At 58.3% G+C, this 112,797-nt stretch overlaps 3 protein-coding genes and 1 non-coding gene across 8 annotated transcripts; 2 read left to right on the forward strand and 2 right to left on the reverse strand.

The window, feature by feature from the left end:
* Positions 1-3,349: 3,349 nt before the first annotated feature.
* Positions 3,350-83,562, forward strand: ELL (elongation factor for RNA polymerase II). The gene is made up of 12 exons (XM_061149804.1): positions 3,350-3,514; positions 54,086-54,133; positions 60,762-60,883; positions 61,227-61,390; positions 63,287-63,561; positions 67,428-67,552; positions 73,656-73,752; positions 74,901-75,387; positions 79,140-79,206; positions 79,476-79,647; positions 80,676-80,720; positions 81,379-83,562. The coding sequence occupies exons 1-12, from the start codon at positions 3,380-3,382 to the stop codon at positions 81,493-81,495; spliced, it is 1,854 nt and encodes a 617-aa protein (XP_061005787.1). The 5' UTR covers positions 3,350-3,379; the 3' UTR covers positions 81,496-83,562.
* Positions 71,933-72,039, reverse strand: LOC133062956 (U6 spliceosomal RNA). The gene has a single exon (XR_009694275.1). It is a non-coding gene; the product is annotated as a U6 spliceosomal RNA (small nuclear RNA).
* A 1,294-nt stretch (positions 83,563-84,856) lies between the features above and the next one.
* On the forward strand, positions 84,857-90,253 carry ISYNA1 (inositol-3-phosphate synthase 1). The gene is made up of 11 exons (XM_061149805.1): positions 84,857-87,077; positions 87,184-87,312; positions 87,465-87,626; positions 87,990-88,122; positions 88,205-88,398; positions 88,598-88,747; positions 88,822-89,037; positions 89,150-89,314; positions 89,406-89,519; positions 89,595-89,812; positions 89,938-90,253. Exons 2-11 carry the CDS (start codon positions 87,193-87,195, stop codon positions 90,137-90,139), a joined length of 1,674 nt encoding a protein of 557 aa, XP_061005788.1. The 5' UTR covers positions 84,857-87,077; positions 87,184-87,192; the 3' UTR covers positions 90,140-90,253.
* A 251-nt stretch (positions 90,254-90,504) lies between these two features.
* Positions 90,505-106,233, reverse strand: SSBP4 (single stranded DNA binding protein 4). Of its 5 annotated transcripts, none has more exons than XM_061149807.1 (18): positions 106,065-106,233; positions 97,520-97,592; positions 97,075-97,136; positions 96,904-96,988; positions 94,078-94,167; positions 93,617-93,682; positions 93,347-93,406; positions 93,193-93,262; positions 93,002-93,069; positions 92,855-92,922; positions 92,502-92,547; positions 92,383-92,418; positions 92,224-92,278; positions 92,066-92,136; positions 91,893-91,971; positions 91,485-91,513; positions 91,261-91,368; positions 90,505-90,896 (listed from the first exon to the last, which is right to left on the reverse strand). In XM_061149807.1, exons 1-18 carry the CDS (start codon positions 106,094-106,096, stop codon positions 90,867-90,869), a joined length of 1,128 nt encoding a protein of 375 aa, XP_061005790.1. In that variant the 5' UTR covers positions 106,097-106,233; the 3' UTR covers positions 90,505-90,866. The 5 variants fall into 5 exon arrangements, with proteins under 5 accessions (XP_061005790.1, XP_061005793.1, XP_061005794.1 ...); XM_061149810.1 differs by having other exon boundaries at positions 96,904-96,962; positions 105,887-106,221; XM_061149811.1 differs by having other exon boundaries at positions 96,904-96,962; positions 106,065-106,220.
* Between the last annotated feature and the right edge of the window lie 6,564 nt (positions 106,234-112,797).

The raw sequence follows: 112,797 nt of genomic DNA on the forward strand, positions 1-112,797 counted from the left end.
GGCTAGAAGCTGGAATCAAGATTGCCAGAAGAAATATCAATAACCTCAGATATGCAGATGACACCACTCTTATGGCAGAAAGTGAAGAACTAAAGAGCTTCTTGATGAAAGTGAAAGAGGAGAGGGGAAAAGTTGGCTTAAAACTCAACATTCAGGGACTTTCTGGATGGTCCAGAGGTTAAGAATCTGCCTTCCAGTGCTAGGGACGCAGGTTCGGTCCCTGGTCGGAGAACCAAGATCCCACATGCCGCAGGGTGACTAAGCCCGGGTGTCCCAACTACTGAGCCACGTGCTCTAGAGTTCCAGGACGCAACAAGGGATCCCAAGTTGCTGCAACTAAGACCCGATGCAGCCGAATAAAAAAATAAACTTTAAAAAAAAACCCTCAACATTCAGAAAACCAAGATCATGGTACCCAGTCCCATCACTTCATGGCAAATAGATGGGGAAACAGTGGAAACAGTGGCTGACTTTATTTTTCTGGGCTCCAAAATCACTGCAGATGATGCCTGTGGCCATGAAATTAAAAGACGCTTGCTCCTTGGAAGGAAAGCTATGATCAACCTAGATAGCATATTAAAAAGCAGAGACATTACTTTGCCAACACAGGTCTGTCTAGTCACAGCTATGGTTTTTTCAGTGGTCATGTATGGATGTGAGAGTTGGACTATAAGCGCTGAAGAATCGATGCTTCTGAACTGTGGTGTTGGAGAAGACTCTTGAAAGTCCCTTGGATTTCAAAGCGATCCAACCAGTCCATCCTAAAGGAAATCAGTCCTGAATATTCATTGAAATGACTGATGCGGAAGCTGAAACTCCAATACTTTGGCTACCTGATGTGAAGAACTGACCTTGATGCTGGGAAAAATTGAAGGTGGGAGGAGAAGGGGACAACAGAGGGTGACATGGTTGGATGGCATCACTGACTCAATGGACTTGACTAGACAGACCTTTGTTGGCAAAGTAATGTCTCTGCTTTTTAATATGCTGCCTAGGTTGGTCATAACTTTCCTTCCAAGGAGTAAGCATCTTTTAATTTCATGGCTGCAGTCACCATCTGCAGTGATTTTGGAGCCCAAAAAAATAACTTCTGTCACTGTTTCCCCATCTATTTGCCATGAAGTGATGGGACCAGATGCCATGATCTTAGTTTTCTGAATGTTGAGCTTTAAGCCAATTTTTTCACTTTCATCAAGAGGTTCTTTAGTTCTTCACTTTCTGTTAAAAGGGTCGTGTCATTTGTGTATCTGAGGTTATTGATATTTCTCCTGGAAATCTTGATTCCAGCTTGTGCTTCATCCAGCCCAGTGTTTCTCATGATGTACTCTGCATATAAGTTAAATAGGCAGAATGACAATATGCAGCATTGATGTACCCCTTTCCCTATTTGGAACCAGTCTGTTATTCCATGTCCAGTTCTAACTGTTGCTTCCTGACCTGCATACAGATTTCTCAGGAGGCAGGTCAGGCGGTCTGGTATTCCCATCTCTTTCAGAATTTTCCAGAGTTTATTGTGATCCACACAATCAAAGGCTTTGGCATAGTCAATAAAGTAGAAATATGTTTTTCTGCAACTCTCTTGCTTTTTTGATCATCCAACGGATGTTGGCAATTTGATCTCTGGTTCTTCTGCCTTTTCTAAATCCAGCTTGAACATCTGGAAGTTCACACTTCACATATTGTTGAAGCCTGGCTTGGAGAATTTTGAGCATTACTTTACTAGCATGTGAGATGAGTGCAATTTTGTGGTAGTTTGAACATCCTTTGGCATTGCCTTTCTTTGGAATTAGAATGAAAACTGACCTTTTCTAGTTCTGTGGCCGCTGCTGAGTTGTCCAAATTTGCTGGCATATTGAGTGCAGCACTTTCACAGCATCATCTTTTAGGATTTGAAATAGCTCAACTGGAATTCCATCACTTCCACTAGCTTGTTTGTAGTGATGCTTCCTACGGCCCACTTGACTTCACATTCCAGGATGTTTGGCTCTGGGGGAGTGATCACACCATCGTGATTATCTGGGTTGTGAAGATCTTTTTTATACAGTTCTTCTGTGTATTCTTGCCACCTCTTCTTAATATCTTCTGTTTCTGTTAGGTCTATACCATTTATGTCCTTTATTGAGTCCATCTTTGCATGAAATGTTCCCTTGATATCTCTAATTTTCTTGAAGAGATCTCTAGTCTTTCCCATTCTATTGTTTTCCTCTATTTCTTTGCACTGATCACTGAGGAAGGCTTTCTTATCTCTCCCTGCTGTTCTTTGGAACTCTGCATTCAAATGGGTATATCTTTCCTTTTCTCCTTTGCTTTTTTGCTTCTCTTCTTTTCACAGCTGTTTGTAAAGCCTCACCAGGCAGCCATTTTGCTTTTTTGCATTTCTTTTTCTTGGGGATGGTCTTGATCCGTGTCTCCTGTACAATGTCATGAACCTCCACCCATAGTTCATCAGGCACTCTGTCTTTCAGATGTAGTCCCTTAAATCTATTTCTCACTTACACTGTATAATCATAAGGGATTTGATTTAGGTCATACCTGAATGGTTTAGTGGTTTTTCCTACTTTCTTCAATTTAAGTCTGAATTTGGCAATAAAAAAGTTGTACACTTTAAATGGGTTAATTTTATGATATGTGACATTTTTTTAATGGGAGAGCTGGATAACCAGCATCTCTCAGGGTCCTTTGGGGATGTAGGATTTTATTCTATAAAAAGTCTACTGTTACAGAAGAGCAAAGTTTACTAACCCCCACGACCCCCCAACAACCCCGGACCTACTTTAGGGAAGACCCAGCAGCGCAACCCAACGTCCCATTCGCTCGCGGTTTGCATAGACACGCCCACTCACCCAGCCAGTCTCTGCTTCCGCGCCCCCACGTGTTTTGCGCCGCCCTGTCCCCTCCACGCCCTCGCTGGGGCTCTCCACAGAAGCCAAAGACGGAAGACTTGCAGAGACCTCATAAATAATACATCACGTCAGCGGCTGGCGGGGCGGGGCTTCGACGCGCCTGGCTGAGTCAGGGTTATGAATAATACACATTGAGGCGGGGCCTGAAGGAGTGCGCGTGTCGGGGCGGAGTCCGGGCACGGAAGTGGACGCCTCTGGGGCCTTGAGAGGTGGGGCCATCCATCCTTATGAATATGCATAAATCAGGGGCGGTGACTGCCTGCCGCCTTCGGCCCGTAGCGCGCCGTGGCTAGCCGCGGCTCATGAATAATGCAGCACGTCGGCGGGCAATGCTGCCCTGGCCCGGCCCTTGGGGGCGTGGCCAGGCGCGTCTCATGAATAATGCAGTGCGTCAGCGGGCGGCGGGGTGGGGCGTGGCCGGCGCGCCGCTGGCCCAGGAGCCGGGAAGCGGGGGGCGGGGGAGCGATGATCGCAAGATGGCGGCGCTGAAGGAGGATCGGAGCTACGGGCTGTCGTGCGGGCGGGTGAGCGACGGCAGCAAGGTGTCCGTGTTCCATGTGAAGCTCACCGACAGTGCCCTGAGGGCCTTCGAGAGCTACCGCGCCAGCCAGGTGAGCGGCGGACTTGGCGCGGGCGTCGGGGCACAGGTCGGCCTCGCGCGCCCCTCTCCGCGGCGTCCTGGCTTGGGGGTGCGGGGTCCGGCGTCTGAGGTGTTGCTCGCCGGTTTCTGGGCCAGCGGGGCGCGGGGTGGGCGCATGTCCCACTCGGAGAGCGGGGAACCTCGGCTCGGGGAGGCGACCCTGGCGGGCGGCCGAGGGTGGCCGACGGGCCAGAACTCGCGCGCCGGATCCGGGGGGCGTCTTTGTCGGCACCTGGAGGCGTCCGGGGCCTTTCCGGACTCACCCGGCACCTGGGCAGGAACTAGTTTTCTCACCTGACCTGGGGAGGGGGTGGAGGCAGCGCTGTCCGGGCACGGGAGGTGGGGGGTTAGGACTTCTCTGGCTGCTTGGCAGGGAGACTGGTAGGGATGGCTGACTGCGCTCCCGGGAACAGCTTTTCTGTCTAGGTCACTGGCAGGGTGGGTCAGTGGGTCACCGCTGTCGGGCCGCCTATGGGGTCCTGTTCAGTTTGTGTGGGGAGGGTCTGTCTGCACTTGGGGGCCGTCTTTGACGCTTTCCAGTGAGGCTTCTGGAGTTGGGTTCACTCTTATTTCTTGGGAAGGGAAGTTTGGGCAGATCCTGACAGCGTTTCCCCAGCTCCCCAGGTGATCCTGAATCGCTGGACACCTTTAGGAAGAGGGAGTCTTTTTTTGGGGGGGTGGGTTGCTGGCGTGGAGCCTTTCCTAGGCTGGAAGCCTGTGGTGGGCACCTGGGGAGGCACTCTGGCCACTGCACCTGGCCGCTGACTCTCACACTTCTCAGGGGCCGATTTGGGCCCTTCTGGGGAAGTTCGAGGTGTTTCAGTTCTGCCACCTGGCCCCCCGGGGAGAGGGTGTTGGGGATGGGCTTCTTTGCACCATCTCTCAAGGCCTGACTCGGGAGCACATCTGGGCCCGTGGTCAGAAACTGCTTCTTCCCATTTCTGTGTGTGTCATGGCGCCCTCATCCTGTGTTGGGACAGAAGTTGCAGGTGCTCAATGCTCAGGTCCTGAGGGGAAATGGTTGAGGGGGTCCTTTTCCTCTTTGCCTGGAAAGTAGGGACTTCAGAGCCTGTGGTTAGGGGGTTGGGTCTGGTGTCAGGTTCGGGGAGGCGCTGCCCTGTGTGTGTGTGTGTGTGTGTGTGTACTGGGGATGGGGGGGCCTCGGGCGGGTTAGGAGAGAGACTAACTAGGAAGGAATGTGGCTTTCTTCCTGCCCTGGACTTGTTCGGCACCATTAGCTAAGCCCGGAGTTTCTTTCCCTGTTCTGTTCCCAGTGCCCACCCTTCCCGCCCTGCTTCCCACTTTGGGGGGCAGTTTCCTTCCTCTCCTTGTGTCTCAGTTTCCCCTTCATTGAACTGGGAATTCATCTATTTTGGAAGAGCAAGCGCCCACCGTGTCCAAAAGGGGTTCCCCCAGGTGAGGCTGGGGTGTCCCTGCAGGCGAGGAGGAGGGGGCCGGGTGGCCAGCTGGAGCCCCCCTTCCTTGTGGAATCCCAGCCCAGAGTCTTTTCTCCCCCTGGGCAATTCTGACTTGTCCTGCAGGAAGGCGGGCTTTCCTCGAAACAGCTGGGGAAGAGCTCCTGCGTCGTGTAAATGAGGTGAGCTTGGCACCTGGTCACGGTGGCTTGGGAGCCCCGCCTTCCCTGCCATGCTGCCCTCCCTGGCTCCAGTCGCCCGGAAGGCCCGCCTGTGCGTCCACCTCATGCTGTCACGCTGCTATTTTTAATTGAGGGTGTTGGTTACATCTCTTAAGCTGGATCTTCCTCCTGTGAGGGTGAAGGTATAACTGCAGACTCAAGTCTGTCCCACGCAGAGCCCAGCTGTGTGCGTCAGTGTTGATCAGCCAGAAGGGGCTCCCTGGCAGAGCTTCTCCTGCAAGCCGGTCGTGTTAACCTGACTGGTTGGGCTGAGTTTTGGGGGTGACTCAAACTTTCATTTTTCTCAGAGGCTGACAGGTGATTTAAGTTTCTTGCCAATTTTGTATTTAATCCCACCAGACAGGCGGTGCCATGGACTGAGGTAAGGCCGGGGCAGCTCGGGCACTCAATGTTCTTGGGCGGTGGGCATGGGGAAGGTGACTGATGAACCTGTGCGACCAGAGAAGTGCATTGGCTGTTAGCACAATATGTGTTTTGTTGCATCCTCATTTGTATGACTGTCACAGTTTAGAGTTTTCTCTTCTCTAGCGCTGCAGCTATATGGTTTGCCAATGGGAACTTGTGGAGAGGGAGGGTTTTCACTTTTACTTTATGTTTTTCTTTACGTTGTTACTTTATGTTTATGTTTTACTTTAAATTGCCCCTTGGACAGCACAGGTTTGAAGTGCCCATTTATACATGGTTTTTCTTTCACCAAACACGTACCATAGTACTAGGGGACCCACGGTTGGTTGACTCTGCAGATGTGGAACTCAGGATATGGAGGGCCGACTATAAAGTTTATTCACAATTTTTGACTGTTAGAGGATTGGTGCCCCTAACCCCGGTGTTGTTCAAGGGGGAGCTGTAATGGCAAAGAGGTTTTACAAACTCAGATGTGGCAGGAGACTGGAGAGGAGCTTCCTTCAAAACTTTTTCTGTGGCTCCCAGGAGCCTGTAATCCTAGCTGTTGGACTAGCCCAAGTAGGAGTCCCTGACAGCTCCCGTCTCCCGGGGGGTCTGGAGTCTGAGCTGCCTTTTGTAGACCCAGTGAGCAGCCCGGAACGTGGTGGAAGGTAAAGGTGAAGTTACACGTGGCTGCCACTGTCCAGACTGGGGTGTCGTGCAGTCTCAAGTGTGTCCCAAGGCACTCCCATGGATCTCCCTTTTCGCTGTGATGGGTTATTTCCGGGAGAGAAGAGAGAGGACGTGTAAACACAGCCCATCACTTCAGGATCGCATCATGGGTCTGTTCAGAGAAGTGTCCCTGATAGTGACTCTGAGGAAGTGATCTTTGCTGGGGCACCTTCCTCGATCACGTGGATATTTCATCATCAGATTTGATGGGTCTGTTGCTGAGTGACCCCCTCCTCTCCTGGATTATAAGTTTCTTGAGAGGAAGATGTTGTTGTTTAGGGAAAATTGAGGGCTCAGGGAAGGGCCCAAGAAACCTGCGAACTGGAGCCTGTCTGGGTTTGAATCTCTGCATCTCAGGTGTACCTGTGTGAGGCCTTGGTTCTGTGCCTGACCTCTCCCAGTCCAGCTCCTCCTCCTAAGAGCTCTGAGGATCCCAGCAGCTGCTCTGGATCCTTCTCCTCTTTAGGGCTATGAGTGTGCCAGTCCCTGCGCCCTCTTAGCTCCTAATCCCGCCCTCGGGGTTGGGGGTGTCTCAGTGCCCAATCCCTCTCTGAGCTCTGGATTCTTCTCTCGGGGCTGTGAGGGTCCTAGTACCTGAGCCCTCCCAGCACCCGGTCCTTCTCTCCGGACTCCGAGGGTCTCGGGCTCTGCCTGCTCTAAGCTCTGGATTCTTCTCTTGGGGCTGTGAGGGTCCTAGTACCTGAGCCCTCCCAGTCCTCTCCGGACTCCGAGGGTCTCGGGCCCTGCCCGCTCTGAGCTCCGGCTCCTCCTGGGGCTGTGAGGGTCCTAGTACCTGAGCCCTCCCAGTCCTCTCCGGACTCCGAGGGCCTCGGGCCCTGCCCGCTCTGAGCTCCGGCTCCTCATGGGGCTGTCAGGGTCCTTTTGGCACGTGTGCAGCCCTGATCCCTCCCAGGTTCTCAGCATTTGGTGTGGGGACCCAGGGCCGGCTCCCACCTGGAGGTTTGAGCAGAGACTAGGGGAGACTATCTTCCTGAATCTGATTTGAGTGCCCCGTCTGTACAGGGACACCGCTCAGGGGCTAGATGTTTACCAGTGACCAGAATGTATCCCCAGTCTCTCTCGCTGGCATGCTAGAGGCAGGAGACAGATAATGAACAGGGTGGCACGGAAATCAGCATGAAGAGCTTGTCAGCGGCCAGTGTCAGGAAGGAAATAAAACGGGGTGACGTGAGAGGGCGCTGATTAAGAGAGATACACTCAGGGCATGCCAGAGCTGAGGTCTGCCGGGCGAGGGGTCCCCAGGCATGGCGCATGTACAGGCCTTGAAACATGAGGGGCTGGGAAGGGTGTTTGCTGACGGTGGGGCCTGGGGGCTAGGTAGAGGGGTGGAGGTGGCTATAGGGCTCTGTCCTGGGACGGGTGTAGGAAGAGGGGCTCTGCAGCAGATTCCACAAGACTGTTTTGGACTCACACTGGGGGCTGCTCTCCTGCTTCTAAGGGGCTAGCTGCGTGAGGTGGGTTTGTCTCCCTTTCCTGGGTGGGGCACCCCACTTGGCCCTAACCAGGTGGCTTCTTGCCAGCCATGTCTGTTTTTCAGATAGGCTGTCTTTAGGAATAGCGACTAGGTAGATTCGCTGCCCCTCCTGGCTTCCAGCCAGGTCCCTGTAAGCCCTTTGTCCAGGCACATATCATCTTCCTGATGGTCTTGGCGGGTAGACCAGCTTCTTGTTCCCACTGTTTATTGTGGGCAGTTGAGCCTCTGAGGGGCTGTATTGCTTGCTGAGGTCACTTGGATTGTCCTCACTGGCCCAGGCTGCCTCTCAAGTTAGGAGGGAGTTTGAGCCACTAGGACTTAGCTCTGAAAGGGAGTCCCACTGTGGTCTCCAGTCCTTATGAAATGCCAGCATTCTAGGCCCCTGGAGTGTTGGTGACGTGAGGGGCCGTGCAGGTGCCTGAGGTTGCCAGCTGTGAGGGTTGTGTGTCCCCTCTCCCTTGAGAAAGCCTGCAGGTGATAACCAGTGCCTGTGGGTCGTGCCCCACGTGCTCGCGCCGTCCTGAGCCGTACACGTGACTCATCTCGTCTCCTGGCTGTCAGCCCCAAGTAGGGAGCGGGTCCCATTGCTCAGGTGAGGACACGGGTCAAGACTCTGGGAGGCTGAGTCCCCAGGAGGAGTCGGGCCCCTGGCTGGATGCAGTGTGTGGCCTTGAGCTTTGCCCCCTCTGAAGGGTGGGGCGCCCCTCCCAGAGGCGCATGCCTCACAGGTACTGAGGGCAGGCGAGCAGCCTGGGGTGTGGGGTGATTTCTGTGCTGGTCATTTCTGCGGCTAGCCTGTGAGGCTGTGTGTGAGGGGCCAAGCCCCCCATCGGCCGCTGTGACCCTTGACTGGGTTTCCGACAGCCGTTCGCCATGGTGACTGTGTGTAAACAGTCGTCGGCTCTCGGAAACCCATCCTCTGTTGACTCATCGGCAAGGCCAGAGTTCATCACCCTTGAAGTAGTTTTGACATCATACCCGGATTGTGACATCTCTGGGAAGTCCTTGAAAAACAAGACTGCTTCTCCTGGTCCCAGAGCAGACCCTGGTTTTTAGAGAGCTGCGTCTTTGTGGCAGCAGCGCTGCTCGCCGTGCCCGGCAGTCAGTCCGTCCTGCGCCTTTGAGTTTGCCTCCGCGGCTTCCTCATTTGTAGGGCCTCGCTCCCTTGCTCTGCCTCTATGCCTTTCTTTTTGGTCTTCTTTCTTCTCGGTGGCTTGTGTGACCCGGAGTTGTCTGAGATCTCATCTTTTGCAATACATGGCCACTCTGCAGTCACCCAGAGCCCAAATGGATGTATTCTAGAACAGTCCCTCCAGAGACAGCCTCTGACCAGTTATGTAGTAAGTGGCACAGACAGCCACGACGTACAGTTCTGTCACTTTGCTTTTTAATGAGGAAGCTGGTGTCCAAGTAAAGCATCCAGGGGGAGACCTCCTGTCCCCACACTCAGGGGCTGCACTGGAGTCTGATGCTAATTACACCCTCCCAGCTGGGCCCTCCCTGGCCCCACTGAGATGTGGCTCCCGGCTGAGTCACCAGGTCAGAGGGTGTGTCGGTGACTCGCCACAACCCCTCCAGAGGGGAGGGGTCCTCACGGGTGTGGGAAGTTTGTGGGGTCACTGAAGTGATGTGAAAGTCGCTCAGTCGTGTCTGACTTTGCAACCTCGTGGGCTATACAGTCCATGGAATTCTCCAGGCCAGAATACGGGAGTGGGTAACCTTTCCTTCCCCAGGGATTGAACCCAGGTCTCCCGCATTGCCAGCGGATTCTTTACCAGCTGAGCCAGCAGGGAAGCCCAAGAATACTGGAGTGGGTAGCCTGCCCCGTCTCCAGGGGATCTCCCCGACCCAGAATCGAACCGGGCTGTCCTGCGTTGCAGGCAGATCCTTTACCAACTGAACTATCAGGGAAACCTGTGGGGTCACTGAACTCCTATTTAAAAGTGACATGTGTCAGAATTTCTTTCTCTTTACCATAAAAGCAGTATAGCTCAGTGATGAATACTAGTGATTCCCTGTTCCCATGGACTGTTGTTGACACCTTGGTGCCTTCCTCTTTCTTGCATCTAGGCACTGAGTTATCACAGTGGTGTTCTCATATAGTCTTTTTTTTTTAATATAAAGTTTTATTGATTAAAAAATATTTACTTTTAGGAGTGCTGGGTCTTTGTTGCTGGGCATGGGCTGCTCTTTAGTTGTGGCTTGCAGGCTCAGTAGTGAAGAGGAACTAAAGAGCCTCTTGACGAGGGTGAAAGAGGAGAATGGAAAAAACTGGCTTAAAACGGAACATTCAAAAAACTAAACTAAAAAAACCCTGAAAACCTAAGATCATGGCATCTGTTCCCATCATTTTATGGCAGCTAGAAGGGGAAAAAGTGGAAGCAGTGACAGATTTTAATTTCTTGGACTCCAGAATCACTGCTCAGTAGTTAACCACTCAACCACCAGAGAAGCCCCTTATATAATCTTAGGTCTCAATTCTTCCCTAAAACTGTATAAACTTTTTTTTTTTCTCTTTAAATCACAGTGCTAAGCTTTGCTTTTTAGTGGCTGCGTTTTCTCCTGCGGTGCAGACTCTGAACAGGTCTGTAGTCCTCTGGCATCACACGGATCCTGGGGATTCCCGGGTGCCTGGAGCCTTGTCCTCTGCCCTGGCTGAGTGAGGGCTGTGTGGACATGCAGAATTGCAGAGAGGAGCGGAGCCGAGGGCTGCAGGTGCTGAGCAACTGAACTCTTGTCTGATGAAATCGAGACCCAAGAGGGATATGGTCTGTTTTGTGGTGTTGGACTGTCAGCTCGGTCAGGTGTGGAGCAGGGGAGACTGGGGGCAGAAACTTGGATGCCTGAGCTGGGGTCCCGTGGGGTCAGGCGGGGGGACAGCTGTGGGAGTATTGGGGCTGCCACCTGTACCTGGGTGGGGAAGGTAGACATATCTAACCTTTGCTGATTCTGGGCACAGAGCGGAAATGCCTTTGTGCTCCTGGCTTATTGTCATGCCTGAGCTGGGTTTGTGAGAGTCAGGTTGTGCAGGGCTTTTGGAGACGCTGGTGGTCGCCTCTGGAGTGACTCTTGGCAGGGGAGGAACGCGGCTGTGGCCCATCAGAGAGCTGCTGTGGGTCTGCGGTGGGTGAATGACGAGGGCGCGAGGAAGGTGGGAGACGTGTGTGTGTGGCCGTGGCGATGGCTGCTGCAGGGCCTGTGTCTTTCTGGGTTGCTGCCTTTGTCTCAGGGTGTAGATGTCATGAGCTTCTCGCCAGAGTCCTAACGAGTGCAATTTAGAGGTGGTTTTGAATGGATGTGGCAGCCGTGGAAGCCAGCAGCCTTTCTTTTTCTGGTTCTTGGATTGTGTTCGTGGCTCGGGGGTAGTTGGATGGCAGGTTTCCTCGATTGTGCTGGCCTTGACCAGTTCCTGGACAGTGGATGTTCTGGATGCTGGGAGAACCAAGGCTAGGCCCTGGACCTGAGATGGCATTTGGGGGTCAGTGTCACCCCTAGTCAGCTTCCTGGGCAGACAAGCAAGTGGGCTATGCTGTCCACGCACAGAGAACATTGGGTCGGGGCCCAAGGCCTGCTTACCACTTCCCGTGGTTCCTAGGCACACTCCTAAACAGGTGGTCCTGGGGTAGCTCAGCCTGCCTTGGCCTGCCCTGCTTTCGAGAAATGCGTAAGCTGCTGGTGGCTGCGGGCTGAGGTCCGCGCGCACTGTGGCTGGCCCCTCATCGGGGCTCTCCTGAAGGTAGGCCTGCAGCGCGGGAAGCTGAGGCGCGGCCCAGGGACGCCTGTCCCGAGTGTGTGCTCTCCCGGTACCCCTGCTTTCTGCAGCCTACGCCTGTCGAGGGGGTGTCAGCTCCTCATGGTTTGCCTGGCCGCGCTCTGTCCATCTTAGATATGCCGGGAGGGTGTCCTCACAAGGAGGTGTCTCTGTCGAAGGAGGCTAGTTGGGATCAGGTGGCCTGGCTCCAGCCAGCTCCTGCTGACCACATGGGGGCCCTGGGCTACTGACTTCTTCCCCAGCCTCAGTTTCCCTGGTTGAAGCCACCCCTGCAGGTATGCTGGCCTCCCAGGTCAGGCAGGGGAGGCATATGGATGCTGACCACTCCGCCTCCCCTTGCGTGTGTATGTGCGTCCAGAAACGACCTGAGAATGTGAAGGCCTTCAGAGTGTAAATACCGACTTCTTTGTCTGTGCTGTCAAAGGTTTCTTTGTAAAGTGAAGGATAGCTAGATGAAGTGAATTTCCTCAGTCTTTTTGAGCTATGTCCCTGTGCCTGCAAAGGCACCGTGTCGGAGGGAGCTGGGCCCCGTCTGTGGTCTCGGTGGACAGTGGTGGTGGGGCAGCCGGTGAGCAGAGCCCAGCTGGAGTTGAGGGGGACAGGAGGGCACGACCAGGTTTCTGGAGACACGTCTGACTGGGCCGCAGGCTGACTGCTGAGCCCTCTGGGTTGGTGGCTGCTGATGGTGGAGCATGAGGAGCCAGGCCCAGAGCCCAGGCTGTGGTGGCTCTGTCTTTGCCTTCAGGTTGTGCCCAAGTGTGTGGCCTTTGGGAAATCACACGAGGGCAGCCTCGAGGGGTCAGACCTCCCTCCATTCGAAAATGCTGCTCCCCAGGTTGCAGGGGACGGGGGAGTTCTCTCCCCTCCATCAACAGCTTGGCTGCGTGTGGCCCTGGCAAAGGTGTGTAAAAGCTGAGTAGTGAGGGTCCACCCCTGCCCTTTCCTGGACCCTATGGCTTCTTTCTGGGCAGGAGTGGCAGGACATGGGCATGAAGGGCCTGAGGAGTCCCTGGCCTATCTCTCTGCCCACGAGGATGTGTGCTCGTGGCCTCCATGTTCTGTTTATTAGATGGACTAAGTTGGCTTTGCCCTACAGCCTCTGCATCCCTGTGGGGGAGGCCAGCGGAGGGCATGGTGACGAGGTGGGAGACGAGATGAGAGAGAGAGAAACACAGTGGCAATGGGCAGGAGGTGCCCTGGGGATGCAGGGCAAGTGAAACCCTATGGGGAGGGCCAGGAATGTCTGCGTGAGATTCGAGAGAGCAGTTGAAGGAGGGAGACTGGGGGTTGGGGGGCAGCCGGAGGAGGTGGGGGTAAGGGGTGCCTGGCCGGAAGCTGGGGTTAATTTCATCATCCAGGGAAGCCCTGAGTGAGTTGCTGTGGCTGCTCTTCTGTGTGTGGGTGTAGATGGCTGCCACCCCTTCCTGGGCTCCCTGTGGAAGGCTCAGCCCCATGCCTGACTTCACTCTGTGTATGAACATTTTCCCCTGGGGGCTTCCTCCTGTGACAGGCAGGACTGGGGGCAGGTTGTGGTCAGGGAGGCCTTGCCAATGCTAAGACCAGTAAACCCCAGTCTTAAACCTGGGACCTCTCAGAGCCTTAATATTCTTTTTATTGTTGTTATTTTTTATCTTGAATTATAAAATTCACATAGCATACATTTGCCATCTTAACCATTTTCAAGCACACAGTTCAGTGCCACAAAGTACGTTCACGTGACTTGGCAGCTGTCACCATCACCCGTCCCCAGAGCTTGTTCATCTCCCACTTTCTCCCCCCTCAGCCCCTGGCAGCCACAGTTCTGTTGTCTGCCTCTACAGGTTTGATAGGCTTCCCAGGTGGTGCTAGTGGGAAAGAACCCATCTCCCACTGCAGTAGACTTAAGAAACGCTGGTTTGATCCCTGGGTTGGGAAGATACCCTGGAGAAGAGAATGGCAGTCCACTCCAGTATTCTTGCCTGGAGATTCCCCATGGACGGAGGAGCCTGGTGAATGAACATCCTCACCAACACTTGCTATCTTCTCTTTTGTTGGCAGTAACCATTCTGATGAGTGAGAGGTGGTCTTGGAGCCTTTAAAATGCACGAAGATACTTGTGACTCTCTTACGAGAGCTGCAGTCTGGAGGGCCTCTGGCGCTTGATAGACTTGGGAGTTCCCTGGTTGAGGGTGACAGAGAACCTGGCCCCAGTAGAACGGGGCGTGTTGGCACCCACACTTGAGGTAGGCTTGGGCTGGCTTCAAGGGCTTCCCAGGTGGTGGTAATGGTAAGGAACCCCTCTGCCAATGCAGGAGACATAAGAGACATGAGTTTGATCTCTGGGTCGGGAAGACCCCCTGGAGGAGGAAATGGCAACCCACTCCAGTATTTTTGCCTGAAGAATCCCATGGATAGGGGAGCCTGGCTGGCTACAGTCCATGGGGTCACAAAGAGTTGGACACGACTGAAGTGACTTAATACATACACGACTTCAAGGCCTGCCTGAGGGATGATCTTGAGCAGGGTCACCTGGGAGCAGATGACAGGAAGGGCAGGGAGAGCAGGTATGGCCCCGCCCTGAATGAGCAGCTGTGGTCAAGTGGTGATGCAGTGACCAGGGGAGGAGAACAGTGATGAGCAGAGATGGCGGTGACGGTGTGGGAGCCCGGCCCAGTCAGCACCTGGATCACTTAAGTTGGGAGAGTCAGTAAGTACCTTGGGTGATTTTCCCTGGTGGCTCAGGCAGTAAAAAAAAAAAATCTGCCTGCAGTACAGGAGACCCAGGTTTGATCCCTGGGTCAGGAAGACCCCCTGGAGGAGGGCATGGCAACCTACTCCAGTATCCTTGCCTGGAGTATCCCATGGACAGAGGAGCCTGGTGGGCCACAGTCCATGGAGTCGCCAAGAGTCAGACACAACTGAGCGATTAACACTTTCAGGTTTTCAACACTTTCAACTTAGGTAGTCTAGAAAACCTGTCAGGAGGGGGCAGGCAGAGCCGGGTGAGGGCCAGGGAAGAGTGGGAGTGTGTGACATGAGTCAGCCCAGGCAGCTCAGCTCTCGGCCACCCTCTCTACTTCCTGACCTCCCAGAGGCAAGACTTCTGCGCTCCCCACTCCCCTAAACCCAAACGGAGATCCTGAGCTCATGTGACCGGGAGGGGCTGGGCGCCTCCCTCCAGGCACCTGAGGCTGCCGGACCCTTCCCTGGTCCTGAACCTGGATGGGGCAGAATCTGCTCTGCTTTTGTCAGTTTCGCCGTTTGGGGCCCATGTTGAATCACAGAGGGAATGTTTTTGAAAATGGGCTTTCTTCCAGGTGGGAAGCGGCCTGGAGACCCCAAGGGCCTGGAACTGCCCTTTGTAGGGCACTGGGCGGGTACAGGCTGAGCCTCAGCCTTCAATACCTCTAGTGCTTTTGTCCCCGCTCCTGTGCTTGACCTGACCTCAGGGCCTGGGTGAAGGTGCCTGGGGAGGCCAGCAGGAGGACCCTGTGGGCAAACCGCGCCGCTTGCCTCTGGGTGGTGGGGCTCCTGCAGGGGAATTTGGGCCCCTGTCTGGTCCTGCTTCTGCCTCCCCTCCTCTTGCACAGTGTGTGTGCACGTGTGTATATGTATGCGCGCGCCTTGGCCACACACCCTTGGTCCCCTTGGTCCAGGGAGGCTGATCTGAGGGGACCCACGGGCCCTGGTTGGGGTGACCACTCTGTCATGTCTGCTTCCTGGTGGGGGTACCGCTGGGGCCCAGAGGCACCGTGCCCTGTCCCACTGCCCTGCGGAGTGTAAGTAGGCCAGGAGGTTCCTTTTTCCTTTTCCCTTTAAAAAAGGAACGATTTACTTACTTATTTATGACCGTGCCGTGCAGCTTGTAGGATCTTAATTCCTTGACCAGGTTTCTTTTTCCTTTTCCCTTTTTTAAATTGATTGACCTATTGCCACGCCGAGAGGCTTGCAGGGTCTTAGCTGCCCAGCCAGGGATTGAAGCCGAGCCCTGGCAGTGACCACGTCCTAACTGCTGCTGGTGGGTGACAGTCTAGTTGCTAAATTGTGTCCGACTCTTGGCGACCCCGGGGGCTGTGGCCTGCCAGGCCTCTGTCCATGCGATTTCCCAGGCAAGAGTATTGCAGTGGACCTCCATTTCCTTCTTTACTTAACCACTGGACTGCCAGGAAATTCTTCCCTTTTTAAAAAATGTTTATTTATTTGTTCTGCACCAGGCCTTAGTTGTGGCATTCGGGATCTTTCCTCTTCATTGCTGCCTCTGGGATCTTGAGTTGCAGCATGTGGCAGTCTGGATGCCTGACCAGGGATTGAACCTCGGCTCCCTGCATTGGGAGCACAGTCTTAGCCACTGGATCAGCAGGGAAATACTCTCCCCGCCTTTTTAAAACTTAACTGATTTGTATTTTACTTAACTTCTTTGGTTGTGCTAGGTCTTTGTTGCTGAGTGTCCGCTTTCTCTAGGTGCGGTGAGTGGGGGCTACTCTTCCTTAGGGTACTTGAGCTCCTTATTGCAGTGGCTTCTCTTGTTGCGGAGCACAGGCTCTGGGTGAGCGGGCTTCAGTGGTTGCAGCGTGCAGGCTCAGTAGTTGTGGCTTGTGGGCCCTAGAGTATGCTGGCTTCAGTAGTTGTGGCTCACGGGCTTAGTTGCCCAGTGGCAAGTGAATCTTCCTGGACCAGGGATTGAACCCATGTTGCCTGCATTGACAGACGGAGTCCCATGTACTGCAGCACCAGAGAATTCCCCCCTCCCTTTTTTTTCAACAGTGACTTTTTGGGGAAATGCAGCTTCCTGCTGTGGACTTTGTGGTTCTCCCCACATCTGGAGGAAGTGATTTAAGGGTCCCAGTGCCACACTCCCACCAAGGGGAGCGCCCACTGAACCAAGTTATGGCAGCCTGACTCACGGGGCCAGAGTGGGGGCAAGCTCAGCTTGGTCTTACCTGCGTTGGCTGGTGCTTCCCTGCCACGTTCTCAAGGTCCTGGCAGTGAGCCTGCGCCAAGTCCCCTTTGGCTGCTCCCGTTACCTGTGGGGTTGGTGGTAGGACTCCCGGGGCCACCTTCTGCGTGTGAAGAAGCTGAGTCTGTTGTGCCCAGTGTTGCAAAACCAAGGTGCTGGCAGTCTGCCACCAGGTTAGATGAGCAGGCTCAGGTAAGGATGCCGATGATGTCGCTGTTAGGCACGTTCCTCTTCAGTGCCAGCCTTGAAGTCTCACAAGAGGGTTTGTAAAGAGAGTGTCACTGGGTGCAGCGGCGGCGGCTGGCTGCTGTCTCATTGTGACGGAGGCAGACTTTCCCGTCAGGGCATGTCTGGCCGTCTGAGCCTGAGACGGCGACCCTCTGGCCCCTCACGGAGGAGGCCTGCAGCGATGGGTCTGGAGTGCTGGGTGGGTGTGTGAGCAGACGGCGCTGTCCTGGGGCAGACTCGGGCGCTCGGCCCCTGTGCTGTTGTGTGCCGCCTGTGAGCCCTGGCAGACAGCGTGGTGTCGTGTCTCAGGCTGGGCCCGTGCTTCAGGCGGCTCTTCTGGTCCCGCTCCTTCATTTCACGAATGGGAATGTCTAGAGGGTGGTGGCGAGCCTGACCCGAGGGGGTCCAGTCGGGCCTGCCTGCACTCCTGTTTCACGCAGGCTCTGCGTGCTCTCCGCCCCTCGTGGGAGGCGCTGGCTTTCCTGGTAGCAGCTTTCCTCAGGCACAGTGTCAGGCTTGGCGCAGCTTCCAGTGGGCCTGGCCTTTTCGTTTGTGACCTTCTGGTGAACTTGGGAAAACATAGTTGCGCAGCCTGGGTGGGAACAGCTGTGCGTGAGTCCCTGGGAAAGCTGGGAGGGCAGGGGTCTGCCGCTGATCCGAGTCAGGCTCTGGCGGAACACCCCCCCCCCCCCCCCCCCCCAGATCCCTCTGCCTCAGCCCCGTGGGTGTAAGGCCGGGCTGGTCCAGCAAGGGGTCAGTTGTTCACACGGTGTTTTCGAGTGTGTGCTACCCGCCCTGAGGAACAGTCAGCTAACTGTGGTTTCAGATGGGTCCCTGGTGTGGAGTCAGCGGGCAGCAGGCATCTCCCGTTCTCCAGGAGAGAGCACTCACAGGCAGGGTCCGTGCTTGTGGCTTTGGTGACCCTTTGGCGCTTTCTCAGTTCTGGGCCAATGCCACCTGTAGTTAGATCCTGATGGGCGCCATCTGTGGGTGAGTCTGAACTAGATCCCAGAGAAGGCCTTCTTGGGCAGGCCTCTGCCAAGGGGCTGTGGTTTCTGGGTTCTGTTCACAGAAAAGGCATGATTTTGCCGTTATCTGATAGTGTCACTTCTTCCTTTTTAGAATTGGATGGAACTGTTGAGCTGCTGCAGGACGTGCAAGGATGGTGTAGGGGGAATTTGAGGGGAGGGGTCGATCCACGGAGGATGATACGGGGGACACCTCAGGGTGGAGAGACTGCTGAGAGATGTCTGAGGCTGGGGCAGGCCGCAGCTAGAAGGATGTGTTCCTTCTTCCTCTGGTTGTACTATTTTTGGTATTGGACGCTCACAGATGCCTGCTCGTTCCAGCAAAAGACGCTCAGCTCACAGTAGATCTGGCAAGCGGGACAAGGACAGCCAGCCCTGGCGGGCTGTGTCCGACTTGTCTCCAGCCTGCTCAGAAGAGGGCCTCAGGCCTCTGCTCGCTCCCTTTGCTGTGCCAGAGCCCTGCTAGTCCAGGGCCGTGTGTGTAGAGATCTGGTGATCTGGGCCAGCTTCTCCTGACAGCAAGTGGAGCTGTGTTAAGGATTCTGAGGTAGTGTTTGGGTTCGAGTGTAGGGTGGGTGGTACGTGGTTCTGGCCCTCCCTGGTCTTAGCCCTGCCTTCTGATGTCTCTGTGGGGAGGGCCCCTTCTTACCGTTGGGTGGGTGAGGTTAATAACTGGCCCCCCGCCCCCCGCCAGGTGAGCTGGGCCATAAGAGTGGGGCCAAGAGTGGAGTCTCCCAGTGTGTGCATAAGTGCGCAGGGTGAGGCTCACGGGTTGTCTGCAGAAGGTGGGCTGATGAAGGGATGCAAAGGCACAAGGCTCTGGACCCCGTTTCCCGCAGGGGTTGAAGGTGATCCTGCAGAGTCTGGGCTCCAGAGCCAGGCCTCTCGTTGTACCTCATCCTGGGACCTTCACACGGCTCCTGCTGTCTGCCTCGACTCCTCCTGGTCTTGGTCTCGCATAGGAGAATTCCGAGGCCCGGCGCTGTGTGACAGGAATGACCAAGAATGTGATCTGCAGGGCACCGCTCAGCCCAGGGGAGTGGCTGGTCTGAGTGGACCTGGTGTCTCTCCACACCTCCTTGGAGCTCCTGATGCTGTTGTCCCAGGGCTCAGCCATTCAGGAGCGAGCGCCCAGGGTAGGCGTCTCTGTTACTGCATAGCTCAGGGCTGGGCGAGCGCAGCAGCGTTGGAGCAGGCCCCGGAGGACTCACGGCCCAGACCTGGGGCAGACAGCAGGATGCCTCACCCTGGCGGACCCGGGCTGCCTTTGAGCCAGCCTGCCGACCTGGGTTGGCGGCCTCCGGCCCCACGTCTGGTGGGCACCCCGCAGGCCTGGGTGCAGAGGTTCTGGGTGTCTGAGCCCCGTCCCTCCGTCAGTGCGGGCCCGGGTAGGAGACCAGCTGTAGGGCGCAATGCATGAGCCGGACCGGGAAGAGGGTGCCGACTGGACTCTGGACTTCAGCTTGGCCCCTTGCGAGATAGGGGTCGTGTTGCGGGGGTCTGTCCCTTCCTTCCAGGCCACACCCCTTGCTGTCTGCAGAAGTCAGGGCCTGAGGTGTCTCTGAAAGGGAGGCGTTTGCTTCTCTGTTGGAGCTCTAGGCCAGGAGTCTCCCGGGTGCCAGCACTGTAGACCTCAGACCAGCCGACTCCTCTGCTGCTCAGGGTGACAGGGTCTCTGTGGGCCCCTGGAGCCTGTCGACTGGACCATGGGTGGCAGAACTTGGTGGTGGCTGTACCGGGCTTTGCAGAGCAGGCAGTGTAGGTAGCATTTCCCATGACAGCACTGGGAGCGTTAGAGGTGGGGAGTGGGGGCTTAGCCCAACGCACAGAGCCTTGTGAATCACGGCCTTAGGCAGGATGTAGCCTGGGGAACTCTTTAAAATCCGGCCTCGTATTTTGCTTGTTACTTACTAGCCCATAGATTAACCTGTGCGGGGTACCGAGCTGGTGGTAGGCCTGGCTGCTGGGCTCCATAGGCCTGGCAAGCCGGCCAGTTCTGGAGGGAAGAGGGTTACTGCTCCTCTGAAAACCGGATGCTAGGAGTGTGGGTTCTGGAGCCTCAAGTTGCTTCCCTTTCCGGCCCAGTCATAGATGAATGTGACAGAAATCAGATGTGCACCGCAGTTTCATGTAGGCGTCCAGGAGGAATCCTGAAGTCTGCGGAAAATTTAGGGGAAATTTAGAACAGCGATCCCCGTGTCATCATTGTCACTCAGGATGTGCCCTGAAACTTTGGTAACTCAGAGAGTCACAAGATGGCATTTAAAAAACAGAACAAGAGTGGCATCAGCCAGCCCACGCGGGCAGATCCCTCAGCAGGGTGGCTGGCCCCCAGCACTGCCCCAGCTTGTCTGCACAGTGCCCGGGCACCTGTCTTCTCGAAGCAGTGTGTGTGTGTGTGTGTGTCCTCTGCACACGACAGCCATCTGACAGGCGCTCCCCAGACCCGGGGAGACCCTGACTGTAAGGGATAGACCAGTGGCACATGGACATGGCGGGTCCTGGTCGGTCCCAGGTGTCTGGCCCGGGGCGCCTGTTCTCTGCCTTGGGTGGGCTGCAGCCAGTCCCCAGGAGTGGCATCCGCAGCCTGGCAGCGCCTGGCCCAGTGCCAGGCCGCACGGGTTCTGAGTGAAGAGCCATAGTCCATTGGGCTCAGATTCCACCGCAGGTCAGGAGGGCTCGCTGGAGAAGGAATGTTTGCTGGGACCTGTTGAAAAAGTGGAGCTCCTGGGGCCAGAGCAGGTGGTGAGGAAGAGCCTCCACTCCAGGAGGCTGTGCTGACGGGAAGCCCGTCCTCTTCCAGGTGGGCCAAGATCAGGGTGAGAGGCCAGAGTGTTGGGGAGGGTGGCCCGCACGCGCCACTGCAAGGCAGAGGCTTCAGGAAATGGCTGAGTGCCTTTGCCTCAAACTCTTGTCCTCTGGGTCTTTTTTTTTTAACTTTTTATTTTGCGTTAGACTATAGCTGATTAACAATGTTCCCATAGTTTCAGGTGGACACAAAGGGACGCAGCCAAACATACGCATGTATCCATCTCCCCCTAACTCCCCTCCCCTCCAGGCTGCCACGTCACACCGAGCAGAGTCCCCTGTGCTTACACAGTAGCACTCTGTTGGTTATCCATTTTCAATACAGCAGTGTGTGCGTGTCCATCCCAAACCCCCATCTGTTCCCCCAGTTTTTCCACCAGGCGGCCAAGTCTGATTGCTCCAGGTCTTCACGGGCTTCTCCCTCCTGCCCTTGCCGTCTGTGTTCAGAGGCCTGCTTCTCCCTGTGCCCCCGCGCGCCGTGTGTCCTCTGAGGTGCGTGTGCTCCTGTCGCGGCGTCTGGGGCCGCACTGACACCCTGCCTCAGCAGGGCGAACCATGTTCTGTGAACTCGCGGTGGGACCATGTCGAGGAGGGGCGCGGCTCCTGTGTGGTCCCCATGTCGAATTCATTGGGCACAGTCTGTTCTGTCGTTCCAGGGGCCAGCATCCTGCTCAGGATCCAGGATGCTGTCAGCTCAGCTCCCTCCGCAGGGAGAGCCCTGCCCTGGAGGCCTTGAGTCTTCCTGGTGGGGGGCTCTCCTCAGCTGCCTGTGTCTGATTCCCTCCCTTCCCCGTCCTCCAGCTCTGCCAGATTCCTTTTCCAAAAATAAAAGCCCCACCTCCTCCTCCTCACTGGCTTTGTCCCAGCTCTCACCCCAGGGTGGTGAAGTGGAGGTAAAGTTCCCTCTGGAGTTGCCCGGGGCAGCAGTGCGGGGCTGTGGGGTGGACATCCAGAAAGCTCTCAGACCACTGCTTAGCACTTGCCCTGTGGTGGGCCTGGGCCTGGCCTGTGATGCTGAGTTTAACACTTTTTCTTTTTCAGCCGGCTTCCCTTTTTACCAAATAAAGTCAGCTTTATTTTTACTTATTTTAAATATTTGTTTTTTTAAACAATTAATTATTAGTGGTGGCATGCAGGATCTGTTAGTTGTGGCATGCAGGATCTTGCTCCCTGACCAAGAATCACACCTGGGCCCTGTACATTGGGAGCACAGTCTTAGTTAGTGGACCACCAAGGAAGTCTCTATTTATTTTTATATTTTTGTTTTTGTCTGTGCTGGGCCTTCGTTACTGTGCAGGTTTTTCTCTGGTTTTGATGAGCGGGGGCTGCTCTCTAACTGCAGTGAGGCCCCTCATTACAGTGGTCTCCTGTTAGAGAGCCTGGGCTCTAGGGCACTTGGGCCTCAGTAGTTGAGGCTTCCAGTCTCCAGAACACAGGCTCAATAATTGTGGCTCACGGGCTTCTTTGCGCTGCGGCATGTGGGATCTTCCCGGATCCGGGATCGGATTCTGAGCCACCAGGGAAGTCCAGTGTTTATCTTTATGTATTCATCTATTTGCTTGCGCCGGTCTTGGTTGCAGCCCTGCAGGACCTTGGTTCTTCGTTGGGGCTCGTAGGGTCTTTAGTTGCAGCACTTGGCTGCACTGGACAGCCAGGGAGTCCCTCACCAGCTATAATGTGCCACTTTATCAAGCAGGTGATGGGCCACCCTGGTGGGGGCCGGGGGCCCTGCTGGGTGGCCCGTGCCCTGGGGGGTTGGGGCCAGCTCTGCCCAGGAGCTCGCGGCTGTTGGTGAGATGCTGGCCCCGTGGGGTCCCAGGCAGTATCCTCCCACTGCCAGGATGCTCCAGCCCCTTCAGCCTGCCTGTGGTGGAGGCACCTCGGATGGCAGCCGTGGGGCATCTGCGTGGAGCCCTGAATCATTCCCAGTGACCAGGCCCCTCCCTGGGCATCGCAAACCTCGCCAGGCTGCTGAGTTCTCTCCCCTCCAGGGGCTTTTGGATTCTGCATTTATGGGCCTGGAACCTCTTCCCTCATTTGGCTCAGGAGCAAAAGGGAAAGGTCGTGGAGTTTGCGCGCGGAGCGTTGACCGTGCCGCTTGCCCTGCCTTCCTGCTCCTCTGTCCTGGAGGTGTGGGCTGTGGCGGGTAGTGTCACTGCTGTTTGTCCTCCTTCACGGGATAGGGTTTTGGGAAACCCCAAAGGCCGCTGTTTGGGGTCCTGACATGTCCTTGTTGAGACTCTACAGGTTTGCTCCTAATTTGGCTGGTTGCAGGGTTTTCCGTGGGGGGGGGGTCCCCGTTTGCAAGGTTGACTGAGGTGGGCTCACTCTGGTTCCAGCGGCCTGCAGCACCAGCATGCCACAGGGCGAGCCTCGCTACTCACAACGGCCTCCGCCTGGAGCCGTAGGTGCAGGCCTGCACCCCGCCCTCCCTAGGGGTCTGTGCCCCTTGCCCCGACACCCTTGATGCCCTCTGTTGCCTTCTAACTCCCTCCTGTCACACCACGACTCTCGGAAAGCGCTCTGTCAGCATAGATAGCGCTGTGGTCGCGGCTCCCGGAAGCCTCTTGGCACCCACAGACACGGGGCCTGCCCTGTGTTCTCACGGCCCATCACCCCAGGGCCGCTGTGTCTCTCTCTGGGTCCGCTGCTTTCCTGGAGCCCCCGGGCGTCACTGGCCATTGGACTGGGTGTGTGGCTCCTTAGCGGGATATCCAGCCGCAGTGATGGGGCCCCTCCTGTCCTACAGAGCTCTGGGACGTTTGGTGGCCTAACGTGGAGTGTCTGCCCCCTGTTAACAAAGCCCTGATCTCGGCCAGCTGGGCGGCGGTGCCACTTACGGCTCCTGGGGACCCTTGCGGGCCGCCGGGTGTGAGTCACGGGGTTCCTGGGGTCCCACTGCTGAGGCCACAGCATTCTCTCCTCGGCTGCCCAAGACTTTCTTTGAAAATCTCCTGGGGAATTCTCTGGTGGTTTCATGATTAGGACTCTGAGCGGTCACTGCGGGGGGCCAGGGGGGGGTGAGGGTTTGATCCCTGATCAAGGAATTAAAATCCCACAAGCCTGTGCCGTGTGCCAAAAAAATGTCTCTCTGCCATCAGTGCCCTTGCTGCCTCTCCTCCTCCTTGCCCACCGGGAAGCGCCCTCCTGGAGCCCAGGGCTCCTGCTTCCCAGGGACAGAGTGCGTGAGAGGACCTGGCACCCACCAGGCCTCTGCCACGAGCCTGTGGATTTGACTGGGCCTTCCCTTCCGGTTCAGTGGTTTCCAACTTTGTTTCGCTCTTACACGGTGCAGCCCGCTCTTCGACATCAGCCAGGTGTGTCACATAGACCAGTGGGAAGTACCTCACTCCCCCAGAGCACACCCTGCTGAGTGCCGAGGCCCCTCAGGTCCCACCCCAGGACTCCAGCTGAGCAACTGGCATGTGCCCAAGACATTTGGCCAGCCTGACCACAGACTCGAGGGAGGGCCGGGGGAGCTCTGCCAGCCTGTGGGTTGTACTTTGCTCCCCACCACCCCCAACAATAGCTGACTTGCCTTTAAAATTTTTTTAAATTATTTTATAGTAATTGTTTATTTTTGCCTGTCTCTAGTCTTCGTTGCTTTGCATGGGCTTTCTCTGTTTGGGGCGAGCAGGGGCTGCTCTTCATTGAGGGCACGCGGGCTCAGTAGTTGTGGCTTGCCAGCTTTAGAGCTCAGGCTCAGAAGTTGTGGTATGTGGGCTTAGTTGCTCCGAGGCATGTGGAATCTTCCTGGACCAGGGATTGAACCTGTGTCCCCTGCATTGGCAGGCAGATTCTTACCCACTGCGTCACCAAGGAAGTCCAACAACAACTGACTTTTCTTGCCACCTCTGTGAGTGTGTCCCAGGATGTTTCCCGCATCCTTTTGCACACTAGATTGTCTTATTCTTCCTAATTTTATAGCAGTGCTGGGCAAAGAAAATCTCTCATTTTTGTTTTCTTGGGGACTTCTCCTGTGTTTTAGCCACTTGCACTATCTTCTCAGTCTGTACCATATTCATCACCTTTTCTTGTTGTGGGGTGTGTGTCTTTTATTGGGGCTCACTCCAGTGCAGATTAACCTCGGCAGCTCTCTCACAGGATGCTACCTGAGTGCTGTCTGCTCACCAGGATGGCACTGTGGCGTGGCCATCGCTTCTCTCAGGAGTGACCCATCACATTCTTGATAGGACAAGATCACCTCACCTGCTGTGAGTTTGGCCTGGCTGTCCCTGTGAGCAGTGCTTACTCATAGGTTCTTCTCTGGCAAGTCAGATGTGTGAAGTTGGAAACCAGCTGGCCATTTGTCACTTTCTTAAAGTGTGACCGTGGACCCAGCTGGCTGATGACTTTGAAGCACTTAGACTGTGTTGTTAGGCTAGTTTTCAAGATCTTGGATTTGCTTGCACTTATCTCTGTGACATATTCGTGGAAAAAACATGATTGTGGATTGGAAAATGCTACATTCTACATGACTCCTGTTGGTTCCCAGAGTTACTCCATGTATGTAGAGTGAAGCCATGCCAACTTTAGGAGGCGGGAGTGGTCAGTTAGGGGGACTGTGCCTAGGCCGTGGGAGGTGTGCTGCCCGTCCCCGGGTGTGGTGAGGGCTCACCGAGAAGTCCGGGCCCTGGTGCTCTGCCGGCCTCGACTGAGATGAGGATACTATCCATCAGCCCCGACACATCACTGCTTCTCTGAAGGAAGCCGCAGTTTCCCCAGCGTCTGGTCCTGCAAGGGTGGTTCCTGTTTCTACCTTTGTCAGAGTTGATTCCTTGAGGAGGACTCTGCTGACAGGTCTTGCTTGGAGGGCACTGGATTTGGACTGCAGGATTTCAAGTGTCATGACCAGAGGGTTGATGAGGAGGCTGTTAAAGGAACCCATGTCAGATGTCTGCGTGGTGAGTGCCTGGTGAGCACCTCCCAAGGGGAGTCAGTCGAATGCTGAGATGCACTGGGGTCCTTGCAGAGTGACCCACCACATGCAATGTAGAGGTGACAGGACACAGGAGTGTGGCTAGTGGTCATGTTTTACTTAAATGATCACTTCTCTTTCTTGCTTGCTTTAAATTTTTTGGCCATACCGTGTGACATGTGGGATCTCAGTTCCCTGACCAGGGATTGAACCTCTGCTAGGCACACCCCACCCCCCACCCCAGCTCCACCTGCATGCATTGGAATGCTTAATCACTGGACCAACAAGAGAGAGAGCGAGAGTGAAGTCGGTCAGTCGTGTCCGACTCTGCAGTCACATGGACAGTAGCCTACCAGGCTTCTCCGTCCATGGGATTTTCCAGGCAAGAGTACCGGAGTTGGTTGCCATTTTATTTTCCAGGGGATCTTCCTGACCCAGGGGTCGAACCTGGGTCTCCCGCATTGCAGGCAGATGTTTTATCCTCTGAGCCACCAGGGAAGCCCCTGGACCACCAAGGAAGTCCCTAAATGAGCACTTTTTATTGACTCATCATCACTTTGTTGAGTATTATTTGAGGTCATCAATACAGTTTTGGGAAAGGTTCTCTGGCCCTGATGGTTCTCTTGGTTTGGGGGCCGGGTGCTCTCTTTGTCCGAGTCTGTCTTGTCAGCTGTCCCTGCTGGGGCCTCTCAGCGTGCCTGGGGCCCTTAAGCGCCCTTTCTCCAGCCCTCTTCCCCTGTGGCCAGTCATTTCCCTGATGGGAGAGCAGACTCAGTGAGATCATGTGACCCAGGCTACCCCTGCAGTGCCCTTGCTGCCTTGAAAGCCATGAACAAGGTCATTCCATTTCGCAGATGAGAAAACTAACTAGCTCAGGCATGAAGTCTGTCTCCCAGGGCCACACGGCTGGTTAGAGGATGGGCTCCCTCACCCTGAAGGTTCTTGGAGGCCTCTTCTCCTTGCCTTCTTCCTGGTGTCTGGGTTGTTGTTGTTTTAAAGAGTGTTGCAGTGGTTTATTTAACAACATTCAGAAACGGAGAGATAGGAGCTGGAGCTCACATGTGGCAGAGCCGGTTTGTACTGTTCCCTATGCAGTTTCAAGCAGCTGCTGAGTTATTGCCTGACCTGTGTGACCAAGTCAGAGAGGTTAAGTGTCTTGCTTAGGTCACACAGCTTCTAAATGGCAGACCCTGAAGTGGAAGCGAGTTTTCTGATCTTAGTTCTGGGCCCTGAGACTGAAGTTTTGTCTTTGGTTCACGGCGGCTGTTGGGAGCCCCATGTGTCATTCTTGTTCTGAAGCCTTTGGTTCCAGCTCTGCGGGGACCCGTTGGTTGGTGTGGAGGCTGGGCCAGTGCACTGCTCTGATCTCCTACTGAAAGGACGGGATCCCTCCAGGTGCTGCCTCAGCTTTCAGGCAGCACCCAGCCCCTCCCTGCACCCCAGCTCTGGCTTGAGTTTGAATGGCTTGGAGTGGTGTGGAGGAGGGGACCCTGGGGCCCCGGGCAGCGTGTTGGTGATGTGAGGCCGGAGCAGCCGAGGGCCCGCAAGTTAACCTGACTTCTCACCATGCTCGGTTCTGGGCTCCTAGCTTACGGTTCAGATTGTGCTGTGCAGTCACCGCCGCCGCACACACCTATCAGCTCCAGCGGGACCCTTCCGTCTTCCTTTCCTAAACAGACCTTCTGGTCCTGTTTCCGCCGAGGCAGCTGGCCTGGGAGTCCCGCCAGGTTCTACTTCTGTGATGGCGCAGATGGTAAGCTGCGCCCGAATCTAATTTCAGGCCTGAGATAAAATGGTTTTTGTCGACCTGGGCTTGGTGAGTAGGAAGGCGGGTGGCTTGAGCTTTCCTTCAAGGTGTTTCGTGATGTTTGCTCACTCAGAAGGCTCGATGTTCCGGCCACAATGAGAGGCCACTGCGCTCCTCCCGTCACTGAGGCTGGCCTCACTGTGTCTCCTACACAGACTAACCTTCTAGTAACTTGGGAAAAAAGTTACTTCTCACACCTGACCTGGTTTTATTTATGTTCAAGCCCACGAAGGTGGACTCTGTCACCCACAAGTGTGGCGTGGGGCTGGGTCTCTCAGATCCGGCCTGGCGAGCAGCCGAGCGAGGCGTGGAGGGCCGCTCCTTGCCTGGGTCACCCCTCCGGAGGCCCTGCTGCTTCCCGAGTCTGGCAGCGGCTCTGGCTCCACGGTCTCCAAGATCACAGAATGCAGTGGGAGTCTCCTGCTTCATTTGGAATCTCAGCCAGTGTCCGCGCTCGAGGGCCTCCCGTGGGCAGCGGAGGTGTCCGGGCGAGGTGGGGTTTGCTCCCTCTGGCGCGCCATGCACTCAGGCACGGCTTCTACAGCTCGAGGCTGTCACGAGCTGATATTTGGCTCAGTGATGCTGAAAGGCTGCTGCGGGAGGACCCGGCCAGTCTGGGTTGAGTTCTCCTCCCCCGTCATGGGACTGAGGCCTGGCCCAAGCCTCAGTTTCTCCCTGGGTGGGTGAGGAGGGAGCATTCGCCCCTGCCCTGGAGGTAGAAAGGAATTGAGGGGAGCATCAAATGAAGGGCCAAGTGTAGGGGCGTCCTCCGCTCACCACTGTCACCCTGAGGAGAGGATGCCCTCAGCCACGTCTCCACACCTGTCCCAGCCCTGGATGTTATCTGTTGGGGTGTCCAAACCCCCACCATCAGGGAAGCCTGTCCCTTCTCCCAGTGCAGACCCCCCCGAAGTGGCTGTGCAGGGGACCTGGCTTCTGTCCGCCCCCTCGAGCTGTGGCCCCCTCTTGCCCCTCCCGTCACTCTGATCTGCCTGGCTCAGCCTCCGTAAGGCTGGTCTCTTTGTCTAGGGCCCCCGCCTCCCTCCCTCTGCTGCAGGGGGCAGCTGATGGGGACATGAGTGAGCAGGAGATGCAGGGCCCAGCGTCTCCCCCCGGCCCCGTGCTGCTTACGCGCTCCTGTCCCCTGGTCCATGTGCGCACGGGACCGCGCCCTGCCCCTCTGGGCGCTCAGGCCCTTCCCTCCCCACTGCCTTTCCCTGGCCTGGCCTCCCTTAAGGTCTGCGCGCCGCCCATCCTTTTGGTCGTGGCTCATCACCACCTCTCGCCTTGTCAGAACACCTCTCGCAGCGTCACTCTGTCGTCCAGCTCTGAGGCTGTGCTGAGGGGTCCTCGGAGGACAGGGCGGCATCTCTCTCATTGGTTGCTGGGTCCCTGCCTCTGCCTCTGCCCTCCACCTTGCTGCAGTGCTTCTGCTGCTTTCTCTAGCTATTCATGTGAAATCCTAGGCGAGTTGGTCCTGAGATCGCACCTGCCTGAAAGTGGCTGGTGTCCAGGTGCTGCCGGCCTAGGAGGTCGAGGAGGGAGCGGGTTCCAGTCTGGCATGGGTGGAACTGACCCAGCTGTGAAGGTGCAGATGACGCGGGAAGATGCACTTACCTGATCTGGCGCCAGAACGCTGGCAATGGCTGTGCAGTGGCAGGAGGGGGCCAAACTGGGCAGGGACAGGGAGTTGGAAATTTTCTTCTGTGGTCTTTAGTGCCAGGCAGCAGAGAGGAGGGACAAGGCTAGAAGGTAGAAGACCTGGGGGGATTTCAGGGGAGTCTTTGGGGATCCTTTTGCCCTGGGATGGATTTCTGGTAATGGTTTTTGGTTCTGACTCCCTGCCTGGGGAGAGAGGCTTTGCTCTGCCCTTGTAGGACAGATCACCTTCTGGGGGTCTCTGGGACTGTCCCCTCTGGAGGGCACTTACGTGCTGGGACCAGAGCAGACGAAGCGCTGGGAAGAGTGGTCAGTGACCCAGCACATCTTCCCCAGGCAGCAGGGTAAAGAATGGTGTTTCCCAGGGCCAGGTGGTGGTGGGCCCCTTCCATTTGTCTGCAGGACTCTCCAGCTGTGGCTGTCCTGCTTTTTGGGTCCCCTGGGTAGGTTAGAGATAGGAAAATATGATGACATATTCTTGTCACTTCACCCTCTCGAGTGGGGCATTTCGCTCCCATTTATGGTCTCTGCTTTTGCCCAAGATGAAGCCCATGCCTTGCATGCAGGGAGCCCAGCTCACTCTGTTCTGGTCAGCAGCCTCATGGGGTAGCAGCGTCGTGATGCTGCCTAGAACCAGGCGAGCGCAGCAGAGCTGCAGTGCAGTGTTTTCCAGAAGATGCTGGGTGGAGCTTCCCAGCCTGGCCTGGTGGGCAGTTCTGGTGCCAGGGACCCCCCTTCTCATCACCCTGGCCGCTGAGCTGCCCATTGCAGCCTCCTGCTTCTTTCCCTTTTAATTCCTCATACAAATCTCCGGGCTGACAGAAATGGTTTGTGTTTAGTACGTACCCCCCTTCTCAGTTACCCTCCTGGTCTGTTCTTGGTGCTGGAGATGAGGGCAGCCTGCACTCACCTCTCTCTGTCCGCATTGGCTTTAGAAACCACACTGTGGACTTCCTTGGTGGTCCAGTGGTTTAGAATCCGCCCGCCAGTGCAGGGGACGTGGGATTGATCCCTGGTCAGGGAACTAAGATCCCGCATGTCCTGTGACAATAAGCCAGAGAGCCACAGCTAAGACCCGACACAGCCAAATAGATAAAGAAAAATCAGGGGAGGAGAAAACAAGGAAAGCGTAGCAGACCAGGAGCAGCAGTGGGCCAGCATGCTCTGTGAGGCGTTTAGAGCCCTGCTTTTTATTTGGGGGGTGGAGGGGAGTCAGGAACCGTTGGGTGTCGGGGGAGCATGGACTTACTCTGGCCTTTCCTGGCGTCATCTCAGCCCGGCTGACGGAGGCCAGCACATGGGCTCTTCGTGCCTGGCTGGCTGAGGAGATGGGGCAGGGGGACAGCCGCTCCTTGGAGCAAAGTATACAGGGTGGGGAGAGGCAGCCTGACCCTGCAGAAGAGCCTCACCCTGAGTGAGGGTTTAGAGAGGGGCCTGGTCAGTGGGTGTGCTCCAGACAGGCCCCCGGGGGAGGGGCATTCATTCCCAAATGTCCTCTCTTGTGTGACGTCTTGGGGCACCTTCGGACACCTGTGTTCTTGAAGTACTAGTGAGATTTTCAGTAACTTGAACCCGATGCTCCAGAGCTCAGTCATGTGTTCCCTGCTGCATGGAGACACCCCCGCCTCACCCCGTGGGCATCGGGAAGCGCTGGGCAGGTTAGTCCCCCAGCGGCACTGGTGTGGAGGTGGGGTGCTGACAGTCCATGCCCCAGTTAGCGCTTGATGTGGCTTGTCTGGTGAGTCCTCACCCCCTCCCCAAGGAGTAAAGAGTGTTTTAGAAAGGTGGAGGAACCTCCCTAGTGGTCCAGTAGCTAAGATTCTGTGCTCCCAACGCAGAGAGCCTGGGTTCGATCCCTAGTCAGGGAAATAGATGCCACATGGAGAAAGTAAGATCTAGCACAGCCAAATAAATAAATTAGTTGAATGTTTAGAAAAATTAAAAAAAAAAATAGTAATAGGGACTTCCCTAGTAGTCTGGTGATTAGAAATCGCCTGCCAGTACAGGGGACACATGTTCGATCCCTGATCCAGGAAGATTCCACGTGCCACAGCCGCTCAGCCCGTGGGCCACAGTGCGCTAGAACCGTTCCCTGCAACAAGAGGAGCCACGGTGAGAAGGCTGCAACTAGAGAAAGCCTGTGTGCAGCAAGGAACCCTCGGTGCAGCCAAAAACACAGAATCAAAAAAACTTTAAAAACAAGGGATTATGACCTAGTACAAGTTTATTATGTCATCATGTTAAGTAATGAGATCAAGCAGAGGATTTTATTGCTATAATTTTGAAATGGTGGTGAGCATAAGTGGCATTGGAAAATAGCAACATAACTGTCTGTCATTTGATAAAGCATGTCAGAGTTGATACTGTTCATAACTGCTGAAGGAAATGCTGAGAAAACAGATGTCTTTCCTTCACACCTAAATTCAAGGACAGCCCAAATGGGATCCCTGTTCTGTCCATGTCCTCTGATGCAGGGCCCTCAGCGGCTGTTCCCGGCGTGGACTTTTGTAATCTGCTGTGATGAATGATGAAGCTTCCCAGCTTCAGTCTCGGAAGTGGGGCTTTTTTGAGAGGTGGTTGATCCCACAGCTCTGGTCAGATCCCTCGTGGTCCTCAGATGTTAGAGAGGGCTCAGAGGAGGGCGGGGATGAGTCGGCAGCCAGCACCAAGGGTCCAGGACCAGCCCAAGACAATCTGAGTATCAGGATGTGTGCGTAGTCGCTCAGTCGTGTCTGACTCTTTGCAACCCCATGGACTGTAGCCCGTCAGGCTCCTCCATCCATGGGATTCTCCAAGCAAGAATACTGGAGTGGGTTGCCATTCCCTTCTCCATGGATTTTCCTGATCCAGGGGTTGAACCAGCATCTACTGCATTGCGGGCAGATTCTTTATTGTCTGAGCCACCTGGGAAGCCCTGAGTATCAGGATAATTAAGGACTACAGTGCATTTGAGACCATTGCAAAAGGCAGTCCACGCATCTGTCAGGGTTCTCCGGAGAAACGGAATCCAATAGGAGTGAGAGAGTGAGAAGAGACGTGTGTGTGTGTGTGTGTGTGTGTGTGTCTGTGTGTGTTTCCTTTTTGGCCATGCTGCATGGCTTGCAAGATCTTACTTCCCCAATCAGGGATGTAATCTGGGCCGTGGCGGTAAAAGTGTGAAAGCCCTGAGTCCTAGGCACTGGACCTCCAGGAAACTCCACTGTATGTACGTGTGTGTGTTTTAAGCAGTTTTATCTGTTTACTTCTGTCTGTGCTGTGTTGGAGGGACTTTTTCTCTAGTTGTGGTGTGCCGGCTTCTTAGCGCAGCGGCCTCTTGTTGCGGAGCGTGGGCTCTAGCACGCTCGGGCTTCAGCAGGCGGGTCAGTCGCTGCACTTCCCAGGCTCTCGGGCTCAGTCTCAGCAGTTGTGGTGCACAAGCTTAAGTTGTTCCAGGGCATGTGGGGTCTTCCTGGCTGTCCTGCACTGGCAGGCAGGTTCTTTGTGACTCAGCCACCAGGGTGGGCGCCTGTGTGTGTGTGTGTGTGTGTGTGTGTGTGTTTTAATTTTGAAGGTTGAGGTATAACTGATTCACAGTGCTGTGCTGATTTCTGCTGTACACCAAAGTGATCCTGGGAGGGCAGTGTGTGTGTGTATACATTCTTTTTTTTTTTAATTAAGATTTATTTGGCTGCATTGGGTCTTAGTTGCAGCATGTGGGGTCTCTGGTTGTGGTGGGGGGCTCCAGAGTGCAAGGGCTCAGAGTGCGGCATGGGGTCTTAGCTACTCCGTGGCATGTGGGATTCTTTATCCCCCACCAGGGATCGAACCCACATCCCTTGTATTGCACGGCAGATTCTTAACCACTGGACTACCAGAGAAATCCCTATATGCTTTGTTTTTAAGCTACATTTTCCATTATGGCTTATTGTAGGATATTGAATATAGTTCTCTGTGCTATGGAGCAGGACCTTGTTGCTTCTCCGTTCTGTATGCAGCAGTTCACATCTGCTCACCCCGGCCTCCCACCCCACCCCTTCCCCAGTCCCCTTCCCCTGGGCAGCCACATGTCAGTTCTCTGTTCGTGAGTCTGTTCTGTTCATTCGTGTCACAGCTTAGACTCCACATATAAGTGATATCATATGGTATTTGTCCTTCTCTTTCTGATTTACTTAATACGATAATCTCTACTTGCATCCATGTTGCTATAAGTGGCATTAATTCATTTTAGTGGCTGAGTAGTGCTCGATCGTATACACGTACCACATTGTCCTCACCCAGTCACCTGTCCGTGGACATGACGGTTGTCTCCAGGTCTGGGCTGTTGTGAACAGTGCCGCTATGAACACAGGGGTGCATGTATCTTTTTGAGTTACAGTTTTGTCTGGTTATGCCCAGGAGTGGGATTGCTGCATCATATGGTAATTCTGTTTTTAGTTTTCTGAGGAACCGCCATACTCTTTTCCATAGTGGCTGCACCAGCTTACATTAGCACCAACAGTGTAGGAAGATGCCCTTTTCTCCACCCTCTCCAGCATTGGTTTTTTATAGAGTTTCTAATGATGGCCATACTGACCGGTGTGAGGTGGAGTGCCCCAGTGTGGTTCTTATTTGCATTTCTCTAATAATTAACGCTGTTGAGCATCTTTTCATGGGTCTGTTGGCCGTTTGTGTTTGAGAAAAGACTTACTAAAGAATCAGCTCATGCATCTCTGGAGGCTGATAAGTTCAAAATCTCTAGGGCAGGTTGACAGGCTGGAGACCCAGGGAAGAGCTGAAGTTGTATCTTAAGATACTGATTGGGAGACTTGTGGAGGCTTTACTCAGAATCTATTGATTTAAATGTCAATCTCATCTAAAAAATGCCTTCACTTCCACTGGTATGTGACCAAACAACTTAGTTCCGTGACCTAGCCAAGTTGACACATAAAATTCACCATCACACTGCTGATGGTAGCATGTAAATAGTGGGGAAAGGGGGGGCGGCTCCTGCTTATTGTGGGTTGCCACGGCTGGCAGAGATAGAAGCTGTGTTTTACAGCCGCTGCTGTAAACCTGTGGATGGTGGGGTTGGCTGAACCTGGGCTGTGGGTGGGGAGCAAGCATCTGCTGCCAGCTGCACAGGCAGAAGGCAGGCCAGACAGGTCTGGGTGATCAGAAGTCGCGGTGCCGTGAGGGCAGACAGAGCCCTCTGGGAGGCCCTCTGGGTGGGGCGCTGCCGAGAAGGACGGTCCCCCCAGGCGCGTGCCTGGAGCACAGCACCGTTCATCACAGGCGCACTGGGTGGGCCCACAGTCCTGGGCAGCATGTTCTAGTAAAGGTGGGTGGGCGGAAATCTCCAAAAATGTCCGTGTCTTAAACGTCAGAGAAAGCCGAGAAACCTCCGGGATAAAGGCGGCTGATGAGACGGGGCAGCTCCGTGCTGCGTGTGGTTCTCTTCACTGGAGGGAGGGCAGTGGGAGGACACCACCAGGCCAGGTGGCAGTGTGGAAGGCAGGCAGCGGTGCAGAGTGTCCTCTCGATAATGAACACAGTGCAGCTGGCGGCTGGCGTGTGGCTTACCCCTCAGAAACGCACCATGCGTTTAGGGTGAAGCGTAGTGGTCTGTGCAGCTCACTCTTAACTGGGTTGAGAAAGCAAGTAGATGCACGCAGATCTATATGCTACAGGGTGTGTGCGTGGGGCAGAGAGCTTGTGGGTTTAAAGGTACTTGGGTATTCGTGCTGTGGCAGCTTTTCTGCGAGTTGGGGATTATTCCCACACCACGTCTAGGAGAGAGAGCCAGGCCAGGGGCGTTTATTCCCTGCTCCTGGAAGCAGCACCTCGCCTGCTGCCCTGTATGGTCAGGGCCGGCTCCCATCTCTGCTCTGCAGGTGGCTGAGCCCCGAATCAGGTGACCTGGTGCGTGCCCTGGAGGCCAGCAGCGGTAGGACATCCTCCGTCCTTCTGGGACTCAGCTTCCCTTGGGAGAGACCAGCCCAGCATGTCGGTCAGGTCCTCCCCTGGTCGCAGGGGTCCGAGTGAGCATGCCCACCTGGGAGCCTTTCTGAGGAAGCCTCAGTGGAGGAGGCAGCTGGCTGGATCCAGGGAGGAATGCCCTGGACAATGGCTTGGTGGGGGGCGGTGGTCTCACAGTGCTGGGTCTGAGTGTTGTAAAGGGGGTCACCATGGGCCCCCGGGCTGTGGGCTGTGATTCAACGGATGCTTGTGAGCGTCCGGGAAGGACTCCTCCTCATTTCCGTCTGCTCTCTGTTTTTAAGGGATCCGCGGTGCTCTGAGCAGCGCTCTGGCTCCCTCCTGGTTTCTGGGGCACCTCAGCTCTAGGCAGATACACAATGCTTGATCTTGTCACTCTGAGCCAAGATTAGTCACTTGTTTTCCGGCAGGTGACAAGATGTTCTGTAAAAAGGTGGCTGATGGTTTCAGACTTCTGGCTCTTTGTGCTTTGGGGGCAGAGCAGGCTGGGGAATGAAAACAGACCTGCAGGAACAGGAGTGAGTGCCCACCTCTGGCAAGGACTCTGGTCAGCTAGTTGAGGGGACAGGAGTGTCCAAGGCAGCATGACCCCGCCATTAATGCTGAAGGAAAGGCAGACTGGGGAGAAGTTCTGTCCTAAAGTAGTAGGGGGCCTGCTGCCTCTTGATTGCGGGGGTGCAGTCTTGGGTTTGAGTGTGGGCTCTGCCGCTTCCTGAGCTGGTGACCTTGAGCAGAGCTGCTGGCTTCCCTGAGCCCCAGTTTCCTCATCCACTCTGAGCCAGTCAGGGAAACATGTGACCTTGTCCACGGGAGGTCCCCACAGTCAGGCTCCTGAGGGCCACTTGGGACACCAAGGCGCTGACAGAACACACACTGCTCCCACCCCAGAAGAGACCAGCGTCGCTGCCCCATCAGCTCTGCAGGACGGGCCGTTTGGTGACATTTCTCACTGCACAGTTCCCTCTAAGGGCCAGTCATGTTTCCGGGGAGCAGTCAGTTGGCACACCTGGGTGGACACCAAGGTACAACTTAACCCAAGAACGGGGCTGATCCTTTCCTGATGAGAGCCAGGTGGCAGCTGATGTGTGTGGAGGGTCAGCCTGCCAAGGTGAGCAGGGGCCCACAGGCACACTTCTCAGAACTCCAGGGCAGGTGGAGGGCCCTGGAAAAGCCACCACCCGGCGGACTCTCCAGTTGGCCCATACGTGCCCCAGGAGCGCCATCCATAAACCTGGTGGGGGCAGCAGAGAGCTCCCTGAGGGCTGGGGCTGAGCCAGTGGCCGGGATGACAGCTGGGTGGGCAGCCGGCCCCCACCCTCCTTGGGTTCTAGCAGCTTTTGAGTGACCAGAGTTGTTCCAGGAAGGTCTGTTCTGGCTGGCTGATAGAGGATCCTGTTGTTCCGAGAGACTGACACCTGGGTCTGTTGGAGCCCAAACAAGGATTGGAAGGAAACAATCCATTCTTGGCTCTGGAAGGGATGAAGCCTGAGCCTCTGACAGCCGCTCGACTCCTCACTGTGGAGATGCTCTGCTGGTGTGGGACTCTGGGCAGTGTTTGGTTCCTCGGCCTCCCTCTGGGTCCAGCACAGCCAGCCTCAACCAGGTCAGGAGTGGTTTCTCACAGCAAAGTTTTAACAGCGTGCCAATTTCAGGTAGCCTTCTCCGTGTCAGACCCTGTGAGAGGGAGGACTTTGTTGGGACAGGTAGCTAGTAACTGGGGACCCACGTCTGAACCTGCCACCTGGCTGCTCCAAGCACTGTCCCGAGCTGGAGGATGGTCCCCAGCCCGGCTCTGTGCACGGCCCCCTCGTGCTCCACCAGGAGAAGAAAGAGCGTGCACTGAGCTCAGCCGCCAGCCGTGAGACATGGCCTCCTTCCACGTGTTTGTCACGTTTGCTCTGCTCTCCCCTGCCCCACGCATTTGAGGACTGGCCAGGCTGAGCCCTGCCCCCAGTCAACGCCTGCTCTCTGTGCCGTGGAAGTGCGCCAGTGACCATGGGACCTGTGGGCGGGTCCCGAGCCCTTGACTGTCTTTTCTCCCACGTTAAATACGTGTGTGTGTGTGTGTGTGTGTGTGCGTGCGCGCGCGCGTGTATGGATGTGCTGGGTCTTAGCTGCGGCATGTGAACTCTTAGTGGCCACATGTGGGATCTAGTTCCCTGACCAGGGACTGAACCTGGGGCTCCCCTGCATTGGGAGCTCGGAGGGTTAACCACCGGACCACCAGGGAAGTTCCTTCTCCCAGATTTTGATGGCTCTTTGAGACTTTTGGAGTCTTCTGGCTCAAAATATCAGAACTACTTGAAAGAGAGAGGTTACCAGCTCTCTGGGGAGGCTGACTTGTCCAGCCATTTCTCCATGCCTCCAGGATACCTCTGGAGCCCCCAGGAGGGCTGTCTCAGCCTGTGGTCCAAGGCCACGTCTCTAACCTGACTGTGTGGGAGAGGCAGCCATCACAGCCCAGCTGGTCCAGAGTTGGCTCTGCTTGGAGGCAGTCCCCCTTCCTGGGGTCCCCACTGTTGAGTGGTGGGGTGTTCAAGGCAGGATCTGCATGGTGGGGCCTTCTCTGTTCCCGAGCAGCTAGGATTTATTCCAACACAATGGTGGCTTCCCAGGGAGCACAGTGGAAGAACCCGCCTGCCAGTGCAGGAGACGCAAGAGATGCTGGTTCAAACCCTGAGTCTGAAAGATCCCCTGGAGAAGGAAACAGCAAGTCACTCCAGTATTCTTGCCTGGAAAATTCCATGAACATGAACAGAGAAGCCTGGCAGGCCGTGGTCCGTGGGGTCACAGAAGAGACACAGCTAAGCCAGTGCAGCGCTGCAGTTAACGGTGGGCGTGGCGGAGCATGTTGAACACGGCCTGGAGCTGATGCCTGAGGCTGGTCAGAGTCTGGTGGGGTGCAGAGGTGCGTGAACGTGGAGCGTGTCCAAGGTAACCTCGTGGGACTGATGCTGAGTGAGCTCCTAGGCTAGGAATGCAGGTCCCTGACCCGGCAGCTCCTGGGTTGCTCTGTGTGTGTGTGTTCCTGGGTTGCTCTGTGTGTGTGTGTGTGTGTGTGTGTGTGTGTGTGTGTGTGTGTGTGTGTGTGAGCGTGAGCTCCTAGGCTAGGAATGCAGGTCCCTGACCCGGCAGCTCCTGGGTTGCTCTGTGTGTGTGTGTGTGTGTGTGCGCGCACTTTAAAAGTGGATGTGAGAGAGTGACTCTGCTATAGGCACCAGCTGGAGGCCATGGGGTGGGGTGGGAGGAGCTCATCCTGAAAGGAAGAGAAGGCTGATTTCTTGGCCATGGCTTTTGTTTTTCTGCAACTTGTGCCTGCATCTCCTGGGACAGATCTGTGGTGCTTTGCAGAAGATGAGAAGGGGGAAACTTGAGCTGAGCCCTGGGCTGAGATGCAGAGCATCCGGGCAGCCCACATCCTGGGCTGCGCCCCCAGAGGGCCTGGGCCATCTAGGTCAGGCCCTCAGCTTCCTCTGCTGGAAGATTCCATCTTAGTTACTGCTGTCTGGGCGGGGGGTGGGGTGGGGGGGGGGTGTGTGTTTCTTTTGTCATGGTGCCCCTAGGCTGTGGGCGAAAGACAGGTTTGGGCAGAGTGAAGTTTGGTACCAAACTTCAGGTACCAGGGCCTGTTGAAGAGTTTTAGTGAGCAGTTATAAAGGGAAAACAGGACTTCCCTGGTGGCCCAGTGGTTGAGAATCCTTCTGCCAATGCAGGGGCACGGGTTCGATCCCTGGTGCGGGACGATCCCACAGACCGGAGCACTGAGCCCGTGCGCCCCAACTGTTGAGGCCACCCTGCCTGGAGCCCGAGCTCCACACCCAGAGAAGCCTCCACAACGAGAAGCCCACACCCCGCACCTCGAGAGTAGCCCCCACTCACTGCAGCTAGAGGAAGCCCGCTCGCAGCAGGGAAGACCCAGCATAGCCAAAAATAAAAAAACCAAGTACAGTTTTTAAAGAAGAGGAAAAACAAGCCCACTCAGCACACAGGCTCCTGGTGAGGCCCGTCGGGAGCGCATCGGTGCAGAGCGCCCTGTCTACTTTCCTGCCCACTTGTCCATTTCCCCAGGGCTCCCACTGGCCTCATCGGGGCTCCCAGGGAGAGAGTGGGATGAGGCCAAGGACACACTCTGGGGTGGGCCTCTGCTGGGAGGGGGGCTCAGGTCCCCGGGGCAGAACACGGGCGCCGGCTGCAAGCCCCGAGACTCGGTGCTGCTCGTGCGCAGCCCGCTCCGGGCACACAGGCCCAGGGTGGCAGAGGAGCCGAGACCCGCGGTTTGGCCCTCCACAGCCCGTGCCCAGTGCTGCAGGCTGCGTGTGCTGGGGCGTGCAGCAGGTACTGACGTGGGGCGGCTTCTTAATTTTTCTATTTGAGGAAAGGCAGATGGGAGAGATGAAATAGTAATGAGGCAAAAGTGTTGAAAAGAGGGCCTGGTGCAGGCGTGGGTTGCAGAGCTCAGCGCGGTGGCAGGGGTTGGTGGCTCATGACAGCTACACTTCCCTGGAGCCAGGCCTGGGATGTGCTGCCAGCAGCCGTGGAGGGAACAGGGCTCAGTGGAATAGAACCACTTAAAAGTACATGTTTATTTTTGTTTGTTACTGGCTGCGCTAGGTCTTCATTGCTACATGTGAGCTTTTCTCCAGGTCAGCTAACGGGGGCCACTCTCTGCTTGTGGCGCACGGGCTTCTCTCATTGCGAAGCACCGGCTCTGAGTGAGAGGGCTTCAGGGGTTGCTGCACATGGACTTATAGCTGTGGATCACGGGCTTAGTTCCCCATGGCATGTGGGATATTCCCGGAACCAGGGATCAAACCTGCGTACCTTGAGTTGCAAGTGGATTCTTAACCACTGGACCACCAAGGAAACCCTAGAAGAACTTTAATGTGAAGAATTAATTATTTAGCAAATGTTGGTTTCATCCTGTTACATTATGTGTGTTTCACAAAGAGTTTGGATAAATTGTAGAATCGGGATACGATCTAATGAACTGTGCCAGGGCCCATGACTGGTCTTCCTTTGAGATTGGGATCAGCTCTACTAGTGAAGTGGGGACCCCAGCCCTGCCCTGGGACCTCCAACAGCCCTGTCCCCGCTCTCTGCTTCCTCTTCCTCAGTCATACAACAGGAACCCTCGTATCTATGAGTAGTTGAAGATGAGAGTGAGTTTCCTGCTGGAGATTGGCTCTTCTTGATACCACAAGGCATCATGTTCATTTTGGCTGTGATTTCCATGAAGAGCCTGTGCCCGGTGCATCCCACCTCCAGTCAGGCTTCAGATGCCTCCCGCCCACCCACAGCCAAGTAGAGCGCTTGTCAGGGCTGCTGCCCTGCAGTTCCTTTTGCCCTCCTGGTGTCTCAGCAGCCCCTGTGGTGCGACTTACCCATCTGTAGAGTCACTGCTTCGGGCACCTGGGGCAGTTGTTTGGGCTGACACACGGGGGACACAGGAAACCTGGCGGGGGCGGGGTCTTGGATCCACATGGCCTAGGCCTAGACGTGTTGACTTTATTGGTGTGTGAGCCTTGGAGCAAAAAAATTGTCAAGTGGCACTTTATCAGAGTCTGTAATTGCTCTTTGAAGGACATCGTTAAGAGAACGAAAGGACAAGCCACAAACTGGGGGAAGAATCTTTGCAAAAGTCATCTGCTAAAGCTCTAGTATCTAGAATATATGAAGAACTCTCAAAGTGCGGTAGTGAAAAGTTGACCCAGTTTTTTAAAAATGCGTTGGAGATTTGTATAGCTTCTCCATAAAGATGCGGAATGGCAGATTTGTCCATGAGAACATTCTTCACGTCATTAGTCATCAGGGAAATGCAAGTTGAAACCACGGGATACCACTTCACACCTAGGAGAATGGCTCAAATAGAAAACCTGACTACACTAAATCCTGACATGGATCGGGAGCAAGTGGAACTCTGCTTCCTTGAGGGTGGGATGCAAAACAGCCAGCCACCTGGAAGGCAGTCTCATGAAGTTAAACGTACACTTGCCATTAAGATCCAGCCTATGCTTCTGGCTGTTCATCAGGTGAGATGAAAACTCATGTCTGCACAGGAGTCTGCATGTGAATGTTTATAGCAGTTGATTCATTAGTCCCCAAGGTGGACACGACGCCAGTGTCCTTCAGTCCACAGGTGGGTGAACAGACTGCAGTATGATATGGGGCTTAATACTAAGCAGTGAAAAGAAGTTCGATGACAGCAGCATGGGTCGGTCTCCAGCGCCCTACGCTAAGTGTTCTGTGGTCAGCCGCATGTGTTGCTGTTCAGTCTCTCAGTCATGTCCAACTCTGCCACCCACGGACTGCAGCACACCAGGCTTCCTTGTCCTTGACCATCTCCCAGAGTTTGCTCAAACTCACATCCATTGAGTCAGTGATGTCATCCAGTCATCTCGTCCTTTGTTGTCCCCTTCTCCTCCCGCCTTCAATCTTTCCCAGCATCAGGGTCTTTTGCAAGGAGTCAGTTCTTCCCATCAGGTGGCCAAAGAATTGGAGCTTCAGCGTCAGTCCTTCCAATGAATATTCAGGACTGATTTCCTTTAGGATAGACTGGTTGGATCTCCTTGTAGTTCAAGGGACTCAAGAGTCTTCTCCAACACCACAGTTCAAAAGCATCAATTCTTTGACCCTCAGCTTTCTTCATAGTCCAGCTCTCCACATCCATACATGACTACTGGAAAAACCATAGCTTCGACTAGACAGACCTTTGTTGGCAAAGTAATGTCTCTGCTTTTTAAAACACTGTCTAGGTTTGTCATAGCTTTTCTTCTAAGGAGCAAGCGTCTTTTAATTTCATGGCTGCAGGCACCATCTGTAGTGATTTTGGAGCCCAAGAAAATAAAGTCTGTTACTGTTCCCATTGTTTCCCCATCTATTTGCTGTGAAGTGATGGGACCGGATGCCATGATCTTCGTTTTTTGAATATTGAGTTTTAAGCCAACTTTTCCGCTCTCCTCTTTCATCTTCATGAAGAGGCTCTTTAGTTCCTCTTCTCTTTTCTGACATAAGGGTGATCTCATTTGCATATCTGAGGTTACTGATATTTCTCTGGGCAGTCTTGATTCTAGCTTGTGCTTCATCCAGCATGATGTACTCTGCATTTAAGTTAAATAGTCAGGGTGACAATATACAGCCTTGATGTACTCCTTTCCCAGTTTGGAACCAGTCTGTTGTTGCATGTTTGGTTCTAACTGTTGCTTCTTGACCTGCATACAGGTTTCTCAGGAGGCAGGTAAGATGGTCTGGTATTCCCATCTCTTGAAGAATTTTCGACAGTTTGTTGTGATCCACACAGTCAAAGGCTTTAGCATAAAGTCAGCTGCATAAGGACCCCCAGTAGATGTCCAAGTCTTAACCCCTGGAACCTGTGGATTTGGTCTTACATGAAAAAAGGACTTTGCAGTTGAGAAAATGTTAAGGATTCTTAAGCCGATTCACAGTTACAGAGAACACACTAGTGGTTACCAGTGAGGAGAGGGAGTGAGGAGGGGCAGATAGGGATAGGGGGTTTTACAAAAAGGGTTGTTATGGGATTGTATGAAATCGTGTATATAAAACTTCTGAAAATTGTAAAGCACTGTTGAATTTAAAGACTCATTCAGTTTGTTGTGTTGTTTCAGTTGTTAAGTGGTGTCCAACTCTTTGTGACCCCACGGACTGCAGCCTGCTAGGCTCCTCTGTTCTCCACTGTCTCTTAAAGTTTGCTCAAATTCATTCAGTAAAGAGCTTTAAAAAGTTAAAAAAGATATGATACAAGTAAATCTGTGTTTAGATGCCAAAAAAAGCCAGGAAAAAAAGTTTTTTTAAAGTTAAGCGTTCAGAGATGGGATTTCCCAGGATCCTTGGGCGCTAAATCTGATCACAAGTGCTCTTTTGAGAGTAGAGAGGGATTTGAGGCAGGCAGAAGAAGAGGAGGTGATGGGGCCCTAAGACTGCAGTGTCCAGAGGCCACGGACGCCTGCGGCCGTCAGAGTCGGACGAGTCAGGGACGGCGCTCCCACTGGCGCGCTCAGTGGGGGTGCAGCCCTGCCGGTGACAGCCCGACTTCGTCCTCCAGGGAGTAAATGGGTTTCTGTTGGTCTAAACCATCGCCTTTGTTGTGACTTGTTCCATAGCCACAGAAAACTAATGCAGTGTGATCCCATTTATGTGACCATGTGGAAAAGATGCACCCGTAGGGCCAGGACACAGATTGGAGGTCGCTGGGGGTGAGGGGAGGGTTAGAGTCCAGGTGGGCCTGTGGAAGTTACAGCAGAAAGGAAGGTGGACTGTCCAGTGCTGGCTGTTTATTTGCTCATCCAAGAAGAGCAAAACAGAAATGCACGGCAGGGTGTCAGGGCCAGTTATAGGTGACTTACATCTGTTTTTCTAATCCTTAAGATGTCTTAAAATTTTTTTCCCTAAGCTTTCTGTGTACTTTGGTGACACATATTTTGACACAGACGTTTGTTTGCTGGCAACCAACATGGGTCCTGATTTACACCTGGCTTCTGGCCAGAATCCCTTTTTTCTTGCCTTAGGTGTCCCTTCACTTAATGATGAATGTTGTGCCCTCCTCCTGGCTAAAGGGAGGAGCTGCTGTGAAGCCCTGATGCTGGCCTGCCACGCCCCTGATCTCTGCCCTCAGCCAGGAAGGGTAGAATCTGTGTGTCCACTCAGGTTTCCCAGCCTGGCCCCGAGCTGGCCTCGTCCACCGCACTGAGCTGGGGCTGCATCCCAGGCCTTTCTTCCTGCCTGTGGTTCACAGAAAGGCCCCCCCTCTTGGTCCCCGACACCACAGTCTAAACTCTCCACGGCCTTGCCATTCCCTTGGAACCTGCCAGGAAGCCACAGGAAGGATTCCTGAAAGGCGTTTCCCAATCGTCTCTGCTTTACTGGAAATGAGTGGGTGGGGTGGTGGGCAGTTGCCAGGAGGTCAGCAGCCAGACCTTTTCTCAGGACTTAACCTCCCCCTTTGCTGGCCACACACTGCCCAGGGGAAGGGGCATCCCAGCTCCGAAGAATCAGCTCATGGACTTCTTTGTGCTTCATAGAATTGGAAAGACAACCCTTCAAGGAGAGGCAGCAGCCTTTACCTTCATCACTTCGTGCAGGCACCTCTGAGTTACGAGGGCCTCAGGCCACAGGGAAGGTGCAGCCTGGGCACGGTCAGCGCCCCCGGTGGGTAGTGGAGGACCCGGAGGGCGGTGTTGGGCACCGCTCCCCACGCTCATCAGCGCTGCGCGTCCTGCCGCTGTGTCTGGATCTGCCCTTACCGCAGCGGTCCTTCCGCCTCGCCCCCTTTCTCCCTGAAGGCACACTGGTCTGTGCTGGCAAACAGGACCTGCCCCTGTCTGCTCTGTGTACCTTGGTGAGGGGCGGGGGCGGGTCTTGTAAACCTTTCACCTGGGAGTGTTCTTGGGTTGGTGGGACAGAGCTGAGAGTAACAACTGCCCTCTGGCTGTGATTCAGTCTCACCCTCTGAGCTCTGACCTGTCTTTGCAGCTTTGCCCGGTGCCCTCATGTCCCCATTTTTTGGTTTCTTTGGTTTTGATAGTACATCCTTAGAACAATCCCAGGTGTCTTTTCATTTCACCCGTGGCTTTTTTCAGCCACTGTGTTGCATATGAAGAGATATAGACGTGTGTGTTTGAGACATCGCCTCTGCGCAGCTCCCTGAGAGCACCCTTGCTGGGACTAGTTCAAGTAGTGTCCGCACAGAGCCACTCTGGACCTTCATGTCTAGTCCTGCTCTTCCTTCCCTGGAGGCGCCCATCTGCTGAAGACACTAGCTCATTGGTCCCGTGGAATTTCCCGCACTGTGCTCTGCCAGTCACCGTCCTCGTTGCCTTCCGCCCAGCTGGCTCAGGGCTTCTCGGCCTTGGCTCCACTGACGTCTGGGGCTGGGTAACGAGGTGGAGGGGCCGCCCTGTGCCCTGTCATCTGTTGGGCAGGGTCTTCTGTCAGATGCTAGGAGCAGCGCCCCGTCACCAAGTGGCGACATCCAAACATGTCTCTGGACATGGCCAGTGTCCCTGGGGCAGAGTCTCCCCGTGAGACCCACAAGTGTAAGTGGATGCCTTACCCACTGTGCTTCCTGCACACTGGTCGCTAGACCTGGAGGTGGATTTCGTAAGCCACTTCCTGTTGCTTCACCCTCGAAGCCGCCTTCATGGGGAGAGGAGGGGATTTCGGCCATCGAGTTCCTCCTCACTGTCTCCTTGCCCCATCTTAGGCGAGGGGAGTCTAAGGCCAGTGCTCACACCTCCCCACCCCGCTGGGCCCACCTGTTTCCCTGCCTGGCACTGTCCTCTTCCTGCCCTATGTTTTTTTACATCCATCAGCATCTTTATTACATGGGTTTCTTCATCCAAGTCATAGGGAGTGGCCTGGGTGCCGAATGACCTTGGGGTGTGGACACCCCCTCCTGCTGTGTGGAGGCCTTCCCACTGCTCAGCCCTGCCAGGCCTCCCAACTTAGCCCTGGCTCTCAGCCACACCTTGGCACGCGGAGTACCGCTGGCCCCGGGAAGCTCCTGGGTTCATCCCCCCTGCATTGCTAATGGGAAGTGGTTCCTGCCACTTGGGGTGCTGACAGGGCCCGTGTGGGTCGGCGCCTGCTGCTCAGATGGTGCCACGTTGGACAGCCTGGCCCTGGAGGGGTGTGTGGCCTGGTGTGTGGCCTGTGAGCCTGCGGCGAGTGGTGTGAGCCCCCAGAGGGTCTGAGGAGACTCGGGTGCCGCGTGTAAGGCTGCCAGCCTGCGGCGTAGCCCGTGCAGGTACCGAGAGTGAGAGGCACAGAGACAGGCAGCGTTGAGCCTGGGCCGGGCTGTCGCGGGATCACATGACCTGCCCGCTTGCTGGTCACAGTCTGGGGCTGCCCCGAAAGCTGCCCCAGGGAGACAGGGAGATGAGCGGTCCTGGCCCACAGTCCTGTGGGGGGTGACAGGGTGGCGCTGACCCCGCGTGCTGTCAGCCCCCACGGCAGGAAGAAAAGGGCCATGTTTGCCTGGGGAGCCCCTGCGCTCGGGGGCCAGGCCAGGCTGTCTGCGTCTGGAAGGTGAGCCCGATGCACACCACTGAGGCTGGCTCTGCCTGCTTCCTCAGAGGAGCCTGGTGGTACATTGACCTTCCGGGGAGCACGAGCCTGGGGGTGCCCTGTCCCCCCTTGCGGCTGTGCTCCACACCACGCCTCCTCAGCCGCGGCCGCGGTCTTTGCCCCCCTTGCCGCCTGCAGCCCAGCCCAGCGCCTCAGCTCTGTCTCCTTATGCCATGCGCGCTGTACCCTTAGCCTCAAGGCCTGGGCAGTACCCCTTGAGCGCAGGAACAGGAAAATGATCCACTTAGGCCGAAGTGTCGCATTCAGCATGTCCAGCAGGCAAATGTTCGAGTCCGTCTGCTCTGCACCCCCGAGCCGACCGAGGTACAGGGAGATCAGGGTCAGCTCTGGCACCTGGAGACCCTGCCCTCCATTGACCTCCAGCCGTGGGTCAGACGGTGTCAGGACCCTGGGACAGTCGCTGCCATCCCCCCAGACCCCCATCCTTGCACCCGGTTGCCACCCATTCAGTGCTGCACGTGCCAATCCCGCACGTCATTATTGTTATTTACACCTTAACCTGTCGTGCCTTTTACAGAAGCGTCATGAGAAAGAAGTCTTTCGTGTTCATACATGCTCACCATAACCCAGCCTTCTTCATCCTCTGTGCAGATCTGCCTGCCCATCTGGTGTCACTATTCGTTCTTCTTAGCGAGCTTCCAGAACCTTCCTCAGAGTGCGGAGCTGCTGCAAGCAGGTTCTTTCCCCCTTTGTCTGAACCAGCCTTGACGCTACCTTCTCTTCGCACTGTATGTGGGGCGTTAGGCTGTGGTCCTCTTCCCTCCTAGTTGGCAGATGTCTTCTGTGGTCTCTGAGCTTGTTTCTGACACTTGACCTTGTGAGTTTTACCTTCGCTTCTCCGACTGTGACCCGCAGTCTGCTGCTGCGCTGACTGGCAAGGCGTGTTGCCATGGGGCTGTTTGTGCTCCTGCTGGCGTTCTGTAGGTCTGTGGGTTTATAGTCTTTGTCACATTTGGAGGTTTGAGGCCATTATTTCTTTGGATACCGTGCCCTTGGGATTTCAGTTACATGTATAATGGATTTCTTAGTACTGTCCAGCAGTTCACCAAGGCTTTGTTCCTTTTCTTAATAGATTTGTTCCTGTGTGATTCATTTTGGATACATTTCTGTTGCCTTGTCATCAGATTCACTAACCTTTTCTTCCACAGTGTCTAATATTAATCCCACTCAGTACTTCAAGATACTGCATTTCTCAACTCAAGAAGTTCTGTGTGACTCTCCTCTGATACTTCATATTCTTCTTTGCATCAGTTCCAAGTTTCCCTTTAAGCTTGCGAGCATTTTAAATTTAGAATAGTTGCTCTAAAGTGAAACCCTTGTCTGATAATGCCATCTTCTCTGTTCTTTCTAGGTCTGCTTCCATTCATTGACTGATGCTTCTCTTGGGTTAAGGGTCACATTTTTCTACAGCTTCCCACATCTGAAGGCTTTTGGTTTGGGTTACTGAGTGTTGTAGAGTCCATGGGATCATGTGCTGGATTTGGTTGTCTTTTCTTAGAGACTGACAGTTCTTCTGGCTGCTGACAGGCAATTTGGTTAGCAATGGGTCAGCTGATACTGGGGAAGCTTGCTTTTGAAATTCCTTAGTAAGAGGAATGAAAGAAGCCCTTAAATGAGGGCTCGTTTAGCTCCACCACTGAATGGGGTTCAGGGAGGACTCCTCTGGGCTGGCTGTGAATGGCAGCCCCTGCCCCCCAGGCTTGGGGCCCCATCTCGGGGAGAGTCCTGAAGCCTTCCTCTGCAGCAGCTCAGGCCCCGTGCTGGTGCCAGGAGCAGTCTCTGCATCATCTCTCCTTCACGGGCCTCTGCCCGCACTTCCAGTTCTGTCAGACTTCGCAGCCCACGGTCCAGAGGCTTCTCTAGGCAGTGAGCCCAGCGGCCTCGAGAGGCTCCCTTGGCCCTTCCCTTCTTGCAGGCCTTTCTGGCCTGTGCCGCCCATGTTCACTTTGAGATCGTGGTTGTGTGTTCTGTCCAGCACCCTAGCTGTCACCAGTGGATGGCTTGTGTGGCCCTGACATGGGTGCCTACTTGGGAAGAAGCCGAGAAGATTCAACAGGAACTTCTGTCTGTCCGTTTGCTCTTCATCCATCCAGTGAATATCTCCTGGACTTGGGTGGCCCATCGTGGCCTCCCTGAGGTGGAAAGGCCTGCCCCTCGGAGTGCGTCACTGACCTAAACACAGAAATCTTCAGATAAAAGGTTGGAGGTGACTGCAGCTGTGTCCTCCTGGGGTCAGCTTCCAAGTCTTCCTCTGAGGAAAGGAGGCTGCGAGTATGTGTACCATCCCTGCAGAGAGCCTTGGAGGTGGCAGGTGGAGCTGGCTCCTGGCCCTCTGTGGGTTTGGGCTAGTCCTTTGACCTTTTCTGCTGCTTGAGGTTTGTGATAGAGTTTAGCGATAACAAGCCTAAAGTGCAGCTCTCAGCCTGGCCCACAGGCCGCCCTCCCGGGAGCCATGTGCCCTGGTCCCGGGCTGCCCCACCCCCCCCGCCCAGGGCGGTTCTGGGGGTTCGAGCCTTCACCGGCCGTGGAGGCATAAGTCCAGGGACGTGCAGGCGGGCTGTTCTCAGGGAGCCTAGGCCTTTGGCTTTCAGCGTGTCCTGCCGTAGGAGTCTGGAGCTCATGGGCCTGGAGCCTTGAGGCTGCTCTGCCCAGGCTTTGCAGAGCCTTCAGGAGCAGCCAGCGTCAGACCTGCACCCGCTACAAGCAGAGCTGCAGCCACCCCTGCCCCCACTGGCCCAGGGGCCAGCGCTGGGGTCAGGCCCAGGCCTGTGCTGGTGGAGTCTGTGTCCTGGGCATACCCAGTGGACACCCAGCAGCCTCCCATGTGAGAGTCCCGTTGGCACCTGCTGCAGCTTGCTGGTTGGCGCAGGAAGAAAGCCAGGTGGTCCCGCCCTGCCTGGTGTAACAGCGGAGGGAGGAACCGGGCCACGTTCCCAGGGGCTGGGGGCCCCCGCTGACAGTGTGACCGACCCATATGGCAGAGGGGCCCATGGCACTTGGGGTTCCCCTTTGCCTACCTGCCTCACTTGGAACGTGACTCAGAGGGAAGGGAGAAAGCTGGCAAGTTATCACACAACCAGCTTCTTTCCAGTAGGTTCTTGGAGGCAACAGGGCTGGATGCACTTTGAGGCATTCAGATGAAGTGTGTTTGCTCTACAGTAAATATCTGTAAACTTTGGTTTGAAAAAATAAAAGCCTGGAACTTCCCTGGTGGTCCAGTGGCTAAGACTGTGCTTCCAGTGCGGGGGACCTGGGTTCACGCTTCGGTCAGGGAACTCGATGTGTCACATGCCACAGCGAAGATGGGAGATCCTGAGTGGTGCAGCGGAGACCCAGTGCAGCCAAACAAATAAACTCAAGAAAAGTAAGGCGAAAACTTACTTTGATCTAAAACAGATTCCCCCCCCTCCAAAAAAAAACAAAAAACAAAAAACAAAAACAGATCCCCATCTTCACAGCAAAACAGTACGTGCCAAAGGCCACTTTGGTCGATGTTGAAGACACACAAGTAATTTTAGTACATTTTAGAACTCTTCAGAAAATTCTCTCTTCTTGTAACAATTTTAATTTTGTTGTGCTTCATTAAAATGTCATTGGGCCTCCGAGCTTGAGAGTCTGTGACAGGTGGGATGGTCACATGTCGGTGCGAAGGACACTCCAAAAGCGGAGACTCCTGCAACGCCCCAGCCAGCGCCAGCGTTTCCTCCTGGAAACCTGGTTGGGGGGTGGGGGGCCACAGTGGTGACCAGGCAGCTTACTGACAGGCGCCCCGGGTGGAAAGGTCTACACACAAGGTCACGGCTGTGGCCCCTAAGACTGAGGAGAACCTGTGGCGAGGACTGCACCCGGCAGCGGCAGCGCTAACCCCAGTGCGGAGGGCGGGCCCTCTGGTGCCGGCAGGTGTGTGTCTGATGCTGTTGGCCGCCACCTGTTGAGCAGCAAGGGCTGAGTGCCATTAGGACGCACCTCAGGAGGGGAAATGCCCTGGTGGGCCAGTGGTGTGAACTCCACACGTCCACTGCTGAGGGCCCAGCTGCCGCCGATCAATCAGTCAACAAACAGACAAGCACATACCTCAGGGGAATTCCCTGGTGGTCGGGTGGTCGTGACGTGAAAACGTCACGCTTTCACTGCCGGAAGTGTGGCTTCCATCTTCGGGCAGGGAGCTAGGATCCCACAAGCCATGGGGCACGGCCCCCAAAAAAGAATACACCTCAGTCATTGACCAGGTGTTACTGACTCCTCCTTTAGTTCTAAGATCTTCCAAGTGGGACTCCTGTCTTCTCTGCCTGCACAGGGGCTGGTGTGATTTAGGGTTCCATGTGGTGTCTGTTTTGCTAATGGCTGTAGACAGGTGACTTGTGTCTGGGGGTCACTCGTGTGTGTGTTTGCGTATGCACGATGGTATGAGTGAATTGCTCTGTTGTGGACAGGACTGACCTGGCCTGGTCCTCCTGCTGGCGGGAGGAGACACTGCGAGAGCCCATGTGGTCCAGAGCCTGGTTCTGCGATGAAAGTTAGGCGACACACACTGCAGACCAGCCCTCTTGGCATCGCGGTCCTTTTAGCTTGAGCTTTTAGCCTTGGCCAACTTCCCCACAGTATAAAATCTTATTCACTGTGCCCTTAGTGAATGACCAGGAGTTCATAAGAAAGTGATCTTCTGAATAACCTGCTTGGCAACTACTAAACGAGTTAAATGCCTCTCTAGATGCCGCAGGGAGCGTGTGGGCCACTCTAGGCACAGGTGGGGCTGCCTTGGTAGAGCCCCTTCTTCAGGGGGTGCACCCTTCTTAGTTCTTCTCCTTCTCGTCCCTAAATCTGGGCTTGCAACAGCACCGTCGTCGTGGTGCCTGTCCCCCAAGCCCCTGCAATGCAGCCTTGCTGCCGTGAGCCCCGGACTGAGTTGTGCATGGAGGGGTCTGGGCTGAGGGCGTGAGAACCAGGTGCTGCGAGCCCTTTGCTTCTATGGCACCCGTATCTCTGCTCCAAGTTTGCACCTGCCGTTCCCCACCAAGAGCACCCTGCCTTCTTGGCTCTCGGGGTCAGGTGATGTCGGTGGAGAGCTCCGTAAGGACGGTGGGCACGCAGCTTTGCTTCGGCGCTGTCTTTGCTGCCCTTGCCTGTCCTGCTGTCTCCCTTCCGTCCGCTGTACATCACTGTTGACTGAGACTGGGTAACAGATGAGTCTCCCCGCTGCCTGTTCAGTAACTCTCTGTATGCTCAGGTGACGTTCCCCAAAGCCCCTGAGGCTTTGGAGTGCTCTCGGGGTCTTTTACAACCCATGGAAGTTACACCCATTTTAGGCGTATAGTCAGAGTGTTAACTCCACCCGAGAAGTTCCCTCCAGCCCACCTGCAGCCACTCCCCACTTCCAGGCACTCACAGTTCTGTGCTCTCATTAGTTTGGCCTTTTCTGAAAATTTATACAGGTGGAGTCATCCATTGTACAGTGTTGTATATTGGGCTTCTCTCATTTAGCTGGTGGCTTTAGGGTTCGTCTATGTCGTGTCTATTGGGAGTTCATTTCTTTTTATTTCTAGGTAGTATTTTGTTTCTCTACTAACTTATGGGCATTCGGGTTTTTGGCTGTTCTTTGAATGTTGTTGTTTAGTCACTAAGTCCTATCTGACTCTTCGCCACCTCATGGACTGTAGCCCACCAGGCTTTTCTGTCCATAGGATTTCCCAGGCAAGAATACTGGGGTGGGTTGCCGTTTCCTTCTCCTAGGGGATCTTCCCGACCCAGGGGTTGAACCTGTGTCTCCTATGTTGGCAGGTGGATTCTCTACTGCTGAGCCACCAGGGAAGTAAAGAGTATTTCTGCTGTGCACACTTGTGTGTGTGTTCGTGCATTCCTGTGTTTCCATTTCTCTTGGGTATATCCCTAGGAATTGGAGTTGGTGGGTCACGTGATAACTGTTTAAAGAAACCACGAGGGGACTCCGCAGTGGCTCCGTGGTTAAGAATCTGCCTTACTGTGCAGGGGATGTGGGTTCCATCCCTGGTCAGGGAACTAAGATTCCACATGCTGTGGAACAGCTATGCCCATGTGTCACAAGTACTGAGACCATGTACCCCAGCTAGAGAGTCTGCACTGCAGCAGAGATCCTGTGTGCTGCAGCTAGGCCCTGACACAGCCAAGTTAGTTGATATTAAAATACCTGCTGGACTTTTCTACAGGACCTTGTGTGCTCCCACCAGTAAGGGATGAGGGTTCTGGGGTGTCGTCTTTTTTAGCTATCCTGGTAGGCACCTGCGTAGTCTGCACCGCATTGGTGAGAAATGGCTTCTGCCGTGCTTGCTGGCCACCTGCAGATCTTCCTTTGGGCCTCTGTCTTTAAGCTGGTTCCAAGCAAAGGCTGCTTAAATGTTGCATCTCCAAGGGCCCAGCCAGACGGGCCCCCCGGTGCTGTCCCTCTAAGTCTGTGAACTGCATTCCAGGCAGCAGTCTCACCATGGCTGGGGGCAGGTCGTCTGGTCTTGAGCCTGCCGTGAAGGGAGCCTGGCCCCTGTCTGAGCAGCGCAGTAGCCCTTGCCCCTGCAGGGGCTGGAGTCCATCCCGTATCTGCCCACCTGGCAGTGAGGCGGGATGTACTTTAAAAGTGTGGTCCAGTGGTCAAGCCTCCATCTTCCAGTACACAGTGCATGGGTTCGACCCTCACTGTAGGGGGCACGGGTCAGAGACTGAGGTCCAAAAAGTAAAATACATCCTGACATTCTTTGTCAGAGTTAAAAAAAATTTTTTTAAATGTTTTCAGTCTTTCTCAAATTAAAAAAAAAAAGGGTGGCTGGCTTCTGGGATGTCTGATTCCGTGGAGGTGAGTGCCGGAGCTTGCTGTGACCCTCAGGTCTGCTCCAGGTGCCTGAGTGAAGTCCTTGGAGACTCTTGGCTAAAGGGGAGGCGCCTGTAAGCCGAGAGGGGTGCGTGTGTGACTCCCGTGGTCCCGGTTGGCTGAGCGCTGTCTGCCTCAGCTGTGGACAGCCGCCCGGCGGTCTGACAGGGTCACAGGCACTGAGAGGCCAGCCCGCGCACTGGTTGGCTCTCCCCCTGTGTGTGCGGCTGCTCTGCCCGTCCTGGGCCGCCAGCGGGCCTGACGTGCTGGGCGCAGAGCAGACAGGTAGTCACTGCAGACTGGTCCTGAGGTCCAGGTCGGGGAGCTGGGGCTGAGGCCTGAGAGGCGGGCTCTGCTGGAGGCGGGTGAGCCCAAGATCTGGGCTGCCACATGGAGGAAAGCTGAGGAGAACCACAGGCCCAGAGGCTGATTTGGGCCCTGTGGGTTTGAGGATGGAGGGAGGGGGTCGTTGTGATGAACCAGCACCACCCTGTGGGGTGGGGTCTGCTACACAGAAAGTAGGTGCCAAGGGCCCGGGATAAATGAGAAAGAGAAGTGTGACCCTCCATCTGGATCCGTGTTCTTTCTGAAATTCCACCAGAAGGCTGATCTCCGAATAGCTAAAGCTTAAATTAGAGTTTTTTGGTGTATTTTTTTCCTGTGACATTTGGAAATTCTGCCGCCCCAAGCACAGGGACGAGCTGCTCTGAAGCTGTGATGTGGAGCTGGGCAGGTGTTGGGCTCTGTCCTGTCAGGGCCTTCAGGTGGGGGGCGTCGCCTCATCAGCCGGCCACCCGGCGGGTGGCGCTCCCCCGCGCAGTTCCGCTCCTCCTGGAGTGCCCCCAAGGCGGGATGGCCTGGGCTGGTGCTGCTGTGCGGGGGGATGGTGACGGGCTGCGCGTTGCCTCTCGTGTACCTTCAACCCTGGCCCCCGGGCCATCTGAGGAGCTTACTGACCTGTCAAAACCCTGCTCCGGCGACTTTTCCTGTAATTTTCAACACGTGTAGTTTCTTCTTTTCACCCCCTCCTGAAAACACTGTCTTTGTCCTGCTCCTTGTATGACTGGGAGGTGAGTCTTTGGGTTTCCAGCTATCTTTTTCATACTTTAGACTTCTTACTTAGCTGATTAACAATGTGGGGAGATTTCAGGTGAACAGTGAAGGGACTCAGCCGCATATAAACATGTTCCAGGTATCTTCATTGACGTTTTCCTGTTTTGCTTTTTTGCAGGATTCTGTTTCACTGAGACCTTCGATCCGATTTCAGGGAAGTCAAGGGGTGAGTCTTTTTTTGATCTTAATCATACTTATTTAGAATTGTGGCTTGCTGGGCACCACAGCCCGCTGGGAGCAGTGTTTTGGCCCCATCGCCCCTGTGCCAGGCAGGGCCTGCTGCTGAGCCATGCTCTGCCTCTGGTCCTCTCCAGGCTGGCCCCATGGCTGCGGCCACATCGGCGGGCCCTCTGTGGGCGGAAGGCAGCTCCTCTGTCCCGCAGCTCCTGAGCTTCCCACTTCCTGTCGTTGCCAAACTCCTGTTCTGACTTGATCTTTGTGCTGATCGGAAACTATGACACCCCCCCCCCCCCCACCAGCCCAAGTGAACTTGGGCGTGTGCCCGCCCCCAAGGGTGGGGCGCTTCTGTCGGTGGGCCTGGGACCACAAGTATTTAACTTTTTAGTACTGGGAAGTATAGAAACTCAATACTCCAGTTTTTTCATGGAAGATACTTGATCATAAATGACTATCTTACGGAAGAATTGAGGAATGGGAGAAAGGGCAGGTTGTCCGTAAGCCTTGCCACCCAGGTCCTAGGATCCCCATATCATCCACCCACTAAAGATGCTTTGGAACACTTTAGTTTTTTTCCTAGTTTTTATTGCAAGTCTTTTTTTTTTTTCTTTATATCTGAAGAGTTGCCACACGCGTCTAAGTCAGTTTCCACCCGACAGCCTGCTGGCTTCTTACAGAATCGGGGAGATCTGTAGATTTCGCCCCAGGCAGGGTGCTCCAGAGAGATGAAGCCTTGAGGAGATACATGTCTGCAAGTGCAGATACAGCGATACCAAGAGATATATTGCAAGACGTTGACTCACGGGGCTGTGGGGCTGATGAGTCTGAATTCCGTGGGGCAAGCAGGAGCTGGCCCCGAGGTTCATGGGCAAGCTTCTTCCTCATCAGGGAAGCCTCAGTTTCCCTCTTAAGGCCTTCCGCTGGTTGTGTGAGGCCGACCCAGACCTGGTCATGGGTTCACCGCACCTACAGAGGAGCTTTAGAGCACACCCAGGTTGCCTCTCATGGAGTCACTAGGGGCTGGGGCCTGGCCCGGGGATCACCAGCACACCAAGAGCAGTCAGGCTCAGTGAGAGGCCCTTAAAGGCCCCAGGGCATGCTCCCTGCTCCATGCCTTCTCTGGGCTCCCATGCCCTCTTTGGCCCTGGCCGCCTGCTTCTGCTTGATCTTCCGCTGACCTGTTTCCCCAAGGGGCAGGGCCCGCTGGGCTTGCTGCCAGACTGGCCCAGTGGCGCCCTCTTGTGGCCCGTGGTCACAGTGTGCCCCCAGCAGCTGTGGGAACGCGAGGAAGCCAGGGCACAGATTGCTGTTCTTTTTATCCATGAGCAGTGCTTTCTAGTCAGCAAGACACCACTGGGGTGCTCCTAGAAGCGCCGTGAGGGTCTCCTGGGCTTTGCACTGTGTCGCCCAAATCCCTGTGCCAAACTTAAGCGCCACATCCATTCAAGAAAGGGTCCCTGCCTCTGAGTTGAGAATCCCACATTTTTTCCTTCTGGGCATTCTCATGTGTCATGGACTACCTAGAAGGTTCTGAGGGTGTGGAGGCCGTGTGCTGCAGCCAGGGGCAAGCCAGGCCGTGAGTCTCCACTAAGAGGCTCTTCCCTGGGTGGGACCGTGTGAGGACTGGAGGAGGCCTGTGGCAAGGGGTTGCTGTTCTTTCCCAGTTTGCTGCGAAGGCCCAGGCGTGCGGTCTGCCCCTGGTGGCCTCTGAGCCTTGTCCTTCTCCCGGGTGTTGATAGAACGTGACCGTTCCTCCCCGCCGGGTGTGAGAGGCCTGGCCTGGGGCCAGGTGCAGAGCAGATGCTGTCGTGGCCAGGCACGACTGCGTGGCCACTCGGAGCAGTGGGGGGAGGAGGCGAGGCCCTTGCTGTCTGCTCCCAATTCTCCTGGCTGTGCCCTCCTGCCTCGAGGCTGGAAACAGCAGGAGGCGGGCGGGTCGAGTTGGCCCGCTCGTCCAGCACTCCTGGTGCCTGTGCTGACTCCATGTTCTGGACCCCGAGCAAGCTGGCAGGGCCTGCTTCCCAGAGGCCCAGGAGGCTGGCGCGCTGAAGATTGAGACCCTCTTTGCTCCTTAGCTCAGGGGCCTCGGCCAGGTCATCTCCCTCTGGCTGCTGGCCTCCCCACCCAGGAGAGGGGCCGTGCACCTCAGGGCTGGGTGCCTTAGGAGGGAGCCTTCCTGGCGGCACATGGCTGTGACTCTGCACTCCCAATGCAGGGGGCCTGGGTTCCATCCCTGGTCGGAGAACTAAATCCTACGTGCCTCAACTAAGAGCTTGCATGTCACAAGTGAAGATCCCGCCTGCCGCAACGCATATCAGAGATCCCAGGTGCCGCAGCTGGGCCTGTGAGACCCTGCGCAGCCAACAAAATAAACCATGGCTCAAGGAGAAGCAGAGTCCCCCTGCAGTCCAGAACACGCTCACTCGGTTCCTGGTGCTCGCCGCCCCCCCCCGCCCCCCCCCCCCCCCCCGGCGATGTGAATGCAGCCCAGCTGGCAGAGCGTCTCAGTGTCCCCCAGCTCCTGGGGTGGGAGTCAGGTCCGGCCCGGCCACTTCCCCATCCATGCAGGGAGTGCCACGAGGTCTGGCCGTGGTGGTGGGCGGCCAGGCCCTGGTGTTCGCTGGTTCCTGGGGGTGACTACGGCAGCCTGTAGCACGTCCAGCATTGGGGCATCATCATTGGAGCAAAATGCTCACCTTTGTTTCGTCTGCCATGTCTGTGTCTGTGTGAGTTCTCTGTTCTCTCTCAGACACTGGGATGGCTGCCCTGGGCCCCTCTGCCATCAGGGGTCACTTCTCAGCTCTCAATTCCTGACAGCTGGTGAAGCATCAGCTTCCCGAGGGGAAGAGGCAGCCCCCTCGCTGGCTGGCCCCATCCCAGAGGTCTTCATTTGATGAAGAAAGAAAGGGAGCTGGGATTGGTGTCCAGGGCTGTGTAAGGCATTTCTGTGTGCTGCAGCGGGAACCCAAAGGCAGTTTCTAGAACGAGGTATGATGGCCCTGGTCAGAGGCCGTGACCAGTGTGTGTCTGCAGTCCAGATGCCGGCTCTGCGGGAGTTCTTAGGGCCGGCCCAAGCTTGAGCCCAGGGCTGCCGGTTGCTGCATGGCGGGAATGACTTGGAAGCCTGGGAAGTGGTGGGCGGGGGGCTGTGTGTGCTCCCTCTCCCTGTCCACAGTGTGAGGGGGCAGCTCTTGAAAGGAAGTAGGTGCTCAGAACACCCCCTGGGTTTGGGGCTGAGGACCTGAGGGCCTTCCAGTGGGCGGAAGAGGCTGCTTTGTTATCGGAAGGCCATCCAGGGTGTGTGTGGTCAGTTGTCCGATGCTGGGACTCCATGGGCTGTAGCCCAGCAGCTTTTCTGTCAGTGGGATTCCCTGGGCAAGAATCATAGAGTGGGTTGCCACTGCCTCCTCCAGAGGATCTTCCCGACCATGCAGCCGTGCAGCAGTAATTCTTGATCCAAAATATGTTTTATGCTGAGGGTTCCCTGAAAATAAAGGTAATAAAGCAAGCGTTCCCTGAAAACCCTCTGGCCAGAGTCTGGCTCGGCAGTGTTTGGTTCCTGTGTGGCCCTGTTTGGTCTTGTTCTCTCCTGAAGAGGATGCCAAGTGCGTCCCCTGCCATTTCTTTGTGCCCACAGCCTGCTGGGGTTTTCATTTGTCTTAGTGAAGCCCCCACTTGGACTGCAGACACATCAGGCCCTGCGTACGTGGGGTTAGGGCTGCCAGCTTGACTTGGACAAATTTCAAAGGGGCTTGATCTACTCACGGTGGAACCAGCACCCTCCTTGGGAGGATTGGATTGGACGTCAGCCCCTTGGGTCGTCCGGATGGGACACGGCTGTTTGGAGGTCCAGGTCTGCCTGTGCATCTCTGCACTCAGGCACATCTGTGAGTCTGTGGCACCTTGCTCGGCCTCCTCATAGCAGGAGTTGGGGCCGACACCAGATGCACTAAACCTGCCCTGCTCAGGCCTGCTGCAGGCCCCGTGGTGGCCCCTGGGGGAGCCAGGGCTCGGTCCAGAACGCGGAGCAGAGGCCGAGTTTGAGAAAGCGTGTCGCGCTGTCTGCCACCACAGAGAAAGCCAGGCATCCTGGGCCATTTGTGCCCAGCGGGCTGGTTTCCCTCACTGGTTCCCGGGACTGGTAGCCATTAACCAGCATTGTAACAGCCCGTTAACCAGAGGATTCCGTGTGCTCTGGTGCCAGAGAGCTGGGGAGGGGCTGGGGCGTCAGGACTGCTGTGGCAGGCTCCACAGGCCTTCCCCCGCCCGCTGTCTTGTGGCCCCAGTGGCTACACAGACCCGGCTCTGGGCTGTGCCCCCCCACTTGAGGATTTTGAAAGGGCTGATACATACCTGTGTGGAAAAGGTCCTCACTGGGCTAAAGGATCACAGGGAATGGTCCCCCACGCCCCTGCCTGGACAGGCGCACGGTGGTGTCGGGACATAGGCTGTACCCCTCTCCTTTCCTCTCCCTGACGGGGGCTGTGGCAGGCAGTCACGGCAGCCGCTGCCCTCTGAGCAGCCAGAGATGGAAAAATGTCACCGGGGGAGGCCAGGTCTCCGCCAGAGCCAACACATGGTGAGGGAGAGGCTCAGGGTCAGGCGTGGGGAGGGGCTGCGTGTCAGGGCTCAGGCTCCGTCAGAAGCGCTTTTGGTTTTGCTGACATCATGGTGCACTCTCTTCCCGCCGCGTTCTGGGTCACTGCGTCAGTGTGTCCCTGCCTGTGTGGTACCTGGGGGGCCTCTCCCGCGGTGACCCTCAGAAGCGTCTGGGTGCTGGGTGTCCGGTTACTTCCATGATAGAGAACGAAGGTCGCGTCTGCAGAGGAGTGTGTGTGGACAGTGCAACGCTGCACGGGGACTCTAGTGTGCGTGTGTGTACACACAGGTGTTTTCCTGCCCAAGGTGCGTTGTGGCAGGCAGTCCAGGCTTATAGTAGAAACACACTTGCCAAGTGGGAGGTGCTTCATCCCCTCTTTGACCCTTACAGAAACGTGTGTGTGGAGATCAGGGTCTGTGTGGCTGCCCAGGGCTGACCTGGCATGGGCGCCCTGCTGGTCTCCCTGCCGCTGGCTGCGCGTCCTGACCGGCCCTCTGCCACCTGCTGCATGCGCAGGAGGATGCTGGAGGGCCAGGAGAGCGCGGGGCAGACACCAGCTGTGGGGCGGGGCTGGTGGGGCGGGGAGCTGGGGGCGGCGTGATCGGCAGCCCGAGGTCGTCTGCAGTCCCTGGACAGCCTCCACAGACTGCCCCTCTCCCCCAGGCCAGGCTCTTCCCGTCCCGAGTGGCTGGGCCCAGGGGCCGCTCTGTGACGCCTTGGCTCTCCCTGTGTGAGGAGGGAGCGTCTCCGTGGAGCAGAGACTGGCTGTGCGTGACGGGGCTTCCGCAGCGTTTGGAGCCAGTCCTGGGCTGCGTGCCCTCCCAGCTCCCCTCGAGGGTCTCCACACCCCGCCGAGGGCTGGGCGGGGCAGCAGCTTCTCTCGTAGTGGCTGGGCCTGCGTGTCCTTGATCAGACAGGCCGAGCTGGCTGCGTTGGCATGTGACAGCCGGGCACGGGGCGGGAGGCGTTCAGCCCAGGGTCGCGTGCTGCTGTCCTCACGCCACCTCAGAGGCGGCGTCCTCGGCTCGGCTTGCGGAGGCGGCACGACAGCCCAGGGACAGCCTGCTGCCCGCTGCACCCTGCTGCCGCCCCTTGTCCATCCGTGGCTCCTCCCGGTGCGTCTCCCTGACTGTGACAAGCCCGGTGCTCCGCCCAGGGCGGACCTTAAGGCTGGTCTTCTCTGGCGACAGGGCTCTGGAGGCCCTTCCCGGCCCGCCCAGGGGCTGGCAGCTGGAGCGTGAGGTTTTCCTGTCTGTGTTTCTCAGCAGCTGCTGGCCGTCGCCCCAGGTGGGCAGGGGGCCAGAGGGTCGGCCTGGAATGAAGCGGCCTCTGGGTTTCCTGCCTTGCGCTGAGCCCTGCACCTCAGCCAGGACTAGTGCCATCTGTCTGTCGGCCGGCCAGGCCTTCTGTCTTTCCTCTCTGGCAGCTGTGGCTTTGCCTAGTCAGGCTCTGGCGGTGCCGTCTGCCGTCAGGGTTAGGTGAACGATGTGCACACATCCTGTGTCGTGGTCGGCGGGGGCAAGTGCTGCCCATCTGTGAGCCCCTCGGGGCCCGCGCCTGCGTGCCTGCCTTCTGCCCAGACACCTTGGAGGAGATGGAGAGGGCCTCGCCACATGGGGGTAGGGGGAGTGTGCACCAGGGTATCTCAGCCGGGCGTGCCTGGCCCGCTGCTGACACCCACCCGTCTTGTCCCATTTCAGCTTGACGGGTTGTCTCAAGCCTGGTCTGCCCAGCGTGGTGGGAGACTGTCGTGGCCTGGTTGGAGTGGCCCTGCTTCCGGTGTGTGCTGAGAGCTTGTGCTCCTCAGCCTGCAGTACCATTGCTGCAGATGCGGGAAGCCGCATCCCGACCCCGCGCCGCTGTGGGCGCCAAGGGCCCACCAGCAGCCTGGCCGTGGTGACAGGCTGGTCTCTCAGATAGGAAGACAGGGGATATATTCACACATTGCCAGGGACGGGCCAGGACCACGTGCTGGCCCTGCCTGTGAGCCCCCCAGTGACACCCCTTCTCCATGCAGCACATCTCCATCCCCCAACCTGACTGCCCCGCGGAGGCGCGGACGTTCTCCTTCTACCTCTCCAACATCGGCCGTGACAGCCCCCAGGGCAGCTTCGACTGCATCCAGCAGTACGTCTCCAGGTGAGCCTTGCCCACGCTGCCCGGCTCTCATGGCGGCTCGGCCTGCCGTGCGGGTGTTTACCCCACCTCCAGCCCCAGCTCTCCTCCTCAGGTGAGCTGTCCTGGCGCTTACAGTGCGTCCAGGGTCCAGGTGTGGGTCCTGGCGTGCCCCTTCTTGCCCGAGAACCTGGGTTCCCTTGCTTCTTTCAGGTCAGGGTGTGCCTTGCAGAAACCCTGTTGGCCAAGTCAGCACCAGGCCCCCTTTCCTAGGCGGGAGTGTCAGAGGCGGGGGGGCGTCGGCCCCGAGGCCGCCTCTCTGGTCATCCGAGGAGCTCACCTCACCTTCTGGCCTCTTGTCTTGCAGCCGAGGGGATGTCCACCTGGACTTCCTGGGCAGCATCCAGGACAAAATCACAGTGTGCGCCACGGACGACTCCTACCAGAAGGCGCGGCAGAGCCTGGCGCAGGCCGAGGAGGAGACGCGGAGCCGAGGGGCCATCGTCATCAAGCCCGGAGGCCGCTACCTGGGTGAGAATCGCGGGCCGGGGCCTTGTGGGGGTCTTGTGCCTGCTGGGCAGCTGCCAGGAGAGCTGGAGAGCCTCAGGGCCCGTCAGGAGCCGGAACAGGAGTGATGGGCTGACAGAGGCCAGGGGAGTGGGATCAGTGTTGTGTCAGCAGGTCCTTCTTGGGTGGTGTCCACTGCATTCTGAATCTAGCATGGACTAGAGGGCCTGAGAGTTCCCAGAATTCTGAATCCCAGGGCCCCTTCCCCAGGCTCTTGCTTCAGGTACATCTGCCTCTCACCGTGCGTGAAACCAGAGCTGCAGCCTGTCCTTCAGTGGCCACCCCTGCCCTCACCTGCCCCGGTGTCTCCTTCCCATGGCTGACCTGGTCAGGGCACAGTGCAGATGGCAAGATGCACTCTGCGGCGAGCAGCCTGCTGCTGTGCTGGGGCCAGCGAGGGACCATAGGGTGGAGACCTGGGAGGAAACGCGTTGGTCCCTGTTTCCTAGGACCTCCCACCCCCTCAGCCTCTGCTTGGAAACAGTTTCAGTGACAATGAGACACTGACCACATTGAAAGTGCAGAGAGAAGTCCTGTTCATTTAGAAAGCTCCGTCGTGCTGCCTCAGTCTTCCCACCTCTGGACGTAGACGGAGTTAAAGAGGCCAGTGAGTTCATGGTCAGGCAAGAAAGGCCAGAGAGGCACAGAGCAAAGGAGAACCTTGCTGGCTTTTGGAGGTTTTTCTTCTTTAAGGAAAAATTGGTCTTTCACATTGCTCCAAAGAACATGCAGTCTCCCTTGCCTAGCGGTGGCGTTGGCGCTGAATGAAACCCCAGATGGTTTTGGTCCTCCTATCAGCACAGGGCCCTGGTGGGCATGGCAGTGTGTGGCCAGGGAGCCTGGGCCCTGGGCTGTCAGCCGCCCAGGAGGTGCCCGCCAGAATCCCAAAGGGCTGCAGCTGCCTGCTCCTGCCTTAAGATGCAAATATGGACATTTGTACCCATTTCAATAAGTTTTGGGTGGGTCTTTCAGTCAGAATTTGTCTTACTGTTCCATTTAGGATACAGTGACGGCTTTTGCGTAGGTTTGTTTTCTCCGGCCTCAGAAGCCACGGACGTGCAGTCCTGGCTGTGTCCGGCCTCTCCCCCATGTCATCAGGGTTCTCTTGGGATGAAGTCTGACCCTGCAGGTTCTAAATGCATTTCTTGTGTTCATTCGACAAGTCAGAGTTAAGGGATACATGCCAAAGACAGTTGTCATGGAGAGGTTTGTGGCCCACGGGTTTAAGACCTGCACTGACTTCGCTCAGAGGTCCTCCTTCCTGCGGTGGCAGGGGCGTTGTCCAAGGTGGAGTGAGCGACTTTGGATGGAAGCCCCCTCCTCGAGAGCACTCCGGGGGCTCCATGGAGGACCCCCTTGCATGTCTCTGTTTGCACCAGGAGGGTGGGGGAGAGGCCTGCAGCCCCCGGGGCTCCGAGCACAGGCAGGTCTGCCCAAGTGACCTGACGCTTTTATTTTCTCCTTTGTCATAAAAGAGAATGGCGGGACCCAGGGGACCAGCATAGAGCTGTGAACTGCAGGCTCTGGGGTGCTCCTTCTGGCCGTCCTGGGACTCCTTTTTAAGCATCAGCCACCTTCCCCATAGGGGCCAGGGCTTGGATGAAGTTAGATAATAAGGCTCTCAGCCCACTTCTGAGACTGGGGACCCCGCGCGTGCCCATCGATCTGCTTGTGGTCAGCAGGTGGGGCTGCGCGAGGCTTACGGCGCCTTCCTCCCGGGCTCGGCGAGAGCGCGGGGCTGTGGCCGTGGGCCATCCATGGATGTCTGCTCGCTCAGGAGCGTGCCGCCCGCTCCAGACAGGGGCGCACGGCGACCACCCCTCAGCCCCTCCCGTCCCTGACGCCTGGCTCTTACTGTAGGCAAGAAGGTTCAGTTTCGGAAACCGGCCCCGGGGGCAGTGGATGCTGTGCCCTCCCGGAAGCGGGCAACCCCTATCAACCCGGCCAGCGCCATCAAGAAGTGCAGCGCTGGCAGCGCTGGCGGGGGCAGCGGGGTGTCTCAGCGGCCCTTCCGGGACCGCGTGCTGCACCTGCTGGCGCTGAGACCCTACCGGAAGGCCGAGCTGCTGCTGCGGCTGCAGAAGGACGGCCTGGCGCAGGCGGACAAGGACGCGCTGGACGGCCTCCTCCAGCAGGTGCGTGCTGCCCGGGGCGGGGCACGGGGCACTGTTTACTCTCCAGGGCTCGTCTCCTCACAGCTGTAGGCTCGCAGGCAGTGGGCATAGCATGGGGGACCCGAGACTTCAGCTGCACAAGGTTTTTGGAATTGAATGAAGCCTGGGGAATGCGCAAGCCCAAGTTAGCAAGAACTCAGGCTTCATATCAGGTGGGTCTCCTTGTGGCTTTTCAGTTGTGGCTGTAGGCAAGGGGCTTCATGTCTGGACCCTCAGGCTTCTGTCTGAGGCTGGGGTGTGACTGGAGCACCTCGCTTTGGGGTCAGGAGCTAACCAGGCAGGAACGTGGGGCCGGCAGGCAGAGCCTGCTGTTAAACGGCCAGGGCTTTGCAGCGACAGCGGCGGTCCCAGAGCCTTCCTGGCGCTGTGCCCTGGGGGAGCCAGCTCACGGACTCCTGAGAGGGTGAGTGGCTCGCTCCCGATCCACCGCCTCAGCTGGGCCCCGTGGACGCTGCTCCGCTGTGGAGTGGCAGCAGGCCGCCTCAGAGCACTGCCGCTGCCAGGATGGCACAGCCGGCGGCAGTCACGCCAGTGTTCTGGGAGGAGCTGAGGCCCTGCCTCGGACACTCTGGGCTCCTGGGTGCTGCCTCCTGTGGTCGGAAGTTGGCGCCATGACCATCCGGAGCTGTGTCCGAGGAATTGCCGAGAATTTCCGATTGAGTTCTCCCGTGGGCGCCCTGCTGCCCCTCTGCCCCTCCCTGAGTGCCGTCTGAGGCTGGGGTGACCACACACAGCTTTGGTAGAACGTCGGCATGGCTCTCGTCCCCCCATGCTCGGATTGGCATCCCTGTGTCATCATCGCCCCCCAGCGAGTTCAGGGCACGGGGCAGGGGTGAGGAGGGAAGAGGGGCCGCGGTGACCAGCCGCTGCACTCCGAGCACGAGTGCTGACCTGGGGCTGGGCTCACCTCCCCTCCCCTTCACCGTGGAGACGCCCCCGGGGCCTGAGGGCTGAGGTGCTCCCGGGAGCCTTGTTCCCGTCGGGGGCTCCTCCGGGTACTCACTGGGGCCTCTGTGCAGACTTGGCCTCCTGAGCCGCCGCCCCCCTCGCGCAGGTTGTGCCGGCGAGGACTGAGGGGCAGCTTCTCCCAGCCAGCTCGGGAGTCAGCCTGGGGCCTAGAGAAGACAGGTACAGTGCTCTGTAGTCCAGGAGGTTTCTCTGGGGCTTGCTAGAGCATCCAGAAAGCTCTGGAACCAGGAAGGACATTTCCCAGGGTGCTCATTTCCTTGGAAAGTCACACGTGTTGCCTCACCCTTGGGAAATTGGGGGAAGCACACGAGAGGCCCTTTTCCTGGGCTGGGGGCCGCCCAGAGCTGCCTCCTGCAGCACCGGGTGGCTGAGGCACAGCTCAGGGAGCGGGGCAGGGCCGTCAGCCGTGAGCTGAGACTGACGGCAGGGGCGACTACCACGCCTGCCCGGCCGGCGCCTGAAGCATGGACCGCCGCCGGCCAGGCCCTCGGCCCCTGGGGCAGCGTTCTGAAAGACGCCCTTGCTCCTGCTCTCCAGTCTCGTTCTGTTCGGGCCCAGAGTGAAAAAGCAGCACATGCAGAATGTGAGCCGTGGCTGACCCAGTGTTTGACGGCACCTGAGATTTACCCGCTGAGTGACCCTTAGCCGCGACAGGGGCACCAGGCTTGGTGCTCTGGAGAGAGAGGGCGCTGGCGGCGCTGACCTGGGTCTGCCTGGGGCACCTGCTTCGTTTTTAACTGCCAGGGTGTTCTTGTCGCTCCTGGTCCTTTCCTGGGACCAGGGAGGCATCGTGCTAAGTGCCAGCTTTCCCAGTCATCTTGGGTTTGGCAGCTCCCCGAGGCGGCCCAGGCGATGTCTTGTGCTAGAGCATCCTGGGAGCCCACTCTGATCTTTCCCATTCTCTGATTTCCTGTCCCTTCTGCCTTGAGCTGCTATGTTTGCTACCGGACTTGTTCTCCCCACCAATTGTGGGAGGGGGCACTGGGACCCCACCAGCATGGGGATAGGAAGGTATGGGGGCTACACCTCACTACGGATGCTCATTTCCCAGCACCACCCCCCCCACCCCCCCCCCCCCCCCAGTGACCAGGGACTCTGATGAGCAGCACTGACAAAGCAGCGCTGTGCAAAGACACCTCCTCCTCTACTCTTGTGAAAACATCCAAAAAGAAGATTTGAGGCAGTCCACCTTCCTGGTGGGAGTGTGGATGGGTGGGTGGGTGGCTCTTCTGGAGAGCATTTTAGCAAAGCGTCTCAGAAGCCATAAAAATATTCAGAGCCTCTGACCAACTAATCCCACTTCTGGGAAGCTGGCCGAAAAAAACCGTTACCAGCATGGAAAAACCTGCGCAAGTGACATCTGTTTATGCTCCAGAGAAGCTGGAAGCAGAGTCCGCGTCCAACAAAGGAGAGGGGATGGAGTGAATCACAGTGAAGCCTCGTGGCGGAATATTACTCAGCCATTAAAAAATGCTCTTTGTGGAAACCGCCGTGACGTGGAGAATAAATTCACAGTCTCAGTTGTAGTGAAAAACAGCAGCTGCCGTGCCAATCACACAGCTCTGCACGCGCTCCAGAGACCGTGGTGCCTGACGAGACGCTCAGGAAACTGCCCTCTGCGGGCCAGGGGCCTGAATTCCATCAAGCATATTAAGGCAAATGTTCTAAATGCATCTTTGCACAGTCTTGAAGACGAACTCAGCTTACGTTAACCAAAAGCAGCAGGGCTGGCTGGTGGCAGGGAAGGTGGGCTCAGCTTGGGCCCTGAAGGCACCCCTCCCCCAGCTCGGCCAACTCTGCCACAGGAGCTGTGAGTTTGAGAGTGTGTATCTTAGTCCATAGGTTGCTGTCATAGAACACCATGGCCTGGGTGGGTTAGACACCACAGACCCGTCACACAGCTTTGGAGACTTGGAGGCCCAGGATCAGGGCTCCGGGAGATTGGGTGTGTCTGGTGAGGGCCTGTGTTCTGCCTTCTCATGCTCATCCCGGGGAGAGGGGCGAGGAAATTCTGGGTTCTCTTTTATAAAGACACTTGGGCTTCTCTGGTGGATCAGTGGTAAAGAATCTGCCTGCCAGTCCAGAAGACACGGATTCAATCCCTGATCCAGGAAGATCCCACATACTGCAGAGCAGCTAAGCCCATGCGCCATTACTCTTGAGCCTGCGCTCTAGTGCCTGGAAGCCACGACTGCCGAGCCCATGCACTGCGACTGCTGAAGCTCAAGACTGACAGCAGGGCGACTACCACGCCTGCCCGGCCGGCGCCTGAAGCACGGACCGCCGTCCGGCCAGAGTTTGTGCTCTGCAACAGAACCACCACGATGAGCAGCCCACACAGCGCAGCTGGGGAGTAGCCCCCGACCTGCCGCATCTGGAGAAGGCTCACAGCAACAGAGACCGGCACAGCCCCTCCCCCAAAAGGACACTCCCTCATGGGGGCTGCACCCTCGTGACCTCATCACCTCCCAGAGGCCTCGCCTCCTAATCCATCGCCTTAGGTTAGCAGGGGGTAAGATTGAACATGGATTTGTGGAGGACAAAAATGGTTCCGTCCATAGCAGCGGGATGGGCTGCTGATGGAGTCTTGGGAGTGTAGATGGCAGCGCCCCCTTGTGGAGCCAGCCTGGCCTCCAGCAGCATCTGGGCCTGCTGCTCTGACCCTTCTGCACCCCAAGGGCCACTGTCCCGGACTGCGGAGGAGTTGGGGGGCCAAGTGTTGGCTTGGGGCAGAGGTGTGCTGTCCTCTTTCCCCTTTAATGTCTGTCTCCGCCTCTCCCCACACCACCCCCCAAAATGCTTTCATGATCATCTCTCTCTCAGGCTATACACGAGGTGAGCCTGGCTGTATCTTGCAGGTGGCCAACGTGAATGCCAAGGATGGCACGTGCACGCTGAAGGACTGTGTGTACAAGGATGTGCAGAAGGACTGGCCCGGCTACTCGGAGGGAGACCAGCAGTTGCTGAAGCGGATGCTCATCCGGTAAAACTGCCACCCCATCCATGAGTGGGTCCCCGTCCGCCGGGCCTGGGCCACATCCCATCTCCAGGAGGCTGGGGCGGCCTCCTGTGGTGCCAGAGCCCACAGGGCCCGCAGGCAGCATGGAGGGGTCTGGAGAGACTGCCTGGGTAGCCCACCGTGGCCTCCTGTAGGGAAAAGGCGAGACTTGCTGAGTGGGGTGGAGGGCACGAGTGTCTGTGAACATGAGAACTTCGGGACAGAAGGCCCCAAAGTGGCCATTCCTGCTGGCCCTCCTTCCCCTCCTACCAAGCTCCTTCTGAAATTTGCACATCCCCACAGGCTACTGCTGCAGGCTGCCTCTTTCTTAAAAAGAAAGTCTCAAGGACTGGAAGCAGAGAGGAACAAAGCAAAGCAAACCTCCCCACAGACACTATTAAGCAGCATTAATTAAACGCATCCCCTCTCGGGTTAATGGGGACCCGAAGTCAGGAGTAGCCAAGGTGGCTCTGGGGAGAAGTGGTTAAGTCGGCCCTTGTCTAAGGCAAGCAGTTAATGATTTCCTTCTCAACTGATGCCCGAGAGCCCGGCTGTGAAGTGCCCTTCAGAGCAGCCTGAGATGCTAATTAGTCCTTAAGTGGTTTCTCAGGGACTTGGAGCAATTTATGAAGGTTTTTTTTTTAAGTTGTTTAAAGCAGTAACTGCATCTGGAAATCAGAGCCAAGTTGGGGCCACTCTAGGTGAACAAGGAGTTCCTCCTTGGCCCTGCAGGGTGCTCATCTGCTGTTCCGGGGTCACTCTTCTGGCTCCCTAGCAGTCTCTAGGTGCTCAGGGAGGCTGAGCGGGATGGTTTCGGCAGACAACGCTCCCCCTCCCCTCTCTGGCTGTCCTCTGCTGCCTGGACGAGCAGGTCTCAGATAGACACTGTCACCTCCTGCAGGTGGTTGCGTCAGCGGTAAAGGATCTGCTTGCGATGTGGGAGACGCAGGTTCAGTCCCTGGGTTGGGAAGATCCCCTGGAGGGGGGCATGGCAATCCAGTCCAGTATCCTTGCCTGGAGACTCTAATGGACTCTAGTGGCAGGCTATAGGGCATGGGGTTGCAAAGAGTCGGACACGACCGAAGCGATGGAGCATGCATGCACGCCTAGCAGTAGTGTTGAAGTAGTAAGTTACACCCACCTCAGTGCTTTGAGGTGCCAAGGGGCACGTGGGGGTGGGGTGCCTTGAGGCTGCTCCCACCCTTCCTTCCTTCAGAGCCTCTCACTCGGCGCCCGCTGATCTCAGGCTCCCAGGCCTTGCCCTCCCAGAGCTCTCCAGGAGGGGCATGGCCAGGAGCAAGCACTCTGTGGGCAGTCTGGCCCTGGGTGGGTGTGGGCCCTCGGAAACTGGGCTGAATGTTGAGGGGTATCAGGTGGGAGGCTCCTCGGGCTCCTGACCCCCGGGGCTCAGGGCAACGCCAAGCTCTCCTTTCCTCCCTCTCGTTTGCTCTGGGCCGTCTGGGCGCTCTCCTCTTGGCCTGAGTGGTCTAGCTGGGGGGTGGCCTGGCCCGATGCCTCTCCAGAAGCTGACGGCATCTGCTGCTCTTGGGAGCTTGACCTGATTGGTGGGCAGAGGTCAGGGTCAGTATCACTGATACCCACAACCCGGCGCTGCTCTGCACAGCTTTTTTTTTTCATGTTTAGGTTGCTCCCTCCCTGAAGAAAGCCCTCATTGCAACCGCTCTTCATGCACGGGTCTCATGGCAAGGAGGAGAAACGAGGTCTTAGGGTGTTACCCCGGCGGCTGTGGCCCTCCTTGTCCTACAGCTTCTTCTAAGCCTGAGTTGGGTGCACTTGTGCTCCCAGGGTCTGCCTGGGCCCCCGTGGTTCTGCTCTGGCAGACAGGCACTCGGGCCTCATGTTGCAGAGGCTTCTCTTGTTGCGGAGCGCCGATTCAGGGCGGTGCACACGTCACTAGTTGCAGCACTTGGGCTCTGCATCATGGGCTCAGTGGTTGTGGCATGTGGACTTAAGGGCTCCTCGGCATGTGAAATCTTCCCGGACCAGGGATCACAGCTGTGTCCCCTGCATTGGCAGGTGGATTCTTAACCACTGGACCACCAGGGAAGCCCTCAGCTGTTTATTTGGATGCTCCCTCCGTGCTTTTAGTCCCCATGAGTAGCTGCTCAGCCCTGGCCTGGCCCAGGCAGAGTCTGGATGTCCCAGTGCAGGATGAGGCCTTGAAATCAGTCCCCCGACTGCCCCGTCCTGGCCTCCCTCCCCCAGGGCTTAGCCTAGACAGCCCAAGCCTCTGTACGTCTCACGGGCGGTGCACTTCCCTGTAGTTGGTGAGCCGCTTGGCCAAGTGCTCGGCCTTCTGTGCCTTTCACGTCCAGCCACAAGCTCCCTCTGGTTGTCTCATGGCCTTGCATCACTTTCAAGGGACCAGGGCTTCCGCGGGGAGCTGCCTCCCTCCCTTGCAGATCCTCCTGTTTCCGGGTCTGTGATTCTGCCCTGATGCTGAAGGGACCCAGCTCTTGGAGCATCTCTCCGGGGAGAAGGCTTTGGGACGTCTATCTTCCACAGCTCCACACCTGGGTGGCCAGCACACTGTCGGCAGTTGGCCACATCTAGCCTTCTAGATTGGAAGGAACTTTCCCTCCACATTGAAGGTCTGGCCGAGGAAGCCTCATCAGTTCCCTCCCTGGCCTGTGTGTGTCCCCGCGGTCACAGGATAGTCCGGAGGGTGCTCTGGGGCCAGGGCGCCGGTGGCCCTGGCAGTCTGAATGCTTGCCTCATCCTCTTCATCCTCCGTGCGGCTGTGAGAGGCCTCAGCGTCCTCCCACGGGCTTCCTCTGAGTTGCCCTTGGGGGCCATGCTCCTACACCATTCACTGTTGTCCTCCTGGTTGTTTATTTCTTCTACTTTGGGGACATTTCTTCAGCTTCTCCCATGTCTCTCTTTTTGCCATCATTTCTAGTTCCCAAGGTGCAACCACCACCTCCATCTAGTTCCAAACCATTTACCCTCCAAAAGCCCAACAACCTGAATTAGCAGTCACTCCCCATCCCCCTGCCCCCAGCCCCTGGCAACCGCTAATCTGCATCCTGCCTGTTCTGGACGCGTCTTATCAATGGGATTATGTGCTCTGTGGCCTTTGGGTCTGGCTTCTTTCACTCAGTATTATGTTTTCAAGGTTTCTCCACACTGTAGCCTGTAGCAGAGCTTCGTTCTTTTCTGTGGCCAGGGTCTTGGTTCGTTTCTATAGTCTGTTGTGTGTGAGTTTTTGCTTATTCATTTTTCTGTCAGTGAACATGTGGACTGTTGCCACCTTTTCGGGATTGTGTACAGTGATGCTGTGAACATTTGTGTACGAGGACACAAATATAACTGACACAGATTTTCAGTTCTCTCAAATATGTCCTGAGGAGTGTAATTGCTGGGCCGTATGGCAGTCCTGGGTTTAACTTCCTGAAGAACTGCCAAACTCTTTTTCTCAGTGGCTGCCCCATTTTATGTTCCCACCCGCAGTGCCCAATTCCAGTTTTCCCACAGCCTCACCAACACTGGTTATATTTTCTTTTCTTTTTTTTTTAATTCTAGCCGGTGTGAAGTGGTATTTTATGGTGGTGTCGATTTGAGTTTCTTTGGATGAGCAATGAATGATGTTGAGCATCTATGCGTGCGGTTATCGACTGTATATTTTCTTTGGAGAGGTGTATGTTTCAGATCTTTGTCTTTCTGAGGCTATTAAGGCTGGTGTGTTTCTGGTGGATTTAACATGAAAACATCCTCTTAGAGTCTCTCTTTCCTTTCTTTCTTAATTTTTTTTTTTAATTGGTAAAAGAATTTCATTATGTGGCTTAGGTAGGTCTTTGCATTCTACTAACAGAAAAGCATTTTCCCACATCTTAGTCAACCTAACAAATGATATATCTGTGGTTTTATCTACATGGCTGCATTATTACCCTATTGAAGAAAACCTTCCTTTCATTTGTACTTTTGTGCAATTATACAGTAGATACCTCTTTCTCTAGAAGATAAAAATATTCTTGATCTAAGCTTGAAGTGGAAAAAGACATTAACACCAAGTTTCTCACACCACTTGGTAAAAGATTGTAACAGAAATCCAAACAGTATACTGGTTAACACACAAAGATGACATGTGCACCACTGTTGTCGGCAGTCAGAACTCTGTAGGAATGCTTCCGCATGTGGGTTTATTTTTCTGGGGTTTTCACATATGATAGGTGGAATTGTACCATAATGAAGAATAGTCACCTTTTGCTCAAGAGACTCAAATATTAGATTCTAACACGGGAAGCATCTCTTGTGGTCACAGTAATGTACAAATGGATAGGGGAAAAAATTGCCTTAGGAAAAATTTCACCACGGACCAAACACCTGAAATGTTTTTATCACAGCAAGAATATGAAACGCTTCGTGAGTTTGTGTGTCATCCTTGCGCAGGGGCCATGCTAATCTTCTCTGTATCGTTCCAGTTTTAGTACATGTGCTGCCGAAGCGAGCACTCCTTTCTTTATCACAATTAATTTCTTTGTGGCTGTGCTGGGTCTTCGTTGCTTGCGGGCTCCTCTCTATTTGCGGTTCTCAGGCTCCTCGTTGCGGCGGCCTCTCCTGCTATGGAGCACGGGCTCTGGGCTCGGGCTTCGGCCACCGTGGCATGCGGGCTCAGTGGTTGTGGCACAGGGGCTTGGTTGCTCTCTGTCCTTTCATATGCATAGTCTTGTCTGCTTCAGGGCCTGACATTTGTCACCTGGAAGCCGGGGTGCTGCCTCCACAGAACTCTGCTGTTGGCAGCTCAGCTTCCCTGGTAGCCCTGAGGCATCTCTGGGTCCCTCCACAGGCCCCTCTGTGTCCTCTCCTCTGGAGGCCATGTTTCTGTCCATCCTGCGTGGCCCGAGCAGCCTCCTGGCCCCCTGGGGAAGGCCTGGGGTCCTTTACTCCCGAACATGCTGGGGGTTCCCTTTGCAGCTGCCCCCCAGCAGGCCAGGCCCCAGAGCAGGGCTGTTGGGGGACAGCCTGGCAGGCCCCTGCGCTGAGGTCTCTGAGGCGCACATTGCGGGCCTGAGGCCCCTGCAGCCCAGGAGTCCTCCAGGACAGTCCCCACTCGTGCTTCTGCTTTCCGTGTGAAGTCGCATTGCTGTCTTTTTTCCCCTTTCTCTTCTATGCCTTTTAGTTGGGACTTGAGAGAGAATGGACACGAACACCTGATTCTCTGTCTCTGACTGGAAGTTCTGGCTGCTTCCACAGGGCTGGACAGTAGACTTGCCCCACCCACTCTCGGAACCTTCCTTTCGGCTCTCCTTGCATTTCAGGCTGCTGTGGGGCGGGCGGCCTCCGGAGTCTGGAATGCAGCTGAGGGCCAGGGAGGTGCTCTGCTGGTCACTGGTCGGAGCAGCAGACGTGGCCCCGGGCCTCAGCTCAGCTTCATGTGGGGTGTGGGGGGCCAGCTGGGTGCCTGGCCTCCCCTAGACTCTCAGCCTCTAGGAGTGCAAGAGGCCAACCTCACCAGCCAGGGTGACTGTCAGGGCCTCTGTTTTCTGTCAAGCCTCAGGGCGTTTCTTCTCTCAGCCTGGCTGCGCTGTGAGCTCAGAGTCCAGTGGCCTGCTGGCTGCCCCTGCCATCCCTAGAGGGCCTGGGGCCTGGGCTCCCAGGAAGATGGGAGCTGAATCTGGGGGGGCGGGGATCCTCCCACTAAGAGCAGGGCATCTCAGCTCTCTTTTGCATTCTGTTTCTGCAGTGAGTGTTGTTATTGGGATGACAGTTGTTTATAAAAGTAAGGACCAAATAAAATGTTTTTTAAAAAAGGGCCAATACCCAATGTCTGTAGCTCCCATGGGGACACAGTTTTGCACAGGGGGTCCTTGGTCTCTGTGAGCTGATGGTGAGGCTGGGCCGTGGCCACAGGGCAGGTGTGAATGCACCCAGGACAGGTGTGCTCAGACTGCTTTCTGCCTGCCAGGCGGGCCCGTCGCACCCAGCCCTGCCCTGGTTCAGCGGGGAGTCAGGCCCTCCCCAGGACGCTGGGTGCAAGTGGGACAGCATGGGATCAGTGCAGAGGTGGGTGGGCCTGGGTGCGCCTCGCAGGGAGGGCCTTCCAACCTGCCTTGCTTCTCCTCTGCAGGAAACTGTGCCAACCACAGGGCACAGGCGGCCTCCCTGGGGACCCTGCTGCCAACAGTCCTCCGGGCGAGCACGGGAGCTCAGCCTCGCCCCCTCAGGTAGGAGCGGCTGGCGGGGAGGGTGGGTGGGCTTCAGCAGAGGCGGTGGGCCTGACCTTGCTTCTCGGGGAATCTGTTGGGCCTCTGACTCAGGGCTGGCGAGTTTTCTTGAATGCATAAGCAGCTGGCTGGGGGCTGGGGGTCCCAGGCCTGGAACCTGGATAGGTTCCTTGGGTTACCTGTCGGGGTAGTGTGGCTGAGGGTGCGCGGGCTGGTGGCCACTGAGCCTTGCACTTTCTCTGTACACTGGAGGCCTCTGACTCCCAGGGCTGTTGTGAAAATCACTGTGTCCCCCAGCGGGACCTGCTGTGTCAGTAGCCAGGGAGGGCCTCGCTATCGGGGGCTTAATCTTCAGCAGTGGGGTCCCTCACTGTTGTTGGAGCTGTTTGGTGAAAGCTGTCTCCTCCCCTCGCTTGCTGTGACCAGTGAGTCCCATGTCTCCGTCCCCTGCTTGGCCAGCCCCTCTCTTTCCCCCTCTGCTTCCCCCTGGAGGCATCCGGCCTAGGTCCTGAAGCCTCCCAGGGAACCCTGTGGCTGGGGCATGGAGGGCAGGGCCTCGTTTCACTCTGGTCCACTCTGCCGCCCCTTGGGCCTGGGCCGTCGGGTGTAATCCCGGCTCCGTTCCTCTGCTCTGGCCTTCCTTCCGGACCTCAGTCTTTTCCTTTGTGAATGGGGATGAGGCCTGCACCATGTGACAGGGATGCCATGGGGATTCCAGGGCCCTGGGGAGGACGGTCCTGGCCTGCGGGGCCTGGCCGGTGTCACTCAGACTGGGCTTGTTGCTCTTCCTGTCATCGGGGGGGATGCCGAGCACAGTCACGTTTTAGACCAGTTCCCGGGGAGGCCCTTGTGGGCTGAAGCAGGTGCAGTAATGGCGCAGCCACCCTTTCTCTGCCCTGCTGGCCCGGGGCCCGGCCGGGTCCCTGGGCAGGCAGGCCCCAGGAGCTCCGGGCCTCTCAGGCCTGCTGTGGCGTCCGCGCGCCCCCTTGTGGTCGGAGTGGCCCTGCCTGCAGGCGCTGGTCCCTCAGGGCCTGTGGTGGGGGTGCTGGTCAGCTCACGTTTGGCCTGTTGCTGCTCAGCCTCTCCCTGGGGCACACAGTGGTTCCAGGCACGGGCTCCCTTCTGGAATTCGCTCCTTTCCTTCACAGAAACGGCCGCAGCCTCCTGATTTCATTGACCCTCTGGCCAACAAGAAACCCAGGATATCGCACTTCACCCAGAGAGCTCAGCCCACAGTCAACGGGAAGTTGAGCACAACCCTTGGCCGCGAAGGCCTGCTGCCCACCCCGGGCCTGCTGGCTGGCACGGACGCCCACCTGCCCCTGCGACTGGAGCCGCCGCGGGCCCACGACCCCTTGGCCGACGTCAGCAACGACCTGGGCCACAGTGGCCGGGACTGTGAGCGTGGGGAGGTGGCCGCCCCAGCCCCTACCGAGCGCCTCAGCATGCCCCTGCTGACGGACTGTGCCCAGCCCAGCAGGCCCCACGGCGGCTCCTTGCACGGCAAATCCAAGAAGAAATCCAAGAAGCACAAAGACAGGGAGAGGGCCGCAGAGGACAGGCCCCGGGACCGGCCGCTCGGCCCGGTGCCAGGCCCCCTTGGAGCCCCTCCAGTTGCCCCACCAGTCGCCCCGGGTAGGTGCCAAGAGGTCAAGGGGCAGAGGGCTCTGCAGAAGGGGGGTCACTGGGAGCCTGAGCACTGGCCCTGTGCCCACGCACCCGCATGCCACAGGACGCCGGGGCCGCCTCCTGAGTCCCCACTGGGGCCCGCCCTGCACTCTGAGGCCCCGTGTCCTTGTGCTGGCTCACGTGACTGCCCTGGAGGTGCTCTCCTCGAAGCCTCCTGCAGTCACGGTGTGCCAGGCCAGCCTTGGGGACCAGGGGCACAGAGCCTGATGGAGCTGAGGCTCACAGGAGGGGATACTTCACAGGGAGAGGAACAATTCCAGGGCCCAGTTCTGGCTGCAGGGAGATCCCAGACACAGAGAGCACTCAACAGGGGTCTGGGGCTCAGGGATGGCTGCAGGGGGGGGGGCAGGACTTGGTGGAGAGGGGGTCCCTGGATCACCTGCTGTGACCTGCTGAGCAAACATTTGAGTCTGCAGAGAGAGGGTCTGAGAGGCGGGTCCAGGAGGAGGCGGGAGACTGTCTACTGAAAGCGGGCGGTAAGAGCCAGAACAAGGTCTCTCACTTGCAGCCTGTAGGGAAGCTGGCGGTTGAGTGCCCCTCAGCGGGATGCGGGATGTGAGGCTGCCGAGACTGTGTGCTGACCAGGGCCTGGGGCACTGCGGAGGCTCATGGGGACGGAGTCCTCACCCCCAGAGCCTCCCTACTCCCAGTTACAGCCCCAGGCATCTGAGCTGAGCACCCCTTGTGGCTACTGTCAACCCCAAAATAACTCTGGAGACTGCAAATAGGGAAACGATTTCTTTAGGGTCTTAAGAATTACCATTGGGGAGATCCAGGTTCAGCTGACCATGAGCGTTCGTTCTCAGGAAGAGCAAGAGTTGGGTTTATGGCGAGACCAAAAGCCTTGAGTTTGTTAAAGGTTTCTGGTGAGAACAGTTTAACTCTGACGCAAGTCAGACAAGTATATTTGTTTTAGGTTAGGGGTCCAGTAAGTCGACAGTATCACGCGTTTGAGGGTGGGGGTCTAATAAGGAGATCAGCTGTCACGAGTTCCTGGCAGATGACTTCATGGGGTCAAAAGGTCAGATTCCATGCAGGCTGAGCCGTGCACAAGTCACACTTCTTAATGGCTTCTTGATTCCATTTTTAGAGAGCTCTCTGAGCAATACTGACTCCATTGTGATTTCCTCTCACGTAATTTAACCTAATCAGCATGCCACAGCAGCAGAGGCCAGCCTTCCGGGCCGTTTGGGCCGTTTGACCTGCTGCAGCTTTCAGATTATTTCCTCAGGAGGATCCCCAGCAGGGGGCATTCCTGGATCATGGGTGGAGCCCCTGCTCCTTAGGCTTTGGAATTTGTCCCTCAGCTGTCCTTCAGAAAGGCCATGCCAGCTCTTCCCTCTGCAGCTGGAGACCCGGGCTCGCCGGGTTGGTCTGATGAAGAGACCTTGCAGTTCCGTCAGTCCTCTGGGACCCCTCGACCCTGCTGCATGCTAGGCTTCTCAGAGAAGGGAGCCTGGCTCCCTGAGCACAGGCCATCTGACCCGGGTCCCGCCCAGGGACACAGACCTGAGCAACTGGGTCCAGGGAGCCGTCTGTCCCAGGCAGCAGAAGCGAGGTTCCATATGCTGCTGGCAGGGTCTGGGGAAGTGGGACTATGGGGCCAGGCAGCAGGCCAGGCCAGGAAGGTGCTGCCCAGACCGGCCCCACGCGCGGGGCTCAGGAGGCTCTGGCTCCCGCCCAGTGTGTGTCAGCCGCAGGCAGCGTGGCCCCAGGCCACGGTGAGGAAGGGGTTCGGGATCAGGAAAGCCAGGGAGCAGGGCCCCGATGGGGAGGAAAGGACAAGTGAGGCGCTAGAAGTTGGATATGGCACCAAGTGATCCACCGTAACTGGCCTCTCTGGCAGCTCAGGTGATGATGATCACAGGATGGTGGGAAGCCTACCTTTCCTCTCAAGCTCCCACCACACACAGCCTCCTGCTGTGGCTCTTTCCTGGGTAGGGGTTTGTGCAGGCTAGGGCTCCCCACCCGCCTTTAACAACAGCATTGTTCCCTGAACATTTCCCCTGCCTCGCTGGAGAGGGTTCCAGGTCGGCACCCAAGTGCAGAAGCTCCCTTAACCTTGTGTCCTGTGAGGTAGCCCACCCTCTGCATGCTGCTGCCCGCTTGTCTGGCCCTGTGGTCCCAGCCCTGCCCTGTGATCGCTTCTGACCCTGACAGGTGTGGCAGCCTCCTCCGGTTGAGCAGACTCCTCAGCTCAACCCACCTGTGTCCCCCGTCTCCCCTACCCCGCCAAGGCCCCCCTCTGCCACCTTCTTCCCCCTGTGCTGCGGGCCCACTCCTGGGTCCTAGACCCACCCTCGTGCCTGCCCCCAGCTCTCGCTCAGATTGTGGTCCCCACCTCTGGCCCAAAGGCGCCTTCCTGGCCAGGCCACATGCTGGGCAGGGGCGTGCTTCGGTTTATTCAGGCCGAACTCAGGCCTACTGACCCGTGTGTGGAAACGGGGGCACCCTCTCTCATTGGCACTCAGACCTGGGTCCTGCAGGGTGACCCTGCAGACACGTCCCTGCACCCACTGCCCTGGGAGGGGGCACACGGGTGGGAAGCAGCTGGGCTGGTGCAGGGGGGGCCGGGTGACAGCTTTGCACAGCCAGTGCTGGGGCAGGAGTGGGGCCCACAGAGGGTTGCCACAGACGACTCCAGTGGTATCCTGCCAGGGTGATCTGATTCTCAGCCTCAAGGTGAAGCACCCCGGGGTGCCTGACGTGCCTGGGCTGTGGGAGGTGGGAATGTAGACTAAATCTGCATGTTTGTGCCTATTGGGTTGCATCCCACCGCGGCCACAGCCCTTCCAGAGACAACACCCGGATGGGGGTGCTGGTGGGCACCATCCATTGGTGGGAATCTCCCCTTGCACTGGATGGAGTATAAAACCACACGGGGGCTCATCAAACCGCTGATCCACTGGAGGGCTGCTTTCCTCCAAGAGAGGCACCAAAATAGGCACTCAGCATATGCTGCAAAGTGATAATATTGCTTCTGTCTTGGGGTAAAAAAAGGTCATCTGGGAGAAGTCCCCGGGGAAAGGAGCAGACTGTAGTTTGGGTTGACTGTAGCCTGGGCAGGCCTCGGGCACTGTCTCAGGACAGTCTCGGGTCACAGTCCCAGGGCTGTCCCTCTGGTCTCACAGTCAGTCTGGTGGGAAGAATGGGAGGATGGGGTTGAGGGGAGGGTGGTCAGGCCAGGGACCAGAGCCTGCAGGGCCTGCAACTCCATCCGCAGGGAGAGGAAGGGGAAAACCCTGGCAGCTATCCGGCTTTGTCCTGCAGGGCCCGAGAATGGTATGCCCCCGGGACTCAACTGGTCAGGGGTCACCGGTTTTCTTCTTCGTGACCTTTTACGTGGGGTCAGCAAAGTCTCTGGACGAGCTTCCCAGGCTTTGGCCCTGCAGTGAAGCCGTCCTTTTGGGTGCTTGCTGAGAACTGCGCCCACGATGCCATCTCTGCACGGCTGTGCTCTGGGGACGCACACTGTGCTGGCTCGCCACCTCTCCCACTGGCAGGGGGCACGTCCAGCTCCAGGCAGCCCCCACGGTGGCCAGACGGTGCTCGCCCTGACTCACGCCGCCTCTGCTCATCCTGGCTCCCTCTGCATGGCCTCCCTTCTGAGGCCTTCAGACAATAGGGCATCAACCTTCTGTAGATCTCATCACAGACACACCAGGTATGGACTCAGGAGATACATTTTCTCTTTGTAGGTTTAAACGGGACCTGCAGCAGCTCAAGTGTCCCCACGTCGACCTCGGAGACGCCCGACTACTTGCTGTGAGTACTTCCCTCGCCTGCTGCTCCCCGCCCCCCGGCCCTGCAGGTTAGCAGAGGCAGCACGGACCCCATGGCTGTGTGTGTACTCCTGTGTGTGTGCACGTGCGTGCGCTGACTTGACCCCGTGGCTCTGTGTGTATTCCTGATGGCCCGGCTGCTCGGAGTCAGGGCTGCTTCCTGGGCGGGGCTGGCCACGTGGCTGTGGACACTTCCAGGCTCTCTGCTGCAGCCCCCTGAGCCCCTGCGGCCCCTCTCTCCCATCTCCCCAGAAAATACGCCACCATCTCCTCCTCGGAGCAGCGGCAGAGCTACAAAAATGACTTCAACGCCGAGTACAGCGAGTACCGAGACCTGCACGCCCGCATCGAACGGATCACGCGGCGCTTCACGCAGCTCGATGCCCAGCTCCGGCAGCTCTCGCAGGGCTCTGAGGAGTACGAGGTAGTGCCCCGCCCGGTGCCTGCGTCGCGGCGTGTTCCCCCCTGCTTCCCACTCCGAGATTCAGGCCTGTCCAGGGAGCTCCGCCACCTCAGCCATGAGACTGGGCAAGACCAGCGCTGTAGGTGGGAGGTGACCGTGGGCTGGGGGTCCGCCGAGCCGTGGAGACAGACGGGAAGCTGGGGCTGGGGTGCGTGCGCCCCCCGCTGTGAGCACCTGGGGCTCCTCTGCAGCCCACTGCTGCGTCACCGGAGAACTCAGCGCTGCCCCCCAGCGGGGGGGGCAGGCCCTGGCCACACCCCACAGCCCGTCAGAGCTGTCAGAGCCACGTGCCGGGGGCAGGGGATGCAGGGTCTCTGGGTTCCCAACCCCCTCCCCCACCTAGGGCACTTGAGCTTCCCCCGGCATCCCGAGTGGGAGCTCGGCACAGGGGGCCTTGGGACCCCAGCCCCCGCCTTGCGACCCCTTTCGGAGCTGGTTACCTGATGCCAAGGCCGGCCCTGAGGAGCCGTCGCGCTGGGCTCTGTCTGCCTCCTGGAGGCCATGTTGATTTCCCGAGGAGATGGCTTGTGACTGGAGGCGCAGTGGGGGTTCTGAGGGTCTAGAACACGCAAGCGCCCCCCTGCCCCCGGGCACCCCCATCCTCCCGCCTCCTTGCAGCCCCCGCAGGTGGTCAGGGGGCTTCTGCACTTGGCCTCGACCTGGGCACCGGCCAGCTGGGTGCAAGGGAAGGCGCCGTCCCACCTGCTCTCTGCCTCCCCCCGCCCCTCCCCCCGTGTGACCCCTCCCACTGTGTGACCCCTCCTGCCGCGTGGCCTCGTGCGTGTCCCCGAGTCGCCCCCTTGGCCCTGCTCCTCCCCCAGCCTGCACCCAGCCCCTCTTCTCTTCTCCCTCAGGCCATCACGCCACAGCTGCGGCCACTGTCCCCAGGCATGCAGTGACCTAGCAGGTCACAGTTATCAAGGAGAAGGGTCACTCCGTTGGGGTATCCTGCAGATAATGCATTGTTCACTATTTCTTTTTTCATCCAGACTACTCGTGGGCAGATCCTTCAGGAATATCGAAAAATCAAAAAGGTGAGCCTCCGTCCCCTTGTGGGGGTTAGGGCGGGGTGGGACCAGGTGAGTGGCGCCGTGGTCTGGGAGAGGAGGAAGGGCAGGCCTCCCTGAGGTGGTCTCGGGTCTTCAGAGTAGCTCCTCCCCTGCTGACAGCTGGGGACCTTAAGTCTGTCCTGGGCGCTCGGATGCCCCCCTCCCCTGAGCACCCCTGCACGCTCTCCCACTGTTGGTGGGCACAGCCCCAGGCCCTTTGCAGCTCCCTCAAAGGTCTGGGGGAGGAAGCACAGTTCCCCACCCCATCCTGGCCCCCTCTGAGCCCTTCACTGCTGAGTCGGGGAGGAACTGTGGTCTCGTGGGCGCAGCCTGCCCCCACCTCGGGCTCCCTGACTGTCTCCTGGGACGTGACGCCACCAGAGCAGTTCTCGTTCCCTAGGGCCGAGTGTGCCAGGGTGGTTCCCACCGGCCGTGCCCCAGCCCCACGTGGAAGCTGCGTGACCCACCTTCCTGCAGCCTCCCACCCTAGCTGTGACCCTGTTTCCCAGGGTGAAGCCTGGGGCAGCTCAGGGGTCTCTGCCTGGCGTGGGGGCCGGGGGCAGCCAGGCGGGCCGCTTGGGTTGGCGCTGGGCTCTCCGCGCTGGCCCCGTGGATGAGGCTCAGCCCAGCCGCCCTCTCGCAGACCAACACCAACTACAGCCAGGAGAAGCACCGCTGCGAGTACCTGCACAGCAAGCTGGCCCACATCAAGAGGCTCATCGCCGAGTACGACCAGCGGCAGCTCCAGGCGTGGCCGTAGCCCCAGGCCCCGGGGCAGGAGGTCCCGCGCGCCAGCCAGGCCGGCTCACCTCACCGGCTGACTGTTCTGGATGGTGGGGGAGCTGGGGGCAAGGGGGAGCTGAAGACAAGAAAACGGAGATTTATTTAACACAATAAACGTGAGGAAGAATACAGTCATCTGAGCCAGCGACGCCGGCTTTCAGGGGAGCCCATGCAGGCCTGGCCGCCCACAGGTCACACAAACCCAGGTAGGGTGTCCAGCTCCCCCCAGGTCCCCCACACCTCCTGTGCAGGCCCCTGCCTAGGATGGGCTCCCCAAGAAGCCCACCTCCTCGCCAGCCACCCCACAGGGGGCTTCAAGTTTTTGTCAGAGAAAGACTCCAAGGCCGGCCTGCCTGCTTGCTTTTTCTAGTTTTATACAAAGACAGGCTACTGCTGACGAGACTCAAGTCTATTTTTGTACGAAAGAAAAAGCATCTTTTTTCTACACCTGTGCCTCCCCTCCTTGGACGCCCAGGGTCTAGACGCTGCCCTGGGTCCTTTCTACAGTATTACAGATGCTCCGGAAGTCTGGCCTTGCCTCTGCGAGCTCGAGCTCAGAGGAAAGGACCGGTGGGGGGCGCCGGGGGCCCCTCCCCTGCGCTGGTGTCACACACCCCCTCTCCCTGGCTCCGAGTGGGGCGGGCTCGGCCGTGCAAGCCCTGCAGCTCTATTTGGAAAACTCCAGCTGGCCCAGGAGCAGCTGCTGGGAGCCACCAGGCCCGCCTTGCTATTCCAGGCCCTCAGCTGTCGGGGGTCACCGGGAGCTTCTGTGCTTGTAGCGCGCTCTGCAGCACCAGCGTCGGATTTTCTCTTGCTGTCTTCCCCATTCTCTCCACTGCTGCTCCTCACTTGGTACTGCTGAGGCCAAGTGGTCCCCGTGTTCTGGACCTCGCTCCGCCCCTCGGCCCCACGTGTGGGTTCTGGGGTCCTTTTTGCAGAGCCCCCACGGGGTTTGCACTCAGGGAGGGGCTGGGGGCCGAGGGGGCCAGGGAGCCCCCGGAGAGTGAGCTCAGAAGAGGTGCCTGATCCCCCTCTCTGGGGGTGCTGGCCCCAGGACACCCATTTGCTGCTTAGTCACTGTGCCTAGTCTGATGTCCCTGAAAGCGTCAGGGGGCGTGTGTGTGTGTGTGTGTGTGTGTGTGTGTGCGCGCGCGCGCGCGGGGCCCCGCCAGGCCGTGCTGAGGTCTAAAGTGCGCCTTCACGTGAATTCAGAGCCACGTTCAGCGAAGCCACGATGGGGGAAGGCTGTGGGGCTGGTTGCAACCCCCAGCCCTGGGGTCACTGCGGGGGGCGGGGGCAGGGGTTGCTGCCAGGATCCTAGTGAGGCAGGGAGAGCGGAAATGCTCGCATAGACACGTCTATTTTTCTAAGCTGCAGGGGTGTCTCCTGATGGCTTCCCAAAGAGCAGTCATGCCTGCAGTGCCCCCCCCCCCAGCAGCTCCATGGGACCCCTGGGGTGCCCGGAGCGCTGAGGAAGCTGATCCTTTATGTTTCAATAGCTGTCATTTTGTTTTTCATTTGGGATGGAGGGGGACAAGCTGAGCAGACCTGGGACCCTGAGTTCTGTGAGTAGCCATCATGTACTCATTCGAGGGGCCCCACCCCGGAGGGCCCACCTGCCCTCTGCCCTGGGGTCCAGTTCAAAGGACTCTCAGTTGAATTTCCTCCTCCTCCTCATTTTTTGTTGTTGTTGTTTATTTTCTCCTTTTAAGGAATTATGAAGCTAAGAGGAGTTTTGTGCTTGGGGCGAGGGTTGATGGACAAAAGTTCTAGCTGATTAAATATGGTCTAACTTATTGATACTGTTTTTTTTTTTTTTTTCTTTTAATATTGTACTGTGGAGAAAAACTATTTTGAGCCATGGAGTTGGTGTTTACAAGAACTTTTCACTTTTGCCAAAATGTTACAATTGAAAGACGTCTGCATCTTCAGTTTCCTAATATTTTCTTAAAAGATCTATAGTGTCCTTTTTGTACACTAAACAGGTGAATGCTGATTTTTTTCAACCTACAATAAATTCACTGAACTGAATCTGTCAGCCCAAGCTGGGAGTATATGTGTCATTCCCCAGGGGTGGGGGGATTGGGGTCAGGAGGCCACCTGGCCACGGGGTGACGGGGGTGGGGGGCATGGGCTGAGCATAGAGAAAGCTTGGCGGACAGCCCGCCACAGCCACTGCCCAGGAATGAGGGTGGCGGTGGAGGGCGGACCTGAGGCAGAGGGCCCTGCAGGTGCCAGAGCGGGAGACCAGCCGGCCTGCTCGCAGGTGGGAGCTGACAGACGGGAGGCGGAGGCCGTGGGGAGCCGTGGCGGCACATAAGCAGAATGCTGCCCCTGTGGCGTGCACAGAGTGGGCTGAGCCAGGCAGGGGGACCCCAGGGCTCCCCAGGGCCAAAGCCCCCAGTAGTGGAGCCGTGTGCAGCAAAGGGAGTGCTTGATTTGGGCTAACGAGCTTTGGCTGATGGAAACGACAGTGGGTAACGGCACTGTTTGATTAGTCCTCCCCAGCCACACACTTGGGCTGGGGGTGGGGCTTCCCTTGCCCCCCGTGGGGACAGGGTTACCGAGCCTGAGGTCCAGTGGGGCCCCACAGGCTCAGGACACCAGCCGGAGGCCATCCAGGTGAGGAGCAGGAGGCAGGGGGCAGTTCCTACCCTCCAAGGACACAGTGGAGGGGAATGTTTATTTTAGGAAGGAAAAACAAAGAATAAGACCAGGATTAAAGGGGTCCAGGGGTCAGGGACTGTGGGCCTTAGCCTTTCTGGTGGCCCTGCTGGCCAGTGGCCTTGGCCTGAGTTCTGAAGCGGCCCAGGAATCTGAGGGGCGTGGGAGGGGAGGTCAGGCAGGCCCTGCGGGGCAGAGTGTACCCTGCTCCCTAGGCAGCCCCGCCACGCTGTTCTAGTGGATAAATCTCTGTCCCCACACCCTTGCCTGCTTCAGCCTCGTCTCGCCTCAGGCTCGCCTTGCCCACCGGCCTCCCCCACAGCCCTGTGGCCACAGGCACTTCCCTGACCATCCTTCCTGAGCCCAAGACACCGAGTCCAGGTCTCCAGGGGACTTTGCGCCTTCACAACCCACACCACGGCCACAGGGCTCAGGGCTCAGTCCCTGCCACTTGCTGGACAACATCTGCCGGCACCTGGGTGCACCAGCCCCTCCCGTGCCCCGGGCTCTTTCCGGGCACCGGCACCCAGCAGTGACCGCGACAGTTCTGCCCTTGCCCTTGGAAGCCTGCGGTCTGGTGGGGTGGGGGGCCCCTGGTCATTCAGGGCTCACCCGCAGGCAGCACACTCACCCCGTGTCACACCCCCAGCTGGTCCCTACTGGTAGTTACTACTAGTAGCGTTAGCAGTAGCCGTAACTACTCCAACACGGCCCCTCCAGGGAGCCTGCCTGGGCCTGCTCTGCCCACACCCCTCCTGCCAGCACCTCCCACAGGCTGCCCTGTGAATGCTGGGCTTCCCCAGGGCTGGGTCTTTACACAGTCCTGTGGTGTGACTTGTGGCCTGGAGAGCTCCAGCTCTTGCAGGTTCTCCAATACCAACCAGGGGTCGGACAGTTCTGTCCCCAGGTTATGGCGCACAGGTCCCCACTTCAGACAGCAGCCTCGAGTCCTTGGCCACCCATACTTATGAACGACCCGCTGTAAATCAGGGGTTCCCTCCCACCCGCTCAGAGGTTTGCTAGAATGGCTCATAGTGCTCAAGCAAGCAGTTCAACAGGAGAGCGGGGTGTGGGGAATGGTACAGGGCTGCCATGACTTCAGGCGTCACCCTCCCAGCATCTCCATGTTTTCACCTGCACCCCATTGTTTAGGAGCTTTTACAGAGGTTCCATGATTGAATGAATCACTGGCCATTGATAATTTTTGTTTTGTCTTCTAATTTTAGGCCACACCTCTGGGCATGTGGGATTTTAGTTCCCTGACTAGGGATCGAACCCCAGCCCCCTGCGGTGGAAGTGCAGAGTCTTAACTACTGGACTGTCAGGGAAGCCCCTGGCAATTAGTGATCAAACTCAATCTCCAAGCCAGAAAGTGGGACAAAACCCAAATATTTATTATATCAAATGCCCTGTCCCCAGGCCTGAGGGTCTGCCTTGGTCCCCAAACTGCCTCCCTCCCCCTCGCATCCAGCCCTTTTTCATCTGCCCCTGGTTATTGTCTAGGCAGCTCTTCATATCTTTCTTTGATAAGAGATGTCTTAATTATCTCAAGACACCGTCCAGCAGACATCTCTTGCAGGCAGCCTGCCCTGCCCACCGCTGCCTCTTAGGTCCCTCTGGTTGGGAGTGTCCCCCCTCACTTCTCTTTACTTATTCTTGGCTGTGCTGGGACTTCATTGTGGTGCTCAGGCTTTCTCTAGTTGTGGCGAGCCGGGGCTTCTCATTGCAGTGATTTCTCTTGTTGCGGAGCACAGGCTCTGAAGCGCAGGCTCAGTAGTTGAGGTGCAGAGGCTTAGTTGCCTTGTGGCATGTAGAATCTTCCTGGACCAGAGATCCAACCCATGTCCCCTGCATTGGCAGGCAGATTCTTAACCCTTGGGCCACCAGAGAGGTCCCCCCAGTTCACTTCTGACTCCCCCACAACTGGAGCCCCTTGAGGGCAAAGTCGACTAGTTTGAGAGCCCCCATTCCCCAAGGCCAGGCTCTGACCATGTTTCCTGCAAACGTTCCCAACTATCCACCTTTTGGGTCAGTTCCAGGGGTGGAAACTTTCCAGCCGGAGGAGGCCGCTTGTTTTGGAAAGTTCCTGGGGGAGCCGCCCCCGCCCGCCTGCCGGGTTCCCACGCTCCTTTATCACTGGGCGCTTAGAGGGGCTCAGAGCTGTGCAGGCCTAGCTCCTCCCAGATGGCCGCCTCTGCCCGGCCGATGCTCCCTCGCTTCCCCACGGAGCAGTCTCTCCCCCTGCCCCCACCCCAGCCCTGACCTTGATAGGCTTGACAGCCCTCCTGCTACAGGTGGGGGCACCGAGAACTCACAGCCACCCCCCTTACCCCCTCTCCGGGGCGAGCCCTGTGGGAGTGGAGAGTCTGACCGCTGCTCAAGAAGGGGAAGAGGAGGGAGCCTGGGCTGGAGGAGTGTCACGCTTTGAAATCCGATTCCTCGCTTGGTCTTCTGCCTCAGTTTCCCTTGCCTTAGTTTCTCCAGAGACGCCCCCTCCTCCAACCCACCAAATAATGAGTTTCCAAGCCTAACTCAAACTCTGCCTCGTGGCTGTGGCTCGGCGCTCCCTTACAGCTTTAAAGTCCTCTTGTGTACAGTGGGGATAGGCGGCCGGGGGTCCTAAGTGACTCACGCGGGCCGAGTTAGGGCCGGGGCCTGGAGCCCAGGTTATTTGCCCGACCGGCCAAGAACCAGACCGCGGCGGAGGCTTGGGACCGAAAGGCCTCGAACCCGAGCCCAAGGTCGGTGCGCGCCCTCCCCCCGCCGCGAGCGCCCCTCCTCCCGCGCGCGGGCGGAGCGAGGGGCGGAGCGGGGGTGGAGCCACGGCTCTTTTCTCTGGAGTTCGCGCGCCCCGAGCCCTAGCCGTCTGCCGCTGCCCCAGCCGACTCCACATCGGTGAGTGCCGCCCCGGGAGGGGTGCAGGCTCCCCGGGGACTGAAGTCGGCTTGGCCCAGCCAGTTCTTGGGACCCCGCTGACCTCCTGCCAACCCCGCGCCCCCAGATTGTCGCGATGGAGGCCGCAACTGAGTTCGTGGTCGAGAGCCCCGACGTGGTCTACAGCCCCGAGACCATCGAGGCGCAGTACGAGTACCGGACGACGAGCGTCAGCCGCGAGGGCGGTGTCCTCAAGGTAGGCGAGGGGCCGTTCGGCGGGCCATGGGGCTGGGGGAGTCAGGGAGCGGGGAGGGAGCGGGAACTGCCCAACGTTTGCGACCCCCGACCCAGTAGTAGCGAGCGGGGAGGGGCTTGCGGTCCCCGGCTCACCCCGCTGCCCACCCCCAGGTGCACCCCACGTCCACGCGCTTCACTTTCCGGACCGCCCGGCAGGTGCCCCGGCTCGGGGTCATGCTCGTCGGCTGGGGCGGCAACAACGGCTCCACGCTGACCGCTGCCGTGCTGGCCAACCGACTGCGCTTGTCCTGGCCCACGCGCACCGGCCGCAAGGTGGGGAGTCGGGTGGGGCTCGGTCGGAGAGAGGGCTTCGCTGGAATCCCTGCGGCGGGGGAGGGGCTCCTACGGAGGAGTGGGCCCACAGGGGGCGGGGTTTCTGGCTGCGGGCGGACTCCGGGCGGGGTTTCCACTGGGGGCGGGGATTCCTCAGGGGTCTTGCGGGGGCGGAGCTTAAGGTGTGGGAGGGCTTCAGGGTGGGACCTCCCGTGCGGAGCGGCTTCCGCCTAGGCTTAGAGCTCCGAGGGGAGGTGCCCAAAGCAGGGCGGAGCTTGCGGGTGCCGGGCGGGGCCCTGGCCTGCTCGAGGCCCTCCCCACGCCACGCCCACCTCTCACTGCTCTCCCACTGCCGCCCCCCAGGAGGCCAACTACTACGGCTCGCTGACGCAGGCAGGCACTGTTAGCCTGGGCCTGGACACCGAGGGCAAGGAAGTGTTCGTGCCCTTCAGTTCACTGCTGCCCATGGTGGCGCCCGACGACCTCGTGTTCGACGGTGGGCGGTGCCCTGGGCCGGGGGTGGGGCGGGAGGCGGGGCCGAGGCTTGGGGCCGGGCCGAGCTTGAGGGTACCCCCCAGGCTGGGACATATCTTCGCTGAACCTGGCGGAGGCAATGCGGCGCGCACAGGTACTGGATTGGGGACTGCAGGAGCAACTCTGGCCGCACATGGAGGCCATGCGCCCGCGGCCCTCTGTCTACATCCCTGAGTTCATCGCAGCTAACCAGAGCGCACGCGCCGACAACGTCATCCCGGGCACGCGCGCGCAGCAGGTGCAGCCCCTCCCCGTGCCCCTTATCCCCTGCCACTTGTTCTTCCTAGCCATTTGTCCTCCCCGCCCCCCCGCACCTGCTCTTCTTTTGTCCCCACGCTCCCATCCTGAGGGTCCAGCGCACTTGGGAAACTGAGTAGCCCAGGCCTCCACAGGTCGGAGGAGCCTGTACAACCTCCCCTTACCTTCCCCATCCCCAGCTGGAGCAGATCCGTAGGGACATCCGCGACTTCCGGTCCAGCGCCGGCCTGGACAAAGTCATCGTGCTGTGGACAGCGAACACGGAGCGCTTCTGCGAAGTGATACCAGGCCTCAATGACACCGCTGAGAACCTGCTGCGCACCATCCAGGTGGTGGGGGGGAGTGGGATCAGGGCCAGCCCCCAGGGAACTCCTCTGTGCTGACTGGCCCCCTTTGCCCGCAGCTGGGCCTGGAAGTGTCGCCCTCCACACTCTTCGCTGTGGCCAGCATCTTGGAGGGCTGTGCCTTCCTCAATGGGTCCCCACAGAACACGCTGGTACCCGGTGCCCTCGAGCTCGCGTGGCAGCGCCGCGTTTTTGTGGGTGGAGACGACTTCAAGTCAGGCCAGACCAAGGTTAAGTCTGTGCTCGTGGACTTTCTTATCGGCTCTGGCCTCAAGGTGTGTGGGCCTGGGGGACTGCTCAGCTCAGGAAGCGGGGGCCTGGACCCCCGAGGGCTGGGCTTGTGTGCTGCGAGGCCTGCAGCTACCGCGGGTCCCCTTGTCTCCCCAGACCATGTCCATCGTGAGCTACAACCACCTGGGCAACAACGACGGGCAGAACTTGTCCGCGCCACCACAGTTCCGCTCCAAGGAGGTGTCCAAGAGCAGCGTGGTGGACGACATGGTGCACAGCAACCCGGTGCTCTACTCGCCGGGCGAGCGGCCCGACCACTGCGTGCGTAGGGCACGGGAGTGGGGGCAGGGGCCGGGGCGAGGGCGCGCCCAGCCGAGGGCAGGGACCCGTATGACCTCCTGCCGCCCCCCAGGTGGTCATCAAATACGTGCCATACGTGGGCGACAGCAAGCGTGCCCTGGATGAGTACACATCGGAGCTGATGCTGGGTGGTACCAACACGTTGGTGCTGCACAACACGTGCGAGGTGTGGGGCGCGAGGGGGCAGGAGCAGCGGGGCGGCCGCCAACCCGGCCCACCTCCTGACCCGCTGGCCCCCTAGGACTCGCTCCTGGCCGCGCCCATCATGCTGGACCTGGCCCTGCTGACTGAACTGTGTCAGCGAGTGAGCTTCTGCACCGACGTCGACCCTGACCCGCAGAGCTTCCATCCGGTGCTGTCGCTGCTCGGCTTCCTCTTTAAGGCGCCACTTGCACCGCCCGGCAGCCCCGTGGTCAATGCGCTCTTCCGCCAGCGCAGCTGCATCGAGAATATCCTCAGGTGTGCCCCAGCCTTGGGGGTCCCCATCCACGGCCAGGATGTCCGCTGGAGGGGCTGTGCACAGGGCCTAGGGACTGCGCGGCAGTCTCCGGGTCTAGCCCCGCTGAGCCCTGATCATCCCCCAGGGCCTGCGTGGGGCTCCCGCCGCAGAACCACATGCTTCTGGAGCACAAGATGGAACGCCCTGGCCTCAAGAGAGTTGGGCCCTTGGCCACTGCCTCCCCGGTGCTTTGCAAGAAAGGATCTGTGCCGACCGCACCCAATGGCTGTACTGGTGACGCCAACGGGCACTCACAGGCTGAGGCACCCCAGATGCCCACCACCTAAGGCCCTGGCCTTAGGAGTTATGACTCCCCTGTAACTCCTGCCCCCATTGCTCCCCAGGACCCGACCCTTCTAGGCCCCCTGAAGACAATAAAGCCAGTGCCACTATGAGCCACATCTGTATTCTTGGCGCCTGCAACTCTAAACCCGCCCAACTCCAGCCCCATCTCCATTTTTCATCAGTAGACTCCTACCTCCCCTTCCCAACTCTATTGCCCCAACTCTCTGGAACTTTCCAGAACCGCCCCCGCCCCCCTTGGGGAGAGGGGGTAGGAGCGGGCGGCTCTGCCTAACCACAACCCTTGAAGGCTAGGCTAATAAGTAGGGTGTGGCTGCTGCAAGGCAAAGAAGAAATTTGAGACCACATACCAAAAACCAAAATCAAGTTACATTTATTGATGGGGCCCACCCCTGCTGTCCAGGGGAAAGGAAGGTCCCTCAAGGAGCGCCCCCCCCCCCCCAGGACAAAATAGAAATGACGGGAAGGGCCCAAACAGGAAAGAACGTCTCTGAGGTCCTTGTGTGTTTGATTTTTTATATATATATATAAAATGAATAAGTCCTTGGTGCGGGGCCTCCCAGCCATCCAAGCCTTGACTGGGAGTCCAGCTGCCCGCGGTGTGACCTCAGACCCTCACCCTGCGGACCACCCGAGCCCCTGGACCTTGGCCCCGGGCAGGGGCGCTGGGCAGAAGCCGAGGCCGGCAGTGGGCAAGGGTCTGCGGCCCCATCACACGCTCATGGTCATCCCGGGGGAGTACTGCGGAAAGACGAGGGGGTGGCGCGCGGGGGCCGGCTCAGTTCCGGCCTAGGCTGGGACCCGCCCCCCGGGGGGAATGGGAGACAGGGAGGTGTGGACAGGGGGAGAGGACAGGATCAGGTGGCGGTACGTGGGGGAGCCGCGGGTCCCAGGGCTGGGGGTGGGATGTGGACAGGGTGGTGAGACGGGGCGGGCCGGGGGGAGGGGAAAGGAGGAGGAAGGCAAGGATGCCGCGGCCGCCCCCCCACCTGGCCCGCCGCGGTCACGGTCTTGCTCTGGCCCCCCGGCCGCCCCGCCGGGGTCTGCCCGCCAGGCCCCTCCGGCCCGACGCCGCCGCGGGGGGGGAGTCGACGCAGTCGCTTACGCTTTCGCTCGGGAACGGGTGCAGGAAGGTCCCGGCGGCCGCCATCTCGCCGTCGTCCCGCGGGGTGCCCGGGGTGTTGCTCAGGCCGGCCACGGCGCCGGGGGAGCTCTGGGGGCGGCCGCGGTCAGCGCGAACACCGGCCGCGCGGCCCCGCCGGGACTCTGCTTCTCCCACCTGGCCGCCCCCGCAGCCCCGCCCCCCCCCCCCGAGCGCCGCCCCCTCACCTTCGGCAACCCGTCCAGATCGCCCGAGCCTGTGGACCGACAGACGGCGGACACGCGGCTCAGACGCGCCGGCGCCGCCAAGTCCGCTCCCCCGACCCCTCCGCAAACTCCGCCCCCCTCCACCCCCCGAGACGGCCGCGTCCCCTCCCGCGGCCCAGCCCATTGGGAGGGCCCTGAACGGGGCGGGCGTCAGAGCTGGCGGCCGGGCCTCCCTACGGTTTCGTTGCTGGACCCTCCCCCAGCTCAGCCGGTCCCTCAGCAGCCCAGAGAAGCAAAGGCGCCTTCAATGCCCGCCCAGCACACAGAGGCGGACGGGCTGAAGGAGGCCGCCAGGGGGCGCACGAGGCTCGCGGAGCAGCGGGGCGGGGGCGGGTGTGTGGGTGTCGGCGTCCCCGGACGCCCACTCACCCAGGGATCCGTTCACGTGGTGAGGCTCCATCGCGCTCATGGCGGCCATGGGGCCCTCCGGACCAGGGCCAAGCGGGAACTGCAGGCAGAGAAACAGCCTGGGCCTCGGGCCACCGGCTCCCCGCCCCCAACCAACCACCACCCCGCCCCGCCCCCCCGCCAGCCCTGCTTACATTAGACCTGCCGGCGCCCGGCCCGATGGGGTTCATGATGGTGTACATGTTCTCGCTAGAGTTGGTGGAGTCTGAGACAGCATACGAGGGGGCGGGGTGTCAGAGGGGCTTCCCCCACCAAGCACAGCCCTCCCTACGCCCCGTTCAGGCTGTCGTACCTCCAGGGCTAGGCATGATGGGGGTTCCAGGGGGCCCACCTCCTCCTGGGGGTCCCTGCACACAGAGGGAGGCAGAGACGGTGAGAAAGTCCCCCCCCATGTGTCACCCCACAACCCTTGCGCTCAGGTCCCAGGTGTCCCAGCTTAGGCCCCACTCACCGAGTAGCTGCCGGGGGAGGAGGAGGAGTAGGGGATCTGGGGAGAGGGGCAGCTGTGAGCAGTCCGCCCACTCCACCACCCCGCCTTTTAATCACCCCACACCCCTCCCGGATACTCACCGAGTTGCCACTGGGGCTGGCCCACGGGCCGCGCACTCCGGGGCCCCTAGAAGAGACAGTGGTGGGCCCGGGGTCTCAGCCCGGTGGTACCCTGCCCCCCAGCACACACTCCCTGACACCCACTCCACCACAGGTGCCCTCAGAGCAGCAGCTGTTGGCCACGCAGATTCCAGGCCGGCCTTCAAATCCCAAGCCAGTCATGGCCAACTGGTCTTTGAGCCTGAGCTTCCCCACCCAGCAGAGAAGTCAGCAGTGCCAGGGACTGCTGTGTGGGGTCTGCCTCAGTACCCCCAGCCCGTTAAGTGGGGAGCTGCCCGCCTGGGCTCGCTCCTAGGGGTCCCTGAGGGCCTTACATGTTCATGGTGGGCAAGCCGGGGCCAGCAAGAGAGTTGGGTGGGGGCCGCATGCCACCTCCGTAGCTCTGCGAAGGCAAAGGGGCACGTGAGTGCAGGCTTAGCGGGGCAGCCCCTGAAGCTCCCGTTACCCGGGCCGGCCCTTACCTGGGGCCCAACGCCAGCCATGCCCCGGGGAGGCGTCACCCTCTGCATGGGGCCCATGCTTGAATGCCCTGGGGGCAGAAGGAAGAGTGGGCTCAGGTCTGGCCCATTTCCCCGCATGGACACGCGCTGTGATGCGTTCTGGGGTCCTGGTTGGCTGGTGAGGGGACAGCAGCTGGAGCTTCCCTACTCACCCTGAGCTCGCGGGGAGGGCTCCATGGTGCCAGGGAGGAGGGGCTGGGAGCCAGGGAGGCCCACCGGAGGCTGCGGATGGGGAGTGGCAGCACTGAGTGGGGTGCCCCCACCCTGGCCCAACTCCTGCCCCCCCTCCCCACATCCCCTTCTCACCTGACTCGGCATCCGCAGGGTGGGCCGGGGGCCCCCTGGGAACCGCGGTGACATGAAGGGCTGGAAGAGGTGGGCCAGGGGTCAGCACCTCCCCCCACCTGCTCAGCCCTCAAAGCTACCCGGTTCCTGCTGCCGCCGGGCCCCCAGACTTCCTCCAGCACCAGCCGGCATACCTCAGCCTAGCCCGGGTGCCTAGCTCAGTGGTACTCGCCCAGGGGCCCCGGGGAGGGGTGTGCGTGCGCAAAGGGGCGGGGCGTTACAAGTCCTTACCTGAACTTGAGGCCCCATCATGGGGGCGTTGGGGTTGTGGGGGGAAGGCTGGGAGCCGGGGGGGCCCTAGGAGGACAGAACCAGGCCGGTTGGGAGGAGCAAGGTCACCCGAAGTTCCACGGTTTCCTGTGGCTCTGCTGAGCCTGGCAGGGCAGGGGCGGGGACGCCGTGGAGGCAGGAGAAGAGGCCAGATAGCCCCCTCTGTGGGATGTGGCGGGGGAGGGGCCGGGTGTGGACCCTAAAGGTAGGGTTATGGGCAGGACCCCTGGCTCAGAGAGCCAAGCTCTGCGGCCCCAGGCACTCTGACACGAGAGCAGTCCTAGCGCAGAGCCCCCGCCCTCCTTGGCACTGGGGCACAGGCAGCTCCACCCCTCTCTCTGGCCCGACCAGGGACGGCACAGTATATACCCACCCTGTCACTGCCCACTCAGGCAGACAGGGGGTCCCAGCCCTGGCTGTACCTGGAAGAAGCTGGGTGCCATGGGGCCTGATGCCATTGCATCACTGGGGGCCATGCTCCCCATCACCGGGCTGGGGGCCGCTGCAGCGCTCTGCAGGAGTGGGAAAGATGGCAAGACCCAAGTCTGGTGACTTTCTGAAGCAGTTTTTTCTCTTCTCCCCAAACAGCCAGCCCCACAGAACAAGGAACCCAAGCCATCTAACTACTCAAGCACGGAAGGATTGGGCAGGGGGGCTAACATTGAGCAGAGTCCTTGTCCCCCCCAGGCTTAGCAGCCCCATATGCTGAGTGGTTCTAAGCAAGGGCTCTGCCTCTGTGCTGCACTCATGACCCACAGGTGATCAGGGCCCCGACCTGCGGAGACCCCAGACTAGGGAGGCGGCCAGAGACGCCAGCCCCTGGTGAGTCCACCCTGAGGATTCTAGGGGTCTGCCGGCAACTCCAGTGTGTGCTTCATCCTTCTAGCACAGGCTTGTTCTTTTGGTCTGAATCCAACTTCAGATGGGTGGGGGCACAGACGCCCCCTCCCGGCCCATCCCAACCAGCCCTGAATCCTTCTGGCTGGCAAGGCAGCTTAGCTGGGGCCCCAAGACCCCTCAAATCAACAGCAAACATCAGTAGGCAGCTTGGAGAGTTCCTTCTGGGAGCAACCAGCAATGGTACAGGAAGGAGGGGGAAGGAAGAGCAGCACTCCCCAGTGCCTCTCCAGGCTCCCAGTCTCTCTTCAGATGGAGGAGGGGACAAGACCCGGTGTCTGAGAGGGGAGTTCTGGTGTCTGCCAAGGGTGGAGATGCTGGTGGCAGGCCCAGAGTTGGCAGGGGGACAGGCTGACAGGCCACTTCCTCTGGCTGGTTCCAAGTCCCAGGCTTGTCTGCCTTTGGGGCCCAAAGAGCAGGGGGAGGGGGTAGAAAGAGGCCTAGTCTTCAGGGCAGAGGAGATACATCAAAGGACAGGGAAGGGGGAGGACGCTGCAGGCACTGAGGGGAGAGCTTCTCTTGAGGCCCCTTGACTCAAGTCTCTCCCTGGCCGGAGGGGAACAGCTCTGGGTCCTGGGTCTGTCCACCCTCCCCAGCCCACAGGGAGGGCAGCCGCCCCCCCCCCCCCCCTTTTGAGCCGTGGCAGGCGGCGCCAGAGCATTTCCTGGTCGGTGAAGGTGGCTGGCGGTGCGGGTGGCTGGCTTTCCAGACCTTGAGGTGTGGGGGTGGGGAAAAGATGGGGCTCTCCAAGCCTAGGCCTTGAAGGTTAATCCGGGGGGTATGGGTCGGGCCTACCCTTCCCGGTGGGTGACCTGAGCTGGACCCCCCACGTCAATCATCCACCCGGAGGCACCAGCCGGCCCGCGTTGTCATGACGACAGGCTGGGCGCGCTCCCGTTTCCTGGAGACGCCGAGGTCGGCCCCCAGCCCTGGGGCGCTGACTGAGCCCTCCTCAGAAGCTGGGGGCTGGGAGGGAGGAGGGAGCCCCGACTGCGAGGGGGAGGCGGCAGGACGCTCCTCACCCCACCTCCAGTAATTGCGGAGGTGGGGCAGAACATGCAGCCGGCTTCAGTCTGCTGACACAGGGACCCTGTCACCCCGGAGCCGGGCCGCGGCCGGGGCGCCGCCCCCCTCCCTTGACGCGCCCTGATGCCATGGTAACCAGCGTGCTCCAGGAAGCGCGCTCACTCCTGGGAGACCGCGCACTCTTCCCTCCCCCGGAGAAGTGGGGGCGGGGACGAAGCCGGGGGCGGAGAGGGAGGGGCGGGCTGCTCAGCCGGGAGGAGGAACAGAGCCCCCAGGGACCCCGGAAAAGCACAGGGAGGAGTGGGGTGCACTGGGGCGAGGGAGTCGGACCCACGCCGAGTCACATGCGTACACAGCTCCAGACACGTCTGTTACCCCCGTTCTGGCCGGACCACAACATGACCAGAGGAACCTGATGGGGGTGAACAGCGGTGACCGCCCCCCCCCCCCCCCCCCCCCCGCCAATAAGAGCGCATACAGCGTGCCCGGGGCGTCTTCGGGGACACGGTGAAACCCGGCCTTTTCGGACTGCACCCTGGCCCTTCTGTACTGGGGGGCGGCCTCTGTCGGGAGGCGGTGCCCGGTGTGGGCCTCCCGCTAACTGCAGAGAGGGAGGTGGAGGGCAGGCCCTGAGAGGCACCCCGCCCCAGGGGCACAGCGGAGCGGAGGGCTCAGGATGTGAACGGCCGCTGCAGAGGGGAGGGGGAGGGCAGGGGGAGGGCAGGGGGAGTCTCTCTGCGGGGCTGGGTGAGCAAGCCCCACAAACCGGGAGGAAGAGGGTAAAGGCAGGAGGCGGCCAACGCCTCCCACGTGGGCCCCCCTCCTATTACCCAGCCTCTGCTCTGAACGACACTGACTCCCCCTCAACTTGCACCGAAACCCGAGGCCCAAGAGGCGAAGTGAGCAGCCCCAGTCGCTGAGCAAGGCTGGGAGGTCTGCCAAGCCAGGCCTCTCCAACGCAAGGGTGCACCCCTGCCTGGGCCCCCACCTCAGAAGGCTAGGGGGGAGGGGGCAAGCGTGGGGGACGGCCAGCCCCACCCTGCACACAAAGAGGCAGGCAGCCAGGGAGGCAGAAACTGGGGTTCGGTCTGTCGGGTTCCACACGGGGTTCACACGAGGGGAAGCAAAGGAGGGGCTGGCCTCCGGAGGGTCTCGGGCTTATGGGGACCCGCAGGAGCTGGGTGCAGTGGAGGACTCCCCCCACAAAAGCCACACTCTCAGGTTAAACCCCACAGCCCGGCCGACTTGCCCACTGGAGCCCCCTCAAGAGCACAGGCCCCTGCCCACGCCCAGCCCTGGTCCCAACCCCAGGGGCGGGGACTCACGTAGTCCTGGAAAGCCTTGGCTTCGCTCGAGTGCTCACACGCCTCTCTGCGGTCGGGCGCTGCACAGTACAAGTCCCAGAACACGCTGTGGGCGGCAGGGGGGGAGATGGTTTCCCCACGCGCCCCCACCCAGGCCCCCTCCAAGGCCCGCCCGCACCACCTCGCACGCACCACCACCAGGAATGCAGGAAGCCCGGGGGCTCCCCCAGCGTAATGTTCTTCTCCCAGCGGATCTGCAGGGGAGAGGAAAGAAGGGGAGGCGCTCGCTGCCCGTCTCTGTCTGACCCCCTCCCCTCCCGAGAGGCAGCGCCAGCCCAGCCTGGGGGCCCAGGGAACACTGGGGCAGGAAACCAGTGGGTCAGAGCCGGGGAGCCAGGAGGGGGCAGCTTGATGAGGAGCCCGCGGAGAAGCGGGAGGCAGATCCTCAGATGGATGGGCAGATGCCAGGATGCCCATCTGCAGGCCCAGCCCCAGCCCAGCCCTCAGCTTCCAGGGCGTGACCTGACCCTACCACAGGAGACCTGATAAAAAGGGGTAGGGAGGCCCCAGGGTGCGGGGGCTAAGGAAGGGTCTGGTGTGGGGGGTCCCTGCCTGGCTGGGGACAGGGCCAGCTTACCTCAGACAGAAAGGTCTGGGCTGACTTCTGGGCACCGACGTGTAGCAGGTACTCATACACGTACAACGCCAACCTGCAGGCGGTCAGGTAGGGCCGGTCAGAGGCCTGGGCCAGACTGAGTGTCCCGCCCCAAGGGTGCCCGGGAGGGGCTCTCAGGCCAAGTGCCTGCCTTCCTGGTGGGAAGGTGGAGAAGGCCCCTCCCCGTGCCCCCTCCCGCCAGCCTCACTCCCTCCCCTTCACTGGTCCCCCGCTGTCCCAGCTCCCCCGCTCCTCAGAAGAGATAGACGGCCTCCATGCCAGTTGCTCAGCCTGACCACCTCCACATCAACACAGCCTGCAGGCCCCTGGAGTCGCCAGACCCACTTCCAGGTCAAAATCTGTTCCATTCAACACCCCTCCGATGGACCAAGTCCGGGGCCTGTCCCACCAATCCCGAGACCTCAGAGGCCCTCTGCTAGGAGAAGGGGCTCCTGGGCTCCATCCCAGATCGCGCTCTGGGTGGGCCTCCTGGCAGACACCCTGGTCCACGTGGCCAGGGCCCAGTGCCTCGTGCGTGCCCAGCCTCAGCTGCCGAGAAAAGAGAGCGGCTCTCTGACCTGAGGTCTTCCTCCTCCAGGCCCCCGGGACCCCGTCCTTCTCTAGGGTCAGTGTGCACCCACCAGTGGTGGCTATGACACACCCGTGCCAGCCCCCTAGGAGACTCTGGGGGACGGGAGGCAGGGCCAACAGTGCCACTCAGCTGCCCATGCGCCCAGCACCCACAGACACACCAGCTCGGCCACTGCCCAGGCCAAGAGCATGGGCCACGCTCCAACCAGCAGTACCACTCACGGGCCACAAAAGGAAGCCAGACCATCCATACTGCCTTCCAGGCCTTTCCATCCCTGGCCTCCGCGCACCCCCCCCCCCCCCCCCCCCCCGTCTGTCTGCCACACCAGCCAGCAGAGGGACAATGCCCCACCCGCTGGGGTCACCCAGTCACCCTCTACCATCCCAGCCCCTCGGGGCACCCCAGGGTCCTCCTACTGCCCAACCAGGCCCCAGATGGGCTGAGGGGAGTCTGGGTCCGAGACTGCAGGCTCCCCGAGGGCCGGCCTGAGGTTGCCCTGGTGAAAGCTGGAGGCCCTTCCAGCTGCCTGCCCCCTCATCTGGCCGCCCTCCTCTGGCTGACAGCCCCATCTTAAAACAACCTTGCTTTGACTCAGGCCCGTTTTCTCTAGCTCTCCCCAGCCAGGCTGCTCAATCCTCCCATCCCAGCCCCTTCAGCAGACCACCCAGGCTCCAGACCGCAGCAAGGTCCTTCTGTCCCGGCCCCAGCCCCACGGCTTCTGCCCTTGTACTGGACCTTCTTCCTTTCTTCACCCATCCATCCCTTCATTCATTCAACACTCATTCACGCAGCGCCTCCCTGAGTAGTGACCACCACAGACTCCTGTCCTCCCAGAGGCTACCAGCTTGCAGGGAGAGATGGAGGAGCAACAATACGAAGGAGAACATAAGTGGTCTGGTGGGCTGGAAGGCAGTGCATGCCACAGGAGGACAAGGGGGGCTATTAGGGAGTCAGGGTGGGCAGCTGTCCCAGGGCAAGGTATGTCCACAGCTTGCATTATACCCCGAACTGTGACAGCCACGGGAAGGACAGAAGCGGGGTGCTGAGAGGTGGGATTTGTGGGTTTCCCCCAAGACTAGCCAAGGTCCCCGCCTTGTCATCACACTCCTCTCAGTAGCTCCTCAAGGCCCAGGCGACCTCAGGTTCCAACATCGCACCCAACAGTCTTCAGCATCCTCCTCTCTCAGGCCCAGCGATCTTCCTCACCCTTCGGCCTCGGTGCTCATCTGTCCAACTCACTTGCAGAGCCCCCTGGCTTTCTAGAGGCCTCCTGAGCCTTCACCAGTGGTCTGCATCCGCCCAGTTGCATCCGCCTGGTCCAAGCCCATCAGTACAAGAATGAACACAAAAAGCCGATGGGGCCAGAGCAGACCTGAGCAGCTCCCGCCAGCTCACTTCCTCACCTTGCAGGCAAAGAGAGGCGGTGAGAGGTCCACCTGAACCCGGTCACCTTGGGGGGCAGTGCAGGGAGCAGGAAAGGCCGGGGGATGAGACACCCAGAGACAGGGAGTAAGACAGAGCGGGGGAGGGGGGCCCGGGTAGGCTGCCCCAGAAGGCAAGCAGGGGGAGCTGCAGATCCCCCACCCCCACCAAGGGCAGAAGCTCTCCTCAGGGCTCTGGAGTCCTCTGAAGAACATGCTGGCTCCCACCAAGGGGTCAGGCCGCCAGCCCACCGTGTCCTCCTCCATCACCTCTCACCCTCCACCCTCGGGTGGCAAGTGACCTAGGACACAGGTCTGGGAACCCACGCCCGCCTGCTCTCCTCCTCTCTCCCTGGGTGGCCTCCCCTCCTGCTTGGATGACTGACTGCTGCAGCTGCCCACAGGCTTGCTCAGAACTCAGTGTCCACTGCCCACTTGGTATCTTAAAGGCCCAGCCCCACCCCAGCTTCTTCTCCTCCCCTTCCCCTCCTGTTCCCCAACCTGGGTGGTCTGAACACACAAGTGTGCGGTGTAAGTGTGGAGACCCACCCAGCTATCCTCCAGGGATCACTACATTTTACCAAATTTAGGGGAAAGAACTTAAGGAAAAAGCCCTCTCTCCTCATCCTGAGCCTTCTCCCCGCCTTCCTCAGCACACTCTGGGTCCAGGCTGCCGCCATCACTTTACCTGGACTTCAACAAAGGCTGCTTCCTTCCTTCCCCACCAGCACTCCGCACGCAGACCCTCCTCTACTCCCCTCTCCCCCCCACACACTAACCACTCACTACCTTTCCACCCCAGGGCCTTTGCACAGGCTGTTTCCCTGCTCGGGGCACTTCAGCTAGAGACCCTCAGGCCCCACTGTCACCTGTAAGAGACGTCTTCATCACTTCTAACCCCAGCCCTGCTCCAGTCTCCCCTCGCCCCCATCATTTTATTTATCTCCGTTTGACACCAGGCTCTCCGCTTACTGTCTACAGCCCCCACTGAATGTCGCTTTGGGCGGGCAGGGACTTCATCTCACTCTTGAGCTTACCTAGCACTGGGCCCTCAGCCATCTGGAGGAATGGATCCTGAACCCGCTGGGGATGTCGGGGAAGCACTGCAGAAGGTAAGCACCTACTATTCTGATGTTAAGGATTTGGGGTTTTATCCCAAGAGCATAGAGAAGCCAGAGAAGGTTTTCAGTTTTGCTGAAAGCGAAAACCTTACATGCTAGTACTTTTCATTTTTATCTGGAACAAGTCTCAGAGCATTGGGAGTTTTGTTTGCCTGAAGCCTGGGCTGGTCGTTTGGGCACCTCCAGAGCTCTCCCCTCTGGGGCGCTTCTGGCTTGGGGGCCCCTGTCCAGGCCCTGAGTGGGGTTGTGGGAAAGGGCCTGGGCTCTGGGTCCAAATCCCGGTCCTGCCCCAGCCCTGGTCAGCAGATGACCTACAGAATGAAGAGCCCGTCCATCCGAGGGGATCCCCGCTGCAGGAGGGCAGGAGACGGGAGGGAGCAGGGGGTGCACTGGAGGGCCCCCCTCCAGAAGGACTGGTGACCTGGAGCATGCGGGGTGCCTGGACCCGGGGTGCTTACGGGGAGAAGTGCCCGCGGGCCTCCCTGCAGCTGCGCACGGAGTAGGGGCAGGATGGGGTGCTGGGGCCTCCCAGACGGAAACTCCGCAATGCCACCTTCATTATTAGGAGTTACCGGAACTGGCCAAGAATCAAGGTAACAGGGGCTCCCTGCTCAGCTCCCCCTCCCCCCAGAGCCCCTGGAGGCGTGTGCGCTGAGGGCTGGGAGAAGCCCTCCACTCCAGGCCTTACGTCAGCCCTCCACCCTCAGCTCATCCACTGCCAGCCCCACCTACGCCCCTCAGGGACTCTCGCCCACATGTTTCCTGCCTCCTCTCCACCACCCACAGGGCCAGGCCTTCAGCTGTCCAGAGCCACCCTCCTCACCAGCCTTCATGTTACGGCCTTCCCCCCACCCAGCAGCCAAAGGAACGACCCCCCCACTCATAAACTCCATCCCAGCATCCGCCCCCAGCTACTGCCTTCCCAGAAGGCTCCCTGTGTGGCTGGCTCCACTCAGCCTCTCTCAAGAACCTCTTACCCACGAGCTCCCCTCCAACAAGGGTGCCCAGGGCCACACCTGGACACCCAGCTAGGGACAGGACAGACACACGGTCATTCCCTTGTCCACTGGGAAAACGGACGAACCACCTGAGGTGATGTGCTTGTATCAAAACCGACTCTGGTGGAAAAACACACAAGATGCCCGGCGACACTGGCCACAGATGTCATTTATGGGACTATTCTACACCCACCTGGCAGCACGCAAGGTGTCCCCGAAGCCAATGTTTAGATGCCGCCCCCCAATTTAGGACAGCAGAGCCTCTGAGGCTGGAAGTGGGGAAGGATGCCAAGCGGACACAGGGACCTTCAGCCGTCCCTGTCACCTTCATCTCCTTATTTAAAAAGACCTGAAACCAATGACTAAACGCAAGTGCTCATTAGTTCTGGGTGGGAAGTGCTCCGGGGACCCCCCTGTAGGTTGATGTTCATCATTTACAGGAGGAGAGGCTGTGTCTTCCTGCAGGCAGCCCATTCAGACCCCACCTCCCTCTCGCCCACCCGGCCTTCCCTCCCCTGTATTCTCTGGACCCTAGAGTCGCCACTGTGTGCCTGGAGCCCCAAGAGCACAATCAGCGTCCATTCTCTACCCAGCCTTGGGGTCATTTTGGAGGAGAGATTCTTCTGGCCAGAAGATGCTAGACAGATGACTGTCGTTCTGGCCCCCTCTTATCTAGCTGCGCAGTTGTGAGGGTGGGCTCCATTTCCAAGCACCCTTAAGCAGGAAGACTTTTTAAAATTGACACCTGTCTTCTGCCCAGGTTGGAAGCAGGAGGTGTCTGACCACCCCACTCCTGGGGATCCTGGCACATCTCCAGCCATCCTTGTACCCTGGCTGAGGTCTGGGGGCTACCACTGTCCCGGGGGGAATGGTCTGCTTGTTCAGACATGTGCTGGGCTGGGTCTTAGGGTGTAGTGGTCAGGAAGGCAGGTGCTGGCCCAGAAGAAGCCCACATCCTAGCTAAGAGGTAGGTGAGTTACTGTACAAGCTGGTGGGGGGATCTGGTGCTGTGCAATTAAGAAAGTAAGTGGAAAAGTGGGTGGTGGTGAGGGATGGGAGGGACCAGCTATGTGGAAGATCTAGAGGATCTAGAGGAAGAGCCGTTTACTATGGGCACAGCAAGTGCAAAGGCCCTGGGGTGAGGTCGGGCCAAAGAGCTGGGGCTGGTACCCAGGGTGGGGGGGTGCCATGTGGGCTGGAGAGGTTTGTCTTTTAAAGTACGCTCCAGCTCCTTTGTGGAGTGGGGCTAATTGGGGGTCTGCGGGGGGGCGGGGTGGAGGGCCAGGAAACCTGGGGGAGGCAGGCACAGTTATCTGGAACAAAGCTGACTGTGGCAGGTTAGGGGATGGCCATGGAGATAATAGAAGGGAAGAAACAGGTTTGTACCACATGTAAAACAGACAGCCAATGGGAATTTTCTGTGTGACTCAGGGAACTCAAACTGGGCTCTGTAACAACCTAGAGGGGTGGGATGGGGTGGGAGGTGGGAAGGAGGATCAAGAGGAGGGGACACATGTATACCTATGACTATTTCATGTTGATGTGTGGCAGAAATCAAACCAATTTTGTAAAGTAATTATTCTTCAATTAAAAATAAACAAATTAAAAAAAAAAAAAAAAAGAAACAGGTTTGAGCTGGGGAGGAGGGCTTTGGAGTTGAGTTTCAACCCCACTGGACAACCCAGGGGAGATTCTGAGTCTTTGAATCCAGCCTCAGTTCTTGGCCAGAGATGGAAGAGGGGGTTATCTGAGTTCTCGGTCCCCCTCCATCATTTTTGGCTAGAGCTATCCTACCCTCAGCCATTTCTTGTCAGGAGGGTCCAGCAGAAGTGCTGGCTTGGAGACGAGGTTCTGCTGCTGCAAAAAAAAAACTTAGGAAAACAGCAGATGGTAGCATCTGCTTCACTGATGGGGATGCTGGGCTTTAGATAGGAAGGACCCCATCAAAAACTCAGGTTCAGGGGCACAGGAGAGCTCTTCGAAGTGTGGGGCTGATACACTAGAGAGGCAGACTGGAAGCTCTGAGCCTGGTTTGGTGTCCCATCTGAAATGCGGACAGTCAGCCTTGCAGGATTCTCACCAGGGCTAGGGGAGAGGCTGCAGGTAGAGCGCCTCTCACAGGCCGCCTCCAACTGAGCCACTTCTGTCTCTGGGCCTTTGTTTCCTCCTCTGTGTAATTGGGTGAAGGGGGTTCCACTGCTCAGGTCCTTAACTCTCCAGGCCTGTTCTTTTCTCCCTGATCTCACCTTCCTGTCTCCTCCTGCCGTTCTTCTCCTTCCTTCCTTGGCCCCTGTCCTGAGCCCCGTCTGGCTCCCCATCTCAGAACGAGGTCTGGGCCAGCCTGTCCTAACAATGGACTTAAGAGTCTGCTGGGTACACAGATGGTGGGTCCCTGCCCTTGGGGGTTCACAGCACACAGTGGTGACTGCAGGCTCCAGGGAATACAGGGGAGGGAAGGCAGGGTGGGCGAGGGGGAGGTAGGGTCTGAGTAGGCTGCCTGCAGGAAGACACAGCCTCTCCTGTAAATGAAGAACGCTCCAGCTTACAGGGAGGCCCCAAGAGCACCTCGCACCAAGAACTAACTAGTGCTTGCATTTGGTCATTGGTTTCAGATCTTTTTAGATAAGGAGATGAGGGCTTCCCTGGTGGTTCAGTGCTGAAGAATCCACCTTGCAACGCAAGGGACCCCGGTCTGATCCCTAGTCTGGGAAGATCCCACATGCTGTGGAGCAACTAAGTGGTGCATCGCAACTACCGAGCCAGCACTCTGGAGCCCAAGAGCCCTGACTACTGAGCCCTCGAGCTTCGCTTGTCCTCAGCCAAGAGAGAAACAGTTGCCGAGCTGTAAGAGATGAAAAGCCTGCACACTACGCTGAAGAGTAGCCCCTGCTTTCCACAGCTATAGAAAGCTGGTGGACAGCAACGAAGACCCACCACAGCCAAAAAATAAGTAAGTAAATCTTTAAATAAGGGGATGAAGGTGACAGGGACAGCTGAAGGTCCCGGTGGGGGCGGGAAAGGGTCCCAATGTCAGCCCAGGCAGAAAACGCAGGACAGGAGAGAGCCCATGTTTAGGGCTCCTTTTCACTGCCCAGACTTTCAAATCCTCACTCCTGCTCTATACCTTGAAGAGTCATCATGGGACCTCTCCCTGAGAACACAGTCTCCTAACGTCTCCAGCAGCTGGTGTCCCACACTAGGTGGCTTGGTTTCTACGATCCTGCAAATCAGCCATCGCAAGCCTTCCTTTTTCCCTGGCACTATAACAATATCACAAACCACCAATGGGTGCCCTTGCTTTGACAGTCACAGGTCCTAGCACTTTTCAAATGCTCCCTAAACCTAAGAAGCGGAACTGTTATTACGTCTGCATTTCTCAGGATAAAGAGTGAGCTTAGGAGGTGGTACTCCCTCACCCAAAGTCACACCCCAGGTAAGTGACAGTGCCAGGAGGCAGGCTCAGCAGCTCAGCTGCCACCCCACTCCAAGAAGCTCTGAGCGCCCCCAGCCCCTCATCGCAGAGTCTGGGAGTTAGGTACCTGTCCGTCTACCAGCCTGAACGCATCTGCGACCCAAAGCCCAGCGCCATGCCCAGAACAAGTGGGCGCCCCAAGACTGTGAGCCCTGCGGCTTCCCCAAGGGCCCCACCCAGCTGCTCCAGGCCCCGCTGGACAGGTGGTCTTGCGGGGGTGGGCCCGCCGCCCCTCAGGCCCTTCTCCCATCTCTCAAGCTTTCACCAAGGAGCGGAGTAGGGGGCGGGCAGCAGAGTGGCCAGTCTCGCCTGCCCGGGAAACTTCCCCCAGAGGATGGGGGAAGTGGCACGAATCGCGAGCGCGCACACCGGTGGCAACCTCGCACACCCAAGTCTCGACGTCGGGGAGGTCTCGCGACCCTTTAGTACCCCTCGGATCTCGCGCGCCTCCGCAAATCTCGCACCCTTCGGGTCTCCCGCTCCCCTTCTACTCTCACGACCTCTCGGATCTCGCGTGTCCCCTCAAATCTCGCGACCCCTTAAACCTCTCACGCCCCTCGGTTCTACCGCGCTCTCACTCAGCTCGCGACTGCCTGAGCCCCTCTGGTCTGGCGCGCCCCCACAAATCTCGCTCAGACCCTCACCCACGTGCCACACGCGATGCCCGCCGGCATTAGGGCCCACGGAAGCGGCGCGGCCACCGAGCCCCGCCCCCGGCTCCCGCGGTCCCGACCCACCGACTCACTTCTCTCGTGCCTGGCTGTCGGAGGGCACGGCCGAGCCCTTACCCCCCTTGGCGTACATGCTGCTCCGCACTGCCGCCGCCGCCGCCGCCGCCGCCGCCGCCGGGGCCCCACACCTGTCAGGCGGCGCCGCGGGCCGCGCTCCCTGTCGCCATAGCTACCCCGCGCCCCGGGCCTCACCGCCCTGAGCCCAGTGCGGGCATCGCGGGCATTGTCCGCGCGGGGGAGCTCCAGACGGCGGCGGCGGCAGCTCCAGCTTTGGCTCTGGCCGCGGGTTTTATTTTCTTCCTCTCTTCCCTCAGCGCGGGCTGTTCCGGGAAGCGCGCGCCCCCTCCTCCTGCCGCGCGCGCCCCCGCCTGCCGCCACCCCGTCGCCCGCGGGCGCCGCTCTTAAAAGGGCGATGGCGGGAGCGCGGGTGGGTCCCGCCGCCGGGACCGTGGGCCGGGCGCGCACGCGCAGTGGCCGCCGCGGGGGGAAGGGGCGCGGGGCTACACATTCTCAGGGCGCGAGTGGGGACTGCCACTCGGGGGCGAACAACAGGACACAGCTGATAGCTGCTACACACGCAGCGTCCAGATAAGCCCAAATTGTACACAGGAACACAGCCACACACTTAGTTGCGGCTACAGTCGCCGACACAGGACTCGTGAGTCCGCGTGGCTGCTGGAGCAAGTACTCATAGCCCCATAAAGCTACAGGCAGTCACACTGGGTGCATCGCCCCCGCAGAGCTGCCCACACCCAGCACGGGTGGGAACTGCCACACACACAGCCCGCCTACGGGACCCACTGTCATTCACGTAGGTATACACAGCTCAAAGAGTGGCTGTTACAAAACCCTGCAACACACGCTCCGCACTCACATAGGTACCGAGCCGCACGGAGACACGCATAGGCACCGCTATGCCACAGCTCCCAACAGCTGTGGAAAGACTCCCCGCAGCTACCCTGGGGCACACCGTCGCAGCCTCCCGAGGGCTTCACACAGGGACCTGGGGTCTCACCGAGCCAGAGACGACTCAGTCACGTGCAACACAGCCACACAACAGACACCACATGGACAAGACGCTCCTGGGTATCCAGGATACCTCCTGGGAGCCACCCAGCACTGCCTGACAGTCACACCTGTTGTCAGTTGCAGGTGCTGGGTGACTTGACTGACTGGGTCACTTTCGCTGGCTCCGCCTCCCAGACTGTGCCAGCTGTGAATATCCCACCTTAATAGCACCTCTGCAAGAGTCGGGGTGCAGGCAGTAGGCATCCCATTCTCCCTCTTAGGACCCCTCTTCTCCCCCCTGCGGGTGTGCAGAGGAGGTGGAGGCCGACACCCGCAGGACAGGGGCGCCTGGGGTGGGGTGGGGGGGTGGAGACCTGTGTGCCAGGGTACCCGTGCGCAGTGCGCGCTGGACCTGCTTGGGCTGGGTGGGGGGAGGCGGTCTAGCTGTGACTTGTAGGTCTAGATGCTTCTGTGAATGTTTGCCGTGGATATTCTTTTTCTTTGCTTTGTACAGCCGCGAGTGTGTGTATAAACACGCGGTTCCTCCGAGTGCACGTGTTCGTCTTTGTGCGTGGGGGGTTGGCAGGCGCCCCAGTCGCTGTCCGGGCAGTTGTTCCTTGCTCTGCGACGGTGGCTGTGTGTCCGCGTCGGTCGTGTGCTGGGCCGAGTGATGCCGCGTTAGGTTTTGTACACTAGTGTGTGTGCCTCCGCGAGTGGGTGGATTGCTGGTCCCCTGGGACCTGTGTTGTGTGTGGTTGTCCGCTCAGATTTCCTGTGTCGTGTGCGTCTTGATCGGAGCGCCTCAGCCGCTGCCGGCCGACCCCCGAATAAGCTTCCCTCTTAGTACCCCTCCCCTCCAGTGGCCTTCCCCCGACCCAGGCCTTCTGGTGGGCGGGAAGTCTGGAGCCGCTGGGGTTCCAAACAGGCGAAGAGGAAGGGAAGGGCTAGGCCGGCCCCAGCCCCGCCTCCATCCCGAGGGGCCCCGGCCTGGGGTTGGGGGTGGGGAACGCCAGCCCTTCCCACTTCCTGTCCAGCCGATTGTCCCCTCCCCCAACTTCCTCTCCCGCGGGCCTCCCGGCCCCCGGCAGGCGCGGGGGAGGGGCCCGCGCTGCGCTCTCTTGGGGGCGCGGCCCGCCGGCTTCCGTCAGACGGTGAGCTGGCGGCTGTCCAATGTCCCGGGGGCCAGCGATGGACGTTGGCATCAAGGACACCCTTGTCGTAATACCGGTTCCCATCACTGCTCTCCAGCACCTACTCGCAGCCAGGCACACAGAGGGTGTGACTCACCCAAGTCACACAGACATCTGTGACTCCCAGGTCCCCCAGACGCTCCAGTCGCCACCCCGGACGCCCCCATTTATCTCTGAAGGCTCGGTGGCTCTTCAGAATTCTGTGTGCCCTGGGCAGGTCCCTGGCCTGCTCTGATCTGCGGTTCCTTGAGTCGATGTGAGTCTTCCACAAACATTTATTGAGCGCCTGCTGTATGCTGACTCTGTGGACCCAATCGGGACACACTGCTACAGCTTGTGGAGCAGAGGCTTCTGGCGAACAGGAGGGTAATTTCAGAGAGTGCCACGTGCTGAGCAGAGGGAGGGGACCCCGGTGAAGAGGACGGGGCGACCGCTGGGGCAGAGGGCGGCGGGAGGGAGGGAGGCTGGGAGGCGGAGGCGCCCGCGGCCGGGCTAGCTGCGGAGGGGGGAGGCGCGGCGGGCTGGAGAGACTAGCACGGTTCTCATGGCAACGGGGACGGATCTGCAAAACACAGCCTCGGCGCCGGCGGAAAAGTCCGAAAAGAGCAAGATCTGGGTCCCAAGCGGCATCCGGGAAGCTGAGCCGAGCGCATCACGAACCGGATCGCATGTCTTGCAAAAGCAGAACCCGTAGAAACCCCCCACCCCAGAAACCCCCCACCCCCATCCCTCACCCTTGCAAGGGAGGGGCATGAGGAGAAAAGGATTTTTGGGTTTTTTTTAAACAAGTGGGAGGGTGGATCTGAGACATCTGGAGGAAGAATTCACGGCAAGTGCAAAGGCCCTGAGGCGGGCACACGGTTAAAGTGCTGGAGGCAGAGTGAGGAGGGCAGCGTGACTGGAGCAGGCAGGGAAGGAGCAGAGGAGCCGGGCCGATCCCGGCGGGGACGGGTTGGGCTTTGTTTTGAAGGGAATCGGGAGCCCCTGGAAGGTGTGTGGTCGCAAGGGGTTGGGGTCTACGTCAGGATTTAAGAAGCTCCAAGGGGCTGCCGGGTGGGTAGGGATGGCGTTGAGGAGGCAGGGAGGTTGTTTCGGGAGGAGGCCCGGGTGGGCAGAGTCGACCGGGGAATTGATTTAGGAGCAGGAGTAGGGGCTGGAGGGACGGTAAGCGAGGCGAGCTAAGGGTCGAGGCTGGATCGGCTCCCGGTCGCCCCCGTGTGGCTGCGCGGGGGCTGCAGCCCTTAGCCGGGTATCTGACTCGTGATACCAGTGACTCCCCCAAACCCCAGCCCCGCGAGGTCAGGGTCGTTGTCCGCGGGAGCTCGGAGTCAGCTCCGCTTTTAGGGCAGGGGGCTTGCCTGGGGGAGGAGCCATCCGTCCCCTCACTTCCTCCCCTCCGGCCCTTGCATTCTGCAGACCCTTCCTTCACAGGCCCACTCCCGGCCTTTGCACTAGCCCTTCCTGCCGCCTGCAGCGCGCTTTCTCTGGCTACTGGCCTAGTCAGTTCTGGTCTCCTCCGGCCTTTGGCCACAGTATTCCTCCTTCTCCCCGCCCCCACTTCTCTTCCTCTCTGTCTCTTCCCTCCTCCCCTCCCCTTCTCCTCCCTCCCCTTTCCTCCTCGCCTTCCCTGGCCGTCTCCTCCAGTTTACTGGTTCTGCACTAGCCTTGGTTGGACTTGTCACTGTTATTATAAAATAATGCCTAAGTCATCTGTTGGCAGCCCTCGCCTCCCTCCGAATCTGCCCTCCCGGCAGACACAGCGGTAGGGGCTCATGAATATGTTGCTTGCGTCGGTGGGAAGGCTAGTTTGGGTTTTCCCGTTGGTGGTTTTTCCTCTCCACAGGAGGTGGGTGCAGCCCGTTAGCGGGATGGGATAGGGGTTCAGGGAGGGTCCAGGATCCGAACCCAAGACCCCTGCAGCCCCTCCCCAGCCGAGCGTGGGAGGCGACCACAGCTGGGAAGTAGGGTCTGCGCCATGAGACGTTTCCTCGCAGAAGCTGTAATTATGGGTAATTTTCTAACTGCAACACAAAAATTAAAACCCAAACAACATCGGGAGGGAAGAAGCCAGAGCAGCTGGTGAGCACCGGGGCAGGGTTAGCCGCGGGTTCTAGCCTAGACCTGGGGGGTGGGGGGAGGAGCGAGCACGGGAGAGGGGGGAGGGAGGTGCGAAGGGACACAGGGGGGAGGGTCACTGGGACCGGCTGAACTCTGGAGAGCCAGCAAGCCCTTGTAGTCTCGGGTTATAGACCAAATCGATCACCTGGAGGCGGAACTCCCCGGATGGAGGGTCTCCACCTGCGGCTGGAAACCTGGCGGTGTCGGGCCAGCTGGAGCCGATAGGAGCTCAGCCCCCAGGCTCTCGGTGTCTGAAGAAACTCCAGGCGAGAGGAGGGACACTGGGGGACTGGGCGGAGGCGCCTCAGTCTAACCTACTGGCCGCCCCTCCCCCGCCACACCCTGTTCATCTTTCACTAAGCTTATTCTGAGGCAGTACACATACTGCCCTGCTTCCAGCACTTTCCTTGGCTCCGAAACCCACAAATCAAGACCCCGCCTCTCCGCCCTGCACTTTCCAGAGTCAGACTAATCAGTAGGAATTGGTGCACCCAGCTCTGACAATCCTGTAAGTCCTCCCAGCAGCCTGTCGAGAGAGGCCGCCTTGTGTTTTTCCTCCCCATGTTACAGAATGGGAAAACTGAGGCTCAGAAAAGCTTGGAGGGAGATACATGGGACGCCCGGAGGCAGCGCCTCACTCACTGGAGCGCCCTCAGCTCCCCGTCTGGATCTAGAACACTCTGGGAAATTGGAGGCATTCTGTGGAAATCTCGAGAGCAAGGAAGGGAGGGATGGGGGAGGGAGAGACCTACAGCAGCTGCAGAGAAAGTTCTGCTGGTGAAACTGAAGCTCGGGGCCAGGAAGCAGCCTGCCCGGGACGCACAGTAGAGAGTGGAGGTGCTGGGTCCCACTTTGGCGTCCCCAGCAACACCCCTCCGTCACCTCCTGTCTTTGGAGCTCCCCCTCTTTTCCTGTGGTGGAGGCGTTTCCATGGCAACCTAAAGCCCCAAGATTCCCAGGCAGTACAGGGGGAATGCTGGGAGTGCTGGGCTCTAGACAGAAGGACCCTGCCGAAGACTCAGGTTCGGTGCACAGGGGAGCTCTTCGAAGCGTGGGGCTGATACACTAGAGGGGCTGTTCTTCCCTTTTGAGGGGCTTTCCTGGTGGCTCAGCTGGTAGAGAATCCGCCTGCAATGCGGAGACCTGGGTTCAATCCCTGGGTTAGGAAGATCCCCTGGAGAAGGGAACTCCAGTACTCTGGCCTGGAGAATTCCACAGACTGTACAGTCCACAGGGTCGCAAAGAGCCGGACACAACTGAGCGACTTTCATTTTCACTTCACTTTTCTCTGCTTTCAGCAGAAAATAACAGCACCGAGGAGTAGATGCTTCCTAAGCACCAGAAACCGGTCACTTCTGTTCATACTACTGTTGCGGGCATGCAGCTCATTTTCCCACCCCAAAGCCTCAGCGGGGTTTGTCACCCCCCACCACACACCCTGCCCAGCCCTTCCCCTAGCCAGCCTCTCCTTGTCCTTCCGGCCTCAGAGAGGCCCTCCAACTATCTGGGGGCACATTGCCGTGTTGGATTTCCCGCAAATCATGGTTTTGCACATTGATTGCCCATGTCCCCAGTAACCCATGAGCTCTAGGAGGGCAGAGAATTTGATGATCTTGTTCAGTGCTGTGTCCCTAGCACTTAGAACAAGTCTTGGCATACAGGAAGTGTTTGATAAATACCTGTTGCTGAACCAATGAGTTAAAAATTGCCAGTGTCCCCTCTGCTGAGAGTGGGGGGGCAACACAGATTGTTGCCTGAGGGCGCCCCAGACCATCTTGACCTCGCCCCACCTTCCCGTTTTGGTCGAGGTGAAGTCTGGGGGTCAGAATGGGAGGGGCTAGGACTTCCCTGTGGTACAGTGGATAAGAGCCCGCTGGCCCATGCAGGGGACACTGGGGGTCCCTGATCTGGGAAGATTCTGCATGTCTCAAGCAACTAAAGCCTGTGGGCCATAACACTCTAGAGCCCAGGAGCCACAACTTGGTAAGCCTCTGTGCTGTAATGACTGAAGCCCCCCTCCCCCAGGGTCCACATGCTGCTGCTACTGAAGCCCGTGTGCCTGAGCCTGTGCTCTGCAACGAGAGAAGCCGGTGCACCACAAGGAGGAGTCACTCCTGCGCCCAGCAACGAGAGAAAGATCTGGTGCAGCAAGCAAGACCCAGCAAAGCCAAAAATAAATAAACTTTTAAAAGGAAAAAAAAAAAAGTGGGAGGGACCAATTTTTTGCCTCTGTCAAGACCACCCAGGTTGCAATCCCGAGCATAGCCACACGGGGGCAGCAGAGACTCGCAAGTTCGATTCTGGGGGACCTGGCAGGCCCCGCCTTGGCGCCCCTTTGAGTTAATCAAAGGCCTCTCTGATTTTTTTAGGCTTGTAACCTAGTCCACCTCTCTTGATCTTGCCTATGCACCCAAGTAGGTTTCCATATATATATTTACATATTTATGTGCCAAATTAGTTCATGGTACGAATGAAGAAAAAATCACTCAGTACTCCCATCCCTTCAAAAAAAACGTTCCTATTTTGAGCTCTTAGCTGTGCATCTTTTTTTTTTTTTTTTCTCGAGAGGCCTTTGATTAACTCTCTTCAAAACTGCAAACCTCCCTGTC

Source organism: Dama dama, chromosome 9 (assembly GCF_033118175.1).
Source record: "Dama dama isolate Ldn47 chromosome 9, ASM3311817v1, whole genome shotgun sequence".
NCBI lineage: Eukaryota > Metazoa > Chordata > Mammalia > Artiodactyla > Cervidae > Dama > Dama dama.

Bases quoted from the DNA above. Each gene is read 5' to 3' on its own strand.
- SSBP4 (XM_061149806.1), bottom strand. From the start codon at position 105,945: ATGTACGCCAAGGGGGGTAAGGGCTCGGCCGTGCCCTCCGACAGCCAG. The intron at 94,168-96,903 runs GTGAGTCCCCGC...CCACTCCTGCAG, and splicing joins CCAAGGCTTTCCAGGACTAC to AGCGCTGCAGCGGCCCCCAG. The intron at 93,070-93,192 runs GTGAGTAGGGAA...TTCTGCCCCCAG, and splicing joins GCCCTCCCCGCGAGCTCAGG to GGCATTCAAGCATGGGCCCC.
- ISYNA1 (XM_061149805.1), top strand. From the start codon at position 87,193: ATGGAGGCCGCAACTGAGTTCGTGGTCGAGAGCCCCGACGTGGTCTAC. The intron at 88,123-88,204 runs GTGGGCGGTGCC...GGTACCCCCCAG, and splicing joins CGACGACCTCGTGTTCGACG to GCTGGGACATATCTTCGCTG. The intron at 89,038-89,149 runs GTGTGTGGGCCT...TTGTCTCCCCAG, and splicing joins TTATCGGCTCTGGCCTCAAG to ACCATGTCCATCGTGAGCTA.
- ELL (XM_061149804.1), top strand. From the start codon at position 3,380: ATGGCGGCGCTGAAGGAGGATCGGAGCTACGGGCTGTCGTGCGGGCGG. The intron at 54,134-60,761 runs GTGAGTCTTTTT...TTCTCCATGCAG, and splicing joins GATTTCAGGGAAGTCAAGGG to CACATCTCCATCCCCCAACC. The intron at 73,753-74,900 runs GTAGGAGCGGCT...TTTCCTTCACAG, and splicing joins GCTCAGCCTCGCCCCCTCAG to AAACGGCCGCAGCCTCCTGA.